At 38.1% G+C, this 144179-nt stretch overlaps 4 protein-coding genes and 1 long non-coding RNA gene across 8 annotated transcripts in view; 3 read left to right on the top strand and 2 right to left on the bottom strand.

The window, feature by feature from the left end:
- LOC132839157 (radixin) overlaps window positions 1-19276 on the bottom strand; it is a 34638-nt gene extending 15362 nt beyond the window's left edge. The window contains exons 1-3 of one of the 2 annotated variants that reach the window (XM_060859975.1): window positions 19033-19276; window positions 13842-13923; window positions 3342-3425 (exon numbers count right to left, since the gene is read on the bottom strand). In XM_060859975.1, coding sequence (XP_060715958.1) covers window positions 3342-3425; window positions 13842-13853 — 96 coding nt within the window. In that variant the 5' untranslated portion in view covers window positions 13854-13923; window positions 19033-19276. Of the gene's footprint in view, window positions 1-3341; window positions 3426-13841; window positions 13924-19032 lie in introns of those variants that run through there. The other variant, XM_060859977.1, reaches the window with a different exon arrangement.
- Window positions 19277-22780: 3504 nt separating this feature from the next.
- Window positions 22781-30769, bottom strand: hpxb (hemopexin b). The gene is made up of 10 exons (XM_060860120.1): window positions 30613-30769; window positions 30240-30256; window positions 29975-30079; window positions 28529-28692; window positions 28182-28335; window positions 26144-26356; window positions 24646-24729; window positions 24434-24564; window positions 23276-23420; window positions 22781-23082 (listed from the first exon to the last, which is right to left on the bottom strand). The coding sequence occupies exons 1-10, from the start codon at window positions 30675-30677 to the stop codon at window positions 22856-22858; spliced, it is 1305 nt and encodes a 434-aa protein (XP_060716103.1). The 5' UTR covers window positions 30678-30769; the 3' UTR covers window positions 22781-22855.
- On the top strand, window positions 26363-28336 carry LOC132839245 (uncharacterized). Its single transcript, XR_009647717.1, has 2 exons — window positions 26363-28059; window positions 28143-28336. It is a non-coding gene; the product is annotated as an uncharacterized LOC132839245 (long non-coding RNA).
- A 41492-nt stretch (window positions 30770-72261) lies between the features above and the next one.
- LOC132839840 (helix-loop-helix protein 2-like) lies at window positions 72262-72633 on the top strand. The gene has a single exon (XM_060861035.1). It carries the CDS (start codon window positions 72262-72264, stop codon window positions 72631-72633), a length of 372 nt encoding a protein of 123 aa, XP_060717018.1.
- Window positions 72634-86487: 13854 nt separating this feature from the next.
- On the top strand, window positions 86488-142307 carry LOC132839323 (vang-like protein 1). 3 transcript variants are annotated; one of them, XR_009647721.1, is made up of 10 exons: window positions 86488-86645; window positions 107418-107689; window positions 119017-119146; window positions 125796-126227; window positions 127661-127836; window positions 130677-130810; window positions 134208-134361; window positions 134749-134983; window positions 137050-137717; window positions 141546-142307. XR_009647721.1 is itself a non-coding variant. In XM_060860242.1 (10 exons), exons 2-9 carry the CDS (start codon window positions 107619-107621, stop codon window positions 137308-137310), a joined length of 1593 nt encoding a protein of 530 aa, XP_060716225.1. In that variant the 5' UTR covers window positions 86488-86645; window positions 107418-107618; the 3' UTR covers window positions 137311-137324; window positions 137558-142307. The 3 variants fall into 3 exon arrangements, 2 of the variants coding, with proteins under 2 accessions (XP_060716225.1, XP_060716224.1); XM_060860242.1 differs by having other exon boundaries at window positions 137050-137324; window positions 137558-142307; XM_060860241.1 differs by having other exon boundaries at window positions 137050-142307.
- The last annotated feature ends 1872 nt before the right edge of the window (window positions 142308-144179 follow it).

Raw genomic sequence — 144179 nt, 5'->3', positions numbered from 1 at the left:
CTTGAAGCTCCACATGGCCTAAAAAAACAGGCCACCTTAGACTACAGACTCTCATGGTCATGCTAACTGCCTGATTTTCAGCTAAGGTTCACAAATGTTCACACCCACAAAGCCACTTGATTTAAAAAAGAGCCTTGAATCACTTAGAATTCTTGTGAGTTGCTAAAGGTTATAAAATAGCTGTTGAGCAACTAGTGATGTGAACAATTGATTTTCCAATCCATGTGGCCTTGGAGACAATAGTAATGGAGCATAATGTACTGCAAGGCAGTGAAGTAAATAGATCTGAAAGCTCTCTTAAAGCCTTGAAGCTGTCCTTGGTCTGATCCTGCAAAGTTCATCACAGAACACAATGGGAAACTCTTATCATAGGGCACACAATATATCCCTTGAAAAAGGTTCAAAAGCCAATGCATCCCAGACTAACAAATGAATATTTTATTTCTATAGCATTAATATTGCAGAATGTATACACGCTCCTCAGCGAGGGCCTATTGTGACCACTACATTGCTGTAATGTTAAATTCCATCAGTACTGTAACAAGTTCGGTTGTTGGTACAAGACAAGCTGATCTGAGAATTTCACAAACTGCGTATACCCTGCAATTCCCTGTACAATGACAAAGACAACGACAAGGTTTACACCGAATGGTGCGAAAAACTAAAAACATCCAGTGAGCAGCAGATCAGTGGGCAGAGCAGCTTTACTGAGAAAGATCAGAGAAGAATGTCTAGAATAGGGCTGGGCGATATGGCTGAAAACTATCACGATATCAGTGTTTCATATCGGTCAATATTGATAATTATTGATATTTTTTATGACCAGGAGAAAAATATATTACATTTAAACATTTTTATTTTAAAATTAACCTTCCTCTGATCATAATCCCCTCAGTTATTAAGATAGAAATGTCAACAACTATGGAAAACTATTATATAATATTATATAATATATTCAGCGCACATGTCTTTTTTTTTTATTACTTTTCAGAGCGCCGCCAGTCGAATCCATTCTGCTTGAGGAATGCCCTAATAAATTAAACTCCATTCCACGTTTTACCTACAGCATTGACCACGCTCCTGCTTCCTGAAATCCATGGGCATCGGAACCATTATATGTCGGTGGGGCAGGACCCACCCTCTTTTTATTTGCTTCTGACGCACATGAATATAAACATAGAAAAACCTGAGAATTTAGTGCACGTTAAGTGCTAGGAGGTTCACTAGCTGTTCACCTTCTGGTGAATAAAGTGTTTTAAAATATGTGCAGTGTTTTGTAAACATAAATAAAACTGAGGTAGACTGAGATACATCTGTAATATAAAAAACAAACCTGATACAGTACAGTAACATTGTTTGAAATATAAAACCTGCAGAAATATGAAAAAGTAACTCCGTTATTCTTACTCTAATCATACCTGAAGTTGAACTATTCAAGTATATTTTCAGTCCAGTTTTATTTACAATTTCCTCGCTCGCTGCGGCTCATTTTCTGCTTATCAGTCGCCGGTTACTGAAGCGGAATCCAGCAGACCAGCACGAGACAACGATATGGTGCAAGCAAACTTGATACTGTTACATGATTGGCTGTTAGCGTGTCACTCCCTACGTTGCTAGGTTACCAGAGAGTGAGTGCCTTTGCTAATGCAACCAAACTTGCTTCGCAACCTCTGTTTTCTTCCGACAAAGAATAAAAAATATCAAACGTTTAATCAAACACATTTTTTATTGATATCGATCACGTGTCTATCGCGATACATATCGTTGTCGTTTTATCGCCCAGCCCTAGTCTAGAATTGTTCACGCAAACAGGAAAGATCTGGTATCTCAAATAAACACTCTTTATAAACATATTGAGATGACACGCATCCCAAAATGCACTCCACGGTGAACCTTCAGGTGAAATCATCAGGTTAATCTCCCGTCAGTCAAGAACAGGAATCTGAGGCTACAGTGGGCACAGAATCACTTAAAGTATACAGATATAAACTGCTGAATTATCAACTGGTACTTTTCTAAACTGACAATGGCTGGAGTGGGGATATATTTACATGATGTATGGAAACACAGGATCCTAGGTTTTCTTTTTCTTCGTTATTTCCAGTTCTTTTTTGTGGTTGTTTAAACACTCACCATCTGGCGCATCCTCATCTTGCGCCCTATTCAAACAATTAGCCAGCTGTGCAGCCTTTATGTGTGTGTTGTTCATCATCATCAAGAGATGACAGCTGTTTTAGAAGAGGATCGACAATAACAGCTTGGAAATAAATATTGTGCAGACACGTATTTAGCGCTCATCTTTTCCAGTAGTGTGTTATTTATTTTCTACAGGACAAACAAACATTTGTTTTAGTGTACCATCCTCAGCAAATTATCCCATTTTAATTAATTGAAGTGTGAAATCTGAAACTAATGGTGCTTTTTTTTTTTTAACACAAAGCTATTAAACATTCTGTATTGGAGTGCACGCTAAAGCATGGAAATGGAAAACTTTAAACTGTTCTGCTATGAATCTTGTAGTGTTAGTGTGCTGAACATGGGCCTGTGTGATTGCTGTGCTGTTACACAACTGAAATATGCAAGTCTGTACTTTACAGTCTGTTTGTTCGTTGCACAATTTTTCATTCCGATTCCTTAAGGTCATCTTTTATGAGCAAGTTTACACAGAGAGCCGCACACAACCACCAGCCAACATTTTTTATTGTTGTGTCACTGTTTGATTTATTCCATTTGCTTTTTCAATTGGTGTTTAAGGCGTTACACACAGAGTGCGGAATCACGCTGTGTGGTTTATTCAGTACAAAAGCTTTGTTATGAAGTTTCAAAGCCAGTTTATATTTGAACATCTCTGACTAATAACACGATCAAACCGATATTATCTTAAGATTAAGATAATTGCTATACCTGAATAACGCTTGAATCCTTTGTAAATAAACCACAAGAAGCTGATCTGAAGTGAATTATATATCATTATTAACTGAGATGTATTCTGAGAAATCAAAAAGCAAATGAGAAAAATTTCAGTCTTAAATGTAATTAAAGTCCCTTTTTATATAACTTACATATCAGTCTAATGGATGAACATGACCACGGATTAGTAATTACTAAAATACGCACACTGAAAAATAGACACGAAGCCTTTGTTTAAAGAAATATTAACATTCAAATGATGTATTTTTTTTGAATATTCCACCGAGGGCTCATTGAGTTTGGCTCATTTAGAAAATTAAAATGAGGTTCTGTTTCTCATGAATGCAAATACCTCACGAACCTATTCGCCCGGTTTAGTGTGGGAGTCACTGCCTATTTCCAGAAGATAGATTTACTACACGTGCACCTACCTGGTCAAAGAGCTGTTTGCCTGTTGTGTTGGGCTGGATGGCAAACTCCAGCTCAGCATCCATCGTAGTCACTCGTACATTGATCTGAAAAAACAAAGAGCAACCAGCTTTATTAAGACAATGCAGATATAAACACTGACACTTAAATCATGATGAATCATTACATGCATCATTGTACAGGTCTTTTTTTTAATGTTTGATCCTCAACTGACAGCTGAAACTTGTACAGCTATGAAACTTATACAGCGATGTGTTCAGCGAATTGAGCAACAACGCCAAATTGATCATTGTGTACGCTTCTTGTTCCAGTGCACAGAATGATCAACACCGTGATAAAGAGGTCATGAATATATTATGTGAGGGAACTTTGAGCATGCCTGTAGACATACAGGTTATAATCTAGTGCACACTTTTAGGATGCGTTCACATATTCAGTGTTTGGTCTGTGTGAAAGGAACTCGGAAAGAGTCGAGTTTTCCAATCATACAAGGGTTCGATAAAACTCCTTTAGGAAACTAGAATAACTTTGAAAATTTATTTGCCAAAAAGTAGAAAATCCTGCCAAGCTCTTAGTAATTTGGAACAGTTTCACAGCCCAGTGTATATAGACCAATTTCATTAATATACATACATAGAAAAATAATCCTCTTTTTCCTGAAATGTCTTTCCTATAATGTAGCTTTGGCTGTAAAGACAATTTTCACTTTAGTGCATCTGTACTGCAAGACCCACTGCTTATTTGTGGCCCTGGTTTTCATTTTCCCACAAGCAATTTTCAATAAAGTTGAGCCACATGCTTACAAAACATGTTGCCTGACTCTAAAATTGCAAACAGAAAATGTGCACAAGAAAAGAAACACACGATCACTTCATCTTTTTTAGCGAGTGAATAAAAAGCTGAGAGGTTGCCGTCAAAGACTGCTTCACGTGTGCAGATTAAAATCAGACTGAACTGGAACACTTATTTTTGTGACGACACGGTGGGGTAGCGGCCCCATCAACAGCGAGACATCCGGCTCGCTCGTCCCTGTGCTCTGGACGGAGAGAACGTCGACGTGAGTGTGTTGCACGTGGCGTGTTTGTGTGCACAGTGTGATTAAAACAGTAAACAGAAAAGACTGTTATGGGTCACAATGGATGTCTAGCTGAGAGACCCCCCCCACACACACACACATTTTTCTGCTCTCAGCACTCTGAAAGGTCAAGTGTGTTGGGCTTCTCTGTGACTGCAGTGCTGCTTTCTCAGCTGAGGTGTAGCGTACAATGGAGCTCTGCGATGTGGCCTAATGAAGGAGGGGCAACCTAGAGGGCACTCTTTATCCCTGAGTGTGTGTGCACGTCTCATACGTCACTGTATGGTGCAGAATTACAGGCTGTACGCGCGTGTATGGGGTAGCTACCTCTACTTATCACTCTCCCTCTCACACACATACACGCACTCTCGCTCACACACACACACGAAAGGTGATCCAGGGAGCCGTCCTGTTGGGATTGAGTTACCTGGCTCTCTCGTGTCCATGTGCCAGGCCTTCCTTTCTCCTCTCGGTTTTACTCCCTGCCGCACAAAAGCTCAAGCCTTGCCGTATTCAGCAGAATGAACACACGCACACACTAAGTGAGATACTCTGTAGCTCCCTCTCTGCTGACTAAGTGTTTTTTGGGTTTTTTTTTGCCAGGATGGTGGCATTACAGCTCCTACTATACCCTTCAGTAATCAAAACATTGCAGTGCCATTTATACCCCTTTTATACATGTAGAACAAGCACCAAGCTCCTTCTTTCTGTATTCATCAGCATTAATGACACTGAATTTACACATGCTAAATGCCAGACCTTCAAATCGTTCAATATTGCAGAACAGTATGGTGTACTGGCGGATCATGAACGTGTTAAAATACGGTGCCATGTTCTTCTAGACCTTCACATTTTTTTTGATCGCATGCAAGCAGATAAAAGGCAGCTCCGTCGTGAAATAAAAGGAGATTTGATCGCTGACCTACAAACTTCCCCCAGTGTAGGAGTTGAAATGTGAATAATGCTCACACCACTAGCACATTGCTTATACAGAACAGAGCTGTGCGATTCTTGATGAAATACTTCTTGGGCTTAGAACTGAGAGCACAATTCTCAATACCAATTCGTTCAATTTTTTGGATAACATTTCAGCTTTTTCTTCATTTGAATTTTTTCCTTCATTTCCATGAAGAATGATATGCATATGTACATACGACAGCTAGGGTGACAAGCAACATTTTACTGTGAAGACACGTGAAACCAGACGATCACATCTATCAGAAATCGGCAGGTTAACCCTCTCAGATAAAAATGCTATCGCCCCTCTTCCACATACATGAGCTGACAACTGGCTAGTGTTTGTGTGTGTGTGTGTGTGTGTGTGTGTGTGTGTGTGTGTGTGAGAATTAGAGAGAGAGAATGAAAGAGGCTACTATTTTAATGTTAGAAAGTCAGAGGAAGATAAAACAATATGGTGATGCTCAGCAAGTCTTTTGTTTAAAATTTGTACCTTTTTTACATGTACAATGTCTACATAATCACTATACTTATTAAGCTGTACGTGTATTACTTCAGTGTTTAAGCTGTTTAGAGGGAGTGAATCAACAGAAACAGTACACTGTTAATTACAGTCACATGACAATCAGCTACAATTCTATAATGGTGACAGACCTGTGAGTGATTACACACACTCACACCAAAAGTTTAGCCAAGCTGAACTCTCTGAACGGTTGTATGTGTGTGTCTGTGTGTGTGTACATGCATACTGCTGAATGAAGCTGAATAATTGACAGCAGGAAGGAAAGAAGTGCTCTAGGCCTTAAACAAACACACACACACACACACACACACACATTTCCGCTGCAGATACATAAGTAAGGTCATGAGCATCAGAGAGGGCTACGTTTAAAAATAACCACTGAGGTAAACCCAGAAGTTTCTCAATACAACAAAACAGAAGCAGAAAACACTGTGTAATCATTTCTACCGTTCTGCCTGTGTAATCATTTCTACCCTCATTCTGTCCCATCAGTTTTGTCCACTTCATAAATCTGGAAGTGTTTATTGCTCAGAAATGAACCCTTACTCAAAGCCTTTTCTCTCCCAAACTCTGCTGCACTGTCACCGTGTTTTTAATGCCCATAAAGAGCAGTCTGCATTTTGTTTCCATGTTTTGTCGGTGAGCATGAGCGAGTGTACTGTTGTCATAGGCAACACATCAAAACATCTGTAGGAAATGGGTGTGTTCAGGAAAAAAAAACCCATCACTATCTTTTACAAAAAAAAATCCCACCAAAGCTTCTGCAACAGTGATTTCATTGTACTCCTGTAAGCAGGTCCAATGCACAGTGTGACACACAGATACACAAATTCCATAAAAGCGAAGCTGAAAAATGACAAAATGACAACTAAATGGTGAAAAAATAATGCCTAATTATTTCAGTAATGCAGCTGAACCACTGAAGCTACAACACACACACACACACACACACACACACACCACAACCCTCCCTCATTTTATGGCTAGTTTCCTTCCTGCTATTAATATGAAGTAAAACAGTTGCAGAAAATTTCAAGAGCTCTGATAAGATATGAACACAACACAAATAAGTTATCAATACAACATAAATTTGCATAAATGTTCTTGAATGATTGTTTTCTATGTTGTTGGCCCTTAGCATGAAACTACTGAATATGTTTATAAAGATGTACAAAATGGCAGTTAATATACATCACATAGATCTATTTACCCTAAGATGCCATAATACCAAGAAACAAACAACAATAAAATAATAAAAATAAAAAAAACTGAATTGCTGTAGTGACTGCAGTATTAAAAGTCGAGGTATAAAGGAAGTGGAAATGCCTTAAGGTTGAAAAGGTTACCAACTTTACATTGTAATTATTTATTTGCCTTCATGGTTTTAAATTCAAAACCTTTGTAGTCACTAGTGTGCCGAGAAAACATGTTTAACATTTATAAGATTAAAAGTGTGTGAACTTTTTCACAAAAGACAGACAATTTGATAGTCTGAAATAACCTTCAACTACCACACCCTCCAAACTCAGTACAGAGCAGCTGACCCACACACACACACACACACACACACACACACACACACACACACACACACACACACACACACACACAGAAGTGATGAGGGAAGAGCTTAATTGTTATTTCCGAGCCACTAGCTCCAAATGGCAGCCCCTTTGTGTCAGGAGTAGAACAGACGTCCAGCATTCAGCCGTGAAATGGCCGGCCTTTTGTATAACTAGTGTGTGTGTGGTGTGTGTGGTGTGTGTGCACGCACAGCCTTGTGTGCCTAAAGCCAAAACACACTCGGAACCAAACATCTTCCAGCAAACAAATGCTGTGCTTGACCTGATCCACTAATTTAGATTACACAATCTAGAGTGCCGGCTTAGTTTCAACTAGATTTCACAACAGCGACACGCTCAGTTACGGCACAGGTCACAATAGTCTTGACCATCCTAGAAATGGGCTTACTGACCTTATTTATACACAATAACAAAAAATGTTGCCTAACAATAAGATTCTCCTTTATGATGTGTTTTAACATCACTAATAATTGAGATAATCCACATTAGTGAAAATCTTTCAGATCAATGCAGTGAAACCTCAGGAACTTGTATGTGTTAGTTCATCTGTACATTACAGCATTTTTTTAGCAGCCATGTTTTGACATCAGCATATGAAGTGGTGTTAGTGTACATACACACAGCATTTCCTCTCTTGTGGTTTCTTTCCTTACTCCACCCTCTTAAATAAGTGCTGCTGCTGCCTTGTTTGTAAGCCGTTTACATGAGATTTTCCAAGGTGAAGTATCAGATTGGGGGTTGTGCTGATTAAACCCTCTTAGACGATGCAGCAAAAAAATAAACCCTGCTTAACACAGTGTCGGCCTAGAAGACAATAACACAAACACTACACACAACAGAGATGGGAGCTAAAGCCTTAGACACTACAATACACAAGGCTGAAACAAACAAACCTTTCTACTTCTGAGCTGCATGGTTTATTGTATCACAGACTAAATGATGTATGGTAAGGAGGGGGAACGTCAGCTACGAGATGGGATCCAGAGACGAATTTGGGGTCAGGAATGCACAGACCCAACCTACCATGGTGTGGTGGAGTAATGTCGTAGGGAATGTGGTCTCTCTCCTAAATTCCAATTTAGCATTGCTTGAATGCCACAGACTTTGAGTACTGCTGCTGACAACCATCACTTGATAGACAGCTGTGACTTAACGGTTAAAGCTCTGGGCTGTTGATCAGAAAGTCAGGGTTCATGAACCAGCACTGCCAAGCTGCCAATTTTGAACAAGGCTCTTAACCCTTTCTGATCCAGGAATGCTGTAGCATAACCAACCCTGGGCTCTAAGCCCAACTTCTTATTCAAGCAAAGAATTTCACGGTGCTGTAAAGCAGGTGACAAATATTAGCATTTTTCTTCTTCTTCTTCTTCTTGAAGTCCACCCATCTTACAATGGTTACCCCATTAGGGATGTGGTAGAACAGGATGTTCAAGCATGAACGTGCAGCAATCGTGTGATGCAAATGATGTCTTGTCAACATGTGTCTCCAAGGATAGTCCCTGATAACCTTGTGGAATCCACTGCACAAAGATTCTGAGGGCCAATGTGGTCCTACTCAGTATTATTACGGTCTTCTTACGAGCATACCATATAGTACACTGATAAATTGTAGAGACCTAATATTCATCATAATCTGTACGGAAAAATCCAATCACTGTGATATGTTGGTGATGCAATCTGCAACCAAAACACTAATCTCCTGCTGTGCCTCCCGCCCCCAGCTCTACTGCACTTTCATTCTGTCCACACAGGATGTTGACCCAGACCTCCCATCTGACACTGGCCTTTTACACTCCATTCGACAACGTGCAAACAAAAACAGGCACACGCAATGCCACATGCAGGCCCTCTCTCCCTGTGAGGTCTATCAAGTCATAAATACCCCCTGAGGGTAAAGACAGCATCGTCAAGTGCCTTCTGCTCATCCTGCAGCACCCTGGCTACCCTGGAGAAGTTAGAGAGCACGCGATCAGGTTTTACAGGGTAATGATTGTGAATAAGTCACAGACTCGGAATGAAAAAGGAATTTTTAAATAAATCTGGATTAGTTTAATGAAAATCTTGATAGTAACAATAATAAAAGTCAAATTTAGAATCCAGAAAAAAAACACCTCAATATCAAAATAATGTCCTAAACATTATTTTGATATTGAGGTGTTTTTTTCTGGATATATATAACATTATTATATAATGTTTAGGACATTATTTTGATATTGGTGTTTTTTTCTGGATTCTAAATTTTACTTTCGAAATTTTACTGTAGAATTCTCTCCTAAAAAAATGCAGCTTGTTAAGAAGAAACCACACAAAACCTTCCAGGCTTCTCAAGGGCTGACAATAACCTGCTCGTTTATAAAAGATGAACTATTGTGTTAACGTTAAGGCAACTGTTTAAATATGAGAGGCAAAAACTTTAGATTTTATTAGTTTTTAGCACTTTTTAGTTACAACATACTTAAACTGCGTTCTCGTTTCTGCTCAGAGAGACGGGACCTTAATTGTGATTTAATATTTGGGACTGTGTGTACTCGACTCTGTTACATTTATCAAAATGATCTGCTTTGTTTTCTTTAGTGAACTACAAAAAAAAAAAAAAAGCCTTTAGAGGAGGCAATTAGGTTAGAGGAGGAGATGTCCCCTAACTACATGAAGCAGTTATTCTGCTTTGTTTGGATTTGCATTTGAACGCTGTGTGCACGTCAGTGCCTTTACAGTTCCTACTAATGATCCGGCATGACATTTACAGAAAACTGTACCATAAACAAAGAGAGAGGGAGGAGGGAATTATGTTCTTTTTTCTTTTAATTCCGCTTGTATAACATTCCCAAGTAAACACACTATATTTTGACTGAGCAGCTACTAGAGCAATGTGGCACAATCACTTTAAATGCTAGTCACCATGCTGCACATTTAGAGTTGGTTCTACAGTGTCTTCAGCTCTAATAGGAAACGGACTGCTCGAGAATAAGCTTCATCTTAAAGTGTTCATCAAAACGAACCATAAATCAACCTCCAGCATGCAGCGTAAGCATCAAGTGAACAACAGTATGAAGGAACATCGGAAGAGCAGATGATGGAGGACATGTTGTGGTTTACTGTCTTTTCCAGAGAACACAAATAAATGTAGCTACAATGTGGATAGATAGCAGACTGGATGTTTAGTTTAGCTGCGGTTGTGATGGGAGACGAGAGAACAGCAGTCATCTTTGAGAGCAGACCGGATTTGAAGTTTCTTTGCGAGTATGTGTACATGAGGTTGTGCTTTATTTCAGAACATTGCAGTTCAGCAAAGCAGGTAACGAAAACAAACTGCCTACCAAACAGCTAATGAGTAAAAGCAGGACCAAACATGGAAATGTGGGTGGAGCTAAAATTCTGACCAGTGATTGGTCAAGACAGATAAATATTTGTTACCACCATATTTCATGTTCTTGTAACTCTCCACTGCATTCTCAGTAGAAAACTATTTGAGGTTTAGCCACAGAATCGGAATGACTCCTATTCTGCTTTCACTACATACTGGTATAAAATACTGGTACACTTGGCCTTGTATGCACTCACTCGCTCATTACTGCAAGCCAACTAGCGGCCTTGTAATCAAACGAACAACAAAAGATGTGACCAGGATCATTTTAATGTAAAGCAAATTATATGTCCTCAATGACAGGAAAACGCCCTTTACTGGGCAGATCACGAAACGGAGCAGGTTTTGTACAAGAAAGCAACGCTCTAGGCGAGGATATGCGGTGTGCATGCTGGCTTGTGCACATGCAGGAAGTACATGAACTGATTCATTCACAGTAATGACAGAGTTGAGAGACTTGGTGATGACGACGACGATGATGATGATGATAAACACTCCAAGGAAATGCTCATTGTTGTTCATTTGTTGCACCGCTGATGTATATAGGGCTGTAAGATACTTGGGTCCTTGGGAAGTTGACAACCATGAAAAGTGTCCTTGGTGCCCATATTGGATAAAGCTTAGTGGAGATCAGAAGATATGATGTCTGTGGTGGAGAGATTTGGCTGGAGTACACACTAATGAAGGTCAAGTGAAGTTGTGGTGATGGCTAGCTGTTCATGAAGCACTGGTGTGAGTGCAAAAAGAGAGTTCTTCAGCACATGGATGATTATGATGATGATGATGAGCTCAACACAGGTTCACTAGCGAGATCTGTGGGATGGTGTCAGGGCCACAGGTTTGAAGGGTTCACCCTCGGCTTTTGTCTTCTGTCCACTGCTATTGCATTCAGTATGTGGTCATCAGGGAGGAGCTGTGATCCTTACTGAGCCTGTTTGGATACTTCAAACTGGCTGGGTTTAAGAGCTCAGAGATGTGAGATGATTCTCTGAGTTTGCACCGTTGTCAACAATAAGAATCCATCAGGGTGTTGAGTGAGCAGACTTTATTTTAGGATACTCCCAGTACATCTATCGCACTCATGATTAGCGTTATTTCAACTAGAATGTTGACACCAACAGACCGGTTCCTTTGGCACATTACTGTTAGATACTCGACTGCAAAGAAGAAGAACCTATTTAACATTTGCGTGCGCACACAAACACACACAATCATTTGCTCTAGTCTTACCAGATGAACAGTTTGTCAATGGGGAAGCGTTCAGCTGCAATGAAGCAATGTTTCAGTTGCAATTAAACCACAACGCTAATGCAGTGCTTTCAGTCTGAGTGAGTCAATATTATTTTCCAGAGAGCGAGCGTTGGTCAGAAACAATGACACAAGTATGAGCCTTTAGCCTGGCCACCAACTCACTTGTCATGTTTACCATGTTGCAGCTTTATGAAGTAGTTTTGACAACCATGAGTCTTATTAAAGGGTGAAATTAGCAACATGAGCAACTGATTTCCTCATCAAGACCTACATAAGTCTGTGTTGTAAATGTGTTATGTGGTGCTATTGTAACCAAGCAAACTTTCATCCCTTTAAATCCAGTGCTGGTTAAGTACTGATTAATAAAACCCCTAATAATATTTCAGTAATTTAAGGGGAGGGGAAAAAAAACACGATGTGAGGGTATAAAATAACACTAGCTATACAAGTTTAATCTCTGGCTTGAAGAACATCAACCAAAGTCTCATCCCTTAGCAGTGACACACACAACACACATTAATTTCTAGTCCTTGAAGCTGCACATGGTTTCTTCCTCCTAACACAAATGCATGGTTGCAACTTTAAAAATCACTTTCTACAGAATCAATAATAATACAGTTAAGATATAATCCATAACTCTCTAAATGAATAGAGCGCCATATACAAAATCACACGACGCTGTCACATATGTTTAAATATTATTGTTTATTTTCGCGAACAGATTCCAGGCTTTCCCTTATCACTCTGCCCATCCTCAAGCACCACAGGTTATCCATCAGACATTAATACAATCAGCACCAACTCTGAGTTATCAGTAGCAGTCAATATTAGCTCAAAATGTTTCTCTTTATGGTGCTATCTGGATTGTATAATCATTCCCTGGCAATTGTTAGTTCAGTAAATCTCACTCGATGCCAAAGTAGAATGCCCAGCGCTCACCCCACCCTTGATGTGTTAATGCTTGCTCCCCTTTAGTTCAATCAAATATCCACAACCTCCATAAGAGGCTAAAAATAACACTCCGGCCCAGATTTGTCCTCATGTGACTGTGACCAAGTGCAAGTTCCTCAGTGGAATCTGAAATGTGAGAACACCTTTTGTTGTGGTAACAGCTGAGTCAGGACCAAGTGTGCTGAAATCGTTAGCATGGTTAGAGGAGCGTGTATATGGTTGGAGTAGGGATTTAAAATGCTTGAGAGAATCTCTAGGAAAGAAGCTAAGTTTTCCACGTCTCCGCACTGACGGCGTGTAATGAAAAGATCGTTTATTTAATCTTCAAAAACAGCTGCCACATGCTGCAGCTGTAAAGAACTCTATAAAGGGAATTGTATAAACTACACCCAAAAAAAAAAAAAAACAAAAAACAGACATCAACAGATGAATATGGAGGATGAGAAGTTCCGGTCTATGCAGTTTATCTTTGGTTTTGATCATTACAAACATTTGGGTTCATCTACAAATAAGAATAACGATACATACTTCCTCAATCTGGCTAACCATCAGGAACGATAATCAAACTCCTCCTTCTTTCTAGTCGTGCAAACACACACTACATCAAACAAACATTTTTTTTGAGATTACATAATGAAGAAGCTCTTCTGCCAGCCAGACTATTTAACAATAACTTTGACCATAGAAAGGAGTCGTACTACAGACTCGGATCTTAAGCTTAACAGCGAGCGTGTCCTCCGTAGAACAAAAGACACAAGACTTCTCTCAATAATTTATTTGCAAACTTTTTTGACTTACCGGTTTCGGCATCTTCACCTCCTCCCTTGCCGCTTATCCAGGGGGAAAAAAAAGAAAATTCGTCCTCCGTTACAGGACGACCCTGAAAGAGAAAACACAAGAATGAGACATCTAACCTTCCACTTTTAGCCAAGGACAATACTTTCTGCTTATCACTGTTTGATAGAAACGTACAAGATGCCTCAAAGACTCTGATCTCTTGTTCAACCCTGAGCTCATGTTACTGTCTGCGTGGGTTTACCGTTTATCCCGCATTTCCTCCCACCTCACAAAAACATGCCGGTAGATTCTGGGGCTATGCAGAAAAGCCACTAGGTGCAAACAAGTGTGTGCGAGATGCCATGTCTTGGACTGGCATTCCATCTAAGGTGTGTCTGCCTTGCATTGAGTCCTCCTGCGAAACCCTTTGGATTCACAATGACTATCAGCATTATAAAGCTCTTCGTGAAGAAGAGTGAATGTTAGAGAAAAACATGCATATATAATTATAGACCTAACTATTGTGCAAGTGTGTTTGACTGGAAATCTGATTTTATCTCATCACATCAGCATCAGTCACTCAACTTTTCAGCGTCAAGAGACAAAAATATCAGAACATGGAGGAAGGAGGAAATAAGAATCAAACGATATGCATCAAAAAAAAAGCAATAAGGGAAAACAGGAAGCAAATAACAGTATAGAAGTTCTGCAAAACTGCTTGGTTTGTGTGATAATAATCTCCACACGACAGCACCTTGTCAAAATATCCAATGACACTTCCATTTAAAGCACTTACTGTGCGAAACAATAAAAAAGTCTTAAACTAGATAGACACAAATGAGGCCCCTCAAACTGCATTAACAGCCATAAACACAAAGGTATTAAAATGCTGGATGAGCAAGACATCGTTTCATGACATTCAACATCTGGTTTCCTTTATGCAGCCACATGTAACGATATTAACGTGTCATCGTCGGCATGGACATGTATTCTACCATGAATGATGAACGCAATAACCGACTACAGGTTTGTGTTTTACACAGTGACTGATTTACACACACACGACTATTAAACGTTAGCTGACTATATGGTCGCTTTGGGAGTCTTAAAGCTAAACTCTGGGACAATATCAGAACAGTGGAAAAAAAACCCCAAGCCTCCACAACTCCACAACAGATGCGAAAATCGATTCGATTAAGTAGCCGGGAACAATTTTAAATAAATATACTAAATAAATACTGTGGAGTGTTCGAAGAATTAAAGGCGATAAATGTGACATGACAACAGTTTGTTACTATAAAATACATGCAGCAGAGTTCATCAGACAATAATTAACATACACAAGTAATCGGAATGGGACATTTTCTCTTACAAAGCCTTATCTGAAATCTGCTTTGTCCTCCAGCCTTAGATAACTGTGATTTTGATGTCACTACACAACCTTTCATTATATTTTGCTTCTCACAGCCTTTACATTGGATATTCTTCCTGATCCAACACTCCCATTTTATTGGGGCATGGGACCAGCACTTAGAGTTCACACTGAGTGTCTGGATTGGTCCCCATGCCACAGCATTTAGAGTGCAGGATCCAGTGCCCATGGTGGTCCAGAGCCTATATCCTCAGCCTTGTACTGTAGCAGTTAGTCAATAAAATCTGATTAAACGTTCTACTAAATGCTTTCAATTGACATGGGCACAGAACTGTATGTAACATTGAACACACTAACAAACGACACTCACTATCAATACGTTATCTTGTTCCAATGGCACCTGTTAAGTAACTGGATAAATTAAACAGCAAATGAACAGTCAGAGTTTTGTGTGTAGGTGATTTTTTTTTTATTCCTGAAAGCAGGGAAAAACGGGCAAGCGTGAGGATCTGGGTGGCTTTGACAAGTAGAAAATTGTGATGGCTAGAGAACTAGGGCAGAGAATCTCCAAAACAACAGACTTTGTGGGATATGAAATGATTAGCACTGAACAAAAGTAGCGCAGAGAAGGACAACCGGAGAACCTGCGACAAGGTCACGGGCTCCCAAGGCTCTGTGACGCACTTGTGGAGTGAACATTATTTCGTCTGGTCTGATCCTCTGGAAGATCTACTGTAGCACAAACTGCTGGTCTGGAAAAAAAAAGGGTTTGTCCCTGAATAGAAAGGAAAAATGTCTTCATGTCGATTTGCTTCTCTGTTCACAATATAGGAGCATTGGTCGTGTGTTATTATGTTGTGATAATACTGTGAAAGAAAGGTTTGGCAATTAAGTGTGAAGATAATATCAGAACTTAACGAGACGCCAGCAAGAGGTCAGCAGATTGAGCGATTACACAGTGTTAAGTGTGAAAATGAGAAGCGAACAACACATCTAACCCTGACCTCCACATTCCACTGAAACCTGTGTGTACAGTCATCCTTATAATTGCTAGAGGGAAAGGAAAAAATAAAAAGTAAATTCACATCCAACAGAGCGTAGCTCATTCTGAGTCATGGTGTGGTCTGATATCTGCCCATGCGTGAAATGACGAAAGCAAAGTCTCATTTACTCCATGCAGTGTGGGATTTACACATTACCTATTTAACCAGATTAAAAAAAGCCAACAGCCCACGCAAAAAAATGCAGTTTTACATCACTGCCAAACTCTAGATTTCCTCAGGAAGAGCAGACTGGATGTTGAAATGATTTTGTATGATGCGTTTCACCTTTTTAAACATTTTTTATTTCAGTTATGTTTGTAGACACTGAAGCGAGTTCTTCTGTCCATCGTTCATATAATTACTGAATCCCATGTAATCATTCATTCATTGTCTACCGCTTATCTGAACTACCTCGGGTCACGGGGAGCCTGTGCCTATCTCAGGTGTCATCGGGCATCAAGGCAGGATACACCCTGGACGGAGTGCCAACCCATCACAGCACACACACACACACACACTCTCATTCACTCACGCACTCACACGCTACGGACAATTTTCCAGAGATGCCAATCAACCTACCATGCATGTCTTTGGACCGGGGGAGGAAACCGGAGTACCCCGAGGCACGGGGAGAACATGCAAACTCCACACACACAAGGCGGAGGCGGGAATCGAACCCCCAACCCTGGAGGAGTGAGGCGAACGTGCTAACCACTAAGCCACCGTGCCTGTAATATACGTTTTCTCTTTCTGTGCTATAACCTCAGAAACGTAATGAAAACACCCAGAATAAGTTCTTTTAAACATCGTCTATATTTTGTTGCCGCACCTTTAATACTAAAGAAAGAATGGAATCTTTTCTCCCACAGAATATTATGAAATATTTACTAACATAGTGTCAGTTCAGATGGATTGATATACGGTATAATATTACCTGGAGTTATTGAACTGCTGGAAAAGTAGAAAAATACGGTATAATAATTCCACACACAGTCCATAAAACTGATTCAGACAGGACTAAAATCCCAGAGATACACAACTACATTACTTTGTTTATATATCAATCCAATCTGACTTGTGTTCAGGTTAAATTCAACCTATAGAGATTCTAATAGAAATTCATTAGCCACTTTAGAAGAACAGCTATCCGCCGATACTGACATTTCATTTAAAACTGTTACAGAGTCTCTTTTAGTAACGTCATGACTTAAGTCCTTAGCTCTGTGTTGTTTTTTTTGTAGTTTTACGTAGTTTTTTGTTGCATTACAGTCCTAGAGAAGCGTTGCTTCATTGCGCTGTGTACTGCTTCACCAACATATGGTTGAAATGAAAATGAAACCTTCTCGACTCTAGACTCGACTTGACTTCTGATCAGACACAGTGTACCTCACTGTTCAAATCCAGATTCAAACACAATTCCAACTACTACCATTTACACATTTAATCTTTGATCTGTTACCCCAATCACACAAGTTCCTTATTCCAGTGGTTCTGATCTCTTTGAACGAGAATAAAAAACGTGGCACCATTTTTCTGCCCTCACCCTAAATCAGACTACAGCTGCCTCCTTTTCTTCACACAAGGGACACGGACTGAACTGACAAACCTTCAGCTGTGTAATCTGGAACAGCAGAAACCACACAAAGCCGATACCTCTGCCGTAACGTCCTTAACTGTATAGTATGTCAAATATCAGATGCACCGAGAAATAGTGAATCGCTGACAACAATTAAATGGGATTAAATGAGATGATGACAGTAGCTTCCCTAGAAGATTATTGCATATTGGAACAATAACGTGAAATACTGACTGTACTAAAAACAAAATAACAAACTTAATAGAAGGGATATTTTATTCTAAAGTTAATATTCTATAAAAGTATAAACAGAAGCGGTCCTGATGATGATATACGTGTAGAACATACACATGTATCAGCACATATACTGACTATTTTCAGAACTTTCACTCACCAGCTATAGAATTAAGTGACACTGAATAGAGATGAAAATATTTCCATTCAACAAAATTTCATTCGCGATGATTAAACTTTATATCCTAATGATATTAAATAAAATACATGAACGATACCTGTTCTTACTTTTACCATGAAAAGTATAGAGATTATAATTTTTTTTTTTCAACTCTACTCACAAAATAGTGTAGAATTAACCGCAAAATTAATTCTTGGTTAAAAATTAGGCCACATTTGTTACACTTGCGACCTTAAACAAACTGAAGTCCTTTTAAAACTTAATTCTAAACACAAATATGTTGGAGAAAGAAAGAAAAAAACAACAACAAAAAACAGGGTTTGTTTATACTGTTAGCTAAAGGAGGCTAAATTAGCATGTAATTCGTGTATCTTAGCAACGCGGCTATGCGTTTATTTTGGTCGGATAAAAGTTGACAGCAGACATTCTGCCTTATGGAGAAAACTTTACCACTTATAAGCATCATTACAGTCAAACATTTGAGTCTTGGTGTTTTGTTGTGAACAGAAATCTGCTGTACATCTCGTTTTGAGGTGTTTTTTTTTTGTAATTTTTTTTTTTTTTTTTGGAAATATGCGCAAACAGGACGCAAACTCTACATAGTGTTTAGTCTCAGGGCGGATGTTCCACCGTTACACAAAATAACTGTCCCTATGGAGTCTGAAGCTGTTTTTGTTAGGTTTTTTATTCTTAAATAAACGTTATACGGTCAACATGGACGCTCTGTGATAGCGTGTAACGGTCAAAACAGTTTGTTAAGCACGTAAACGAACCGGCTGCGAATGGAGCCGATAAAACAAACTCACCTTCGGCTGAAGCTAGAGCTTAAAAATAAACTCCAGAAATCCTTTAAAAATGAGGCGCGGAAGCAGAAATATATCCTGAACCGCTTTTTTTTAAAGGTCCCTGTATCCTGTTGGCACGCTAATACGAACAGAAGGGAAGTAGAGGATTAAGGTTTAGGCAGTAAATATCCAGCGCAAGGTGAGACAGAGAGAGAGACAGAGAGACAGAGAGAGAGACAGAGAGCAGCGGAGGCCCCGTCAATATGGCCGGCGTGAGGCGTGAGGCGTGGTTCAGTGCCATCCATGAGCATGAGAGAGGCGGGAAAGAGGAATATGGTGCCTCCTCATGTTACTACTTCAAACTGTGTCACAGTATAAACCATACATATATAAATAAACTTTTTTATTTTTTTTTTTAGCTTGAGAAGATCTTAAAACGAATAATTTTTAATGTGTTCCTGCTTGGAAACTACGACATTGTTTTAACCAGCTAGCAAAACCTAGGCTAAGCTAATAGTCAGTCAAACTAGTAAAAAAACAAAGAGTTTATGCTTTAACATGTTGATGCTTGATTTATTTTTTAAAGAAACAACAGTAAAAATAAATAATTATTTGTTGATCAAGTACAAAAATGCTCTCTATGGGCAAAAGTTTGTGGACACCTTCAACATTGCTGTCACGTGTTTATTGTCTTTTGTGTAATGTCTTGTGTTTTTGTCCTGCACTGTCTTTCTGTCTTTTGGACTTTCTGTCTTTTGTCCTTCACTGTCTTTCTGTCTTTTGTCCTTCACTGTCTTTCTGTCTTTTGTCCTGCAATGTCTTTCGGTCTTTCTGTCTTTTGTCCTGCACTGTCTTTCTGTCTTTTGTCCTTCACTGTCTGTCTTTTGTCCTGCACTGTCTTTCTGTCTTCCGTCCTGCACCGTCTTTTTTTTTCCTTTCTGTCTTGTCCTGCACTGTTTGCACCAGGTCACACAGATGCACTGTATGTATCTAGGACTAACTTACTAAGTCCTTATAGCTCTGTCTTTGTTCTATGTAGCACTCTGGTCCTAGAGAAATGTTGTCTCATTTCACTGTGTACTGTAACAGCTATATATGGATGAAATCACAATAAAAGCTTCTTGACTTGATTTGTCTTGACACAATGCTGGCAGCACACAACTATTTATGATGTCTCTGTATGCTTGAGAATTACACTTTCACTTCACTGGACCTAAGAGACCCAAACCTGTTTCAGCATGACAATGCCCCTGTGCATAAATCAAGATCCATGAAGTGGTAGAACTTTACCTACATGAAACCCTGACCTCAACCCAACTAAACACCTTCAGGATGAACTGGAGCACAGATTACACCACAAACCTCAGCCAGCATCAGTGTCAAGTGAAGACATCACCAGACAAGTGAAGGTTATTATAACTAAAAGAGAACTAAACACAGAATGGGATGTTAAACAAGCGCATAAGGGTATGATGGTTAGGTGACTAACCATCTCCAGCTTCCAGAAATATTCTACCAGCTTAGGTCTGTTTTTTTTTTTCATCAGGACCAGAATATGTCCTCAATTGTCACTTTATCAGCTACACCTGCCCCCTCAATCTCTTCAAGACCACCGCTTATCAGATTATATTACGGTTAAGATGCAGTGTTTGGTGGACAGACCTGTGACTTTTAAAAATTTGAAAACTGTCATAAGGAGCATTTTCATTATACACATGGATGGCATGTAGGCATTCATCAAGACACTGCGGTAACCACCATATAAATGAAAAAAAACAGCACTAATCACATAAATTGACCACCACAAGCCTCTGGAAAAACTTAAATGTACAGAGGGATCATACGAGTCTCTGTAACTGTGGTAATACATCACGTCACCCAGTAAATGTGTACTTCCTATGCAAGCCTGTTTTATATTGTTTTATATTGAGCTCAGATAAAAAAAATGAACTTGGAGTGGGGATAAAAATGCAAAAGTAAATATTAAGCCTGCCTTTTCAGTAAACTTGAACAGTGCTGTGTGAATTAAAACATTAGACAATGCAGCAAATTAAATTAAACAGACAAACGTTTGTCTAAACCACATTATTCACTGAAATTATTGTGCCTCTTATCTCCTAAATTTGCATTTTTTGTGTGTCTTTTTTATACAATAGCGACGCCACGTGGAGAAACTGGGAACTACAGTTTTAAACTTGGTGCACGTTAACAAAAATGGCGAAGGGCTGCAAAACCCATGGTGGTAGTTTGGACACCCCTGACACAGTGACACAAGACACCGTGTTTTAAGCTGCATTAAGGGAATCTCCATGAACATGTATCTTGGAAAACTTTAACTGGATTTGTGTGAGCTGTTATGTATGATCTATAATTTCAACAGTTTTTGCTTTCTTTTATTTTTACAACAGAATTATTGCTCCCCAAATTGCAATTTATGAAAGACTGCTGGGGCAGTAGTGGCTTGAGTGGTTAAAGCTCTTGGTTGTTAATTGGATGGTCAGGGTTCAAACCCCAGCACTGGCAAGCTACCATTGTTGGGCAATTGAACAAGGGGCAATTGCCCAACAATGCTCTAGGGGCAACATATCATAGTTGCCCCTGTGCTCTGATCCCAACCTTCTCGTTTGGTATATGTGAAGAAATCAATTGCACTGTAATGTATATGTGCTGATAATAAAGGCTTCTATGCCACAATTTCATTCATTCAAATCAATGCTTACTCTGGGCCCCAGGGCACATGTCCAGGAGGACTGGTTGGTAATCTGTATTTGCTTTATGATCTGTGTAATAAGAATGAGATAAATTATTAACATCTGATCTTTAAATTCGTAATTGTAATCCATCTTCATCCAGAATGTGTAGAAACCTCTTCTTTAGACGTCTTCTTGGTCTTTAGAGCCCTTCTCTTTTTCTTCCAGATGATACCTCTCCTGAAGTTGGCATAGTGAAATATTGCAGTTCTTTATCTAAATCCTCTGGTATAAAGACAGGTAATTGGCTGGAATATCCACCATAATCTGAGATGCTTGATGGATGATATTGTGAATGACATTTACAGCCTTGGAAGCCTCAGTCATGCAAACATCTTTCAACCCTGTTATCAAGTTGATGAGGTGTGCTTTAATCCAGTAAACATTATGTTATTGCATTTGGCAAACACCTTTAACCAGGACAGATTTACATTCATTTAATTTATTCCACTGAGCAGGTAAGGTTCTTGCTCAAAGGCCCCGTGGTGGCAGCTTGGTGATCCTAGTATTTGAATTCACCACCTTCTGACCAATAGTCCAACAGATTAACAACAAAACCACTTTATACTCATACCTAAGAATGACTTTAATTTGACATTAACTTCAGAGGCATGTGACATTTAAATTTAATGAAAACCTAACACATCTGTTCATATATCATCAAGTAATAAATTGCTGTTGGTTTATGTTACAGCAGATAACACCTGACATTAGAGAAAAACGGATCTGCTTCTTCAGTCTGCATTTTCTATCCCTTGATCTTTCTGGCTTAAAGGCAAGTGCCTCTGTTACAAGGTGGTGATCTAGAGGTGATATAATAAGAATCCTCTATCCATTCATGACTATGAGAAGTTTTCATATGTAAATACTAGAGAATATAGAATAGATCTAGCAGCCAGTGGATTTAATTAATTATTTTACATTTACAAAGGCAAAGATGATTTCAACTTTTATTTCTTAGCTAGATATTGTTAAGCAGGCAAAATGATGATCTACTGAAGACAACAGACAGAAAAAAGTAACAGATATGACCTGAAATGTTTATTCAGAGTAGTAAATTTGACTGAACAGCATTTACATCTCATGTGAAGCTTTTACTCTTCACAGCCAAACATTTCAGATGACATATTGTGGGGTTCTGGCAAAATCTTGCTTGTTGCAAGCAGTATCGGGCTCTGGTACAGGTAGTATTTTCCACCAACAAACACTTTCACACCATCAGTGTGGCATGTAGCAGCATCAATCTTTGGGAAGGGCAGCGGAGACTCGGCCATCACAGCTCTGGGGGTTGCTTCCAGATCAATATCAAGCATTTTTTGACCTGTGTGAAAAAAATCAGTCATGTCTAAATCATTCATTAAGTATGAATTGAAGCTGGTAGGAGACAACATGTGTGAATCTATTAGAATGAACTGGTTATTCATGAATACTATTGACTAACATCGCTTGCTTTCAATATTCAGAAGAGATTCATATATAAATACTGAGATTTTTGATACCAATATATTGCATACCTTGTATAACATGTACAACATGTTTGTCACATACAAACGCAGCGTTCACAGGTCCTTCGATGCCCAACTCCTCCTTTAGCGGTTTAGGATAGCCCTCTATGAGTGTGTAATGTGCTGCTGATTTATAGATATAGATTTGATCACCCTGTCAAAGTATATGACAACACTTTACATTAGGTCGCTAATTACAGTAACTATACAAATAAATGACTAGGTCCAAAGGAATGAGTCAGTGAATATGCTGTTATACGAATTAACATTAAACTCGAAGCTTATTATTTATATTATTTATTTTATTGACTCTAATGAAATTAAACAGACGTTATAGAAGCCACTACATCAGGACAACTGGATCTTAAGGAATTTAAGATGTTAAATGTTTACAATCTGTTGGTTATTACAATGCAGTAGTATACAATAAAGTAAAAATGCAAGAACTCCTAGGGTTAATCCTAGTAAGTTCTGTAAGACAGTACTGATGGCATCAGTTCATTTTTATCTTAATAATCATTATACCACAGCTGTGCTAAACTCTCGACTCTGATTGGTCAGACGTTTGTTCACTATATTCGATATCTTACTATAACAGCAATGCTGGCTGACACAGTTCTATATTCATGCACTATTTATTATAATTAAACAATAAACACAAGAGGTGTTAAATACTTTGGGATATTTTGTTATTAGATGTTAAAATGAATGGGGGCACGGTGGCTTAGTGGTTAGCACGTTTGCCTCACACCTCCAGGGTTGGGGGTTTGATTCCCGCCTCCACCTTGTGTGTGTGGAGTTTGCATGTTCTCCCCGTGCCTCGGGGGTTTCCTCCGGGTACTCCGGTTTCCCCCCCGGTCCAAAGACATGCATGGTAGGTTGATTGGCATCTCTGGAAAATTGTCCGTAGTGTGTGAGTGCGTGAGTGAATGAGAGTGTGTGTGTGCTGCGATGGGTTGGCACTCCGTCCAGGGTGTATCCTGCCTTGATGCCCAATGACGCCTGAGATAGGCACAGGCTCCCCGTGACCCGAGGTCAATTGTAAATTTCTTTGAATGATACCTTATGCGGTGCAACGTGACAGGTACAACTTATGTAGAAGATCACATTTTTTTGGAACAACGGACATTCCTGGTGTCTTAGTGAAAATGGAAAGCAATGTTATACCTGGATGATGTAAATTTTGTCCCCATACGAGAACACTGCATCTACATGTCCTGAAACTTCCTTCCATGATCTTGCAATAGGGAAGGGATGAATGCCATCACGAAGTGTGTCCAATCTAATGTACATTTTCTCTGAAATTGTAGTAAGATTGATATTTCAGTCGATTTTTCATATGAATTCTCACAAGTACTGTTATAGGAAATTATACTCACCTATAAATGCATATGATTTGCCAGTGCTGTCTGTGGTGATGGCATCAAGTTTACATTGAGGCCTTCTGTGCCCAGCCCCGTGACCTACAGTGCAATGTCAAAAATAATGGGAAATGACACAACAAATCCCTGATTTATTAAATGTTTGAGTGTTTAATAATGTGCAGACTGATTTCATATTCCTTTTCATTGATATATACCTAAAACATAAAACCTTCTTCTACTTTCGGCTTTTCCCTTTAGGGGTCCAACAGCGAATCATCTGTTTCCACCTAACTCTATCCTCAGCATCCTCTACTCTTGCACCAATTACCTTCATATCCTCATTTAACACATCCATATATCTCCTCTTGACCTCTTACCTGGCAGCTCCATCTCCATCATCCTTCTACCAATATAACCATCTCCCTCCTCTGTACATGTCCAAACCATCTCAATCTAGCCTCTCTGACCTTTTCCCTAAAACAGAGAACCTGAGCTGTCCCTCTGATGTGCTCGTTCCTAATCCTGTCCATCCTCTTCACTCCTAAAGAGAACCTCAATATCCTCATCTATTTTTTTTTCCCCACTGCTACAGTCTCTAACCCATACAGCACAGCTGGCCTTACTACTGACTTGTACACCTTTCCTGTAAACCTAAAACATAACATACACACTCTTATTTGCACTGATATTGTTTATATTTCTTTGAACATTTTGAAGAATACTCCGGACTGCCTGCAGGTTAAATTATGTCCAACAGGTAATAACTTATTATTATTTAGTACTTATAATTTACTTATAAATTACTTATAATTATTTAGAATCACTAGGTGAACTTGTTTTTTGGCTTTATTTTTATGCTTTACTTATAACGTTATAATCGGCCATGTTAGGTTCTGTCGACTTCAATTAAGAAGGTTCATTTGAGAGGATTTACTCATACTAGGCTGAAAATGCATAAGTTCATTCACTATTGAGGGTTAATGTAATGCTAACATGTTTGACTTACAACATTACTAGTTAAGTGAATGCTTGCAATCAACATTTAACCAAACCTCTTGCATTACACGTCATTCTTGCATTAATCTAAATAGATAGCAGCTTTTCCACAGTTAATATTAGCTATTTCAATTCTACTGCTCTCAATAAGTTTTTGCTTGCGGTCTAAACATAAGGTAAACAAAATTAAAATTACATTTGGCTAGTTCGGTTGTGCAAATCTATGTATATTACAAGTTTAGTCAACTTATATACTTGGCAGCAAATGCCTAAGTTTATATCCTTTTTACTTGTGTTGCAAGTTACCTAGCTAGCGAGGCATAGAAGGCCATGTTAGCTAGCTGCCAGATACCCTTTTAGACATACTATCTGCATATACAGCTTAATCTAATATTAATGCTACTGCATGTCTAAAGAGATTATAGTAATGATTTAACACACCACCACACTATAGAGATTGGAAAAGCTATGAAGGTTAGATATCACATGAAAAATAAAGTAGCGCTCAACTGCACACCTATATCTGAGCATTTCATGAAGTAGCGTCTAGCATCCTTGGGATAATTCCCTTCAACTTCTCCAGACAAGGGATGAAATCTAGTGAAGTTGTGACCATGGAAACAGTAGTAGTGCTCGAGCCAGCGGAACACAGATGTACAAACAGGCAAGTGATCCCATGTCTTATTCTTCACAGTTTTTGTCTTGATGTCAAAGTTGTACACATCATGTCCTGTTGAATAAATATATAAAAATATGTCATTTTATCCATAATTACAGAGCTATTTCCTCTTGTTTTAGTTTGATCTATTCATGTACAGTGGAGCCCTAACGTCACAGACCACAAAAATCCGGGATTTAAAACAATAAAATAAAAAGAAGAATTAAATGTTTAATATCTTTATTATTTAATATTCACAATTCTCCCCTAATTTTATGTCCCTATGTTAACTGTCACTATGCCTTGTACAAAAAAAATCAGATTTTTCACATGTCTAATCTCTTCTATTGGCTTTGATCTAAAATGGGTCATAGGTTTTTGCACAAACTTGTAGAATTTATGCCAGCTAAAGCTAACGCTGTTCTTAAAGCAGGAAAGAGAAAAACCGAATGCTACAAAATTCATAGAAATATTTCCTAGATTTTACTTTTCTAAGAAGAATTTTACTTACTAACTTGTCAGTAAAATAATTTGTCATAAATTACTTTATATATAAGAAAAGATTGTAAAACAGATGCATTTTCACTAGCGCTCAGACTTTTACACGGGTTAACCCCAAAATAAGAACTGAGATTATTAAACCATTCAGAAGCTATTAAGACCAGTTAAGACAGTGTTACTCATTGCGCGGCTCGCAAGCCTCCTGCGGCTCGCCAAGCTTTAGTATGCGGCTCGCATGGCAGTAAATAATACGATGATATGATCATGTGGTTAAAATTTATTTTTCATTTAAATAACATTAAAAACAATCAGGGAAGCATAGAAAAACGAATGTGCTCTATTACAAATAATAATATATATTTATATATATTATTTGACTAGTCACTGACTCACTGTGTTCTGGGCAATAGCCAGTTTTTGGCGGCCTGCCAGAAGCTAGTTTGTGTTTCATGCTAGAAAACAACTTGTGTTTACTGTACACACGGACTAAAAAATGGATCGATTTCTTATCAAACAATCCCGCGCACATGGGGAGTGCATCATCCGCAACTCGAGTAATTATTGTATTGCAATATTGTGCATTGTATTTAAGCAGATAAGCTATTTAAGACTGAATAACTTGGTATACTTTGCGGTGAAAGTGGCTCTCCTATTGACTTTGTCCTATCAGTGTGGCTCACATGAAAAAAATAGTGAAGACCACTGAGTTAAGACAAACTAATATCAAGAGCATTATCAGAATGAAACTTCCAAATCCTTTCAAAGCTGATCTTTAAGACCTGTAAACCTGTGTGTGGAATGTGGCCTAGAAAACTAACTAGTTATTAATTCATTTAAGACAATAAGAAATAATCATAACTCCAGAAACCTCCAGAATTATTGAAAGCAAATAATATTTTGTAATTATTAATAAGATCATAAAACATAACATTAAAAATAACATTACCACACAAATTGTACAAATGTAAAAACAGTCCTTATGAACATCTACCTAAAATGTAAAAATACAACTGAATCAATGAGTAGTTGCTTAGTTGATAGAGATGGGATAAAAGTAATAAAGAAAAATGTGTATGAAAATGTAATTTTTAAAAAAGTAAATAAATTCATTAATAAAAAAAAATAATTCATTATAAACATAATAATTTTCACATTTTAGTTATTTATTAATATAATTTCTGAAACTTTTTTAATACATTTATCTTAAAAAATGGAGGCAAAATCATCACATTTGTCAGTGGTGTCTGGATTAAGAAAACATCTGTTGATATCACGTTACATGATCAAGTCAAGTCAAGTCACTTTTATGACTTGACTTAATCATGTAACGTGATATCAACAGATGTTTTGACATGAGAAACGTGTTTTGACTTTTGAAATGAGGAAACGTATTTACCCTTGAAGAACAGGACCGAGTCTGTGGTGCACTCTCCTTTTGGACACTCCACTGCTGCATCCAGGTGACTGGGAACACCTGGGAACACCTGCTGGATCTCCTTAGGGAAGCCTTTCTCCAGAGTGTGGTTGTAGTAACTGAAGACTTGGTCATCCTGTGATATATCGATATGTACTTTAAAAGCAGGTTCGTTATTTTATGTACGGAACATGTTCATTTCTTCAAGCTACTTGACTGAAAATATGAAACGTTGCTGGAGATATTTAAATAAAGAGTACAAAATCCTAATGACATTAGTTGCAATATACGGTATGAAAAGGTGTATAAGAACATTTAGGATATCATACCAGAAAGAAGAAAACATGGTCATGGTGCTTGTTGTCTTCCTCGTCTTTATTGTGCATGCGGAAGGCTGCATCCACATGACCCAGGTGATGATATTCATCTAATTCCTGGAATGTAAGATTTGCAAGCTCAGCAGAGCCTGAAAACCCATTCCATAAATGGTCACCTGTGGAGTTTGAAGTCAAAGTCAGCAAGTTTTTTTTTTTCTTTTTTGTGAATCCATTTTTCATAAGAATAACATTTCAAAAAAGATGTTCACTATTTTACCTGTGAGCTTGAATTAAAAGGCTCCATCTGACAATTGTGTGTTAAATGTTTTAATAAGGTTAAAGCAGATAACTTTTAATTGATATTTTGGTGTAAATGCCTCACAATTATTTAGTGATTTATAAACTCTGCAATTACAATATTATGACTAATGTTTACAAAAGAATCAGTCAGAACTTTATAGATACAAGGTCTTGGATAGTTTTTAGTTGTCAGTATTAGGTAATAATAATAATAATAATAATAATAATAATAATAATAATAATAATAATAATAATAATAATGTTTGAATGTTTGAAGATGTTGGGAGCACGGTGGCTTAGTGGTTAGCACGTTTGCCTCAAACCTCCAGGGTTGGGGGTTCGATTCCCGCCTCCACCTTGTGTGTGTGGAGTTTGCATGTTCTCCCCGTGCCTCGGGGGTTTCCTCCGGGTACTCCGGTTTCCTCCCCCGGTCCAAAGACATGCATGGTAGGTTGATTGGCATCTCTGGAAAATTGTCCATAGTGTGTGAGTGCGTGAGTGAACTAGAGTGTGTGTGTGCCCTGTGATGGGTTGGCACTCCGTCCAGGGTGTATCCTGCCTTGATGCCCGATGACGCCTGAGATAGGCACAGGCTCCCCGTGACCCGAGGTAGTTCGGATAAACGGTAAAAAATGAGTGAGAGTGAGTGCGTGCTTGAAGATGTACAAAAACAACCATAAACAATAATCTAGAAGTCTGAATATCTGTGGGAATTAAATGCTATTTCCAGCCTTCAGCACTATGATGTACCACATGATTCTAGTAAACTTGCACACTTGTTATGGCTCATGAGTGCTCAGTTAGATCATGTGTACCACTCTATTTGGCAGTGGGTCATCAGGACAGTTACTGTCAGACAACATATATCTGTGATTGTAAGTAAAAGAATGAACTTCAACCTCCATTGTGCCTCCATACCAGCCAGATGTTCTACTTCTGTTTAGCTTTCTGTACATATGATGCTGTTGAAGGTCCCACATGGACCCAAACCCAGCCTTGCTTCAGTGTATAATCTCACCTGTAGATTAAATATCTGTAGATTTGTACTTTCTATCAACTGCTGCTATAATCATCAGGAGTCATCAGGAATCATCAGAACTCCTTGGGGCAATGTATATTGTTAAGAAGTGCTGTACAATTAAAAGGAAATGAATTAACCTTTAAAAAAGAGTGCGCTTCCTTTCTCATCAGGGGCTATGGCATCAAATTCGATGCCCTCACAGCGGTCATACTTGGCACTGTAATGGGAATCTTCAGGATGATCTAAAAATAGCATTTATTTTCATAACATTAACATAACAAATATAGATTCATTAATATATTGATTAATTTCATAGAATGAGGTGTAAAGATCTCGGGCTTAATCAATCAATACAATAAAGAGAAGGGAAATATTTATTTAGTGGAAAATTAATGTACATACCTATAACATCTTTATGGCTGTAATGGAAAGAGAAATAATGTTGAAATTTACATTTAGATATTACTCATTAACTAGCATGGATAATTTATTACTTTCAGTGAAAATAATAAGAAGGGGAGTTATCAATAGTTAATAATAGGGAAAGGACCTGGGAGTTAAAGGGTTAATAATAGTGCTAATAATTTAAATACAGTTAATAAGTTATCTGCTGAAGTTAAAAAAAAAAAAAACCTGAGATAGTGACTTTGACCATCCGTTATTGATCTAATGCTGTACTCTGTACCCAAAACAACTCTGAAGCGATATGCGATTTGAAAACAATAATTCAAAGTATGTCAAATTGAAATTTCTCTACTTTGCAGAAGATACTCACACTGGCGCTGCGTAGCTCTGAGACAGAATGAAGCACGCACATGTGAACACTAAGAGCCGCTTCATGATGAGACACCTTCTCACTCCAGGTCAACACTGAGAGGTAAAATACACTCTGACTGTAGCAGTGTCAGATTTTTATACTGATTCCCCACACAGGGAGGGTTGCGTTGGAGGACTGTGTGTTTATCTGTTTCTGGACAATCTGTGATACATGACATGATTCACCATATTTGTAAATAGTTGGAAAGAACAAGAGTGAAAAGTCCCATGTTACAAAAGTTTGCGATTAGGCAATCAGGTCCCAGGACACTAGCCATGTGATGACTAATTTGTTCCAGAAAAACATGAAAACGCGATCTGTTCCCGAATAATTTAAGTCATTGGCCATTGGTTATTAGTTATACATTGTATAATTAGTTATGTTAAAAAAATCTCTAATTACATGGAATTAGACCGGGACAGGATTACAATATTCTCTCAGAAAAACCAAACAAACACATTTGCACTTTTGTATAAATTACATCAGTGAACAGAATTTGATGTCTAACAAGTTTGAAATGAATCATGAGTGGTTGTTGAGCCACAATTCCCAATGCCAAATCAAGGCTGAGATTAAATGAATGAATTAAATTAATAAATGTATATGACAACAAACTTATTTTGTATAACCATTTGATAACTTATACATATCCTGAAAGATCAGCATACACACACACACACACACACACACACACACATATATATATATATATACTGTACACACATTAAACAAAAGATGCAGCACCCTTCATGCCCATGTTTTCTTTTGTAGTCAATTTCATTGTGTGTTTCTACTTTGTATGTACTTTTAGAATGTATATTAAAGATAAATGCTGATATACAAACACATTTAAATGTATTTTCTTTATGTGTATATTCTTTGGGCACCAAACTGAGTTATCTTTATTTTTTGTAGCCCTTTAGCTCAAATTAATCTGTCACTCCTTCTCTAAACCTAATTTACCGGTGAGATGAATAAGACGAGTATTAGGAAGGAAATAACTACCTGGACTCTGACCTAACTATAAGCAAACATGGAGTTTAGAAGCTCTGGCCTGAACAATATTCTGAAATTAGAAATTTTGGATGGCTTGTATAACATTTTCGCACATGACCTTGGTTAACATTTAAACACATCCAGCTAGACGACAATGTGTGACCCAGCCACACTCAATACACACTTAATGCAAAACTCCATTTAAACTACAAAGAGGAAAAACAGTATAAAATGCTTTAGCATGATTTGTCCTGGGTTCTTCTTGACTCTGATGAACCCAAAGTACTTCATGTCTTTTGTCACTGCTACGCTGGAATAAACGTCTTCTTCTTCATTAAGATCTTCGCCCTCATCTTATTATTTTCGTACACACCTTTCATATTAACATCTTACTAATTAATGCTATGGACCATTTGGATAGCGGACCCTCTAATGTGCTCATAACCCAAACAGCAAACAGAATCATGGCGTTATTCCTCATTTAGTACATTTGTATTTGTACTATGTATCTCAGAGCTACTGATGCACTAAATGTAGAGACTTCAATTGAAGTATAGCAAGTCCTTTGTAGACCTCTTCCCAGTTATCTACCACTTTATGCTTCTTAAGGAGACATATCATTAGCTTCATATTATGACCCAGATCATATTGAGTCAATAAATTATTAAATCATATTGCTTTTACCAATTTGGAAATTCAACACTAAACAGACCCCATCGTGAAAGTTAACACCCGAGTAGCAACAACTGGTGTAACATCATCAGTACTGAAACCGTGTAACTGAATAGTTTGATATAATAGTTTTTCCCAAACACGGTCAGATGCCTGGTTAACAATACAGAAGCGACAGTATCTATAAGCCAGTCGGTTGTGTCATTGTGCCATCTTCGAGTCTAACATCCACAAGTTTTTTTGTTTTATCACAGCTTTAAAAGAAGGATGAAGGGATCAGTCCTAGTATGTGTATAGGTTATAATGTGAAGGTTGTTTTAAATTGTAAAGTTCAGTTGTTAAGTCAATTTAGACTTAATCAGACTTAAAAGGCATTCTGAGTAAATAAAGGAAACCATGTGGCTCAAATTGCTAATAGCTAACTAACTCTGTAGGCATAAAGTAATGGAAGCTAAGTTCACTTTCACATTTAGAAGGTATTTTTACAGTAAGGATTTGTAATATATTTGTGACTCAAACTGCATGTGTTTGAAAACAATATGAGATTATATCTATATATACAAAAGTATATTACAGCATTTTATGATTTTGTGACGTGATATTTAAAAAAATTGCTATACACTAGGTGGCATGACCTGGCAATCTAGTTTTTTTTTCTTCTTTTCTACATTCATAATAACCCACACCAGTAATTCTTGGTGTCATTACTGTTCTTGATGTCAGCAAATAAACGAATGTCAGTTTTCATTAAATAGTTTATTCTAGAGAATCCTACAATACTTTGTAAATGTAAATTGGTTTACAATCCAAATACCGGGATTTATTTCTGAAGTGTCATAAATGGAAGTGGATATGTATTTGAAAGTTGGTGGTGAAGTTGCTTGGATTGTCTCTGGGCAAGAAGTCCGTTGTTAAGTGGTCCGGGAAAAGCAACCATGGATAACATGGTTCTATGGTAGTGACAAAGAGCATCTGTTGGTTCAGTCAGCACTCTACCTGAAAAGCAAGTGTGGTGTTCCAGAGAGACCCAGGTGGCCACTTTCCTACTCCTTTACGAGAAGAAAAATGTCCTCTTCAGGGGATTCTGGTGAATATTCCACCTTTCCTTATTCCAGGACAAAGGATAATAAAGAAGAGCATCTACCTCAGGTGGAGAAACCAGAAGTGGACACTTTAAAGACTGGGTAAATAGCTTGATACTTATTTGATACTTATTAATGATTTTTAAAGGTGCCCTTCCACACAAAACCGTTTTACTTGTATTTTTTGATATGTGTTAGGTCCATATGTGTTTGTGTTGTGTCGTGAATGTGAAAACGAACTGCTACCTCCCCGGTCAGTTCTAGCCACTTAAAAGAAATAAGGGGAGAAATCAGGTCAGTTGGAAAAGCTGGTCAGTGTGACGTCAGAGTGACTGAGCTCATTACTATTCATGAGCTCTCCCACTTGAGACCGCGCCCCCAGAATTCGTGTAGCTCAGTGAGTTTCCTATACAGCAAGGATGGCTGAACGTCAACGGGCTTGTGAAGAAGCCATTCTGCCGCAATTCAAGGTGATTGTAAACAAATTTCCTCTAGCCTAGGTTACTTATTGCGCTGGGTCATGCTGTCATATCCTAGCGGTTAGCCAATCGGAGCCAAGCAGCATAGCTCATTTGAATATTCATGAGAACTGGCGCAAATCGAGCTGAGTCCTCCTGCAGGCTTTCTATACCACACTAGAATGGCTTGAAACAAGGTAACCAAGGCATTATTTCCACAAAAAAATGTTACAGAGTCCATGGTAAACTTCCACAAAGGTAATGAATTACATGTGGCAGGGCACCTTTAACTACATAATAAAGATTTTTTAAGTGTCCTCCTGATTTTCACTTAGTGTGATCATTACCACTAGCCAGTTCTCACCCACTGACACAATATCTACACCAGGGAGATGGAGGACTAATTTAAGCATCCTCTGAGGTACATGCTTTCTGCATTCATATCATAAGATTCGTAAGAAATGATCTTAAACCTAGTCTTTATTCTGCTTAGTATATAAATGAAGCTTTTTTATCATTTAATCCTAATTGTTTCGATTTAGTTGCTCTGTGCAATGTTTGTTCTTATCTATTTTTGAAGAACCCGAAAAGAAGTTAACTCAACACGAAAAGTAAGAATATCTATATAACACATGATTATTTTTGTAGCCTAGATTACAGGAACTCTTCATTTATTAATTACAGACCTAGAATTGGTCAAAGAGAGTGACAAGTGGTATAAAAATGGATCCAGATATTCAGAACACCAAACTTTTTATTTAATGCTAAGAGATACATAAGAAACACAATTCCTGTTAGTTGTATAAATCAGCAAAACAACAACCAAAAGATAATATGACTACATGAATACATTTGTTTGCCCAAGACACAATATTTTAGATCCTGCTATCTGCATTTTATAACATATTCTTCTGTAATATCTTGTTTACACCTATACAATCTATAATATGTCTAATCATTTTGTATGTAATAGATATTTCTGCTCATATTTCATATTGTTCTGACAAAACAAAACTTATTTTGTTATTTAACATATAAAAATTATTAATATTCAATAGAATCAGAACATTGAAAAATTGTAAAGAAATAATAATCACAGTAAACACTCATTCAAAAACATACACAAATGGTACATTGCAAGAATCTTCACATCTTTAAATATATATATCTTTTCAATACCTCAGTTAATACGGCAAGTTTGTACATTTCTCAAACTCGAGACAGAAAACTACAATTAAATCACTACAAGAATTACTTGTAACGGTAAATCTTAATGCAATGGTTCATGCTATCTGAGACCACAAGGTGACCTTCAGGCAGCAAAGCAAGTCCTCTGGGGCTGCTAAGGCCTTGACTAACAATATCCCAACCCACACCAACTGCAGGGTACAGCAACACACGATGCTGTTTGCCCCAGTCTGCCACAAGAACATTTCCATCTGTATCAATGCATATACCCCAAGGACTGGTAAGCACAGGTCCCATGCCAGAACATACACCCAAGGTACGAATGGTGTTCCAACCAGGTTCCAGCACCCTTATACATGCCGCCCGTCCAGTTTCGTTGCCCCTTTCAGACACAGCCATAAGGCCTGTAGTGAGACATGCTGCCACCAGATAGGGCCTGTGAAATCCTGTGACTACAGTGCGCTCTATCTTGGTTCCTGTTTTAGGGTCAAGTTTGAGAGTTGTCAAAGTGCCACGCCGAATATCAGCAACTAGAAACTCATCTTGCCTTGTCACAGTGACACCTCTTGGAGCCTCAAAGTCTTGTTGAGTACCAGAGCAGCCAAAGGTCTGCAAGAGGCGGCCATGGCGGCTAAAGACCAGCACAGCACGTTCTGCAGCACATGTCAATGCTATCAAGCCCTTAGAGTTAGCAGCAACATCAAAAAAATTCCGACAGTGTCGAGAGGTAGAGTCAGCTGCTGGTAAAGTCACCTGCTGAACAATGTTCTTCTGTAGGTCTGTTACCTGCACGCGAACATTTCCACAGTCCACTACAAACAGCTGACCTTGAGCTGTGGTGTGAATTCCACTCGGCAAAGTAAAGTCGGTGCGTCCTGACCCCTGCTTACCAAATTTCTTTACCAGAAGTCCGACTCTTAGTGTTCGTCCACCTTCCACAACCTTTGCCAGGCCTGAGCCTCCTCGATCTTTTCTACTCCTGTCTCCAATATGTTCAGATTTGGTTCCTCTTCCTTTTCCTTCTATTTCAGACATAGACAAAGACCGAGATACCTGTTTGGACCCCTCACAGCTGTATTCCAATTTTTGGTCTTTTAAATCTAGTGTTTCAGATCTTTTAAGGCCTTGATCATGAGGCCTAGATAAATTGTTCTTATTGAACTTCTTCTGAATTTTGTCTTTTCCATTATTTAAATGGCGACCCCTGGCAGATATGTCAGCAGTGGAGAAAAAATGTTGGTTTTCTCCTTTTAGGGAGCCACTGTGGCTACTGGCAGACCTGACAGTGTACGTGTAACTGGAGTCCATGCTGTCTGCTGGGGAAGGAGATCGTCTTGGTCCACCAAATCTTTGACCATACTGAGGTTGGTCTTTGCAAGAGAGGTCCACACAGCTATAACTTGATTTATGTCCTGGAAAAGATGTCATAGGAGGTGAAATTTCTCTTTGGAATCCAAAGTATTGACCACAGTCCTCAGGTCTACATTCTTCTGGTGGACAGGATGGCTCTTGGCTTGAAACTGGAACAAGGACTCTTTGTTTCCATGGGCCTTTGGAAAACGAATGGCTTCTGATTTCATCTTGTTCAGATACAGGGCTTCCTGCTCCCACTTCTCCTTCACTTGACACTGTATTAAATGCAAGAAACAAGTCTTCTTCACGTGAGTCCTCATCCTGAGAGGATTCTGAGTTATCCTGCTTACGTGGCCAAACCTTAAATGTTTTTGGTTTGGGCATCTTTATCTTCCTACCTGACACATCATCTTTAGCTGTTGATAAGCGAATCTTTCTGACAACACGGCTACTTCCACTGTTTGTCTTTGATGAGTCGTTCTTTCCACCACTATTACATGGCGCGCAAAGCTGTTCTGATACAGCCACATGATTGTCAAGTGTCATCTGTCCAGTGTGGAGAGCACATTTTTGCCCCTCTGGTCCACAGACTCCAACTGGAAATGTCAAGCTGTCCTCATAGACATTAATCTCCCCAAACTGAATAACATTTGACTCAGGACTGGGCTGGAAAGTGACTCTTTTCAGGGAAAGAGAAATCTCCCATGGTTGCATTAATTCCTTAACGCCTATCAGCAACTGACTTTTGTTGGGACCTGTGGGGCATCTACTCCACATAAGAATTTGTTCCTTAAGCTGACTCATCTTTTGCAGCTGACGATCAACTAAGGATTGGCCGACCCGAGCTGCTGCTGCATTTTCTCTTTTGAGCTGTTGCAGTCTCTGTTGAGCTTCCCGATGGGCTTTCTCCACCTTCTCCAGCAGATGGCGCTCTTCTTTCTGGGCACCAAAAATTGCAGAATCAAGGATCTGGTTCACTTCATCCACTTCAGCTGTTTGTTTCTCTGTAAGTCGGCGGAGTTCTTTCTCACCTTGTGCTAGGTCACACAAGGCCTGCGTTATCCATGTAGGCTGGGAGTTTAGGGGTTCAGAGGAGCTGTATACTTGATGAGAAATTGTCCCAGGAGGTTTACTATTGAAATGTGATCCAAGTAACATCATTATGAGAGTTTGTTGACTTTTGTTAAGAGGTCCAACACTTCACTGATGGAATGTCTCTGTTAGAAGAACAGAACAGGTTTTAGATAGATAATACTGTTAAGCAATACACATACATAGAAATGTGTCTTATATAATGAATAAAACACAACAGTGTGTGCTGTTATAGGACATTATTCCAAGCCAGGGTGGTGTGATAAGGTGTTTTATTCACATACTGCAGTGATTTATCAAAGATTTGCATTTTTTAAATTATAAATGAACGACACTTCATGCGTTTTAAACATTTGATGTTTACAATGTCTGTGAGACATTGTTTCCTGTTATTTCTTTTGTTATAAATGCTATAATCAGATGGTACCTTACTAGCTTCTTTTTTTTAGTTAATAAGAACAAATAAGACAAAATGAGTTCATAAGAAAATGAAGACAAAATAAGACATAAGGCAAAAACACGGCTTCAAAAGTTCCAAAGAAACCGGAGAAAGTAACTATAAAAAATACTTTCCCATGTCACCGACACTGGAGACTCCTTCCATAACTATTAAATAAATGTCTCTTTATTATCAAAAAATGATTTATTTTTACTGTTTTATTATTAGGTTTAGATTATGTAGCATGTCTACTGTGTATGAGCTTTTGCTATATAAACAAAAGTCAATTAGAATGAACGTGTAATATATAAAACTATAATGTTTTTAAACTACGGTTGGAACTACCATCATATCCAATGTCTTTTCACTTGGAGCAAAAGATTCTGCTAATGTACAACCAACGTCATTGGGACAGTAATGTTCCAAAGTTTGCTTTTATGTGAGAACACTAGTCTTCTGTTTAATAAGTTCAACACTGTTTTGTCCTAACCACTTGGGGCACTGCTATCTGGGACGCTCTGACACAAATGCATTTAACTCCGTAAGCTTGATCATCAATCCAATATGTGTTGATTGAGGAGTGAAACCCTGATCAGCTTTTATGTGGTGTAAAATTGTCCTTTCTTTCTCACAATAGCCAAGGAATGTGCTGTACAGATCTCTCTCATGCCCTGCATGCCCTGCAAAAAACAGGGCTTCTTCTGTACTGAAAGGTTAATGGTATCATTTTACCAGGTAGCTCTGACAAACAAATTCCCTTTGGATATAAACATCAGCTTATTCATTCTAACCTAAATACCTCTGATGATGTCACTGGATGGACTGTTTAAAAGGTTTAACACTGTTTGTAACTTTCCATGAAAGCTTCGACATGAATTTAAGAAATAAGAGCCATACAGAGTGACACGTACAACCTGCAATAAGGAAAAAGTGACACACTGCTTTTTTATTTTTTTTTATAAAAACATGCAAATAATGCATTTGCAAGCAATGTGAATTTGAGAATGAATAATTTACACTGTAAATGGTTTGATAATATTTTTTAAGTATTCAAGTGCCCCTGTGTGTTTGTGCAACAAATCAACTCCTCCGATGTGGCCACCAGTGGCCTATCAGATTACTTCACATTAAAGATGAATGAGGGCTCGGGTTGCTAATGTACCAAAGAGTCTGCATAGCAATAGTGTGTGGATCAACAGAAAAATATAAACGTTACTGCACCGATGGGATGCATGCTGTTTTAGGGATCCAAAGCATTTGAATTATGTATTGTTGAACGGAGAAATGTCATCTTTGTGTTTGCAAATTTGTTTATATTCACATATAGTTGATTTTAAAGGATCTATGCATATACAATCTTTTTGCCAGTTGTAAAATAAGCATTTCATGCACATGCATGTCATATAAATGATGACATCTTCGAGATTATATGAAAACAGACATTTCTTACACAAGAACTCATCCAGCACACATCCTTATAAGACTAGCATTATGTTTTTCTGAGTTCCTTATGTACACACACACACACACACACACACACACAATTTTTTTTTTATTAATTAAGCAGATCAAAATGCTCTTACCTGAGCAAAGGTGTACGTCACATGCCTTATTCTGTCTCTGGTCCTGGGTTTACATGAGCAAGCCCTCCCTCTTTTTCCTCTCTTCTGCATCCTCCCACAATCTCTCATGTTTCAAAGCCACACAGATCCCCTCCACCTGTGGCTTCACATGTAGAGACATTTACTCCTTCTGTTCTGTCTAACCACATCCTACTTTTCTGTTCTATGTAACCATATCAAACTATTAATAGTAATCCTATTTTTGATACTTGTGATACATTTTTCACATGATTCTCTAATCGTTGTGATTATTAAAGACATTACTCTGTGTTAAACATTTTGTGATTTAGCCTTTATTATCAGGATGTTACCTGAAACTGAAAGGCATAGTTTAAAATATTTACAGAGACAACAGCAGATCGGCTTGGAATGGAGGTCAATTAGTGGAGCAGCTATAGTTCCACGTCTGCTATTCAGACACGAGTATTTTCAACGATTCTCCACTCGATAACATCCAATATTAGGAGTGATTTAATGCTGCATTGTTATAGTACAATACTACTGCTAGAAAACATCAATTCAATTATTTTTTTCTATAGCGCTTTAACAATAGACATTGTCTCATAGCAGCTGTACAGAACAGAACATATTTATCTAAATTTATTTGCATCTATTTCTATATATCTTTAACGAGCAAGCCTGAGGCGACTGTGTCAAAGAAAAACAAGATCGGAAAAAAAACAATAATACAAAGAGTAAAAGTTACCATTAGAGAAAAGTCACATATGTTTCTATTTTCACATCTAATTTTTTTCCATATGGTGCATTCATTTTTGCTTGTGTTGTTGTTTTTAAGTGATTATGTATGTATATTTTTGTGTATGGTTCACTTTTTAGATACCTCCAGGGTTGGGGCTTCGAGTCCTGTCTTCCCTGGCATCCCTATGAACCCTGTGTAAGACAAGCTTTACAGAAAAATAGATGTGATGGATGGATTTTTTCAGATAATTTATTATTTTTTATAGATTTGATCTCAAATTGTTTACCCATTTTCACATGTGATCTGTCTGTACTGAACCATGATAGTTGGAATAAGTTCTTCCATAACTACAGTAACTTATAGTAAAGATATCCTAACACTGTTCTTAGGACATCTTTTCTTAAGACATTCTAACCTTTGAATCTTCCACTTTAAAACATTTTTAGTTGTCCTCCAGTGTGGTTTGGACGGCTTTGCATGAAATAGTTCGTAAGACATTTCAGACAAAACACAAAGGATCGAATGAATTTTAATACTTACATAAAATGGAATGTATGGACCTTTTTTCCACAACTGAATTCTTAATCCCACTTTACTTTTTTTGCGATATTAAATGGACATTACTGTTTATTTATTTATTTTTTTTTATTTGACAGACGCTTTTATCCACACTGTGTAAGCTACTGAGAGTTACAGGCTTTACTCAATAACAACTCTATTAGACTCCCAAACTCCCAATAACTAGCTGTTTATTTAACTGCTCATTATTCTTCTTGCTCAGTGCTTCCAGAAGAGGGCATCTGCAGGCCGGTGCAGCATTAGAGGTAGCTCTCAGCGTGGTCTTTCTTTCTTTCTTTCTTTCTTTCTTTCTTTCTTTCTTTCTTTCTTTCTTTCTTTCTTTCTTTCTTTCTTTCTTTTTTTAGAACCTTGTTGAGTGTCTGCCATTCAGTGGATGTTTGTTGGTGGTTCAGCATACATACACTGCTTTGTCTGACAAGCTGGAATGATCAATTATATATAAATATGACTTTTTAATAAGCTTTTAATTTGTTCTATTATGACATCATATTATACTGTATTTCTCTAGTTATGTAGAGTTTTATAAAACAGCTTTCTTCAAACAATCCAGCTGATGTTTTTTAATTTTCATTTATCCTGTGTTGAGAAAGTAATGCATTAATCGACTTAAAAGTTTTTGTCATAGAGATCATTTTGTTCAAAAGCACAGAACAACATTCTTAGAGAATTCATTAGGGAGGCATGTTATGGTGCCAGAAAGTTTTTATTTCTAAAGTCTTCTCACTATTTACCCTATTATTTTTTACAGAATAACAGGAACAGAATTGCCATCATGCATAGTTGTTGTTGTTGTTGTTGTTGTTTGCTGTGGTGCCTTCACAGGTGTCAATAGGTCATGGCGTGTAGATACTGAGATATAAGACAAGGTTCTCTCCTTAAAAAAAAAAAACAGCCATAAAACCTTTAAATCACTGCAATCAGTGCCGTCATTCATTATTCATCCTGCAATTATTTTATCCATCTGGTTGGCGTCCTCTTGAGCAGGCAAAGATATTCATATGGTTAAAGAAAGACACTTTGGCATCATTCTGCCAAACAAGATGAAACCGTTTGTTCACCAAACTTAATTGGCATTTCTGTGTTTAATATTTTGTTCATAGTGTACAGGATTTTAGACTGCTTTGCTTACACACAATCTGGCCTTTTCCTTTTCTCAAACGAAACTATTTGCACATGAATGTTGACTCCAAAATTTCCCTTTTCCATCTGGTCAGCGTGCCAAGAGCAAAAACAACGTTCACATTAAAAGGTTTACAGAATTTCCTTCTAATTTGACTGTAAGTCTATATGACGCTTTATGACATTAAGGGAATGTTGCAATGCAAACACAGGTTTCTGGCACTGTTCACATTATTAGCTCAACCAACAAGGCTACTGTGTACCATGACCTATTGAAATGTGCCTCTTTTAATCAACTTTAATATACATTATACATACTAGAAATGCAAAACAGGAAAAGAATTACTCCAGTACTAAATTCTGACTATTTGTATATATTAATGTTGATTAGTTTACAAAATATACAAATAATGTGTTCTAAATCATTGTTTTCACTTTTATTTTTTCCCCCACAATGGATATGTGAAAAGATAATTAAGATGATGTTAACGAAAGTAAAATACACGCTGGGCCTTTCTCATGCTGTTATATTTACATCTCAGACTGTATTCGACGTCATATTGTGTATTTGGTTCACCATCCACATTCACAATCAGGGTGATCGTGTGCCCACTGTGGGCTCTTGCTCTCGGCTGACAGGAGCGGAACCTGATCTAGACCTCTGTTCTTGTAGTCCATCCTAGTTAACGTTTAAATATATTGTGTAATATTCTGCAATGCTTTTCTTCCTGTGACTTTCTGTTAGATTATATCAGTCTGGTCATTCTCTCCTTATTATCAAGGTATTTCTTTCTGCAGAACCACTGCTCACTGGATGATTTATTTTCTTCTCACTATTCTATGTAACCTCTAAAGAATGTTGTGTGTTAAAATGATTTAAATAGCTCTTGGCATACCTAAAGCAGCATATACTGTATGTGATATTTGATGTAAACGTTAACTGGAGCTCATGACCTCTATACCATTCATCTGTACAGATGTTCCTAATAAAGTGGCTTACTTGTGTATACAAAGGAATGGTAATTATTTTTGGAGGGCAAATGTGCAGCTAAAAAGGCAGTTATTTTAACAGGTTTCTCTTCATTTTAAAAAGTCAGTAAACAATTATTCATACACATGTTAGACATTATATATACTGTAATTACTATACATATATTCTTCTATCAACTGTTTTGAGATGCTTTCAGATGATGGATGACTTTTGTTGTTGTTGTGGTTTTGTCTTATCATTGAAGATTAATAGTAAGACTAATCATACATGTACACCACAAATCATGAAGATTTTACACAAGAATCACTTGGTAATACTGAGCTTTAAATGGTAATTAATAGGTTTATTTTGCCCCACATAGTATAGCCTTAAATTATCATTCATTCATTCATTCATTCATTCATTCATTCATTCATTCATTCATTAGTTCAGAATCATATTTAATTCTAAGTAACTTACTGTATACATTTGTTCATTATTTGCTCTTGCATAGCTTCAGGGTTATTAAGGAACCTTATGGTTATCTTTTATTAGGTGAAATGTCAGGAAAAACAGTCAATGGACAGGAAATCAAATGGTCAGGGGTATAAATGAGATGTCAAATCATGAAAACAATAGGAAAAGAAAAGAAACCAGATCAACAGCAGCGGAAACAAAAGGCTTGGTAACTTCAGTGCTCATATTTAACTGACTTTACGAGGTGGTTGTAACTGCGTGTGCCTTCTAAGTGTCAACTTGATTGCTGACAGGTGAGTGTGGATGTGAAAGTGCATTGTGGGAAGAGGAGTCCGGTGAGGTCATGACTGTAGGCCAGACTACAAACAATCACCTACTGTATGTCTTATGTGTCAACATTGTTGATCTCCAGACCATTGACTTAAAATGGTCATTAATAATCACTAACCTACCCGATCTACTTGCACCCATGTCAGAGTCTTTGTTGTGACATGAAACTACATACAGTATGAAGATCTTTGGAAAGACATTCTCTCATGTTTGCTCATCCTTTATGTTTGGTGTAACAGCTGTTTAGAATTGAATGTAGATTAACAAAACCACACTTTTTATTTGTTTATTATTATTTTTTTTTTTTACCAAATTTTACATTATTATTATTATTTTTTTTTGCAGTTTCTTGTCTATGGGAATCACTTAGACTCAGATTAAGGCTGGGTTGAAAAATGCTTAAATATTTCTCAGATTTTTTTTATTTACTTCAATGACATTTTGTTTGTATTGCACTTTTAACAAAAGAAAAAAAATCACAAAGGAACTTCAGAATGTTCTCCAGGACATTGACACTGAAATTATAAACCAATTCCAAACTGTGTACTCTATTAAATGTTTAAAGGATGTTCAGCAGAAGCACAATAATTTCCATGTTCAGATGGCAGGATCAAAATCTCACAACCCAATCCACTGTCTTGGCATGTAGCATATGGTCCAATAACTGGGAGCAAAAATAAGTTTTTCTACTTCTTAAGCAGAATTAATGGGCTCTACTTTATCTAACACACTACACTACTTGACAGTAGGATCTCACGTTGTTTTGTCTGCTTGAAGTAATTATACATTAAACTGTATTATAAAACGAAGTTATATGGAAATGGTCATATATTGGTGTATTTAAAACTGTCAAATAAAAAGACAATATGCCACATCAAAGTTCATTAAAGTTAGAAATAAAAGCTGTGTCAAATGTCGATTATGTAAATCGAGACGCCGTGTCACTGATCGATGATCTTAGCATGGATCAGTGAGCGATAAACCATTCAGGACGCACTTTCTGATTAAAGATCCGATCAGGAGCACTGTAGTCTCACTCCAGTAAACACTGAACATATTTCACAACCAATGGCCTTCTCTTGCTCTCAGGATTATCCTACACCATACCTCATAGTATCCACTTTCACTTTCCATTCCGTTCTGTCCTCTTGTCTTAGTATTGAACCTCAACCCGGTTTCCTCCTCCCTCCTCCACATCTGTTCATCACACGTGCCTGCCACTCATCCCATACTCTATAAAGCTCATCATCTTCCTTCTTTTACTGACAGGAAAATGTTACTGCTGTCTGCATCATTATATCCATTACACAAGATAAATGTTTGAGCAACCAGAAAAGCAAACCGAGTACAATTGAAGAATTTCACCTCACGTTTATTGGATATTGCATAGGAGCAATTACTGAGAATATTTGCTTGCCACAGCCAATTTTGAGTATTGTTTTCCAGATTATTGTCTTGTTTCAAATAATCTTTCCCAAGCACCTGCACCGCTGACGATTCAATAAACATGTTGCCTTATTGCCTTACGTCTTTGACAGTGAACAATGAGGCAACGGGGCAAACAAATATTATGCCTAATGCCAAGGGGGTCATGCAAAATGAATTGTTAGGCACCACAGATAGGCAGCGCTGGTTAGCTAGGCTAATAGGCCTAGCATTAATTCCAAAAATATGCCTTGAAGAACAGATAAATGGTTTCAGTGTTTCTAAATTTTGACTGCAGAACTCACTTTCTCATATCTTCACAGGCAGCAGAAGGACTGTCAAGGTAGTCAAATTAAATCCTCCCCCTCCAAGTGAACTTTTTTTCTAATTCTAATTCAGAGCATATAACATTATAGGAACAATCGCAGAAACAAAACGAGCTGGAACTACCGAGTCGGGAACAGATGGCCCATAATTGCCTCGTGGAGGAAGCCAGGGAGTCAATTTTTACAGGTCTCGAGGGAGTGGCAGATGCAAAAAAAAGTGCAGGTGCATTTGGGTTTGATCTGAGATGGCCTAAAGGAGGCATCTGAAAAAAAAACACAGCAAAACATCGAAGGGGAATTTAACATAGCTCGGTGTTCATGATCAAGGCGGTCGCTTGAGTTTGGGGCCCGCAAGATAGAAAAAACAAAAAAACAAAACGTGACTGCAGCGTGAAACCGCAACAGATGCGGCACGAATTAGTCGCATCACCGTGCACAGATAAATCAGGAGCACGTCAGTGGGAAAAAAAAACAGCAACAGAGACACGACACATTTTCCCCTCATGTCATTATAATTTCACATGCGAGGATCATATAAAAAAAAAAAATGCTTCAGGTTGAGCTGACGAAATCTGTGATCTTTTTTCAACAGGAAAAAAACACACAAGCACCCTTGAGGTCATCATGGTGTGTTATTACTGTGATGGCACAAATCAGTAGCAAGAATCAATGTTGGGCCTCACCAACTGTTTGTTCATTTCTTTGCTTGTTAGCATTTATTTTCAAGCTAATAAATTTGTACCTTGATTGATCTATGTCTAAATTTTAGTGTATAGAGTTTAAAGTAAAGAAGCACTTGTTTTTGATGCCACTTGCTGAACTTGGATTTGTGGAGAACTTCCCAGATAATTCGAAGCTGAGGCAATGGTTTCTTTTGGCTTTTATTCATATGATAGATAGATAGATAGATAGATAGATAGATAGATAGATAGATAGATAGATAGATAGATAGATAGATAGATAGATAGATAGATAGTTTATGTAATTTTAGACTGACATTAATAACTTTTCCTTTTTTTCTTTTGTTTTTCTACTGTCATTTATACATCATTTGTTCATATTTAATTTATTTCAATACACAATGGTATGTTACACAGAAAGGCACATACCTCACATACTAAAGTGAGCCAATTCAGCTTTTATTCGATTGACTGCTTTCTATTTTACCCCATTTCAAGTTTCTTGTCCTTCAGATATAATAATCAAAGCCTAGACAATACAAATGAATCACTTAATTGATTCCTTCATAGAACAGGCCACGCACTGGAGTCCTATTCACTACTGTTATGAGCAGTGACAGTTCTGGCCATATTGTGAATGAAACACAGCCCAAGGCTGGTCACTTGTCAGTCTCCGTCAATACTAGTCTCCATCACAAATGCCATAAAGATCGCTTTTAAAATTCTGCCCGCATCCTGAATATGCTTTGTTCCAAGCGCTACCCCTTTTATAATCCCAAACTTGAGCAGCCTGGCAATATCAAACTAATAAATTACATCCTGCCTCCCCTATAACTCCCTGATAAATAAAAAAGAGGCTCCACTTTCCTCGTACAGCTGTGACCCAGGGTTACCTAGCAACAGGTCATGCCCAGATGAAAAAGCACAAGGTGGAGATCCACCTAGGTAGCTGGGAGGGAGGTGTGTGTGTGTGTGTGTGTGTGTGGTGGGTGTACATCTTCACTCGCTGACCCTTGACAGATAGAAAACGCACTCAGAAGAAACGTTTCTCGAAGTGACATTGGTGTGAGGAGAGGCCTGAGCTCATCTGTGGCATGACTTCAAAAGCATATTATCAAGGCTGGATATGAGTGTCTCTGTGTGTGTGTGTGTGTGTATGTGTGTGTGTGTGTTTGTGTGTGTGCTGAGTAAAACAGGTTGACTGCAAATAATATAAGCCTGTGTTTATCTAAATACATCACCTGTAATGATTTATGCTTTCAATAACAATTAAACATCAAGCAAACTCGATACTAACACATTAGACTCGAATAAACGTGTGTATATGTGTTTATATATATATGTGTGTGTATGTGTGTGTGTCTGATGCATTATATAAACTCTAATCCCGTAAGATAGTATTGTAACTTGTGACATTTGTACTCTTTGGATTGTCAAAATGATCCTTGAGTCTAGTCAATACACTGTACATTATTTACAGCTAAGTGCTGATACGATATTTATTATCTTCCCTATTAGCCAAATCAAAGGGAATCAAAGCGTGTTGCCTCCAATAACAAACCGCCTCTGTCGCCTCACGTGTTGTCTCTGCGGAGCCAGGCAGCTGTGTGAGCTTAGCACACGCTTGAGGTGAGCCCTCACACAGCACACACATAATCAAAGCCTATTTTATATGCAATATAAAAAGAAGTAAGATGCATGCGGCTAAGATGACTTCAGCGATTACCATAAAGATGAAATGTAGAACTGAAACAGTTATGTCTTTAGTAGAGCAGCAGGCTTCTGTGCCATAATTCTTCCTTTAAAAAAAATAAAAAAAAGGAAATAAGTAGGAAGAAAGCAGAAGTCTGTGTGTTTGTGTGACCATTATCTTGATTCATAGTTGTTCCTGAGAATCCACCTTCCTCCTCGTTAGCCGTTAGGACAAACAAATGTGTTGTTGTCGGCTGGAAAACACTGCATCACTAAGTTTACTGACTGGAGATTATTTACTGAGAACGTTGAGGTATGTTTTTGTGTTTTTGTCGTATTCTTTGTGTAACAATGCAATAATAACATGGAAATTTTTATCAAACTCATATTTGAAAGATTTGTAAATTTGCAATTAGTTAAGCTACACTCGCATCATATACTATGATTACACTTTATTATATTTATTATAGTTTACTTACAACTTTAATGTTTCATAGCAGTGAGCACAATAGAAACATGCAGTGTTACAAACAGGCAGTAACAGAACAGGGCTGGGTGTAATGAAGGCAGTGTGTAACAGAAATTGTGAAATGGACATTGTATAACGAAGCATCGTGTAAAAAACATATTGTATTAGATCAGAAACTGGGCAGAAAACAGAAACAAGTTATAATAGAAAGAGAAAAATTGCATAGTGGAAACTGAATCTAATGTTAACAGGCTGTGATGAAAAAAAACGTGTGATGGAAAAACATTGTGTAACAGAATCAGGGTGTAATGAAGAAACTGTGTAATGAAAACAGGGTGTAATAGTAACAGGGGGTAATAGTAACAGAGGGTATTAGTAACAGGGTAATAGTAACTGGGGCTAATAGAATGAACCTGCTGTTGTCTTCTTTGAAAGTGTTGCATAGAGGGCACTAATGAGTCTTAAAGGAGATAGGGAGAATTGAGATGATTGGGGGGTGAAGAAGATATACAAAATTTAAGAGTCCAAGATTACAAAAAAACAACAATAAACTGAGTTATGTTTTACATGCCTGTGTGATTCTACTTACCTCATAATTACTACGCAATTACTACGTGACTATTGCTTACTTCCTTACCTCAAACACCTGCTCTAATACCTCAATCTACAAGCTGTCTAAACTATACACAAAGTGCTAAAAAAAACATCGACATAACGGTTTGCGTCACTAGAAATAGCACGTTCAAAACGATAAACAAAAGAAAATAAATTCTTAGTGATAAATGCACTTTATTCATGTACAGGACGAAACATAAAATCGTACATATAGTGTAGTAGTAGAATTTAGTAAAATTTCTTAATCTAACATCATTCTGTTCATGTTTAGGAGATTGCTGGTCAAAATGAGATTTTGTGCATACAAACAAAGTTATACATATATAAATATAACCATAATATAACCATAATTTAAAAGGATCCCACACTCACACGACTGTACAGTAGCAACAAAAGCCTGAGGTGCTGGGGGATGGGAAAGTGAGTTACAAAGCAGACTCCTGTCAAAGCAAACCCCTGAATATTGCCCTATGGGCACTGCTGTACCCGATACAGGACAAAACGCAGACACCTCGCTTCTGAGCTTCCAGCCAGATGGATGCACATTATTCTCTCCCAGAGGAGCAAACCCTTAAAAATGAGCTTTACATACCGTGCCCTTTCCCAAGGAAGAGGCCTTTTTGCTTCAAACCAGCAAAGTTTTCTGTCATACCTCAGAGCCAAGACATAATACACACAATACAGTGAAGTACAAGAAATCCTGCTTGTACACTATAACACAGTGGTGTCACATTAACACTGAAAAAGAATTCATTTTAACGTTACTTTTAAGCATCAAGCTGCAACTCTGTGGAGAGTAAAAAGTTCACTGTTAAATTTGCAGTGTTAATACGACACCTCTTAGTACTGAAAAATGACACCGAGACTGTAAAATATGTACACTTGTATTGTTCTACGAATTTACACTGGGGATATTTAACACCTTGTTAAATGTTAAGAAAGTATTCTTTCCGGTGCAAAATTTATTTGTACACTGTTGTAAAGTGTTAACATGATCATCATCAAACAGGAGTTTCAAGACAGATGTAAAATAAATTCCAGTATTTATTTAACAAATGGCTGCTTAAAAACACACGGCAGATGTGTAGAGGTCAATTAGTCAGTCAAATGAGGTGTTGAGCAGAATATAAATAGATAAGATGGCGTAGCAGTGAGGATTTTGTTTTTGCTGTCGTTGTAGACATGTTATGACGTTATTTATTCCAGTGAAAGGCACATCAATGAATTTAGCTTGAATAGGTTAGAAACAGAGCAGGCAGGTGAGAGTATAATCAACATCTGCTGTGTCCCCCTGCGAGCAAGAACATGCATGTAAAAAGTGGGCACGAGGCCATGATAACACAGACCACCCCGCCTATATCCGTGCGGAGGCTGAGTCAATGGGCATCCATCACTGATGCTAACAGCTCTGATTAAAAATACATCAACTGCAACTGGCCTCCTGATGGCAGTGCGTAGTACTGCGCATAATTAGAGGGGCCAGGGAGCTGTGATGATGAAGGGCAAGGCACACCTGCTCTCCGTTAAATCGCGCTTCTGTTGCTAGAGCCTTGCCTATTTCACCCTCAGCAAATTAATTAATATCAAATCAAGGGAGGCGGATGCTATTTATATTTACGGCCCCAAGTTTGTTAAATTGCTAGTGCCACGTGCCAACTCTTGCACTTCTGTGTTTCTTCTTTTGGATTTCAAAGTGCAACTTTTCATTTCATGGTCCACTTATGCTTATTCGTTAACTTGCCACCTATCTTTCTCTCTCTCTCTCTCTCTCTCTCTCTCTCTCTCTCTCTCTCCCTCTTACGTTCTTGCTGTTTCTCCCTCCGGTTTGCATGTGAGAGAAAAGGCTATAGAAAGCTCACCGGGCTAACACTTGCGGTGTTGCGTCCAGCCTCACCCAATTTACACCTTTCCCTCTCCTGTCAGCACCACGCCATTTCCCCCGGTGTACAGAGCCATAGCAACTGTCATCCCCTCTCCTTCCATATGTAGCACGTGGGACAGGAAGTTGCCCACAGGAAGTCAGAAGAAGCAACATGAACCTGTACAAAGGCCTTGACATTCTCTAGAAGTAGATCCGGGTGAAATCCCCACTACCCTAATTGGAGGCTTAAAAAAAGGCATCCTAAAAAGCCATCCACAACGACGCCTGTTTAAACAACTTGATGGGATTAAAGCAGAGTTAAAGTGTTTGGTAGTCGCCGTTAATTGAAGCGGATGGGATTTTTAATAAAGCATGCAGAGGCAGCAGCTGACAAACAGGCCTGCTGGCTCTTTGGGGAGATGCCGCTTAATGGTATCAGATATGTGCTCTGCCGGAACCCATTGCGTTGCGCTTTTTTTTTTCCTCCTCTCTCATTCACGCTTACCTTAATCGTTAAGGTTTTTTTCCACTTGAGTTTTAATTACGGTTCATATGCAGGATTACATGGGGAATAAGGGACGGGCAGGCAGATGAGCAGGAGAGCGAGAGAATCAGCGTGACAAGCAAGGCCTTTCGTCATCTTTATCAAACAAAGCTCATCATCACAGGAGCAGTTATTTCCATTCTCCCAAATCTCATAGAGTAGGTTGTTGATTGTGAGTGAAGATTCACTGATGCCTTGAATTACCACTTTGCTTTATTGTAACAAATAGACTGTAAAGTTTACAATAAAAGTTAATAAAGTGATATACTTTAAATCAAAATGAAAAATAAATATATATACAAACCCAATACATTGGCATTAAGCTGCCACTTCTATCCAAAGCAAAATATAAAGATAAACCTTTAACCTTTACATTTCAATACTTGTAAACAAGTTCTATACAAGTATGAGTTTTAAATCAATCCACATCCACATATTTTAGTTTATGGGATTCTGACTATACAGTGAGCTGGCTAGATTGTTGATAACCAAAGATAGATCTATTTTATTTAGTGTCTTATTCAGAGTTTTGACTTCCCACTTTTAATATTATTAGACTATAATCTTATCAAATGAAGGGCACAAATGCAACGATTTTTTTTTGTAGACACAATGAGAATATTTAGCATTACACCTAAAATATTATCCAACAATGCACTGTGATTCAGGTATTATAATGTATTATAATTAGAAATGCTTTAATTGCCCCATCCTGTAAACTGGTGCAGTTTTGCTGTATATACTGTAAATGTGTACCTTTTTTTTTTTTTTTTTTTACAGAGTTGGATATTTGTGTGAATTTATTAGTTTTAACAGTCAAATGCTGAAAAAATTGGATTCTTAGACAACTGAGTGTCAAACTCAGTAGATTGTCAAACTCCTTAGACTGTGTTTCTCCTAAAGCTTCATTCATGATATTTAACTCAAACTGTGTATACTGGGTTTGCCTTAAGGAAAGATCATATAAAAGCAGCTGCTAAAATAAAAGGTTTTTAATATTTCACTTTTACAATGGCATGGCCAGTCCTGCAGGGACAAGACCTCATATCATGGGACAATTAGACAGTTTCATTTCCCATCATATCAGTCACTCAGCTCATGAATAAAAACAATTAAATGCTCATAAGTCATACAATTGAGATCCCTCCCCAGTCCTTTGCATCTGGAAACCAAAGCCACCTGGGTATATCCTTCTTTATCTCTACAGTTGTAGGGAGGGAACTGGAAAGAGAGGGTGAAATGCAGGCACTGAGGGGAGGAGGGTGGAGGGTGGTGGAGGGGGTGAGAAAGAGTGAGTGACAATGCAGGACTCGTTACCGAGCTCAAGCCGTCTGCAGAGCAACTGTCAGTCTTTATTATGTAGTGGAGGGATAGTGTAGCTTGCAGGTATGAAGGGATGAAGCAAGGACAGAGAGAGAGAGAGAGAGAGAGAGAGAGAGAGAGAGAGAGAGAGAGAGAGAGAGTGACAAAAAGAGAAAGAGAGAGGGTGGAAAGAGGGGTGGCAGCTGTGGAACTGTGTCCTGGTCTCCTCCAGCAAAACACCAGCTTTCCTACTGTGTTGAACTCATCTCTCTCTCTCCCACAGGGGAGGAATAGAAAGGAGGAGGTCTGTGCCAATCATCAGAGCTGTCCGTCATGTAGGAGATACACCGATACCATCAACTGTGTCATGCTCCAGGCAGTATTACTGACCAAACTTATACCATCATCAAGATTTTACATTTGAAATAAAAAAAAATTGCCCAGTAGTCTTTAACTGGGGCAATAGATACTGGGATATCAGTTATAGAACCTGTTCACCATGAATTAATGAAGGTTTCATTCATTAATTACTTTGTTTATTTATTTCTTTATGTGCATCGCTATTTGTTTATTGTTTGCTCGCCTGCTTATTTGTTTATATATTTGCTTTTTTATCTGATTGTATCTTTTGTATTGTTTGTTTGCATTTGTCTGCCTGTTTGCATGTTGGCTTTTTTGTTTGTTTCTATTTTGTTTATTGTTTTCTTGCTTGATCAGTTGTTTGTATATTAGATTGCTTGTTTGCTTGTTGATTTGTTTATAGTTTGCCTGTATTTATAATTATTTGCTTGCTTTTGTTTGTTGGTTTGTTTGCTTATTTGCATGTATTTGTTTGTTGTTTTCTTGCTTGTTTGTTTTTGCTGATTTGATTATTGGTTGCTTACTTGTTTGTTTGTATGTTTGCTTGTTTTTTTATTGCTTGCATGCTATAATATGCAACATTTTTAGATTGTAGATGTTTCCATATTTTACACTGTTGGAGGAAATCTGGATCCCAGTGTCTCCATAGCAAGTTATCAATAGCTGCTCTTGTGTTAAAGTTTTGAGGTACACGTGTTCTACCTCACTGAAAAGACGAGGGTGTGTATGGCTAATGATACAGATTTACAGCTCATGTCTTTTTCATAAGGATTTAAAGCAACATCTGCCCTTTGACTTTCATTCTGAACCAGTGAACATGTTCTTGTCCAATGAGAATTCTTGTACACGGTCTTCACACATAAGCTACAGATGTGGTAGACAGATAAGAAGATATAATCATAGGTATCACACTGAAAAGACTTAGCACGTCTATATTAATACAAATGTAATCAGTGTTTCTGCAGATTAGGAATCTTTATGAGAATCAGACAGGCTCCTGTGCAGGTGAACATCTTTCCTTCGGTACATTGTCTATGCAGTCACTGTGCACTGTTCCAAAAAGATGCATCAATTAAAAGATAACTTTTACTGTATTCTACTTAGGTAGAAATCCCGAATCCTATTACTTGCCCTGACTTGTAAAAGCTGCAGGTTTCAATAAAAGGGTAATAACTGTGTGTAACTGTGTGTAAATCTCAATGCAGATTTATTGAGTTTGTAAAATGCAGTAAAGCATCAGAAGGTTCACAGACCTCATTCATAGCGTGAGCGTATGTTCTAGCAGCTTGTACGGTTTAGTAATATAAACACTGGTGAGCTGTTGTTTACCAGCCATACACACATTCGCACACACACAACACACACATACACCACACACACCTAACTCACTTTATTAGCTGGGTCAAACACAATCACAGCTCAGATACACAGGGTTAGCTAATTATTGGTGGCAGCTGGCAGTAAGGGCTTCCTTTAGGGGCTGGCTGCTGGGTAATGTCCATGCCTGTGTGAGTGTGTGTGTGTGTGTGTGTGTGTGTGTGTGTGTGTGTGTGTGTGTCTTTTTGGCAAGCAAATAGAATGGAAATATGAGTATGTGACAGGAATTTGTGTGCATATACAGATATTTGTTCACTGTGAAGAATTAAGAGTTTATTTATTTGTTTGTTCATATTTGTATATTTATTTATCTAATCATTTATTTATTTATTCATTTGCTTATTATTAGTTTGTTTGTTAGTTTATGTTTTTGCTTGTTTGTTTCGCATTGTAAGTATTTATGTGTTCGTCTTTCTTTGGTCTGGTGTTTATTATTTAATTGAATCTGATTGTTTACTTTTTTGCTTGTTTATTCAACTGTTTGTGTGCATATTTGTTTATTTACGTGTTTGGTTGTTTGCTTGATGGTTTGTTGTTGTGTGTTTGCTTGTTTATATTCTTTGTTCATTGACTTGTTTGTTTGCTTGTTCATTTTTTAATGTTTCTTTCTTGCATGTCTGGTTTTTTGTTTGTTTGCTTGTTTACAGAAACACTGCAGCTTTTATTTTTAAATCTAAACAAATAAAAAAAGCATTTAAAACCATGAATTGTGCTTTGTGTGTGTGTTTCTGTGTGTGTCTTTGTGCATGATGCATGAAGAATACATCTTACACTGTTGTCTACTGTGACTGCATATTCATTTTCAAACAGTCAGATATGTAGAGGCGAGCTGGAATTAATAAAGCACCTGAGGCATTAAATGAATGCAATGTGTGTGTGTGTGTGTGTGTGTGTGTGTGTGTGGGTGTGATAGCGATCCCAACAATAGTATAAGTAGCTTTTATGTTTCTATAACATCCAGCTTTACCTGTGTTGATGCTGTATTGATGGTATTGATGTAAGTTATTTGATGACCGAATAAAACATTCGATCCTTCACACAAATTGATCCGAGGTTCGCTTGTCCACTGTGCTCTATTTGATTTAAGTCTCAATTTACACAAGGACAAAAATTGCAATGGCTAGAAAAGAGAATCCTTCATGACCAACTTGCAGTGCTGGATATTCTGTAAATTGGACGGCACGACGACGAAAAGTAATTTCCATGAAAATCAATATTAATATCTGTCTGCACGAGTGGAACATTATGCTCGAACCCTTAACCTACTGTGGGTGAAATATGAAAGGGAGGAATACGAGAGGAAATAAAAAAGAAACCCATTCATCGGGCACACTAATTTTGCTTCTGATAGCAACCACTAGAAAACAACATTTCTCTCCTCCTTCAGCAATCAAATTGGAGGGGAAAAAAATACATCAAAGTTGACAGGTTTGACTGTGCAATGCAAACTACTTTAACATGCCCAAGAAAAAGAGTAAAAAGGAAAACAACTGTGTGACAGGTGGGGAGAGAAAATGTTTTTTAATAAATGTTACCTGAGCCAAACTCACACTGAGAAGATGCGAGAACGAGAATGAGGTATTAAAGAAAACTATAAAAAAAAACACTATATTATGCCTGTCATACAGATGAGAGCAATACACGGTGTGTTTGGTTTGGCTGAATGACATAATTGAAGCTGAATTGCAACTTCTTGCCTTTAGAAAGCACACACACACACACACACACACACACACACACACACACACACACACAAACACACACTTCTTTAAAGGAAGTCAACTCTACTGTGCTTTATTCACAGAAGTGTTGAATTCTCAAATCTGATTGGTCAGAAGATGTCAATTTATTTTCTCTAATAGCAGCTCAGATGGTGGTGTAGTCTACAAGGCGGATATATTCTAACACGTTATCGGTTTTGCTGTATGTTGGAAAAAATCGTTTTTTAACAAATCATTGTAATGATTAGATTTTTTTTAATAGAAGCCCTCTATTTATCAGTTATGGTAGAAGTATTCAGTATAAGTAAGATTTGTAATATTATAACATTATTTTACCAGATTTTACACTTTGCCATTTCTCTGTAATGTCCAGATATGTAGGTTTTCTTCATCTTATTAACGTTTGTCCTATTAATTTTGTGTGTTATTAAGTTATAGAAAGTGAGGCTACTGAAGGAAAGACTGTTTATAGCTGCTATAATACGAGGGATTGAAATAAGCTGTAACAAACCTGTTGCACAATAAATGTAACTATAAGTGGACGTCAAGATCAATAAAATTTTACTAATTCAACAACAGATCTGAAAATAGTTCCGGCTGCAAGCAAATCACATGTTTACATATTATATGTTTCTATAGTAACATCACATTCACCTTGTTCATTGTACAGAGGTCACTATACTGTATAATAAAATAAAATTAAATAAAATCATGTAATCGTGTAATCATTTAGACGACACTTTTTGTAAGGAATTTGTGACTTGTCTTGTAGATGTTGTGGATGAGGTAAGAATGATTAAAAGTGTGATGTGTTAATATTAAAGATAAGAAATCAAAAATGTAAACTGATAACAAAACAGCTGTAGAATAATATATGTTGGGATTCTTTTTGGCATCATGTCACCTCAGAAATATAGAATTTATTTGTGATTCTTGCAGCCAATCATGCGTGATTTGATTGCTGTGTGTGTTTTTTTTTCTCTCAAAATTTGTGATTTTTTTTTTGTTTTGCACAAAACTACAATTGGTTCTTGACAATTTTCCAGAGATGCCAATCAACCTACCATGCATGTCTTTGGACCAGGGGAGGAAACCGGAGTACCCGGAGGAAACCCCCGAGGCACGGGGAGAACATGCAAACTCCACACACACAAGGTGGAAGCGGGAATCGAACCCCGACCCTGGAGGTGTGAGGCGAACGTGCTAACCACTAAGCCACCGTGCCCCCCTGTTTTGCTTTTGTTTTTTTAATTGTTATGTTTGCTTTGTTCGATTTTTTTTAAAATTCGTGATTTTTGCCAAAAACTTGTATGAATTAGTGAAATTGCAAGCACAGGATTTCAAACACCTACCACTTATTTCAAACACCTACCACTTATAGAAGACACATATGTGATTAGTTTCTATGATATAACTGTAATTGTTTTGACACACGAACTGAACATCACATTGGCCCAAATCTGCAGAAAATTTGAAGTAATTTTAAAAATTGCAAGCTTCTTCAAAAATATGTTTTAGTTCTTACTTCTCTAAGTCCCATTGTACTCTTGCACCCTAAGCCTACATATTACTGCTGTGATAAAAATTAAAATAATCCAGAACCTCTAGTACTGTGTGCTGTAAATTATCCTATCCTAACATGCAGTTATGTTAAATCTATTCTTCATTATCATGCCAAAAGTGTACATCGTAATCCGTCTTATAAAATTTCGACACATTACTTTGTGTGTTTACATATTTGGAAGAGTTACAGACAAAAACCCCCACATTTGCTTACCGCCTCTCTGAGAGCAAAATGTCTGATATACTGTTTGGATTTATCGATCCACTTCATCCTGGTGAAATGAGATGCAGATAGCCGTGTCCCGTCTGTACAAGCCATAATCATGATTCAATATGGGCTATTCTGACCTCGCTATTGAATTTTGGTATGCCTGCATAAATATAGATCAATGTCTTATTAACGTTCATAGTGAGAACATTTGTGTAAAATATTCCTCACAGTTTTATAACCCGTTGAGTTTCCTGTATTGGGTTTAATGTTTAACATTTTAATCGAATGATATCGCTTGAGCATATTTCTAAAAAAAATTAAATAAAATTTTTAAAAAATCCCACAAAAAAAAAAACACATGTTGGACCAGGAGTAAGAATGAAATCTCTGGCAGCTGTACAAACTTTCATTCCTTTAAGAAAATAACTTAACCCTGAAACAGACGATGATCTGGGGATTGAGGAATGCTCTAACAAATTTTTGTGTGTGTCTATATTTGTTTGTGTTGCCGTATGTGTGTACACTTTTCATCTTTGCACTTTCCCTTTCTTGCTTTAACTAACCCCCCCCCACCCACCCACCCCCACCCCTCTCAAGGCCCTTGTAGCCATGGCAACAATGCTGATCGATCCAATGCCATCTGATGCCAAACCCCTAGAATTACTAAAAAGATGAGGTGGGGAAGAAGGGAGATTTTGTTTTTTGAATGTGAGCCAGTTTAAGAGGCAACTGAAAATCAGAGAGTGACTGGTTCATAGATGAGATATGGAAATGAAGAAAAATGCATTTAATTGTGAAATGGAGCCAGAGAGACATGACCGGGTTGGAGGGACTGGCATTTCTGTGTACAACAGAACACATGCAGACAACGAGGCTTTTAAAAGCACCCGCATGCACACATATACTTCATTCTTATTGAAACACAATCCAAATGCCAAGAGGATTCAGATACTATGTGTGTGTGTGTGTGTGTGTGTGTGTGTGTGTGTGTGTGTGTGTGTGTGTGTGTGTGTCTTGCAGTATCTCAGTATCTGCATGCCTGTGGGACTCAGGGCTCCGATCACAGGCACACGTCACATGCTGTTTCTTCATCTGGGTGAGAGGCCATGGAATTGTCTGAACTCTGTGAACTAAACCTGCATGTAGCTGTTTCAAGATAAGACGAGACAAATAACTGGTTTGTTCAAACGCATAATCGTCAGTGAAGTAACTTTAAAGACAATGAAACACATTACAGGTTTAGTGGTTCAGACTAATATCACATATGGCTTATATGGTATCACAAATAGAGATGCATCATTATTAATATTTTGTATTGACTCAATAGTCACATTCAAGTAAAGATGCTCCACAATACAGACAACCAGTACCAGATGTTAATATGTGAAGTAAAGCTGGTGTACTGTACAGTATGTACATTTTAATAAACATTAAAAGACAAGCTGATCTGGACGTACAATACAATGTCTTCCTACAATAAAAGTAATCTGTGAAGACATCTTAAACATAAAACTTAGCATGAGAAGGACATCGCTATCACCATAATCCTACCAGAGGTAAGTACGGCAATATTTCTTACACAATGAAAGATTCTGAGTTAATAAACACAAAACAAAGATTTTATTTTCCAAACTTATAACTGCGATCATGTTCACTCCAAGTTAACCTTAAGTACAAGCCTAGCCTAGTAGTCTATATGAAAAACACGTGACAAATTTTGTCATATACACAATCATACAGTATGACATGCAGTGAAATGACTTTCTGTGGTATAAATCTATAAAGTCAAAATAAAACAGGTTAAAAAATGGAATTTAAAAGTAAAATCTGTACAATAAATGAAATGAACTGTATAAGGAAAAAAAAATAAACAGACTGCAAATGCACTACAATGACTGGTGATATTATAGCATCCCTAATTAACACTAAAGGCAGATTCACATCAGATGCATTATTCAAAGATGAACCTCATTTAAATCCTTTTTTGCATTCACATGCAGCAAAGATGCAAAAAAAGTTTCCTTTTATTCACCTTCTAACTAATAACTAAAGGCCTGAGTTTAAGAAATGAATTTAAAATCTGAAAGTTCTTTCACTTGCCATTAAGTCATAGATTTAATGGCAAGTGAAAGAACTTTCTGAATTTAAAATCTGAAAGTTCTTTCACTTGCCATTAAGTCATAGATTTAAGGCACCTAATGGACCTAATGGTGATACATGACTCTCTAATGATGCTTTACTTGAGGCTGCAAGGAAACAAGAAAGTGCTGATATATACAGCGGATTAAAAACTCACAAATCCCCTGTTCAAGAAAAAATCAAATGTGTTCACCCTTTGGCTTTTAATACAGCACTGAGTAAGAGCACATCCCATAATAGCACATCCCGGGTTGGCAATATTCTGCCTTGCAAAAATCTTTCATACGAAGAAATTTGAGAAAATTGAACATCTTCTGTGCACATCCCTCTTAAAGTCATTCCAAAATCTTGATCCTCTTCTTCTAAAGCTGTTCCTTTGTTTGACTTGGATTTGTGCTTTTTTTTGTTATTACATTTGAAGGTAAAGTTGGTTTTCAGCCTCAACTGTCTAACAGCGGCCTGTAGGTTTTGTGCCAAAGTGGATGCTGCCACCACCGTGGTTTACCGAGGGGTATTTCATTCTTTGATGGATAAACTGTCTTTTTTTCTAGCAAGCATATCTTTTAGATTAGATTATGACCAAATAGTTCTTTATTGGTCTCATCAGAACAACATTTTTATGTGAGATAGAGCTTTCATCAAGCCTCCTAATGTCTCAGTGTGACTGTTAAGTCCAGTTTTCTCAGTAACATTGCTCACGTTCATGTGGATGGTATAGTGGGATTTGTACATTTGGAGCAATGGCAAAGTTAGCTCTGCTTGCAGCACAAGACTCATCATATAAAGTTTGGAATACAACTAAGAAATAAGAAAATAATCAACCGTGAGGCTGTAAGAATTAGCTAACACTCTGAAGTTGATTATGTTCCAATAATAACAGCCCTGTGGTATTATAACATCCGTACACTTTCTGAACCATTTTCTGTAGCACCTACAATGGTTTCCCTCAAACATAAAGTCTAAACCACTGATTAAAAGCATGAGAAAATATTTATCGAAAACCATTAGGCCAATATCTATTAAGAAGAGGAGCAATCTTCTATTTTTTCCAATAGGGAATACTTAATTTTATTAAAACATATCAATACAGCAGACTCAATAAGCAAAACAAAATCAGCTCCTGCTAAAAGATACGTCTGTGCGCCAAAGCATTTTGTTCAGGTTCTTGTCAGTTTGATATACTAAAAGAACCAACGAATATGTACATAGGACTTGAAAACAGTATTTTACATGCCCAAGCCTGTTCTAGTCACCTTGAAATATAACCATTACAACCTTAAAAAATCAGGTTAAGTGCGAATCCTTTTAACAACTCAGGCTTGAAACATTTGTGTCCTTGATTTATCCATTTATTTAGTCTGAAAAAACAACATTTATGCTCCACTGAAATCCTGGACTATTCTAAAAGTCACAGGTTTAAAAGAAAGTTGAATGATTTGATCTTTTTGAATATCATGGGAAGAAGTAAAGCTATTTTATTGAATGGTTTTTTCCTCATTTTGAATGATGTGATGTTGACAGATGATGTTCACGTTAGAAGTAAAACACGATTATGCAAATTATATTTGAAAGCAAATTGTTAACTTGAAATGATAAAAATGTCATTTTTAATTGTTGCACTGTCTAAATGGTATCCCAATCGTGTAAAAAATTGCTGTACAATCATAGGCTTTATCTTCATAGTGTATATACTGTATGAATGTGTTCTATTCTAAGGCTCAGTAAGTAAGAAGATATAAATGTCTACCTACGTCGACCAACACACTGACGGCACTAACATAGTAGAGAAGCAGCTCCAAAGCCAGTAATAAACAACAGGGAATAAACAAACAAACAGGAGATTATGCTCGGATAACGTAATTGGTAGTGCTAAAGAGGTGCGATTACGCAAAATGGTGTGAAGGAAATCAAATAGAGAGAAAGAAGAGATGAGGATAAAAGGAAGGCGAGCGCAAAATGTTATTAGGGGAAAAACAGATGGCCGAATTCAGCAGACCCTGGGGAATACAGGGGACAACTCGCCACACCTACATTTATGAGCGCCAAGTAGGGTTTTAATATATGTGTGTGTGTGTGTGTGTGTGTGTGTGTGTGTGTGTGTGTGTGTGTGTGTGTGTGTGTGTGTTTGCATGTATGTGTGTTTGCGTGTGGCGAAATACACTTTTAGGAAGTAAATCAGAACTGCATGAGTGATGTCCTAAAAGAGAACAGAGAAGTCTCCACTGAATGATGAGTACCTCGCATATGCAACATAACACACTCAGGCACTCACACACACACGCTCACTCACACACACATGCGCACATACTCAGATGACAGGCAGAGAGTGTAAATGAAGGATTTGGGGTTCCATCCCGTTACATTATGCAGCAGATGGCGTACAGGCCGAGCCAGGCCGGGGCAGTCCCAGGGGTAACACACACTGGAGGGGGAGGGGAGAGGGGACAAAGCTGCCCTCCTGCCCTTCCCTTCTCTTCTCTTCTCTTCTCTTCTCCTCTCTTCTCATCTCCTCTCTCATCTTCTCCTCTTCACTCCTCCTTGCTCTTCTCACACCTCTCCATTTCTGATTTCCTTTTGTCACGCTCCTGTCTGAGGCACAGCATCCTTCGATTCTATATTGCTCCTTACCTTCATTGCTTCTCTTTTCTTTTACTCTTTGCCTCTCCTCACAATTCTGCCCCGTTCTGCTTAGCTAACCTTCAGTTTAACCTTCTCCATAGCTCTTTCCTTTACTCTTTTGGCTTATTCTTCACTAAAGTGAAGCTGCACCTGAGGACCACTGCAGAAGATTGTGAACTTGAAGAACCAGAGAACCCATGTGACTCTGTGTGTGTGTGTGTGTGTGTGTGTGTGTGTGTGTGTGTGGATAATCTGTGGATTTAAGAAAGACGGACAAAAGAAACAGACTTATGCATACAGTGTGGTAAGACAGAGAGAGAGACAGAGAGCAAGAGAGAAAGACAGGGAGCAAGAGAGAGAAAGAGAGAGAGAGATAGAGATAATTACAGTCATCAGCAGCATGGTTCTGGTTGTTGGTTTTAGAGTTATGCTGATTAGCGTCGTTATGTTTATGATCACTTTTGCTGTGCAGGTTCATTAGTTTAGCGCTGCTCATTACAGGCCACTGCTGTACCTTAAACAAGGGCACACAACAAACACTGAGTTACAACTATTGCTCAATCACGCTCTATATGATAATAGAGTATCTGCTGACATTTAGGAACCAGTAATCACCATACCATACAAAGATATGGGCCTAGTCTCATTTTGCAGCTCTCATTGTACTAGATGTTCACTGGAAGTTTCAATCTAATAATAAAATAACTATAACAATTACATCTCTCTAATCTATCAAGGTCTCATCTAGCATCCCAAAGAACCCTATAACAATGACTTCACAAACAATTTCCATTAGAAACATTTTTTTAGAAAGCCAGAATCTTCCGTTGAAAGAAGGCTATAATTCTGAATGAAAAATATTTTTTTTTCTATTTTTTTTTATTTCTTTTCACACTGTACAATAAAATCCTGAAAAGAATTTGGCCAAATTCTCTAACAAACTGTGCAATAATGTGAATTCTACTGTCAGCTCATATGATAAAGATTCTCTAAAGATAGACCAATGATGAAAGGAAATTACAAAATTCTGCTTACATCATTGCAAATCAGGCTGGTGCAGAAAATCCAATTCAATTTTTCAATTCAGTTCAATTCAATATGTTTAAATCGATATATTTAAATGTGTTTTTATTTATCCCCAATGAAAAGCTTGTGGTGACTGTGATGAGGAAAACCTCCCTTAGATGGAAGAGGAAGAAACCTTGAGAGGAACCAGACTCAAAAGTAAACCTCATCCTCATTTGGGTGACACTGGAGGGTGCGATTATAAACTGTTATAAACACCAGAGAGTGTTATTATGAATAGTGTCCAGTCTGACAATTGTATCTTGGATATTTTCTGTCCATTATCAAATGCTATTTAGGTTTCATCATTGCCACTACCATATTTCTATCTTGTGAAACTGAAAGCCTTCCTTCTGTGTCAGAAAACATACTGTTTCAGCTTTAACTCTGACTGTTACTGGAGACTTCTTCCATTTATATTAAACAAACATCTCCTCACTTATCAACAATTGCCTTTGATTTTCAAATGAGTTCATACAAAGTCCCTATGTTCCACAAAGTTCCACTCTCTCTGTAAGTCCCTATGTAAATTGTTACTATAGAAACAATGACAAATTTGTCAATCAATAGTATCCTGTGCTTTGGCTCTCAGCCAAACTACTGTCAGATCTGCTGTTATGGAAAATCAATCAAGCTATTCTGACCAATCAGAATGAAGAATTCAGCAGTGCGGTCGAATAATGTAATTGAATTTAATGAATTGCTTATACTCAAAATTGCAGGGAAACATTCAATGAATCATGTGGGTACCTAATTATCCCCTTTAAAGACTTCATTTCTATAACCTTTTCTAAGCAAAACAGTTGGATAATTAAATAGTACTGAGCTTGTACCACTGTTTAAATAACGAATCAGCCTGAGCTACATTACTCACATGAAGCCACGTTCAAGTTTATGTCAGGTTTTTGTGGCACTGCTTATTAGACAGGAGTGAAGTATCTCCTGAGGCTCCTCCGGAACAGAGCTGTCTGCTGTGACATTACTTTGCCACAATCCCCATGTTCTCACAGTGTTAATAACACCTCCTGCATTATTATTTCATACCATATCAAAACCAAAAGGCCTAAAAAATTCCTGTTCCATATGAATGTGCACTTTTCATGTGTGTTAAGGTAAACGACCAAGCTTGTGATTATTTCTAATTTGAGTCTCACAATGGGGCACGGTGGCTTAGTGGTTAGCACGTTCGCCTCACACCTCCAGGGTTGGGGTTCGATTCCCGCCTCCGCCTTGTGTGTGTGGAGTTTGCATGTTCTCCCCGTGCCTCGGGGGTTTCCTCCGGGTACTCCGGTTTCCTCCCCTGGTCCAAAGACATGCATGGTAGGTTGATTGGCATCTCTGGAAAATTGTCCGTAGTGTGTGAGTGCGTGAGTGAATGAGAGTGTGTGTGTACCCTGTGATGGGTTGGCACTCCATCCAGGGTGTATCCTGCCTTGATGCTCAATGACGCCTGAGATAGGCACAGGCTCCCCGTGACCCGAGGTAGTTTGGATAAGCGGTAGAAGATGAATGAATGAATGAATGAATGAATGAATGAGTCTCATGGTTTGGCACACTTCCCCACTCACAACCTCTGAGTTATACGATTGCAGGTTTGTCCTGTTTGGCTTGTATGGTACCTCATTGCCCATTCTATCCCTTGCCATTTTATTTGCAGCAACGGACATATCAAATTTGAACAGAGCAACCAATGCCAGTGCCATGCAGCCATCCGGTTTGCAGTCAAACAGGCTGTTTGAGTGCCAAGAGGCTGGTTGGATTCTTGTAATTCAGGAGCTAATGAATGAGCCAATGCACAAACAAGTTCATTAAAGCAGAGACACTCAAGTCCAAGTCCACCCAAAATGGCCTCCCCCACTCCATATACTACCATGTGGTCACCCTGGATGCTCGTCCCAGCACCAGGTTGGATGCCAAGGGAGCTGTGAGGGGTCAAATTGCATATACACACACACACATACTCACACGAACACGCACACACCCTTGTGGTTTTACTGGGGCATTGTGGAGTCCTGGCATGGCTGTCAGTCTAATGAACCCATCAGCCAGCTGGAGGAGCAAAAGAGGAACGATTTAAAGAGCCGAGCAAAACCGGGCCTCACTGCCATACAAATACAGGCCAAGAGGTGGTAGAGGAGGGAGCGAGGGAGTTAGTGCAAGAGAGTGAGTGAGCCTGGGTTAGATGTGAAGAGTTAAATGAAGAGAAGCAGCATGAACAGTGACCCAGGGTTAGGTGGAAAATAGTTAAGAGGTTTGAGTGTGCCAAGATTCAGCCCTCTTAAAAGGACTGATTGAAAGGCAATAGAAATTGAACAAAAAGGTTGAGTGAGGGTTATTGGTATCGGGTGGCTAGAATGAAATGGATTAATGATAGACAGAAGCACTGGACTGAGACATGAGTAAGAGTGAAAGTGGGAAAGAAGCAGAGGATTCTACTGGCAGAAGCATTAGTGAGCAAAGAAGAAGGGAGATCAGGCGTTGTTGCACCCAGATGCTCGAGACATCTGCACATCCCTGAATCACTAGCTAGCTAATGGGGCTTCTTCTCACCTGACTCTGTTACCTGCCCAACTGATGTTTAACATCTTTGTCTGTCTGCTTGTCTCACCCTGTGCTTTGTTGGCTTTGTTCCCTCTATACAAGCCAAAAATTTAGCAGTTGCATCTGGATCCAATGCATTTTCACTAAGAAATAGCCCTATGCTTTGATGCGTGTCTCTCATTAGTTCTTCATCATACATCAATGGAAAGATAGATGTCAGTGTTATTGCACAATATTCATCTTCAGTAACTGTTTAAGGCTAGTCAGGGATTTGGAACGTATCCATGAAACACTGGGCAAAAATCACAAACACACCTTGGGTGAGATACCAGTCCAATGTTTTCTGTCATTAAGGCATTTTGGAATTCCCAAGCTTTTATAACTGATATTCATTCTCACAGTAGATCTGCCCCTCCAAATACTTTTCTTTCTGCCAAAACAATTGGTTCTGCCTTCCTGGTAGAGTGGGAAGGTAGTACATAAGGCTTATTAATTAGTTCATCTTCAGTAAGTTCTTTATCCTGGTAAGGATCACAGTAGCTCTGGAAGCTTATCTTGGAAATATTGAGTGCAAGGCAAGAATGCATGTTGGATGTCACACCACACTACCGCAGCGCATCATGCACACACATAGTTACACTATCATTGAATTCTAGGGGCAATGTCACATATTTACCTACCAACATACTGACACAGAGAAAAGATGCAAAACACCAGTAACCTTAACTCAGGATCAAATCCATAACCCAGGAGCTGTAAGCATTCAGGTAATAATCAGGACTGAATAATATATATAATTATCCCATTGAGAAGATTGTACAGCTCCAGTAAACATAGCAAGATAAAGACAAGTTAACCATTGTAACTTTTTATAAAATTGTTATCCCATATACGGATGACCACAAAATACTCTTCACACAAGCAACTCGTGAGGTAACATTTGCAGTATTAAGGCTCTCGAATTTGGATATTATAAACATTATTTCATAAACATTTAACAACCACGTGAGTAATATTGAACGCTAAGCTGAAACGCTAAGCTGTTGGACAAAATGTGATAATGTAATAAGCAGATTTGTTTTACTGAGCCACAGCAAATCACTGACAATCGCAATATGCCTCTTTATATATGCCTCCATGTGCGAGTGTGTGCACGTCTGGCTGCATGTATGTACTTGTGCATGAGGGAGGGGGATCCCTGCTGGGACTACAGATGGTGCAGAAGGCTCGGTGATGGCCACATTTTCACTTGGGACCGTCGGCCCCCTGCTCGCTCTCCCACACCTCCTGTTCACTACTGGCCAGCTCCAGTGTCATTGTCGAAGCCTCCTGCCACACACATACACACTGCCAAAAGCAATGAACAGAAACGGCAAAGGTGCCAAGTTGTAACACAAATACAAAACAGTGTTTAATAGCCTTAGGTAGAAATAAAAGTGTGATATGTACTCTGGAGTACTTCTCGAACTGGGTGCAAACTCATTGACAAGTCTCGAATCCAACTATGTAGTGTGAACATCCAAACCGAGAGCTTGGACTCATCCCCAAAGGTTGACACTACATTATCACTCAGTTTTCAATTATTCACTCCCAACAGATGTGTAAACAAGCCCCTGTTCTGCATTTCTCTCAATACTTCAATGCATAGCACTGTGCCTGTGTTTTAAAAGGAAATTAGGAAAAAAGATCTACGTACTCTGTCTTGACAGTCCGGACAGCCTTGCAGCCCGCGTATGCTTATCCCTTAATCCCTTCTTCCTTTTTGCTCACAGGAACCATAAAGTGAGACAGGAGGCAGGTCAAACACAAGAGAAACCTTGAGGACACTTCTCAGAGTTTGGAGGAGTTTGAAGAAGTCTTGCCAGGCTTGTTTGCAACACATCAGCTTCATTATGGCCTTGCATGACAAGTATGTTTATCTCAAGCAGATTAGTGGAGTTTTTGGCTCCACCAATGGTGTTTGGGACAGAAATTGAATACAAGCCAAAATTGATAACAATAATTGAAAGCATAGGTCAGTATTCTGTTTGTGACCTTTGATCAAGGTCTGAGTGATTGTTGCACATTGGTTTCTGGACTATAATTGCCACAGTAAGAAACAAGCCATCTTCGGTTGGAGTCTTAGGATAGGTGGTTTCTGCATGCCCCTACTGACACTACACAATTAGAGTGACCCCATGTGTGTTCCCTGTCAGTATAGCATTCTTCCTCTCTTCTGACAGGTCTCCAATACTACCACCAACACACACACGCATACATTCTCAGCATCCCCCACAAAGTCTCTCCATGTCACATCTTTCTTGACTTAGGGCTTAAGGTGACTTGTCTATCAATCACCCGCTCCCTCCTTCCTATTCATCCGTCTGTCCACCCCTCTGAAGCGGCCCCATCAGCCCTCCGGCCTAAACCTCTCCATTCTCCCTTATTCTCTCTATTGCAAAGAAGCCTTTACTAACCCTCACCCCAGACGAGTACACACACCAACAAACATAGAGACAGTCACTCCCCATGCAGTGGCTCTGGGCCACGATACCTCAGTGGAGCCTCCCTCATCGTTTTAATCAGCTCGTTAGGCACGGTCGGTCGCCACGACACACTCCCTGACCACCACCACCAACGGCACATGAATACACTTGCACATCCATGACCTAGACCTACTGCTCTCCCTGGGTGGGATATGCAGCATAGGCAGGGTAACACCAGGGTCACAATACAGATCCAACTGATGCCAGGCTGCTCTTTGGATGCCAAGTATACGCAAGAATCACTGATGCAGTGATGTGAAAAGATTTGAGTACGAAAAGTAGAGAAGTTCATTTAAGTAGAGAGTGGAACAATTTTCAAAATCTAAGAAGTCTAGTTTTGTTTGCAGCTGGGGTTTGGGATATTGCTTTTGTTGAACATTGGGTTTGGTCTAGGATATTGAAAGAAACTTTTGAATTACTGTAGAAAACACTTTATTACACATTGACAAATCTATTTTGTACAATCCTTGCTTTTATCTGAAATTATTTTGTGAGGAAATGCATAAAAATCTATGTACGGACTTAATCTACCAGTTGACTCCACCAACAGCTGTGAAGGCAACTTTCTTGTGATCTCTACACTCAGTTTCATTTTTCCCTTTATGTCTCATCTCATTTAAACCATTTATCCTTGTAGTAATTGTTTTAATCTAGAAAATACAGAAAATCGCTTTTAAATCTGTACTTTGCAAGGCTACGTACCAAACTTCATTCCAACCTAAACTTCAGTCGGGCCATCAGATACATACCCAGTGTCCCTGAACCATTTTGTTTTGTATAATTTAGTTTACCAAAATTCAAAAATAATCCAGAAATGAGTTTTGAATTGATTAATAAGTATAGACAACTCATTTAAACATTATTTTTTAAAGTCTAGACCAAGATTTTATGTGTTAAATATAGTTACCATAGTGACAATATCCAAACCACATGCAATGCATTTTAATTTGTTGTACTCTGATGTTGTTAGATATTTGCTAATATTAAAGCTGATATTTGTTTAATACGATTAATAGGTAAGTAGTATAAAAGTACTAACATGTACGTGTCATTGTACTGAGATGGTACCTTTATTAAGTATTTTTCAGCTGGGCACGTGGACACGGTTTAATTAATGTTTTAGGTTAAAGGTTAAAAAATGGAAATGTAGAGTTAACTAGATAAGTAAATCTTCTACAATAAGTAGAATATTATGTCCAAGAAGCGCAATGCGCAATAGGCGACTTAACATCCAACATCCCAGAACTTAAAAAAATTGTATTTGTGTTTTACTTGTATTGACTTTTACAGTTTTTCTCAGTGAATAAAGAGCAACTGACTATTCCGAGACATGCTACAAGATTTTATTTATTTATTTATTTATTTTGCTTTACGCTCAGCATCCTTGTGTATGGACCCTTCGGGGGGGTGAGACGGAAAGAGGGGTAGAGGAAGAAATGGAGAGAGAGAGAGAGAGAGAGAGAGAGAGGGGGGGTGGAGAAGTGAGGGAGGTGTGGTGGAAGAAGGGGCGGTGTTAGACAATACCGCCCCACAAATATATTCCATCTCCCCGTCAATCGGGACAGCGTTTCACTAGGAAGTAGTATTTTTATTGCGCTCTTACGCGTCTGTATCTGTTTTTTTCTCTATAAGCGGACCCGAAAGCGCACTGGTCAAATAACCTAGAAAGGAAGCCAATATTCAGCTGAAATGATTTTCGATTCGAGGATTGTTTACTCTGTTGGCATTTGGTGCTTGTGATCGCCATCTCGTCCAGGAGATAAGGCATTTCTGCACTTTCCCCATCATCTTATCTCCACTGCCATCTCTATTGTCTGAAGCCGGGGGTCACGAGACGTCACGAATTCTTTTTTTTATTTCTATTCCACAGTCAAAGTCGATTACTCTGGAAAAATAATCTGACTGGTTTATTTACACTAATCTAGACTGCATATATACAGATTTAACATAGATTAAAGATAGTTTTGCAGCTCTGGCAGCTGATTGATGACTGATTCGTGAGTAAACGAAGTGATTTGCAAGGAGGATGTTGCATGAAAAAAGCCACGGAAAGACACACGAGTAGCAGAAAGAGTTGGAGTGAGGACTTCAAGGCCATCAGGACTTTTTTTTTTGGACCTGTCAGCATATTACGGTTGGTTAAACTAGAGTTATGTTTTCAGCATAAATTCTATGATTTGGTAAATTTTTTCTTGCAGGTTGAATTAAAAAAAAATTATGTATGTATATATATATATATATATATATATATATATATATATATATATATATATATATATATATATAAACAGCATTAAACATTTCAATTACACAGGTTAAAATAGTAAAATAAATGTAAAGAAAAAAATAATAAATAAATAAATAAATAAATAAAAAATTTCACTTCATGCAACACATTTACAATTTCGAAAAATGTGCATATTTTAGGGCATCTTTTATGTTAAAAAAATATATATATCTTAGCAAGTAGGGTTTGTTAGCGAGGAACATTAATGCTGATAGAAACCCAAAGTTCCTACAACAGATGTTAACCTTTTGAACCTCTTTATTATTCCGGTTCCGTTTTGTCCTGTCACGCAGCACGCGCCAAGTGTTATAACGTGACAGATGGATGATTTTAATTACGGAATAAGACTGCAAAATTATCATATTTGCAATGACTTCGTTTAGTCCTCAACAATACGTATATACATAATTATGCATGCATTAATCTGAAGTTCATTTAATTTAGTTTCTGTGGAAACTTTAATGATTAAAAAAATGACACTTTAAAAACACTAGATATTTATTGCAGTAAATGGATTAAATTTAGAATTATAAGATGTGAATCTTTATCTTCGTTATTTATTTCCCTTATGACTTCTATGTTTATTATAATGGTTATTAAGATTTTTTTATATGACATTTATATTCCTGTCTATAAAGACTGCAAAAAAAACAAAAACACAAAAAAACTTTGGCTTATGCAGTTTCAAGATTCATTAGAAATAAAAATAGAACATATGACTTTTCGTTTATTCTTTAGAGGAATCAAAAGAGAGTTTACAAACTCTTAAACATCAAAAGAAATCGTATTTGCTGTGAATGTTTATAGAAATCTTTCAATATTTCTTTCTAATTTCTTTTTTCTGTAAGTGCGCAAAAGTTTTACAAATGAGAAAAAAATGTTTTATTGAACATTTATATATGTTTTGTTTCAAAACATGTGCAACAAGTATTGTGGAGTTTTCCTGTGAATAAAAAACAAGACAAAAAGTTTTAAATACTAGAAACACTTTGCCTTTAAATCTATGAATATTTCACATATTGCATTGTACTATGTATTAAATAAAGTAAATATTAATACAAGTTATACTGATTTGGTTTGCTTTTGGTTAGTTCACTACTTATAACAATTATAATACTATCTATTGCATGTTTCCTTTCAGGTACTGAAAAGTTCAGGTCTGCTAAATCTTCCCTGTAAAACTCACAGCAACACAAAAAGGGGTGAAAATGATGCTGAGCCCAGATCAGACGGATCCCGAGCTGCCATGGAGCCACTCGGACGCCGAAAGTGTATTAAGTGATATGAAGGCTGGTTGCATGTCCGAGGAGATGAACACGGACGCTGAAGGGAAAGCCAAAGCTCTCACACAGCAACCGCTCACCCGCGAGGAAAAGCGACGGCGCAGACGCGCTACAGCCAAGTACCGCTCGGCGCACGCGACTCGAGAGCGCATCCGTGTCGAGGCTTTTAACGTGGCGTTCGGTGAGCTGCGGAAGCTCCTTCCCACACTTCCACCTGACAAGAAGCTCTCCAAGATCGAGATCCTCAGACTGGCTATTTGTTACATCTCCTATCTGAATCACGTACTGGACGTTTAGTCTGGAGAATGGACACATTTTCAAAAAAAAAATTGGAAAAAAAATAAATATTGAGATGAATTGTTTTCTTCATATAGGCTGGGTAAACTTACCTGCTTACTCGATAACTAATCGGCAAAGTGTTAGACAGACTTTAGGTATTAGGCTGACTACTTTTTTGAAGGTTTTATTTGAACGTAGAGCCGCTATAATGCCCCTTTAAACATGGTGAGTGCTCCAAGAGTCGTGCGCCATTTAAAAAACAGACTGCGGTCCCTGCTGTAGGCTAGACGTCCAAATAGAGATGCAATAACGCCGAAAGGGACTTTAAAATCACTTGAATAAGCTCACAACAGTGTGGACAAGCGGAGAGAGCAGGCTGTAGACCACTAGTTGCACTGAGATTGAACAGAAACTAGACTGAATGCCGAGAAACTGCCTCGTACATCTAACACGTCGTTTCTTATTGAGGGAAAAATAAATCAAAAACAAAGTACGCATAAGTGCCACTTAGAACAGTTTATTTATTTATTTATTTATTTATTTATTTATTTATTTATTTATTTATTTATTTATTTATTTGCACTTTTTTCCAAATTAATCGAGTACTTTGTTTGGTATATTTGTTTATTATTTTGGTTATTTTAATATTGTACAAATATTACTGGGTGTTTGTAATGTAGTCTTTCGCGTAAACGACGTTACCATATGTGTTAGACTGTGACGTTCAAATTTGTACACACACACACAGAGCTACCCCCCCCCCCCCCACACACACACACACATACAGTTATTTTTTATTTATTTGTTTATTTATTTTTGCTTTTTTTTTTTTTTGAAAGATATGACTGCACTTTTTGGTGTTTCTTTATACTTGATATGTTTTGTGATGGAAAAAATATAGATTAGGCTACTCTGAAAAAAAGATTTTTTTTCCCTAGTAAATCTGAGTTCTCCAACTCCGAAGTAGCTTAATGTTAAATTCTTAAGGCTGCTATCTCAGCTAAAAAAATAAAAAAGTAAAATGTAAAAAAAAAAAAAATAATAATAATAATCAAACACGTGTTATTGTAATACATTTTCCAGCAGTAAATCCCCTTATGGTTGATGTGATTATAATGACTTAGTGAGAGTTAATGACCTCTTGATACGACCAAATATAGGATAACATCTCAAGTCTTTGTGTTTTAAGTGTCGCAGTTTGAAATGTTTGATTTCTCTAGGCCTGCTCATTATAATACAATATGTTATTTTATAAGGGGGAAAAACATATCTGCTATCCAAAGAATTCTTGTCCTTTCAGGGTCTTGCCCTTATTGCTTTATGCACATATTTTGTAGTAGAGTTGCTGTGACAGCTGGTTTTTAACAAAGACATTTTTTCATATTTTACTGGTGGGGTGTTTTTTTTTTGTTTTTTGAAATAAAATAACAATAAGATAAATTGAAAAATGTCTCCTGCTTTTTTTGTGTTTAGTAGAGAGAGAGAGAGAGAGAGAGAGAGAGAGAGAGAGAGATCACCCCATGGAGTGTGTGCCATGTGTGTGACACATTTTGCTGGAGCACCTTGATTCGAAAAATATGAGTAAAGATATTCAACAATTCTGGGTCAATTTATTAATTTATTTGTAATTCATTTTATTTCAGTCTCTGGAGAAATCATTTATCAGCTCTGGTTAATGTTACAGCCTTTAGACTGCTTTCTGGTTTCTCTTCCAAACCTCATATGTTCACTTCCACAAAACATCAACATGGAATGGAAATGGTCCGTCATCGAGATTTAGCTTCGTAGTGTGACTTTATTTTATTATTAATTTTTTTTTTACCCTGCAAGTGTATGCTCCTTGTCTTCCTCCCTCTTGGCTGAAAGGCCATTTCCCCAGAGAGGGGGCAGGTGTTACTCCAGACGAGCCAAGACAACCAAATTACTGGCCGTCTGGCACCTCCCGTGGGAAACACACACACACACACGCACACACACACACACACAGTGAAAGATGGAAATTTATATGTATGAAAGAGTCCTGTATCATCCATCCTGTTAAAAGATTTCTAAATGTTTCTATGAATTAAATTGACATTTTAGAAGCTAGAGAAATAAACTGACGTCACCGACTGACAGCATCAGGGTATCTTCTGAGTGTTTATTCTCTTTCGCTAATATGAAAAATGCTTGATAAATATTTGATGCAAGTTATGCAACATGCATGTAAACCTGGTGGGGTGACCACCATGGTGTGAGGGATGCATGTTTTAAAGTGACAGCATTTCTGACTCTGTATCGAGAAGTTTGCTTAAATTAAACAAACATTTTTGATCAATATTGAAAGGGCTTGTTGGCTTCATTTAATTGGAATGCTCCACATATAAAACCTGTTATTCTCTCTACAAAATTACAATCAGAAGAAAAAAAACGTCTTTTGTCTTGGCCTTTAAGGAACTAAGCTTAAATTAAGAAATTTGTCCAGTGATTTTAAGGGTTCTACCTTTTCTATATTCAACTGAATAAGAACCTACAGTCAGTTTGCCTTTGCCTTGTCAGATTGTCATCACGTGTGCAGAAATACACACTAAGCAGATAATTACGTATATCCGCTTCCAGGTAAAGCTTTCAGATATTTTGTGGTGCTGTTTTGGATTTTCTGGTTTTCTTCCACCGTCCAAAATCATGTGGTCGGGCAGATTGTTAAATTACCCATAGTTCTGAATGTCCCATCTGGGTAAATGTCTCCTGCCTTTCTCCCAAAGGTCCTGGGATTGGCTCTGGATCCACCATAGCTCTGACTGGGATAAAACAGTTCCTGAAGATGAGTGAATGCTCTCAAACCTTTAATAAAACTTCTTAGGTGTTTAATGGTGATACATTCAGGCAATTACAATACAGACCTGCTTAGAAATCCCACAGTGTTGAGAGGTCTTTTGAGTCACTAAAATCAAAGAGAGGGAAAGTTTTGTACAGAATGAGTGTATAATATATAAGTGTAGCTGACAAAGTCTCCACAAAAAGAAAAGAGAGAGAGAGAGAGAGAGAGAGAGAGAGAGAGAGAGAGAGGAGATGAAATTTTCTATCACTCATACAAACAAAGTGCTTCAGAACATATAGCAGGTGAAATCAATTGAATGACATCAACTTTCCATTGGCAATAAAAGTTTCCACAAAAGCTGAAGTTGTTACATAAAAATGTGCTGTGCAAGCTGAAGCTGTTTAATTCCACGAGCTCTAAAGCTCTGAAGGTGCAGATAGTCAACAGTGCATCATTCAGGTTATATGAATACTGTTGAGGTGTATGCTCTAATAAGAAATTAGTAACAAAATGTAAAAGACAAGCATCATTTAGGATCTGTCATGTTAATGGTCCCATGGATAAGGATGGACTAGCACTATAGGGACTAGTGAATAAATCTGGATTAAGATAAAGCTGAATGTTTTAATTGAAGTGGTTGTGTTGTAGTTTCGGTGTATTTTGCATACAGCAAGCAATGTTTTATTTATTGTTTAATAATTGTATGTAACAAAATCATATATGAGCAATGGGCAAGAGCCAATATTTGTTTACAGCTTTCTTGTGTGCTAATACACTGACTAACACACACACACACACACACACACACACACACACACACACACACACTGATTCACTTAGGCACACATACACAAGGCCACCAGAGAGAATTTGAGAGTTTCTCTGGTAATCCAGGGCTTTACATGCTTTTAACAGGGTAGTTATGGCTACAAAACTGAGAGGTCTTAAAGGAGTTAATCATCCATGTGCCACTGTATTTCTTTCTTTTTTAGCCGAACAACTTTAGCTGTAAACAAACATAGATTTTGAGGGTTTTTTCTAGACAGTCAGAGTCATGGTGTATTGGGGTGAATTATACATTTAAAAGGACTGCACAAAAAGCAGGAATATTGACTTTGCCTATCTACTTGAGATTTCAAATTAAAGGTGCTTAAAGGTTTTCAGTGATTTTCTGTTTAAATTAAAAGATCAAACATAATTACTGAGTCAGGGGTGAAAGAAATACAGAATAATATGATGTCGCAAGGTCTCTGTGAGTTATCCTGACAATCCTGTAATAGTAATTCAGGGGGTTCGGGTTTGATGTGGCAGGATATTTTTACTCATACTTCATATGTCAGCTCAGATATGTCAAATGTCATCCTGCACCCATCCTGAGACACAAGAAAGGTCTGAGGAGTTAGATGGTGACAGACAGGCAATCAGAGGAGAGAAGGTGTAAGAGTGTCAGAAGGTAAATAAACCAAACAGGAAACAGAGAGTCAATATAATACAATAATGAGAGAAACGGATGAAGGAGTCGAAGCTTTTTACCAGCTGAACAGACATTCCTTGTTTTGTAATCTACTTGATAAATTCACTCATTTATCTATCCTCATTGTGCAATTTTTATTGGTGCTAGCACAATTTTTAGCTAGAGAGCTTATCATAGACAAAATAATGATGTTTTCTGTGTTTTGCTTGAAGATTTTAATTTCAAATGTACTAGATGATTTATTGTTTTAGTTTCTGTGCTTCCCCTTATATCTAATGGTCAATGTGTGAACAAATGGCACTGTTTAGATACCAAAGTACATAGAATACACAAATCAAGTGTTATAAACACACCCAGTGGAAGTGACCAGAAGTGTTAGTATAGTTTTCTGTGCAATGGTTTAGATAGCTAACTAAATCTGTCGCTGTTAGATATGTGAAGATACATTATCAGCTTTTTATATCCTCAGATTTAAATATTCAAGAAAGTACTTGTGTCCCAGACTGCACTGGTGCTAGTATTATTTATTTAGGCATAATACTTAATGTGCATTATATTGTTTGTGATACAGAACTGAATTCTCTCTAAATTTGTATTGACCTCACAGTAGAGAAGAACTCAGCACTAGTATTTTCACTATCAGATCAGGCTGGCATTTCAAACTCTTAAATCCTGTAGCATTAATCATTAAAACGCATTTTGAGCTCTTTTAACTTTTAACGAATTAGTTGAGGTAAAAATAAAAATAAAAAAAATCTCTGTAATTCTTCCTTTGTAAGCTACCATACAAGAGACGAATGGCTGAAACGCTTATCACGTCCGAGGTCTAGCCCTTAACAACAAGAAACAATTTGTCATATCGCAGGTTTTTTATATATTGTGTTTTCTTAATGCTGGATGCCCAAAATCCAGTAATAAGGAATAATAGACTGTGTAATTAAAATAAAATGTGTTTACAGCATGAATAATGATTAAGCAATGTCTATACTGATATATAACTTCTCATCTGCTTTTGATTACAGTAATCAATCAGCACTCAAACATGTTTCTGCTTTTAACCGTTAATGCTTTCCTCCTCTGCTACCTCATTTGGCCACGTATGGCTAGTCATACATCTATTCCTTCCATTCCTTCTCATCTTCTGTGTGTATTCCAACCCAAAGCTCCTGCCAGCTGTAGCCCTGCTGTGGGCAGTAGCAATCTGCCAGTGTGGCCAATGTGAGTGTGTATGTGTGTGAGAAAGAGCCATATTGCACCTCTTTTCACCATGGATTATGTAATGGCAAAGGCCTACAAGTGACCATATGTCAGAAAGTGTACAGACGGACCCACAACCATAATCACCATTGTCTCTTTTTTGGGAGCCACGCACTCTCTGTTCATTCAGGTGGACTTGTGCAAAAACCTGAAATGGGCCAATAGACACATTTCCCCTTTGTTCCTATGGGGAGCGTCTTGTCTTCTGGCTAGAGGAGAAAACATGACAACAAGCAGCCATATGTCCACAGGTCTGGAAAAAGCATCTCGGAGCAAAGGGGGGTGAGATGTAGTTCTCCTGTCTGTGCACCTTCATTATAAGTGAGCTCAGTCTTCAATGCCTCCGAACCCCCCCACACACCCTTCCTTTTCCTTTTCTCTTGCTCTTCATAGCCATCAGAGGTGTGTTGCTGTTGTAGAGTGCGAGTTCGTACGTGTGTGCGGTGTGTGCCATACAAGCAGCAAGACACAAAGGCAGATCCATGTGTTGAAATGTGGCCCCCGGGATGGACCACATTATGCCTGCCTACTTCACCAGCAGGGACCCAGGCTGGAGCTGGCTCACAGCCCTTTGTCTCCAAACAGATGGAAATAGATTGAGAGGGGTGAGAGGAAGACAGAGAGAGAGGAGAGAGAGAAGAAAGGGAATGTAGAGGGGGAAAAAAGAAAGTCAGTCTGTTCTCATTAACTCGCATATTGAGAGAGGCCGGATAGACTCGGCCTTATTCAGGCTCACGCTCAGACCATCTGTACACACTGGACCCATGCATGTATTAACACTCACACACCAAATACACCCCACGTTAACAATTCAGCGTGGAGTTTTAATTTACTCTCGGCCATTTTTGAAATCTCCTCCTCGCTCCATGGACTATCAATCTATTATACCTTTTATTTCTGCTAAGCAAGTGGAAAAATAAATGCACCTTGAATGGAGACTCTACATTCTGCATACAAATGATATATACAGGAAGAATCAATCCACAGGCAAGAACGAACAGGAGATAAATTTCCAGTTTCCGCAAAAAATAAATAAATAAATAAAAAATGCTGATCCGTATTATTCCTTATTGTCTAAAAAGTGTTGTAGTGTTCATATTAAGCTTTAATCAGAAATAATTATGCTCCTTTTTATACGTCCTGTGTATCATTTTGAAAGCTAAACTCTATCCAAATGTTCTAGAATTGAAGGTAGAATTGATAAACACTTACAGCAGCTAAAAAAAAAAGGACAAGTTTGTTACTTTATGTGCACGTGGACATAATAATAAGACAATTTTGGGATAATTTAAAAAAAAATTTTGATGCTTAAAACGTTCTACACAACTGCTACACCATTCGACACCCGTGCATCGATCGCTGTTATTTATGGCATTATAGGAGCAATAAATAAAGTAAACAACACTTTAATGTGAGATTTATCTGCATGAAAGCAATTCTATAACTATTTAGGCGACATTTACAACCAAGAGTGCAGTCTAAAAAAAAAAAGCTGTGACCCAGTAATCGGTGCATATGTGTGGCCTGTAATTTCTTCCCACTGCCTCTTAATTGCACGTGGCCTTTTGTAAACCTGCGATCCCTAAACTCATAAGTCTCGTGTCCTCAGGCAGGGAGTCATTCATCTACCGCGTGCTGATGAATGCCGTGACGTCAGAGGCGCTGAATAGGGGCCATCTGCGCGCGGACAGTGCTCCCTAATCAGAAACGCGCGTGACGCGAACCTGTAGACCCTGTTTACTTCAAACACGTGACTCAAGGAGATTACTAGGTAAAGCAAGAATTTAAACTGTGCAATTGAAAGGAGTTGAGGGACTGTAAATACTGCTGAAAATGCATTCAGTACATTCTACATCTACATTCTCATTAACATGTTTGTTTACCAAAAGTTTGTGGACACAACCATCACAGATGTACACAGATGTTAAACATCTCATTCCAGATTTAGTTTCCTGTTCGTATTAGAATGAGCTCAACAGTTTTGCGAAAGCTTTCCGCTAGATTTCGGAGCGTGGCTGAGAGGATTTGTTTATTCAACCACAGGAACGTTTGTGAGGTCAGACACTGATGTGGACTGAGACGTTCTGGGGTGCAGTCACTGTTTTTTTAGTTCATCCCAAAGGTGTTTGTTGGGGTTGAGGTTAGGATCTGTGCAGAATACTCAAGTACTTCCACTCAAAGATTTGCTACAAGATGATCTTCATGGCGTTAGCTTTGTGCACAGGGTCATTGGAACGAGTGCTGGAACGAGATTGGGCTTATATCCAGTGCATGAAAATTGTAATGCTACAGCATACAGAGACGTTCTAACAATTGTAAGTTATGTGTAAAATTTGTGACAACAGTTTAGGGAACTACAAATTCTACATTAGCAAGTACCGTTGAGAACTCACAGCTTGACAGTCCCCAGTTCGATCCTGAGCTTAGGTTAATGTTTTACTTTATTTCCACATGTTTGTTTAGGTTTCCTAAAGGTTCTCAGGTTTTTCTGCTACCTTTCAAAAACATAGTAGGTTGACTGGCTGTGCCGAGTCGCATCAGTGTGAGCGAGTGTTTGATTGTGTGTACATGGTGTGTTCACCTCTCACACCCAGTGTTCCAAGGGTAGGCTCTAAATCCACAGTGATCCTGGCTGGCATAATGTTGTTGCAGCAGACGAATGAATGAATGAACATGCACTATATTTATGTATATCTATGTTTCAGAGATCCTTTAAAATAAAGGACTTTTATTTTAACCTTCATGCCAAAATGAATAAAACAGCTCAATGTGTTATGAATTGAAAATATGATGATAAAATAGTATGGCACGAAAACAGCAGACCACCACATGACTAAACACTATGTTGAGAAAGTGCACCAGCTGCCGTATGACAAAGCTTCAATCTAAATCCAGTGTCAAAATACTGTAACACTAATAGACCTACCTTGTTATATTTACAACATCCAGGGCAACTTACATTTTATCATTTTTATTTATTAGTTTATACAACAGAGCACCTGAGGGTAAAGGGCCTTGCTCAAGGGCCCAACAGTGGCAGCTTGGTAGACCTGGGATAGATTAGTAGCCCAACACCTTAACCACTAGGCTACCGCATAACCTTGCTGGAGTCATTGACTTTATTGAGGTTTATTCTGCTTATTTCTTGCTCTAAACTGACCATGTGAAAATTGTTATTTGTAAGCGTTAATAGTAAATCCATGACTATGTGACTGATTGTCACAGGGCAAGATGTAAATATAACATTCTCTAATACATGAGCAACTACATATGGTTTTTAACCAGGAATTTGTCAGAAATAAAATAATCAATCATAATTATATAATAATAAGGCATAACGATGCATACAAATACATTTTAGATTTGATATTTCTTATTAGTAAAATATTATTAGAATATTGTTTGATATTGGACAGCTGTTTTGCAGTAAGCAGGTCATTCTATCTCATCACAATGATTTTAGATAAGGTTGAGATTAGGGGATTGTGCAGGCCACTGAAGCAAAGCAGACTTACTGGAATGATACAGGAATGATACATGACTTGTGTGTTGGTGCATTATGCTGAAAAACATCTCTGTCCAGCTGTGGATAAAACTCTAGCCATGTAGAAGTAAACTTTGTCAGCACTCTGCTTTTCAATCTTTCCACTGCATGATTCACTGCAACGGTTTCTGACTGCAGCGTTTCCAGGTTTTAAGTGCAGTTCATATTTACAGCCTTCATATTCTTGGTGTTTTTACAGAACAATATTGACAATAAATCTGAATGAGAAGATGAAGCTGATATGAAGCTTGTTTTTTTTTTTTCAAATGACTTCAGTTCAATTCACAAATTCTTATTCTGTAGAAAAGGTTAGTCTAACAGTAAAAAAGGTTAATAACTATGTATAAAGAAATCAAATGTAATATTTTGTAATAATAATAAAACATGTATATTACACACTAAGAAATTGGAAATGAGACCTGTGACTGCATCAGATGGTTGTCTGTGGAAAATATCACAGAAGACATCACACAAAAACATCAGGAAGAAAGGAAGTTTTATAGACTCTATTTTATTATTATCACCCTTTAAAGTGTTAATTACAACAACAACAACAACAACAACAACAACAACAACAACAACAATAATAATAATAATAATAATAATAATAATAATAATAATAATAATAGAGAGAGAGATCTATATATAGATATCATTTAGACAGCATTTATTTATTGTCTGTCTTCTGGTAAGGTGCAACACCATTTTAAGTTATTTTATATTTCCACTGCCATCCACTATTGCACTATTTTTGTAAACAAAGGTTTTGTCTGTTCTGTCCTGTACTTTTACTACTGTTAATAAAATGACAGATAAAAAAATAATTTCTTGTTTGAGCTTTAACCTCCAGGAGCTTTGATTTATTACACGTGAGAAAACTAAAGGCTTGCATGTCTACAGAGGTTCTTCATAAAATACATAGGTTGTCTGGATCTACAATAAGGTCTGGATCTACAATAAGGTGTATGACATTTGATTATAATTTGATTTTTAATACTGTGAGTGGACATGTTCTGTGAAGTTGCAGTGCCCTCTATAGGCCACTAACTGTCATTATATGACTTGACATCATAACCTAGTTTACACATTACTATATATATACTGATTGCCTGGATTTTTTTTTTTTTCTAATTGTTTAAAACAAAATGATGATGAATAGGTCATTCATGATCATTAGACTGCATAGTTTGTGTGCAATAGCTGATAAAAAGAAGTGTGTAATACATACAGTTTGCCATAAGGGGGCAGTCTTTCCTGATAATGAAAAAAGAATCAGAATCACGTTTATTGGCCAAGTGTGTTGACACACAAGGAATTTGGTTCCAGCTGTTTGTGACTCTGAAAAGTACAGACATAAATACCACTATACATTTAGCTTGGACTGTAAAAGACAAGACAAACCAGACAAGACAAGACCAAACAGACTATACGAGACAATACAGACGATGAGATACAATATAGACAGTATGAGTATTAAATATGAATACAGAATATATGACAGATCAGTTATGCGCATAAAGTGTGAGAGTGCATGGTAGTGCATATAACAGTATTATGTAATGTTATGCTTTTTGTACAATATACATCAGCAGAATTGTGTGTAACGTATACGGATGATGTAATGACTGAGCGTTCTGATAATGCAGAACTTATAGATATGAAGCAGGGTATATAATTATTGTGAGTTGTTAATCAGGGGGATTGCCTGGTGCCTGGGGAAAGAAACTGTTCCTGTGTCTGGCAGTTTTGGTAAACAAAGCTCTGTAGCACCTGCCAGAAGTGAGGAGCTGAAAAAGGTTGTGTCCAGGGTGTGAAGGGTCAGTAGTCATTTTTTCTGCCCAGTTTCTGGTTCTTGTATCGTACAAGTCCTGGGAAGTGGGCAGGGGGGCACCAATTATTTTTTCTGCAAGCTCTGATCAGTGAAAAGTATTTCTGTGTCTGTCTTTTTACTGAAGACACGTGTACAATGCAGTTTGTGTGACAAAGCTACAAAAGGCCACAGACGAAGTGAGGTCAGGGAGCTTATGTGCTCTAACGGCTTCACCTCAATTATCATCCAACGTCTTCATTGCTCGTACTCTCGTAAAGAAAGCAAACTGATTAACTCAGTGGAGGTTAATTCAAATGGCACGTCATGTTTGTGTATCCCTTGAGGGTTAAAGAAAGGAAATGTCATAGATCACAAACTCAGTATGACCCCAACCTCTGCTAATACCCAGTCATAAATAACATGCCTACAGGAGGGGGGCTATAGAATGTGGGACAGGACAGGTCTCCAAAGAAGTGCCATCCACTCCACAAAACCACTGACACAGCTTCACCCCGATTTAATCCCTAGCAATAAATAACACACAGGGGGTCCATGGGAAGCAGGATGAACTCTGTTTAGGATCCAAAACAGCAATGGCATGACATAAATATACTAATCTGATTGAAAATGTAGAGATTCCTCATCTGAACATTTTTTAATTTACACAGTCAATAATAACAACAACAACAACAATAATAATAATAATAATAATAATAATAATAATAATAATAATAATAATAATAATAATAATATATAATATTGTATATAACAGTACAATTATGCATACAATGTACATATTACATATTGTATTTTTTATACTTCTTATTCTCTACACATATTGTGACTTACATACATCTGCACTACTTTATCTGTGTTTCTATATATACTTTACTGTAACTTCTACTTGTTGTCCCTTACAACAGTGTCTGCACATCTCTTCACTGCTATAGCCTTTATACGTATTTATTCATTATACATACTATATGTTTACGTATATACCTATTTATATTACACACATGCCTATATATATTACATACTGTACTTATGTTTAAATATATATCTATAAATATTACATGCTGTACATACGTTTACATATATATCTATATATATTACATGCTGTACATACGTTTACATATATATCTATATATATATTACATACTGTACATATGTTTACATATATATCTATATATATTACACGCTGCACATGTTTACATATATATCTATATATATTACATACTGTACATATGTTTACATATATATCTATATATTACATACTGTACATATGTTTACATATATACCTATATATATATATATTACATACTGTACATATGTTTACATATATATCTATATATATTACACGCTGCACATGTTTACATATATATCTATATATATTACATACTGTACATATGTTTACATATATATCTATATATATTACATACTGTACATATGTTTACATATATATCTATATATTACATACTGTACATATGTTTACATATTTATCTGCACTTGTCTATTTGCACAATTGCTACTCTTTGCACTTCTGGTAGATGCCAAACTGAATTTCGTTGCTGTGTACCTGTACTATGTAATGTCAATAAAGTTCTATCTATCTATCTATCTATCTATCTATCTATCTATCTATCTATCTATCTATCTATCTATCTATCTATCTCAAATCAGCATAGAAATTTCTTTGGGGCTTTTCAAGCAGACTGAAAAGCAGACAGGTAGGTCTATAAACTTCTCAAGAGATCCTACAAGATAAAAATAATTTACATTCCATTTTTTACAGACCGATAATATTGTTGGGGCCATCATGGATTTTTTGTGTGTTTTTTTTTTTCATCTTAAGCAATAGATTCAAACAGCTATGCTATAACCACTGGGGAACAAAGAGATAGTCCTGAATGAAATGATGTTTTTAATAGCATCTGGGTGAGGAAAATCAATACTATACCGCTACAGCGATGAGAACCTATGAAAAAGGGTTTACATATTTAATCTGATGTTTTCATTAAAAACAATTATACTGTATAAGTACAAGTAGTATGTGTCAAATATGATCTCAGATATACGTCAAATATGATCTCAGAATTATTATTTTTGCAAGTTTGATTGTAGAATGTTGCCTTATTTTGTTGCCTTTCTTGAGACATTCGTATCCTTTGAAAACGGTGACACGTATAATAACTTACTTTAAATTTAGGTTTATATTCCAATAAAAGGTTTTCTTGCATTCATGAAACATTACATGGTCATTCCTATTTCTATTTAAAATGATTTATATTACAGAAGAATTTCCCAAAACGTTAAAAATAGTTACATTTCTGTAAACGTCTATACTAATAAAATCAGTTGAGATCATTTTCACCCGATCCTAGTCAGTGGATCTGAAGCCTTTCCTGAGAACGCTGGGTTTGAGTTAGGAATACACTCACGATGGGACGCCAGTCCATCACAGGACACCATGCACACACACACACACACACACACACACACACACACACACACACACTCACTTACACCTAGAAGCAATTTAGTATAAACCTACTGCCATGTTATTTTGGACAGCGGGAGGAAACTGGAGAACCCTGAGGAAAACCCATAGAGAACACATACATGAGCCTAGGAGCATCAGAAGACTACCTTTTTGTTTTACTTTAGGTATGCAAACGTATGCATAGTAGACAAAGACTCTGCATGAACAAACATGAAACTTTATGAAAAAAATAAACTTTAATACAAAAAAACATTTTTGTAACCAGGAACTATATGAGTTTGTTTATGAGCATCAGAGTTATGTCACTATAAAACGAATCTAAAGTCTATTTTGTTTTTATCCCTTCCATGGACACAGTTTGAAATATCACGTGCGTTGAATCCAGTAGACTCAATTAGCGTTATGACGCGTTATAACACGGTAATGAACGCTGTTAGTGCCCCTAGCGGGTGACCGAGGTATTACACCTTCCTCTCACTTATTACACTGCTCTTTCTCGTGTGCAGAGACCATTCCATAGCCTGGGCTTCCCAAACCGGGCTGGACTTAGTGCCTAGCCGTACCTGGGGGATTACTTACACTCTGATATCGTCTCTATACGGCGTAGAAAAACCGCACGCTTCGGAATGCCACGCTTCGGTAAAGGTGAGTGGGTTTTGTGGCTCGTTCACAGAGCGCGTGCACGCCCGGTAACACGGCAACGGGCGGTTAGGTAGCTTAGCAAAGCGTCTGCTTTCTGCTTTAAAACAAACCTTTCACTCGCTAATCACCTTCTTTTTCACTCTCAGCTCTGCGTCTTTGCTTTACTTTATTAACCGTACAGAATTCCGGTATCCCTTTTTCCCCCACCCTTGTTCACTCGAGCACCAGCTAGTCATCGTGTAATCATTCACAAAACATAATAAAGTCGGTGTTTATTATTTATAGCTTCATGTTTGGTCGATTTCTCAGCTTGCTATAAAAGATTGATTTACAATAAAGAGAAAAAAAAAAACGACTTAAGAGCAAGTTTCCAAACTGTCACTGACTTTTCAGACGTTATAGCTGCAGAAATAACGTTTATTAATATTTATAAAACATTAGAGTTACATATAAAAGACGTATATTTAGATATAGATTTATATAAGATATTAGCCGTGTTAGCTTCCCATGTCGCTAATAGGTGTTGTCACTGCTGGAGAAGGTTGACGTCGCCTTCTTGGTCTTTAGCTCAGAGCCTCAGGCACCAGGGACAGTTGTATGGTTCAATATTTCTGTCTTTTACCCCTCTATTTTATTTACACACGTGTTGGTTAGTCCAGAGGTGTGTGTGTGCTTTTCTAACTCGGTTTCTGGAGGCCTTGAGGAGACCACGGAGTTTCCTGCTGCGACCAGCCATTGATTTTAAAGGCTACAGGTAGAACATGGAGTTGGCAGTAAACACACACTCTCTCTCACACACACATACACACACGCAAACACTCTCTTTCTCTCCTTCTCTCTCTCACACACACACACACACACACACACTCAAACACACACACACACACTCAAACACTCATACTCTTCTTCTTCTTCTCTCTCTTCTCTCTCTCTCTCTCTCTCTCTCTCTCTATCTCTCTCTCTCTCACACACACACACACACACACTCACACACATACACACACAGACGTTGACGTGAGGTGAAATCTTTAGACACAATGTTTTATATAATTACAATATTTTGAGATTTTATGTTGGTGAGAAAATGCCCCAAAGTCCCAAAGGAAAAAAAAGCAGTTTGTCTAGTTCTGAAGTGACTTCTTCTTTATCTAGTCTGTTCTTTATTTTATTATCTATCTTCTTATTTTGAATGCTTGCTGAGAAAAAAAAGTACTTTGTTAGATCCAACACATTTAATTTCTTTATCCTGTCTGAGAAACTGAAGCGCAGCTGAAAGAAGATGGATTTTTATCCGTTTGTGAGAACCTTTAACCATTCAAAGAACCCACGAGGAACCCCTTTTCCTAACCATATGTTAACGTTGCTCCCGACACCTGTAGATTGTCTCTAGCGGGTGATTAACGACCGCTTAAATGGTAACAAATTACACGTAGGACTTAAATCACGAGTGGGGAATTGGGAAACGTGGGAACGGGGACAATATATTTTATGCATCACGTATCCTACACAGGGTCAAAGGGAACCTGGAGAATATAAACCTAGAGCTTGTAACCCTATCACAGAGAACAATCACATACTTATTCACACACTAGGGGCAATTTAGAGATGCCAGTCAACCTACAGAGCATGTGTTTGGACTCCGGGAGGAACCCGGAGTAGCTGGAGGAAAACCCCAAAGTACAGGGAGAACATGCAAAGTCTGCACACACAAGGTGGAGGCAAGAACGAAACCCCAACCGTAGACGTGCGAGGCAAACATTTGAGCAAGATCATCTTCACCATGACACATTGATCTTACATATCATTATTTTATTTTTTGCCTCGTTGTTGGATAATTGCTGATTAAAATGCTGTGATTGGAAAATGTCCAACGCAATGGCTTCCCATCAGGTTACGTCACTACAACATTGTTTTTTTAAATTTATTTATTGTTTTATCAATGCACGCCTCGTTGTGAGTAATAATAGTCCAATCATCATAAAGGAGACAAAGACGTGTGTCTTAAAATTTTGAAAAACAAGGCACGTAGCACACCAGGGATGTGACCCGATTCCCATGGTACTCTCCACGTGTGTACAGCTAAGCAGCGATCGAGTCTCTCAGGACATGCTGACTGTGATGCCTTCCAGCAGTGTTTTTTTTTTGCTTTCAGACATGCTTAAGCGAATAAAGATGATTCTTTACACGTGGGATATTTTTCCTCCAGTCAATGTTGCATTTATCTCTTTTCTCTTTAACAACCACCTTGTGCATCGTAGCAGACAGCTTGTCACTTTTCCACTCTGAAAAGGATCCGTATTGTCGAGAGAACGCAGAACACCGATGTTCTCTTTTATGGTAAAACTCATCCTAGTATTGAAAATAGAGGGAGAAAGAGAGAGCGCGAAAGATTAAACGCTTCTCTCTTCAGTAGAAGGTTTTCTCCCTGCCATTCAATGAATAATGCAACACCGTCAATTATGGAAGATTTTTTTTTTATTCTGTGAGCTGTGAATCTGACAGCAGTAAAAGCATGTGATTATTAAGGCTGGGGTTCACATGGGAATTGAAAGCACCTCTTTCCCGCCTCCCACACGGAAACGTGTGTGTAGATCTCACCTGTTTTTCAGTGCTGTGCGCTGAACCATTCTAATCCCTTTCCTTTTAAGAAGTCCGAAAATTGTGCAGTGATAAGAAGTTCTCAGAGGAAACTGATTTACAATGCTATATATATATATATATATATATATATATATATACATAGGCTAGTTTTTCCCACGTTTGCCCAGGTTTTCCCCTTAGTTATGATGTAATACATGGCACATTACTGCAAGCATTTTTTTATCTTGAGACACTAAACACTGCTGAATACTCGCACTCACTCTAGCTCTCATGTTTTGGCTCGGTTTATTAATCCAGAATCTATATTGTAGTAGAATCAGGCAGAATACAGAGGAAGAAAAAACATTTTTTGCACTATACCTTGTGTATGTGTCTATGATGATAATAAAAGGACTTAAGTAAGGCTTCAGCGAGCATTAAGAATTAACCTCAGAGAAAACACTAGATAATAAGCACAAACATCTGGTGACAAATAAAACAGAAAACTGTAACACAAAACATTTCAGTTTGTGATTCAGAAACGTACCACTGTGCTTTACTCTCCTGCTTTAGTGTTAGATTATAGATTATATTTGCTTTGTGTGTCAGGTTTCAGAAATTAATTGTAGTACTTACTAGAATTTTTCCGGCTCAAGGAAGGCTTAGGTATAAAGTGTGTTTAATGGTGTCCATTCTCTCTCTCTCTCTCTCTCTCTCTCTCTCTCTCGCTCTCGCTCTCTCTCTCTCTCTCTCTCTCGCTCTCTCTCTCTCTCTCTCTCTCTCTCTCTCTCTCTCTCTCTCTCTCTCTCTCTCTCTCTCTCTCTCTCTCTCTCTCGCTCTCTGTCACTCTCTCTCTCTCTCTCTCTCTCTCTCTCTCTCTCTCTTTTTTCTCTCTCTTTCTCTTTTGCTCTTTCTCTAACTCTCTCTCTCTTTCTCTCTCTCTCTTTTGCTCTTTCTTTAACTCTCGCTCTCTCTCGCTCTTTCTCTCTCTCTGTCTCTCTCTCTCTCTCTTTTCTCTCTCTTTCTCTTTTGCTCTTTCTCTAACTCTCTCTCTCTCTCGCTCTCTCTCTCTCGCTCTCTCTCTCTCGCTCTTTCTCTCTCTCTGTCTCTCTCTCTGTCTCTGTCTCTCTCTGTCTCTCTCTCTCTTTTTACTCTCTCTTTCTCTTTTGCTCTCTCTCTCTCTCTCTCTCTCTCTCTCTCTCTCTCTCTCTCTCTCTCTCTCTCTCTCTCTCTCTCTCTCTCTCTCTCTCTCTCTCTCTCTCTCTCTCTCCCTTTGTGTCTTTGTTTGTGAGTTCAGTCTTATGGGCATGCTGGAGCCAAGGATGGTGTAAGTTCATGTTGGAGGCGAGCCAGCACCTTTTCTTTTGTGTACTATAATAATTTGTCTCTTCTCTTTTTTTCTTGCTACCAAAAGTTGACAAAATTCAGTGAAATTTCCTCGATCAGCACTGCAAAATCCAGACATAAAGGAAGTTCATTAACATGATCGTCACACAGAGGATTCAATGACTGGCTTCTATTTATCGATTGATTGTCGTTGTTTTTATTTATCTATTTATTTAATTTATTGTTAGCTGATAAGAAACCACTAAGATTAAACCCACAATTAGCAGTTTTAATGCAGCCAGATAGGAATGGATTCTTATTTCTCACACAAGACAGTTTCCCCTGACGGGAAGCTCTGAATACCAAGGCACAGCGAATCGATTGCCTCCTCTGCCATTGTGCATTTCATCTTCCCAATCAGTTCTTTTGTGCTCTTTTTAATACTTGTGGTTCCACTTCAGGCAGGGAAATCACTGCTTGTTTTGTCTGCTTGTTTACGGAGCTGTTTTGCATATGCTTGATGAGGCGTCACTAACGACCGTGACGAAGACGGTTTTCACGTCTTCCTTCATGGTTGGCGAAGTTATTTGTTTTGGGTTTTTCTCACAGGCTCTCTGAGTCTTCTGTTCAGGAGGTGAATGTAAAATGACTTTCCCTGCCAGCTGTATTGACTTAACATCACCCAGGGCAGGGGTTAAATGTAAAGATAGTGAACAGGCAACAGACTAGACCTTGTATGTGTGTCTCAGTCAATGCTCTTCGGTCCTTTAATCCCATTGGATTGTTTTCCTAAAAGGTGGGTCAGGTGATCATTGGAGGATGTTTATGTAGGAAATAAAGGAAGTGGAAGAACGGATATGAGAAAATAAATGTGGGATTTGGTGAAGCTTGGCAGGTTTCCAGCAACATCACAGTGACAGATTCCATCTGAAGGAAATGATTCGTTGAATTTTTCAGTATTTTCCCAGTTCTTCTTGTTCTTCTTCCTAGTACATAGTTATTAGCAGGTATCTGCTAACATGTTTCGATACAATACAACTCAAATGTATTTATGTAGTGCTTTTAATAAGGGACATTGTCACAAAACTGCTTTAAGGAAACATATAGTTTCAAGAAATTTTAAATATACAAATTCATCCACAACCCAGAGACGACGTGGTGAGGAAAAACTCTCTGAGACGATACGAGGAGGAAACCTGGAGCGACTTCAGACTGGAGAGGGAAACCATCCTCCTCTTTGTAACACCGGATAATTTTGAAAAAAATGTCTAGCTGTGTAAACAGGAAATTCACTGTAGTTTAACATGAGTCTATTCTGTTGGAGAATTGAGTGCAAATTGGAATCGTAAGCCATCGTTTGCAAAAAAACAGATTGCAGTCTTAAAGCCATCTGTCTTAGTGGTAAGGCTAAGGCTGTCCATGTGGGGTCATCTTTAGCAACAGCAAACGTTTTCCAAATGATGAGTCTCCAACCAGAAGTAGAGTATCAGGATGGATCAGGCAGGTCTGTAAAGCAGAAGGGGACAGGATCACAGCTTCACTCGCAGTTTGTCTCTTGTGAGCATGTTGTTGCTTGTGAGTGTGCACTGCCTAGTGTTTGTTTTTGTTCTTATAAGAAGCAGCAGCTACGATTTTGGTGCATTTTCGAACAGCAAAAAATATCTGGTGACTTATTACAGGTGCGAGTGGGGAACCGTAAAAAGGACCACATTCAAAAAAGGATACACCCTGGACGGAGTGCCAACCCATCGCAGGGCACACACACACTCTCATTCACTCACACACTACGGACAATTTCCCAGAGATGCCAATCAACCTACCATGCATGTCTTTGGACCGGGGGAGGAAACCGGAGTACCCGGAGGAAACCCCCGAGGCACAGAGAGAACATGCAAACTCCACACACACAAGGCGGGGGCGGGAATCGATCCCCCAACCCTGGAGGTGTGAGGCGAACGTGCTAATCACTAAGCCACCGTGCCCCCCCAAAACAAATCATAAATTTGACAATTTTAAAGATTCAGTATGAAATCAATTCAGCAGCTTTCATTCATTCATTCATTTTCTACTGCTTACCTCGGGTCATGGGGAGCCTGTGCCTATCTCAGGCGTCATCGGGCATCAAGGCAGGATACACCCTGGACGGAGTGCCAACCCATCACAGGGCACACACTTCAGCAGCTTTCAGTTAGATTTAATTTTTTCATTATTATTTAAAAAGCTTCCACAATATCACAATTTTATATTGTCATGTTGCACATGTTGTCATTTTTGTACCGTTCATACGTTGCATAAAAATAAAAAAATTCCCAGATGAAACGTAAACGTCTGTTGCTTTGTCTTTGATACATACGGTTCCTGTAGCTGATTTGATGTTTTAAAATATTTTATTTTAAATATTTATTAAGCATAAATATATTTAAAAAATACTTTTTAACTGTTTACCCTAAGATCTTTAGTTTTAATAAAGAAGACGCAGGTCAGCGGAGTATTACAGGCTGGCACTGTTTCCTCTGAAAGTTAGCATTGCTTCATTAAATGTCATCTTCAGACTGTAATTTCACAGCTCCTTCAGCGCCTGTCTAACCGTATAAATCTCTGTTAGGCTCCATCACCATTTGTCATCGATAAGAGGATTATTTCTGACTGATGATGATGGCACCTGAACAGACAGCTCCATATTCCTTACAAGAAAAGTTAGTGCTCCTCATGTGCCTCCCACACCCACTATCCCTCCTGCTCCCGCCTCAGGAGCAGCGGCGTTTCAGTTTTACGAGTAGCTGTGTAGCTTGAGGGCTAAGTATGATGGTTAGAAGTTGACGTGACTTTGACAGTCATGTTAATTTGAGGCTTCTCGTAGTTGCGTCTTCAGAATTTGTAGACTTTGACTTGAGCACTTAGATGAGGATTACAGAATTAGCTCATACACAGAGACATTCATGAAGTGCTGGAGGTTTGGTTTCATATAGAAATGTGGTTTGCTGAGGACCGCCTCTAACCGACCAGCGGTTTTTAAATCATGTGTGGGCTCTGAGGCTCCCTGTAATTGCACATGTATTAGGTATGAATGACAGCTAACTGGCTTTCAGCTGTAGTATGATGGAGGAGATATATTTAAGCCGCTGATGCCTGTCTGTGCTTTGACAGAATTCATATCGCAAGAAATATTTGTAAGCGATCCACTGAGGAGCCACAAAAAAAAATGTCAGTGGAAGACCATAATATTATTGAATTTCCTACCAAAGGATTCAACTTACCTCATACGACCCTAACAGTTGCTATAGCGGAAACTATTTATGCCATCTAACTATTTTGTAGTCATTTGTTTTGCTTAGTCTAATTCAGATCTGTAATTTGCTAGTTAATGAAACCTATCCAGATTGACAGTGCATAAGTAACTTGTTAGCTTGTTAACTAGCTTGTAGCAAATGGGCAAACTCAGTTTTGTCTTCTGAGGTAATATAGAGATTGGCATTAATTTTTTATTACCATGCATTTAGATTTACGGCATTTAGCGACACCTTTATCCAGAGTGACTTACAACTGAGCAATTGAGGGTTAAGGGCCTTGCTCAGGGGCCCAGCAGTGGCAGCTTGGTCCTGGGGTACGAACCCATGGCCTTCTGATCAGTAGTCCAACACCTTAACCACTGAGCTACCACATCCAATTGCGGAGATGTTATGATGACATACGGTATATTTTGTCCAATTCTGTAGGGATTTCTCTGTGAGTTATATTAATATTAGTGTTCAGCAAAGTTTAGTATAAACATTTAGTCGATATCAAGTGAGACTGATAAAAAATCAAAAATATGATGGGAGACGCAAGAAAAATAAAATTTGCCTGGTGGACAAACAAGTTCAATGAAGACGAAAGTGCTTGGGATGCGAAAGATGTGCATTTGCTAGTCTTAGCTGTTACTTTTGCTATATAGACAATATAGACAATGGCACACAATGGCAGGCCTCTGGACTCATTTATGCTGTTAGCTTGGAGCCATCTCAGATCCAGGATTGAGTGCTCTCAGAAACAGTAATATGTTTCATAATTATTTTGGTATGAACATACAGTTGATACCATCATGATTGATGATAGACTTATTGCATAATCGCATACAGCAGGCGTACAGGTGTTCCTATTAAAGCGGACGTGAAAGTATTGCCTTTAATTGTAGTTTTTTTGGTAGGCTTTCATGGTCTGGTGCAGTTAATCATCATGCTGAGAAAGTCAGACAAGGCAGAAAATCACTTTTCAGGCTTTGGGACTTGTACTATATAATGTGACCAAGTTTTCCTCAGGGCAAAAATTAAAAGTGACACCGTCTGTGTGCTCCCATCCGTCAAAACAAATGGGCTATAACTGCCTCAAGATTTTCCTATGATCCTTCACAGTGTCACATCACTTACAAAGACAAATTCTCTTTTGAGATTTGCTGTCCTTTAGTCCTGAGCATAACATGCGTTCAAAGTAAAAGCATAAAGTTTCAATCAAAATGCCAATCCGTTTCTCTCCTGAAAGGTCAGTCTTACAAAAAGGCCTGCTTTTTCTTTGTTTTCTTTTTCTGGTCATCACTTTGGAATGTTCTTTTAAGAAAGGTCTAGGAAGAAACAAGGCATAACGTTTGGCAAGAGTATACCATGTAAATGCATCTGTTTTGTATCAGGTCACTCAGACCCGCATAAATGAAACTCCACTGTGATTAATAGAGTGTGCTTGAGCACAGAAGGGAGATTTGATACGGCTGTTTGGGTGCCGGTATGAGAGGCACTCAGCTCCATCATTGGACACTTAATCCTGGCATGTACCCTGGAGGTCACTGCGAAAAAAGCACTCTTCACTGTCAAGGCAGTTGTGCTGGGCCAAGCAAGACAAGGGTGCCGTGTTGAAGAAGCTCAGGGAGTCAAGTGTTTTGGTCTGGAGCACAACGCCACTTTGGACCATTAACTACAGTTAGAAAGCAGCTAAACATTCTTGAATTGTGAACAAGGGGACGCTTTTATTATGTTGGTGTTCAAATGTAATCTTAATTCTGTGGTCCAGGAACCATTTTGTGTGGATTTGGATATTGTCCAAATCTAGAAGACCCACACTGTAGGTTTTATGGTAATTTACTTAACAGCTCTGCGTATCCATTTATTTTCTGTAGCTCTTATCATACACAGGGTTGCAGGAGCCTGACTCAAGTTGCATGGCGACCTGTATGGGGTGCCAGCGGATTACAGGGCATAACACTCACACACCCATTTACTCACTACAATCAATTTAGAGATGCCAGTCAACCTACAGCAAACTGTATGTCTTATGACTGGGGGAGGAAAGTAGAGGATCTGGAAGAAACCACCAAAGCATGAACCCACAAACTCAGGGAACAGTTGGGAACGAAGCCCTGGAGGTGTGAGGAATATGTGTTAATCACTAAGCCATTGAGTCACCATACTGTGTCACATTTTTACAGTAACCCAGTGCATTTGTTCTAGACAGGATACTGAGCTGAAGGGTCTTGCTCAACCAACCAATCAAGGCAGTTTGGTGCTGCTGGGATTTTAACACACAATCTACTTATGTGTGGCCTTACTCACTGAGCCACCACAAGTAGCACAACTGGCTTGTATAATGTAGATTCAGTGTGATTCTTCAGTGTATAGTCAGTTCAGTTGTTGGAATTGAATGAATGTTGCTGGAATGTAGTTGCGGTTTCTCAGTGATTAAGGTGTGTAAACAACAGTTCAGAAGGTTGTGTCTTCAAATCCCAACAACACCAACTACAAAAGTTGGGGAGGATAGTTGTGTAGCACAGCATCAGACAAAAGAGCGAATGCATTGTGTTATATCCAACATTAAGGGCCTTTTTACACCTGGTCACTTCATGTGTGTTCTCTGATCCGATAGCTATCTGATTTGTTAAAACTGTTCCATTTACATAAGGCCACATAAATGCGCCTTGGCGAATCGGATATCAATCCGATCTTTCTACTCCCGCCCAAAATGCAAATATATATTACCTCATTTCCGGGGTAATTGAAATATAACAGGCTTTGGTGTATGCGGTTGCTACAAAAAACAGCATTTACTGTTTGCTGCATTTTCGCTGGCGGCAGCAGTGCATTTTAAGACCAAACGAGACACCTGGGTGAAAGATCAGAGCCAGCACTGATGGGAAAACATATTTGTTTCTGGCGCGATGCACGACTCGCGAGTCACCTGCGAGTGACGTACTTCCATTTGGGAGGAGTATAGCGCTGACGTATGTGGCTTGAACAACCAATTCATTTACACCTGTCCAGTTTCATCTGAAATGCGTCCCAGACCACCTCCTGAAGTGGTTTGAACAATCGGATTTATATCCGTCTCGAAACCGTTTCGGAGGGCATTTAGACCTGGTCTTTTTACGATCGGATAGCTATCGGATCACAGAAAACGCATGAAGTGACCAGGTGTAAAAAAACCCTAAGATATTACAATGCGGTAAATGTGTTTTAATCTACTCTGGTGGTTTAGCAGTAGTATCCCATGTCTCACCATGCAGTCAGGCAGGGAACCAACCCAGTTAGTAAGGGGTTAACTCTCAATACTGGCCTCAAGCCTAGATAAAATGGGAGGGTTGTGTCAGGAATGGCATCTGGTATAAAACCTGTACAAAATCAAATATATACGTCGGATCCTCTGTGGTGACCCCAAACATGAGACCAGTCGAAGGACAAGAACAACAGCTGTAACTATGTCTTAGATTTGTTTACACAAGTTGCCAGTAAATTAGTTCAAAATGAACAGCATTGCAACCCTGACCGTGTTGTAATCTCTTGGCAGAAGTAGCAGGATTTTCAGTTTAAATCTCTTGGTACTTCATGAAGTCCTTGATATTATCATGAAGGTTCCCATCGCCTTAGGAGAAAAAAACCCTCCACAAAATTGTAGATTCTCCACCACACTTAACTGGATTAGGTTATAAATATTTATTAAAAAAAAGAAACACTATTTTTGCCATGTCTTACCATAGAACTTAGTTTCTGCCAAAGATCCAGTAGAGTTTATTGAGCGCCATGTACTTGTGTTTGTGGTTAGATGAAAAAGGCTTTTTTCGTGCACACCTTGTAAATAAATGGTCTTATAAAGGTGGTCTCTTGAAAGACTCGATTGCTTCCGTCATCGGCAAATATCCTTATTTTATTCCTCTAACTATCCAAATAGACTTTCATTCCAGCTCCAAGTGTATTCACTTGGCCTTGCACATATAAATTACATTAAAAAGTAACCATTAGTTGTTTTTAAATGGACACAATAGATAAACCATAAGAATGATGTTTTGTTAGGGTCATATGAAAATGATTTATTTGCGTGAGCACAGGTTTGGTGTGCAGTGGGAATAGAGTCCAGTTTATTCCATAGCAGGCCACCATACACACAGACGCACACACGGACAGGGTGCAATGCGCATGCTTAGAAAGCAGCTTGTTCTTGCTCTCATTTTTCATTCATCATTCATTCATCTTCTACCGCTTATCCGAACTACCTCGGATCACGGGGAGCCTGTGCCTATCTCAGGCGTTATCGGGCATCAAGGCAGGATACACCCTGGATGGAGTGCCAACCCATCGTAGGGCACACACACACTCTCATTCACTCACGCAATCACACACTAGGGACAATTTTTCCAGAGATGCCAATCAACCTATCATGCATGTCTTTGGACCGGGGGAGGAAACCGGAGTACCCGAGGAAACCCCCGAGGCACGGGGAGAACATGCAAACTCCACACACACAAGGTGGAGGCGGGAATCGAACCCCGACCCTGGAGGTGTGAGGCGAACGTGCTAACCACTAAGCCACCGTGCCCCCCTCTCATTTTTCAAAGCTAGGTATTTTTTTCGTCCTAGTTACATTACGCACTTTACTGGTAGGTTATCGGTTACATAAATATTATGGCGTCTAAATTATATTCATTACTCTTAAGTACTATTGCATCCAGCAAAACCACAGTTTAATGTTTGATCACAATTAGCTAGCTACACCGTCGCTAACACAGGATAAATAAACATAGAGCATATTGATCCTGCGTTAGCGACGGTGTAGGTAGCTAAGTGTGATGAGTCTCCTGGACCTGTATAGTCTGTTTACTGTTGATTCTGTGAGCAGCTATGTTGATCTGACATCACTTCCTGGACTCTGAGATGAGATCTCTGAGGCCTTTCTGACTTTCTGAGTGAAAGATTATAAGTTGTAATCGAAAGCAGTCATTTTTCAGGTGAGTGACTGCAGGACTAGTCACTACTAGTACTTCTGCTCATCTCTACTCATTCGATGCCATGCCTTCTTTCTGATTTGCACCTTTTACTCGTTACAACACACCAGGCAGAGTTTCTTCAATATACTTAAATAGGAACGTGTGTAATGTGGGAAGGGCGAAAAATGAATTGCTTACAGATTACAGCTAACATTCTAATACTGATTTCTAGCTGCTACAACAAGACAGTATGAAGGGAGAAAGTTTGTATATATGCATCAGATCGTACGAGATACAGAAGAAGCAGCGTAATGATGTCATCAATATATCTGCATGATATTGCGTATGTCTGTCCATGCCTTCTTCTTTTTTACAGAAACAGGAGGAGGTAGTATCACCAATCAGCGCAAGTTAGTCAGCAGGTTAAAACGACGGTATATTACACACAACCTCTCGAGACTAATTCTGTCCTAGTTGTGCCCTTAACCATAAACATCCAACTTCTATTTTTAGTTTTCTTGGAAAACATTTTGACTCAAAGAATGTCACTAATAGAATGCCAGCACATAACTGTAAAAGTCAAGCTGGTAAAGCACACAAAAGCATTTGAAACACAGCCCCTGATCTCATCTTTTTAACCTGCTCTGCAATCGTAAAACCTCCTGCTGCAGTTTAATTAACCGAAGCAAGCCTGTGAATCAGACACACTGCAGCGGCACTTCGATTTATACAGTCAGGCTTTTTCATTACTGAGCTCTGTTCTGCAGAGCTATAAACTCACCACATTCAGACTCATTTTTCATTTTGTTCCAATTTGAATATTTGGACTTTGAGGGCTCTGTATTTAATCTCCTGTGGTCTTAGCTGTTCTTAATGAGTGGTGTTATATATTTGCATAATCCCTTCAAGTGTTGGAATGGACGGATGAATGTGAAGCATCTGGATTCAGTACTTCAGCTTGTTTCAAATCCTGTCCTGAGGGATTCAGCAGGAATTTCTTTTTCAAGTTTTAACTCCAGAAACTTTTTTTTTCTTTTGTAGCATGGCATATTTCACCATAATCCAAAACCAAATACAAATCTATATAAATGGGTTATGGATTATTGCTCCACTTCACACTTTTATTTTAAGAGTGAAACATGATATATATATCATATATATATATCTTAGGGCTGGGCGATATGGCTGAAAACTGTATCACGATATCAGTGTTTCATATCGGTCGATATCGATAATTATATTTTTTTATGACCCATTTAAAAGACAGAAATGTCAACAACCAGGAAAACTCAAATAATTAAAATGTAAACATAAGTCTAAAGTCACAATGAACACTTAACAATTATCTCTTAACATTTAAAATGTAAGAAATGCTTAATAAAGTGTAATAAAATAGTGCAAAGTATTAAATATAAACAGAGAAACCTGAGAATTTAGTGCAAGTTTAGTGCTAGGAAGTTCACTAGCTGTTCACCTACTGGTGAATAAAGTGTTTTAAAATATGTGCAGTGTTTTGTAAACATAAATAAAACTGAGGTAGACTGAGATACATCTGTAATATAAAAACAAACCTGATACAGTACAGTAACATTGTTTGAAATATAAAACCTGCAGAAATATGAAAAAGTATGAAAATATGAATTTTCCTCTTTTATATTATTTTATTAAATTTTACAATTTCCTCGCTCGCTGCAGCTCATTTTCTGCTTATCAGTCGCCGGTTACTGAAGCAGACCAGCACGAGACAACGATATGGCGCAACCAAAAAGATTACTGTTACATGATTGGCTGTTAGCGTGTCACTCCCTACGTTTCTAGGTTGCCAGAGAGTGAGTGCCTTTGTTAATGCAACCAAACTTGCAACCTCTGTTTTCTTCTGAAGAAGAATAAAAAATATCGAACGTTTTATCGAACACATTTTTATTGATATTGATCACGTGTCTATCGCGATACATATCGTTATCGTTTTATCGCTCAGCCCTAATATATCTCATATATCTAACTTTTTTTAGCTAACTATATAATCTAACAATTATAACAATTTTCACTTTTAATTTTGTTTTAATATTTTAGTCTAGTTATTATTTGTTTCATTATATTTTTATTATTGTATTTTATGTTTGATATTTTCTGTCACTCTTATTATTTATTTTATTTTTAGAATAATTATTCATTTTCAGTATTTTATTGTTTGTATTTGATTTTTCTCCTTTATTTCTTCTTTTAATTAAAAATTGTAAAATTTACTTTTTGCGCTATTTATTCTTAGGATTTTGACATCCCGCTCTCCCAAGCTGACAGTATCATATCCACATCTGTATTTTATTTTTATACCTTCTGCTGTATTTACATTTCTGGCTCGGTGGCTCTGTAAAAGAGAGACTATCTAAGAGATTATGTAAACAAAGATGCTATCGCCATGGACAGGACAAAGAAAGCTTATCAAATTTGCGTTGTCTCTGTGCGTGAAGCCTGTGCGTAGCGTTCCCTTAACAGTAGCATGGCTTGTTGTGTTGGACGCTGTAGTGGATGATGTGTGGAGGAGAGATTACTTGTTCCACTCCACCTCCTGCCTCGGCAGGTCTCTCTGACAGATGCTATCGATTCCCATCACACTAATCTCAGCTGCTGTACAGGCTGCAGGTACCACTAACACATAGCTCGAAGGCAGTGATTATATTCTTGAGCTCAGGCTCAGAAGGAAACTGGAAAGTGCATGATTTAAACACTTGATAAGAGAGAAGAGAAACAGTATTTAGATTCCTCTGTATGGCTGCACATAGTGACAGTGACATAAATAAAACCTTGAACGTTTATGATTTCACACTTAATACTCGTTGAGGAGATTAGGGTTGAGGATACATCTAAAAAATATTTCTATATTAGTTAGTGGGAAAATAATCATGATAACGTGTCACATCACCTCGCTGTCACACTGTTTACCGCATGGTTGTCGTGGTAACCTGTCTCTCACCGATCACATGGGGTTCTTTATTTTTCTCTATAGCTTGAACCAAATCTAATAATAAGAGATTTTGGCATTTAGCCAGTGTTAGCTGTCGTATATCTAGGGATTAGGCTTGTGTGATATAATGAGGTTATAGTTCAAACATCATATCATATTTCCATAAATTGCGGTGAAGATTCTAGCTGATTATTTTAAATTACTAGATCTGCAAGTTCTAGGATCTCTGCAAAAATGTTGTACAAAGTGAGTCATCGGGTAAATATTCAACAAAGAGCTAGCAGTTTTCCCCCAATAAAATGAGACGTGAGTCATTCGACATGTGAATCTGTAACCGTTTGCTCAGGGGGGGTTGAAATCTCTGATATTATCTCGTCTCTTCCTGGAAGCCACGACCCCTTTCCCCCCGTCACACAGTGGTACATAGACAATGTTTGTTGATGTAAAATCAGTAACTATCAGTGTATATTCAGTTCAGCTAGCATGAGACATCATATATACGTAACATTAATGAATTTATTTATTAGAAAGGTTGCAGAAAATTTTTAAAGGGTCAAAAGAATTTCATATCAACACTGTGAGCAGTATAAACAATGAAAGTGTCAGCTATGTGAATATTAGACAAACTGTTTGTCAAAGGGTTCTAAAATGTAAAATTGCTATTTTTTTGTTTTGTTTAGTGATTTTGACCGTTTATTGCTTTCCCAGAATGCAGTCTGGTGTGAATTTAGGTTCAGCGCTGTTGTACGGGTGTGAAATACACGTCTATGTGAAAGCGAACAATTTTTACACAGGTTCTTGAGCTATGATGTTTTGTTTAGCTTTGATGTTTTACGGCTTTAGATCTTTATAGTTTTATTGCCGTGGACATTATCTTGATTTTATATTTATAAGCTCATGTATTTTAGACAACTGCCTTCCAGTGAGTTTCAAGTGAAGACGATTTCTGGTCACCTTCAAGTCTTGATGTGTCCCACAAATTTATAAACAAGGAAATTCACAAGCCACTTTCTTTCTCAATAATTTAAGCGGTGTCTTTGAATCAAGGACATTTTTTAATACCGGATATTAATTACTTTGTTTACTTTTGTTCTCTGAATCAAAAACAGTGGTAGCAATTGTCATAGCAAAGGTAATTATCTCTCTCTCTCTCTCTCTCTCTCTCTCTCTCTCTCTCTCTCTCCCTCTCTCCAAGAATGCAGCTGTTTTCAGCGGGATTCAAATTTGACTACATACTCAGACTGTGTAGGACAGAGGAGGTGTGTCCTGTGTGTCGGTGTGTGTGTCGGGGTGTGTCTGTGTGTGTCTGTGTGTGTGTGTGTGTGTGGGTTTGTTTAGTAGACAGCATGACCTGTGTGTGTGTGTGGCTATGTGTGTATGTTTGTTTAGTAGACAGCTCTCTCTCTCTCTCTCTCTCTCTCTCTCTCTCTCTCTCTCTCTCTCTGACTACACACACACACACACACACACACACACACTCAAACATTCGCATGCAGCATTTGGGCAAGGCTCAGCTTGTCAGTTCCTGCCTGAACCCTTAATATTCAGCTGTACATCTACATACTGAAGCTGAATGAAGCTACTAGCATGTCCCAGGCCTTGCACTCTCTATTTCTGTCGTCTCTTTATAAACAGAGACTCGTTAAAGTCTTTTAAAATCACAGCTGAGCATCTTGAAAAACACCACAGGGCCCTCTCTAAGTCTAATCTCTCCCAGCTCCCTTAAATTGGGTCTTTTGTGGATTTCCTTTGGAAACTAGTATGATCATAATGATCATAAAATACACCACAGAAAAAGTGGGTTTTTTATTCTTCACCCGATCCTACACACTTAAAAACATGCACAGACACACACACAGTAATTGGCCACCTGTGCACAGAGTTGTGACTCTCACAATTCAGAGGTAATAATGAAAATCATAACTACTTCTTTTCATGTCGAGCCTGCTTCAGCGAATCAGTGAAAAAATGATTGCATAGTTATAAAGAAAATTCACTGGGTTTTAACAAATGAGTGACGGTCACGTACTTCACTCTTGAATACGGTCTGATTAGGATGGATCCATGCTTAATGTTGAAACCATTTTTATCTGCACAGAATAAAGAATCTATGAGGAAGAGTTGAAATGAAAAGTGTGTTCTTCGTCTTGTTTGATCTTATTTCGAGACCTGATTGATCTCATCTTCTGAAACCTGCATTGTGCTAAGTGTGTGTGTGTGTGTGTGTGTGTGACCTGACTTTTATTTCCATGAAACCTCAGAATATCACTCAGTAACTGTCAGTCTTAATTTCACATCGTGTGTCTCTCTCTGTCTGGCGACGGTGTGACGTGATCTAGGACTGAGGCTGATAAGTTGTCGAGTGATGACAGGAGTGCTATTTGTCCCGTTGTGAAAGCAGTGGCTCTCTGTCACCGAAATGTGACCGAAATGTGCTCAAGCAAATCTACATATAAATGTACTTAATACTGTAAAATGGTATCTTTAACAACTTCACCATTTTGCCTTAAAAACATTCTTTACTCTCTGTAGGTTTGCTAATTATATGCGTAACTAACGCTAAGTAATTAATCAAAAAAGTACAATATGGTGTAAATATCCAGTTTTTACCATTATCTAAAATTTGAATTGTGGCATAACTTCTGTAATGTAGCTAAAAGAATTGATGCTAGTGTTACTTGACATTAGCGAAGAATAGCGAAGACTTTTCTCAATCAGCACCCGAGCTCCTTAGGTCATGAATCAGTACCGTATTTTCCGGACTATAAGCCGCAACTTTTTTCCCACGCTTTGAACCTTGCGGCTTAAACAATGACGCGGCAATATATGGATTTTTCCAGCTTTCGAATTTTTTTTTTTTTCAAAAAAACACATTCTGTGACGTGCTCAGTTTTTTCAAAGAAAGAAAGCGAAGAAAGGCTTACAATAAGGCAAGAAGTAGGACATGTGTTAATATAGGATCAGCTTTCCAGCGCTGGAGAGAACTGAAGGAGCAGGAAGTTGGCTGCATTTTCACAGATTTGAGCTTCCAGAGTCAATAACTCCTGAGCTAAATGCTGTTACTAGCAAAACGTGGTTGTAGCTGCCTCTCTACATTACTACGATAGAAAAGAGGTGTTATTTGTGTAGTAACAGCGTTTAGCTCAGGAGTTATTGACTCGGGAAACTCCAATCTGTGAAAATTCGCTCCTTCAGTTCTCTCCAGTGCTGGAAGGCTGATCCTATATTAACACGGGTCCTACTCAGTTTTCTGAAGCATTTCTTAAACATCGGAGACCCTACCTTTAACTCTGACACCGAAAAAGATGACTTCAGTGGTTTTAGTGCACAGGAGGAGGAAGATAGTGACCAATGACTTTCTTGGTAGGCTACTGTTTACTGCTATTTTTTTATTTTTTGTTACAAGCCGTGTTTCGTTAAAGCCTGTTTATTTTTGTTACAAGCCGTGTTTCTTAAAGCCTATTTATTTTTGTTACAAGCCGTGTTTCGTTAAAGCCTGTTTATTTTTGTTACAAGCCGTGTTTCGTTAAAGCCTATTTATTTTTGTTACAAGCCGTGTTTCATTAAAGCCTGTTTATTTTTGTTACAAGCCGTGTTTCGTTAAAGCCTGTTTATTTTTGTTACAAGCCGTCTTTTGTTAAAGCCTGTTTATTTTTGTTACAAGCCGTCTTTTGTTAAAGCCTGTTTATTTTTGTTACAAGCCGTGTTTCATTAAAGCCTGTTTATTTTTGTTACAAGCCGTGTCACGTTAAAGCCTGTTTATTTTTGTTACAAGCCGTGTCACGTTAAAGCCTGTTTATTTTTGTTACAAGCCGTGTGTCGTTAAAGCCTGTTTATTTTTGTTACAAGCCATGTTTCGTTAAAGCCTGTTTATTTTTGTTACAAGCCGTGTTTCGTTAAAGCCTGTTTATTTTTGTTACAAGCCGTGTTTCGTTAAAGCCTGTTTATTTTTGTTACAAGCCGTCTTTTGTTAAAGCCTGTTTATTTTTGTTACAAGCCGTGTCACGTTAAAGCCTGTGTAAAGTTCATTTGTTTCAATGTACCTGTAGGCACCTGCGGCTTATAGACATGTGCGGCTTATTTATGTTCAAAATAATAATTTTTTTTAAATTCAGTGGGTGCGGATTATATTCAGGTGCGCTCAATAGTCCGGAAATGACTGTATATGAAGTAAATGAGCTGAGACTCTGATAAGTACCCAGGCTCATTACACATTGGGACATCCGTGGCTCAATTTCCAGCAACATTCTAATTTCCTCATCAGTCACTGTAAAACCCCCAAAAAGACTTAAGAGACTTCATATTTTAAATAAGGTTTTTTGTTTTTCCACCATTCACATCAATCTACTGAATTATCCATATTCAAGTGAACACTGATAGCTGGAGCACTTCTACATTGTGCAGCATGAGAAGCTCACAGCAAATGATGAAACCACACAATGTTTGGATGCTAATGGAATGAATGGAACATTCAATTGGTGTAAATTGTACAGTTGTTGGAGAGATGAAAGAAGAAGAGGCTTCCCTTTCTTAAATAATCCTAAGATACTTCAGTAAGAAACTGTTATAAGATGTTTATAAGATTCCTGTTGGAATTACCTTAAAGGAATATATAAGTTATGAGATATGATATGAGATAGTTATCCAGTTCTACAGGATTTTTTAATAGGATCCATTTGGGTTCATGTTCAGGTTTACATGGGAATTCATTGTGAATCCTAAAAGTGCATTTTTCCACTATATTTTCTTTCTTAATAAAGTAGTACTTCTTTGACTGTATCTTGCAATTTGATCTTGAAGAAATAAACAGTTTAAAACTTTGTGTTAAATTAATTATTTATCATTTATAACTTTTCAAGACATTATTTCCAATTAAATATGAAGTACCAAGATTCTAAAAAAAAAAAACAGATCCTGCAGGAGAAACTGAAATTCCAGTCTATTTTTTGAGATTTGAAGATCTTTTAAAGGTCAAAATAAAAATGTAAGGTGTAAAAAGTAAAAAAAAAAAAAAAGGTTTGGAAACATGATTAAATAACTTTATTTAAAAATAGAGTAGTGTTGAATCTTAATATACTCAAAGTATAAAAATTTAATACTGTAGCAAAGTACAATCATTCAAGTATTTTCCATCATTCGATAGCCCTGTTATGGCCAGTATAGTGTATTTCTGTGAATTTCTTTCTCTTTCCTCTTTAGGGCTCTTGTATTTTAGAGAATTAAACTGTCAGCTGTTACACAAATGAATAATTGGACTGACTCTTGGATTTCATTTGCATGTAAAGTTGTAATACATGAGCTATAACACAAAAGTCAGTTCTTAATTGGAAGTTTTCATTGTCTTCTACTTAAAGGCAGAAGGAATAATCTAGAAAGTTTAATTGTTTAATACAACTGTTGGATAATTCCATTAACTACTCTTCAGAATAACACAGTAGTGTCTTTATTCCAGAGTTCTCGAGTTCTTCCCGTATATTGTATGCATTTATGATATTTAGCTATGTATTACTGGATGTAAAATTATACGTTGTTCTGATTGGCCAAACTCATTTACACGTAGATCAGCCACTTATCATTGGGTTGCATTTTTCCTTCTCAGAGCTTAACATTTCAAATATAATTAAAATGTAAGCTATTGTAAGCAAGTCTTGTACACATTTTTTAATTTCTACTGTCGTTTCAGATTGATGTTTGATGGCTGGGAGCCTCCAGGCTCGCATCCAAGATTGACACCCGACAGCACGCGCTCTACACCAATCTGCTGAGTGAGTTTCACCTGCTGCCAGATAAAAACTCCTACAAGCTCACGCTACAGCTGCCCACCGCCAAGCTGAGCAACGTACAGAACGCCCTCAGTCAATCGCTGGGGCAGGAGCGTGTCACCATGGACAGTGAGTCCACCTATTCCGGCTACTCATACCACTCCGGCCGGTCGAGAGGATCTCACAGACATGGGTAAGAATTAAAATGAATTTAACGCACAAATAACTTTATACTTACAATCTCATCCTGAGATTATCTGAAAAAACTTCCATGAAATTTCTTTGTAAAACTAGAAGATCTAGCCTTATCTTTATTCTTTTTGTTTCTGTAGATAAAATTGTGTTGATATTTTAATTTGTGTCATTAAATGTGTATTTTCAATTTGAAAAATACCCAATTCTTATATCAAAATATATGAGCTTGTTACGCCAACACATATTTCATTCATTCATTCACCTTCTACCGCTTATCCGAACTACCTCGGGTCACGGGGAGCCTGTGCCTATCTCAGGCGCCATCGGGCATCAAGGCAGGATACACCCTGGACGGAGTGCCAACCCATCGCAGGGCACACACACACTCTCATTCACTCACGCAATCACACACTATGGACAATTTTCCAGAGATGCCAATAAACCTACCATGCATGTCTTTGAACCAGGGGAGGAAACCGGAGTACCCGGAGGAAACCCCCGAGGCACGGGGAGAACATGCAAACTCCACAAACACAAGGTGGAGGCGGGAATCAAACCCCGACCCTGGAGGTGTGAGGTGAACGTGCTAACCACTAAGCCACCCCCAACACATATTTGATACATTCAAAAGATTAGATAATGAAGTATTAAAATAATTCAGATTATTCTTTCCTAAATGTTGTTCTTGATATCTGTTGTATAAACAACCAGCGTCATGACTGCCTAGCTGAGAACTCTTACAACCCCAGTTCCAAAACCATTGGATAAGTAAATGAAATGCAAATGAAAACAAAAATTATTAACATGAAACTCGTATTCGTATTCCAAAATCCAGTTATCAAAACAAGGTATTTCGTTTTGTACTTAATCAGCTTCACTGTTTGTTGAAGCCATGCTTATTCTGAAATTCTGTGGCAATTTAGGACTGATGTGAAGTTGAACATTGGAATGAGGCGATGTGAAACAGACGTCTTATAGAATATAAGGAGAATCTAAGATCGGCCTGGAACTTCAGCAGCAAGGATGAGCCGAGAGTCGCCAATTTGCCAAACAGATTTGTCAGTGAATCATTTCACATTTTGAAAACAACTGTTTCACCCTAAGCAGAAGCCACACATCAACATCAACATTGTTCAGAAGTTCTGCTGACTTCCCTAGACCTGGTCTCATCTGACATGGAGAGTAGCATAGTGTAAACGTGTTTTTTTTTCTGTCTAATGAGTCATGTCACATTGTGTTTGAACAAAACAGCTATTATGTTTTTCAGGCCAAACAGAAAAAGAATTATTCAAGCTATTGCCAGTATGAGGTCCAAAAACCATCATCTGTGCTGGTATGGGGGTGTGTCAGTACTCATGGCGCGGGAAACTGACACGTCTGTAGGGGCATCATTAATGCAGAATGTTAAGTACCATTTTGGAACAACATATGCTGCCGTCCAGGTGCCTTGGTTTTCAGGGACATTCTTGTAGTTTTCAGTACAACAAAAACAAACCACAATCTGGTGCTAGATTGGCCTGTCTGCAGTTTTGACCTGTCTCCGATTGAGAAGGATTGAGGCATTATGAAATTAAAATAATGAACTAAAGGCCCCATACAGTTGTACAGCTGAATACCTGTATAATGGAACAACAGGGGATATTCTGTCTTCTGTGTCTTCAGTGTCCAATAAGACTTAAAAGAAACGATGTTACACAAGACTCAACTGTCTCAGCTTTGGAGTGTTACAGACACTGCATTCGAAATGATATTGAAATGTAATGTATACTGAAAAAAAAAAATTCAATAGACTTTGCAAATCACAAATCAGTCCTTTTTGTTTCTCTTAGAATTTTTCATATTGGCTTTGTACGTTGTGCAAAATGTATAGTATATTGAGAAATGAAGATTACACAAAACCTTTAATACTAGCACTATAAAGCCTTGACTCTTGTTCTTTGAATATATTCTTTCTTTCTTTCTTCCTGATGTTCGGTGGGTTAGTTTTCTTTGGGCTATTTTTCTGTCAGTGGTTAAATTGCTCTGACTGACAGGTTCAGGAAGTCAGTACTAAACTGGTGCTTTGTATCACTCCTCTCTCTCTCTCTCTCTCTCTCGCTCTCTCACTCTCTCTCTCGCTCTCTCTCTCTCTCTCTCTCTCTCTCTCTGGGGTCAGTACAAATTTATCTCCATGCCTTTTCTTTCCTTTCTCTTGCACTAGCACATTGGCTCTAAGGTTTTAGAGGTTCAGGAAGATAGACATTTTCCTCTCTTTTCTTCCTCGTCTCCTTCCCCTAGCTCACCTTTCACATTTCCACAGAGATTTTTCATTTTCTCTAGGGAGGGACAAATCCTGAATTATATTATATATAGTGCGGCCACCAGGCAGGTAAAAGCTGCAGTGTCCCAGGATTTAGATGGAAGGAAACTTGACAGGGCTAAAAACTGGTAGCTAATGAAGTAAGAGTAAGATATGGTTATTTAGCTGGTTATGTAAGTGCATTAATGCAGACTGAAGGCAGTCCTAACAGGATATTTTTGATTTTGTGATCTGAGCAATTAAAACAAAATAATTCACTAGACTTCATAACAGAACACTAAGGTTGTTTAGTCACACGTCTGTCGTTAAAGGATCTTCAGTATACAGTGTGACATGGAGAAACACAATTTTACAGTCTGTTATAGAATGTAATAACATTTAAGAAATATACATAAGAAGCTCGAGAGCAGTAGGAAATATCAAGTCTCAGAACTCATACGTGCAGGAATAGCAGCGTACATGAATTTACAGGGATTTTAAGTCTAACTTTTTCCCCAGGCCTGCTGTGAGTATAAAAAGCTCCTGTGGGACTCGCTACAGTGATTGCTACTTACAAGCACAAACACACAATCACTTCAGGGCACTTTTCAAAGCTAAAGTTATGAGGTACAGTTAATAAATCAGCTTATAAATCAGCATGTGTTTAAAACCTGTTCTCCTGGTTTCACCAGGGCGAACAACCCCAAGCATTTTGGTGACAGTAATTTACTACCTGACCGTAGTCATAAATGTGTGTTTTTGTGTGTCATGTGTCAAACATGGGCATTTTGTGACGCTGTTTTAAACAGTGTGAGACTTTTTATCTTTCGAGATGATGTGGAAATATTTGGAGTTACAGATACCGTAGCACCGCTGACTGTTTAAATCTTTTCTTATTGGTCAGAAGGTGTGCATGCATTATTTGCCTCTAGCAGCACAGAGTAGCGTGAACTTTAATATGAATGCGCTTGTTTTTATATGTTATTGTTTCAGTAGTAACAGCTCAAACACAAGGACTTGTATGGAGGACGCGCCACGTAATCGAAGACTAATAATAAACGGATTTAGAAAAGAGTTTTTGGGTAGCAGAGTAAATCTAATCATTGGTGTGGTGAAGTTAGAAGAGTCTCGGTTCTAAGCACTCTCAGTTTCTGAAGCGCACAAAGATTTAATCATGTACTGACATTATTCAGCAATATATATTTTTTTTGTGTTGGGTTTATTGCATTCAGTAATTTCTATTGCTAAGTATGATTCTTTTTATTATAACAAGAAATGACTCAACAAATTATGAATGAATGAACCCATAAAAGGTTATGAGGCTGTACAGAACCTTGCATAGTTGAAAACTTTTTTATTGCTTCCATGTATGCATATATTCCATATAAGCACCATGAGAGAACCCTATATGGTTCTTTGTAGAACCTTTTCTTCTAAGAGTGTAGATACTTTTTTTTATACCACTTCATGTCTTCTGTCCTATACTAATTGGTTCAAAGTCCCACTAGCTAGTTTTGTGTGGAAAAAATTTCCGCTTTCTGATTTGCCTAATCCTAATTATACGCTTCCCAGTCTGAATTAAATATCCCAGTGTCAAAAGCACTAATCCTTCAGGGGCAAAGGGGAGCTTAAAAGTTACAAAAACCCGTCTCGCTGGATTAGGCGGTGTGTCCTCCAGGTTCTTGTGCACAGGATGTCTCCGTTGTAATGGGGAAATACTTTCCAGAGCACCGGTGTGTAAACATTACGTCTCTGCATGCCTTCTCTTCTATCTGTAACTGCAGTTATTCTCTGACATGTTAGAAAATTGTCGACAGTTTATTACCTGCACTGCAGACTTTTATAAAATTTATTTTATTGTCACATTCTAGGGGATATTCAGGACAGACGCTCCATCAGACGCCGCTTGATTAGGAAGAAAATCAATTATTTATAGCTTTTAAAACTAAGGACTTTATCATTAATTCAGGAGTACTGCACAGTAAATGCTGTCCTTTGCCATATTTGTAGCTTTCTTTGATATATTTTATCCACCGATAATGACATATAAAGCGGTTAGACACCGAAAATATAGGAATTTGTGAAAAATATGTTCAGCTACCTTAAAAAACAGATGAAACATAAACCTAAAACATCTAAATACGAACTTCATTTAAACACATTTCTAAAGGCTAGATTGAATGGTGTAGAGTGAGCGTGATCGATTCACGGTGTTGTTGTCATCAGATACATTGTGAAATCTCAGGGGGACGTTGACGCTGATGGGAACTACAGCGTTCAGGGTTTGGAGTCTCAGCTCAGGTTTGAAATCAATGTTTGATTTTATTGCAGTAATCAAACTAGACCAACATTTATGCTGCAGACAAAGTCAGAGAGATCATCATTGTTTTTCTTCATTCTAATGTTTAATCTTAACATTACCCGAAGCTTTTGACCTGTATCTGCATGATTTGGCAGACAGCCACAGTTTTGAATATAATCACTCGTGTTCCTTTGGATGTATGAAAACTAATTGTGTTAATGTTACTCGATTCAATCACCTGACTTCAATATACACATTTAAGTTTAGAAAATTCAATAAGCCTTTTTTTTCCCAACGGTATTGTTATAGCAATAGTTACTGTATAATGTATCACATATAATACAGCTGTACATAATATAATCTAACTGTAATCCCTCTCTGAGTTCAGCATGTAGTAGCAGGTAGTTAAAGAGGCAATGAGAAGCACTTAACTCTGTAGTAACACAGTCATTTAGTTTAACACTGAAATCAGAACTGGCCGCTCTTTAATTTCCGAGCTTTAGATTGCTTCCAGTCAGCCTCAGGAGTTGTTGGTCTTTACAGTTTAATCTCTCGTACTGTATAAGCGAGTCATTTTCTCGCCCAGGTGCTCAAGCTGGCGTGAAAACGAACAAGGAGATTTATGAGTTTCTCTTTGGTCGACTACTGGATGTTAATGCAGTTTCATTCAGTTTGTTGGCCCAAATGTTGGAAAAGCTGGCAAAACCTCAAACCCCCACAGGAAACACATCTACTTTGTGCTAATACCTGTACTCTGACGCAACACTGGAAGTTAAATACCATTAATCAAGCCTTACAGCGTCTCCTAGTGAATCTGAAATGAAGTAGATCCTTTTATGTGCTAATTTATCTGCCATTATCACCGGCTGGGTTTGGCGCTCAGTAAGAAAAAATCAATGTAGACCAGCGCAGGACTGTTTTAACATAGGCTTATCAAGTTTGTCCCTTGTGTAACTCTCAGTGTTTTTCTTTATGTATGGATTTATTTATTAATTTTTTTAAAGACTTCAGCTATTGAACTTAAAGTTAATAGTTGAGTGTTTGAAGTGTTGAGCAATCCAGTCAACATAATAGTACGGTTTACTTTGCTACCTGCTGCAAACTGGTAGAAAAAGAAGCTAAAGCTATAAAATCTAATATTTCATATTTTATGTGTTGTATTGAGATTAGGAGTTTAGTTCTTTAAAGATCTATGTTTATCAAGTTCTCAAACCACTTTAATTTATTAACTTCTCACCAACTCAGTTCAGATTTATTCCACGAACATTATTTAAAATATGCACAAATATATATATTTGCAAGAGAACTGTCTGTTCCTGAATTCTTTTCCACCAACAGACAAGCTGTTGAGGCTTGAATGAATTGAAACCGATTGCAATTTCAATTATAACGAGTCAAATCCATGAATTATTATAATAAATAAATAAGTCTAATCTTTAAATTTGAAAATGTCTAATCAAAAAATTTGGTTGGTTTTGTTTCCCTGGCTGTAACTAAATCTAAAAAAAAATAAAATAATAATAAAAAATAATTGGTGTCTCTAGTTATGTAGTCTAGACTGATGTTCACTATAGCCAAGAAGACACTCATTAAGTAGACTGAAGGAAGACGAAAATTTTATTATTTCCATAAATTTGATGAATCGAAAATTTGTTCCCTGGTATTTCTGTACCTCTTTTTATGTTGCAAGATGGTAAGGGCTTATTAAAAACAATACTGAAGTGAAGGATAACCAGGATATTTTGGGGATGTGGGAGGAAACCTGAGAATCTCACAGAAAACATACGCAGAAACTCCACACAGACAGTAACCCAGGTATCCTGGAGCTGTGAAACATCATTACTATGCCTCCATTAGCTTTAATAAGACAAATCCTAGATGTATAATGGTCCTTGAACCCAGCCAGTTGTCCATGCATATGATTATCTTCACTTTGGAAAGCCAAAAAAAGCTAGAGCTTCTTTAATCTGAGAAGGTTCAGAAACTGAGCCCTGTTCTTAGATATCAAGCTGGAAGACATTTATTTGACCAGGATGTATTTTCAGTTTTGTTTTAAACCCAAAGGCCATTTGTGTGATACTCTAATTTTACTATTTTTAGTAATACACAATGAAACTGTTTTTATTGTGAGCTGAGTCACTAGGATTGCATTAATTCGGTTACATCGCAGATGCATTCGACTTTTATAACATCCTCATATCCAACTCTCTTGACTTATTTTGAAAAAGATTCTGCGGTATTAGAAGATTCTTCTCATAAACCTTAAAAACTAAATGATGCATTTTAGAACAACATGCAAACAAAAGTTGTGAAAATACTAAACACTGTCTAAGAATTCTTCAAAAGAACTCCGAGCCTGCATTTTATTTTCTCTCTGCATGATTTATGGCTGAAATATTTGCAGGCTGGTGTGCAAAGCATTTCTGGTTTAGCTCAGGTAGGGGTGTGGTATGTGTAACACTCAGGAGATGTTTATTAGGGTGTTTTCTCCAGTTCTTGTTGTAACAGGTAGCTGGAGTCAAAGAAAGACAGGCAAGAGTAATCATCATCATAATCCTAATAGCTTTCTCACCAACAGTCAGACCCATAAAAGCTTTCGCATTCACAAGAGAACGAAAGAAAACAAGGAACGAACATCACAGAGTCTGATTGTAAAAACTGAAGGAAAAGCTGCAAGCCAAAACTCCTGTCTGAACATGGAGCGTTGATTAAGAGCGACGAAAACATTATTTTTAGTACATCATATAATCAACAGACCGAATTCTTTAACCGAATTGTGATGTAATTTATACCACAGCGCTCTTTAATTCTCGTTCCTGATTGGTCAGTATCAGGGATTCACAGAAGCCACAAATGCAGTAAATCACCCAGATGTTGAACAAGGAAGGAAAGGCAACAAACAAAAATGTATGTTAACAGAAGCATGTTGAAGAGACACTGAAAATAGAAACCTGCCATGAGTTCAAGTACAGCTAGGAAATTCTTGTTTACAAGTTTGGATGTCGGAATTATGATGTCAGGTCACTTCGATTGCCGTTCAGGCCAAAACGGTTTGTACCTTTTCTTAATAAAGTACAAGAAATACAGCGAGGATATTCTAAAAATGAAGAACAAAGAATGTGCATCAAGTGTGTTTTGGTTTTTAATGTTTTTAATCAATTTATAAAGCCATTTCTCTTCTATAGGTGCCAAACACATAATAACTGAAAACAACTGAAAGAAGCTTCTTATTCAGTAACACTGGGCAATGACTTATACTGTAGTACCGATCATTTAAAAAAGTTAATGTTCCATAGTTCATGCACTAGACGCTAAAGTATAAGCACATAGAGTGTAGTACGTCATATGGGACGCAACTTCAGTGTGTCTCACACGCAGCCCACTTCATGCTTTTTTATAATCCATGTACACCATAAAGCATTTTTTTAAATCCATGTTTCATTCATTTTACTTACTGAGTTCATTAATTTAAAGCGCTGTGCTGGATAAAGAAAAGCAGCTGATGGAAATCACGGCATTTAGAGCGGTTTAGCCATCAAAACTTCAGGATATCCTCCATATACCGTGTTTATTTTTAGGGTTTATAATTTAATGCGGCCTCAGAATGTTTCCTCGCTGTGGGGATTTCCATATGTACCGTCGTGTTTCCGTAATCATTTAGATTCTCACTGGGGAATGTTTTCAATTTACGTGGTTACACATCACCACATCATCACCGAGACAAAGGTTTCTACAATCCAAATCCAGTGGCATTCAGCTGTCATGGAATTAAGGATTATGTGAAATTGTACACTTTTTAAAACAGATTTAAAAGTGAGGACCTACGAATTCAAAAGAATTTTCTACAAAATGTTTGCGCTAAAAGTATCCAGCATTTCTCCTGAGGTTAATTCTTCACGTCCGCTGAAGGCTTAGCACCATGAGGTTCACTCATGTGAGGTGTTGATCTTTTATCGTGCCATATAGTTTTCCTCTTTGCCATATAACCGTATCTACTACGCTTGGTATTTAACACCTTGTGTTTACTTAGTCCTTTAATTTATGGGATTTATACTTACTTCTATATTAATAATGTATATTTTACAATTTATTTTACAATTTATATAAATCATGTTTTATGTTGTTTTGTGTTTTCAATCTCAATTCCTCTGGTTTAGAGCACTTTGTGCAGCTTCGGCTCTTTTAAAATGCACTCTAGAAATAACACTGAAATTGGAATTTGATTAAAACACACATTTTTTACCGGCGCTTTTATATAATTATCCGATCAGCCAAAACTGGACAGATCAGAATAAACCGTCATCTGGTTATTTTCCAGTTTTCTGTTCTCGCTGTAGCCTCAGATTCCTGTTTTTGCCTCAGTGTTCAGTACCCTGTGCCTTCTGAGATACTTTTCTGATCACCACAGTTATTTAAGGTTATTTAAGTTACTACAGCCTTCCTGACAACTTTAAGTAGTCGGTCATCAAGAAGGTACTTTCATCTGCAGTCAGAGTCATCTCAGGTTTCTCTACTCTGATTAACTGAAGCTCGACCTGTTTTTGAATGATTTTATACATTGCACCACTGCCACTGATTGATTGGACGACTGCACAATTAAAATGGTGTTCCTATCAAAATGGACAGTGGGAATGCATCCAAAACAAAACAAAGTGATCTAATGATACTGTGGGACAGAAAAAAACATCAGATAATATAAATGATTTTAAAATGTCGCCCTGGTGATGCATGAAGGATTGATTTGTAAGTGAAATAGAAACAGTGTGCTGCTACTTTATTGGGAGTTTACTAGCTGCTCACTAAGGAAGCTCTCATTTAAGATGTGACATCATATCCCTTTTTGCATTTCCCACTTTATCGAGTTTGATCAGATGCTTGCGTTCTGTGTATCTGTGTGTGTTTGTGCTGATGTATTTGGTTATATAAATAAATAATGATTCAGAAAAGTCAAGCAGACAAGGATTATGGTTGCTTTGGCTGTCTGAATAGTTTGCATTCTAGTCCATCTTGGCTAAACTACGCTTTGTTTGTGTATGAATGAACAAAACGGATTTGCACAGCAAGCGATGACAAAGAACCCAGTGAAAGCCAGACGTCTATAACTGCTGCTTCAGCCCTTTATCCAGTCAACGTTATAGTCATCTATCACAATGATAGCTATTTAGTACAGCGTGATTTCCTCCCAACAGCAGCACCTACGCTGCTGCATCCATAACTGTGCAGTTCCACTAAAGATGTTAAGAAGAAATACATTCTTATAGCTACTGACATGCATTATGGAATCTGACTCAGTGAAGTTAATAAAACCGACAATGCAACAAATGAACAATGAATAACCATGGCCTTGTGGATGAAACAGTATAAAACTAAAATTCATTCCAGGTGGTTCATCACTTCCACATGATGTCCGGTTTCAGACATCGACATAGGAATAAATCACAGCTACGTAAGACCTCATTTCACAAGGACTTTGCATTACTGTGGAAACCATTTTATTCTGTCAGCCATCAAATCGTAATATTGTTGTTGTCCTTGGCTGCACTCTGTTTGGGGTCACCACAGAGGATTTTTTTTTACTCCACTTTCGACCACTTTTTTTTAATCTGTGCTTGGAACCAGAACTCAGAGTTGAACCTTAGTGTCTGGGCTGGTTCACTGCCCAGAAATCAAACCAGTGAGAAAGTGGGATCCATAACTATGTATTTATATATACTAATAAATGAATATTGTTACTCACAAGAACTGGTTTCCTCCCCGGTCCAAAAGACAAGCGTTTAAGGCTGATTGGCATCTCTAAATTGTCCATACAGGCTTAAAAAGAAGCCAGGCTTGTGTTCTAAAGTGAACCCTGGGCTTCTGTACTTGGCCAGTTGGAACTTTTTCCCAAATATGGTTCTTTGTAGAACTGATTGTGAGGAACTATGTACATAATGCTGTGAGATGGTTTGAAATGACATGAAAAAATGTAAACAGAAATGACAAACACTCTAAATGTGTATCTAATAATAATAATAAGAAGAAGAATAAGAATAAGAATAATAACAACAATAATAATAATAACAACAACAACAACAACAACAACAACAACAACAACAATAATAATAATAATAATAATAATAATAATAGATAAATAAAACTGCTAAATAATTGTTTAAAAAATTTTTTTAAAAATCTGTTCTTAGATTTTTAATGAACCCTTCATATGGTTATATATAAATTTTTTTTTGTGGTCTATGTATGAAGCAAGTGCTAAAAACATTTTAGGCTCCATATTGAAGCGTTCCTTTTAAGAGTATAGTGTGTAAAATGGGTGTGTGAGTGTGTGTACGATTACACTGTGTTTGGTTGGCATCGCATTAAGGGTGTGCACAATTTGCACATTTCTTTTTAGACTGCTGCTGCTGCACAAATACAAAATGCTGTATGGACCAGCTACATCTTTTTTTTGGTGAAAACTGTGGGGTTTTTATCCAAAGCATTTAAACATTGCACTTTATTCATTACAGAGCTGTCTTGCCCTTTTTGCGCACCTTGCACTTTATGTAGTACCGTGTATGCATGTGTGGTGGCTTAGTTCTGTGTCTCTTGTAGTACTGTGTCTTTACCTCACACCAGGGTCCTGGAGGAACCTTGTTTCATGTCACTGTGTACTCTACCCTCCAGGTTCCTCGTGAGCGCTACAGAAAATGAATAAATGTTACCTACTAATAGATTTACGCAATGTCACGTTTTTTTTTTTGTTCAGAGAGCGCAGCAGAGATCGGCACAAGTCTCGCAGTAAAGAAAGCAGTCGCTCAGAGAAGTCTGTCACCATCAACGCTCCTCCTGCGGAGCCATTGTTAGGAGACCAGTCCATGCGAGGAGATGAAACCCAGGTGAGGTATACAGTAGTCACACTCCACAGTATATACTATAAGCATTTCTGTTTTTACTTTGCCTACTAGGGGCAATATAATCATAAAAAAACACTTCAAATGTTTTTATCTTCAAAAGAATGCATTTCTGCTCTCTGAGATGCACAAATTGCTTGTTCATCCCAACAGAGGGAAAAACACACGTCACACACAGCAAGCCAACAGAGTCCTGACTCATTTTATATCAGGCTTACAGAGATTAATTAATCAGTTTGTTTTTACTGATTGAAAATGTCTGATCAGTCAGACTGGAAAACCAGTGTGTTGGTAAAAACCTTCGCTTTCGGGTGCCTAGATGAAACACCAGGACCAAGTACATGAAAACAAAACAATCTGGATTTCTTAGGTTGCATCATATCATCAGAAAAATATAAGAAAGCCATTTTTAATGATCTTAGCACTTTGGTACTGTCGTTGTTGTTATTGTTCTAAAACAGCAGACATTCCCTCTTGGAAATTTAAGCAAGTGAATATACAGTAAATACAACGCTGTTTGGGATCGAATTCTTTTTAGTAGCAGACTCAGATTCTGAGACAGATTCAGGTTTGGCATGAAGGAATTGAGGTGTTTGTCATGCATTTATTAAGCAGTGGTTAATTTCAGTTTGTTCTCGAGTGAATATTGATGAAGATGTGCAGGGGACATCCAAGTGTTCCTTTTTCCTTTTTTTTCTTCAGACTGCTTATGAAATTAGCCTTGCTTATATTAGTATAATTAGAAGCATTACAGGAGCAGAGGGTTTCAGCAGAACAACGTCACCATCTTCATGTCATTAAGCCCCAACCACGTCGCCCTCTTCCCTCTGTCAACCTCACTGTCTCTCTGTTTCTCTCTGTTTCTCTCTGTTTCTCCCTGTCTCACTCTATGCCTGAATCTCTTACTCCCCCAGTCTCACTCTCTCTCTCTCTCTCTCTCTCTCTTCTCTTACTCTTACTCATTGTTTCTATTCCTCTCCTACTTTTTCACCACGCCTCTCTGTCTCACTGTGTTACTCTGTGTGTGTGTTTCTCTCTCTCTCTCTCTCTCTCTCTCTCTCTCTCTCTCTCTCTCTCTCTCTCTCTCTCTGTCTGACCTACTTTGCCATTGTGGACTCTGCATGAGTGTTTAAGGTAGTGAGCAGACATAAAGAGTAATATTGATGTGAATCATGGAAAGTATGATGTGTGCCAGTGAAGATGAACCTCTACCTATGTTTTTTTAGGTTATTGAATATTTAAACCGATCGGTTCCCCATGAGTTCCTCGTGGGGGAACCGATCGGCTGCTTGTTGCTGTGAATAATATTGATGCTGGAAAGAAATGCCTACTGTGATGTAGTTAACTCTAACCCTAGTGCTGGGATTAGTATTATGACATCATACAGTACAGCCTTAATGTGTCTGTTAATGAAGACCTGTAGCGCTGTGTGTGTGTGTGTGTGTGTGTGTGTGTGTGTGTGCCAGTCAGCCAGTATGTCATTAGACCTTGTATTGTTGATTTAATAAGGATGTCTGAGTCTACGAGTCATTTAAGGACTATCTTCCTTGAGTCACAGTTGCTTGCAGAAGTCATGGAAAGTGTCCTGGAAACGTCCTGGAAAAATCTTTTAAGATATCAGTTATCATCAGAGCAGGATCTGATCTGTTATTGAATGTATGAATTATTCACTCACATGCACTCATCCAATCAGCTCATCACATCCTGTAGGCCATGATAATAGTTAATGTTCAAGCATCACACCAAACATCAGAACAGAGAAAACGTGATTTCAAAGACCTTGTTGGTGCAAGCTGGTTGGTTTGAAGATGAGTTCTCCTTTGTATCTTTGGTGAAAGAGGTCGACCACACTGGGTTTCACGCCTGGCAGCTATGAACATGAATCTGAGGCTACAGTGATCACAAACTCATGAAATTGACAACTAAAGACTGGGTGATGTTTTTTCAATTTTCAAGGATGGAAACTAGCAAAAAACACAACAGGGCTTTTTATGCTGCACTTAACCCTGGGCTATCATCCTACTACACCTCGCAATTCCCACTGGAAGTTTTCCCATTTGAAATTTAGAAGAAAGGTTTAACACTGGGATTTTATCCAGTGCTTATGGTTATAGGGTTCTTAGTGATATTTTTTATCCCTCGACATTTTAAACTTTATTATTCAGGTTTCTTTATTCACATTTTCGAAATAAAAAAGCTGCACACAGAGCGCAAGATCCATTCTGAAGATATTTGCTGTAACATAATAGAATTAAGTTTAATATAATATCACAGGCATCCACATGATGTGTAATTGGTTGTTGATGATGTTAGCCATCTCTCAGGGGGAAAAGGATGGTTCGTATGATGGACGCACACACACACAAACTCACTCACGCTCGCTTTCTTTGCTATTCTGCCCATGTGACTTGTCTTCTGAGAGCCCTCACTCTAACTCTCTGCACAGCGTTGCACTCCCGACCACGTTAAAGATGGGAGTTTTTTTTTATTCTTACATTAAAAAGCAGTAAAGTTAGCACTCGCTTCACAAAACGCATTCGCTCGGACATCACGCTGGAAAAAGGCCGCTTCTCTGAGCGCTAAAAAACACTCACAAACACACTCCAGGCTTCAGACAGTGATGGAAGAGCTGGAGCTAGAAAGCAAACCTGCAACACAGGAGCTGAGCTCACCGCCATCCGAGCCTCAGGAGGTAGGACACACACAGAGACACACACACACACTAGACTCAGCAATAGATCTTATCTCAGATGCCGGATCTCTGTGAGGCACATTGGCTCCCTGAGAACACTGACCTCAAACATTTTTTATGATATGGAAGTGATTTCCTGTAGCTGTTTAGAGCCAGACAGACTGCAGTAATGTGTGTGTTGGTCAGACTTACAGCCGTGTCATACTGGTAATAAGGATTGTCACTGCATCAGCTGAACACATCCAAATAACTCAGTCTTTGTGTTGTGAAAGTCTCTTGATTTTTCTGATTCTTCAGATGCGTCTTAGAGCCCTTTTGTATTTAGTTTGTTCTTTTCGTATTTCTCAGTTGTCAAAGTAGATAAAAACCCGTACTACATATTTTTTCTCTTTGTTTTGCCTGAAGTCATCTTGTTTTGATTAATGACCTCTACATTTGATGATATGCTTTGACTGTGGTTGGATTTTTATTGACTTTGAAAATAACTATTTAACTTTCATTCTTTTTTATTCAATCAGTTTATTTTGTTCACTCACCACATAAATGTATTACATGTGAACAAGCTTTTTTTTTTTTTTTTTTTTTTTTACTTTCTTACTATTTTTAGCTCCAGTTGTCCAAGTCTACGTAAAGATAATCCATGAAGCAAATTGTTTTCCGGCTGAAATAAAAGCAGCCATTGTTTCCGCTTCACTCTCCATTCTTTGTGCTGTACAGTATATTTATCCATCTCTTCTCTCTCTCTCTCTCTCTCTCTCTCTCTCTCTCTCTCTCTGTGTGTGTTTCTCCCACTTGTTTACTCCCATGAGCTTATAGAGTGCCTCTCTTACGCTTTTGAGCAAAAATATAACATGCAGTCAGCTTTTTGTTTGTTCGTTGTGTTACAGTATGCTCTTCGGTATGAGAAGAAAGAAAAATGTTACATAAAAGATGTTAATAGTTCTAAGTTCCACCTCCTTTTCTAAATGTAAATATTCTCTAATAGCATATAATAACTATTAATAATTTAAAAGTGTCTGTAAAATGATCTCTAATCTCTTTTACGAACACTTCCCAAAATATGACATTATATATTATATATTGCTGTATAAAATATTACATTTTAATGTGTGTGTGTGTTTGCTTGTTTTTCCCATGCGTTTGGGGTCTCTAGGAACTCTGCTTTGTGTGTGTGTGTGTGTGTGTGTGTGTGTGTGTGTGTGTGTGTGTGTGTGTGTGTGTGTGAGTGTGACATTGTGCCCTGTGATGGGCTGGCACCCCATCCAGTGTGTCCCCCAACTTACACCCTGAGCAAGACGGTGTTGTGTTTTTCTATTCCAATCTCATTGTATTCTTCAACTGTTCACTACATTCACATCACAGTACCACATTAAAACTTCTGTTTATATTTTCTTTGGCAACTTTTTTTTTAGAAATAATTTGAGACACAAAAGGTGAGAATTGTGTCTCTGTGCTCTCTCTGTAACTGTGTCTTGGTCTTTGTATGGCTTTTCCAGGATCGCAAATATGAAAACTATCTCTGTACTTTGACACCACACACCGTATCCATGTCCTCCCCAGGGTTTCCATTCCTGAACAGTGTGTGAGTGTGTGTGTGTCTGTCTGTGTGGTAACAGATGAGCAATTAGTAGTAAAGAATTTGCAACCGTAACCATACAACTCATTACTGTAGAGTTATAATAACTAACACTGCAGCAGAATTACAATATCAATGCCATTTTAACTGATTAACTAATTTTCTTTTTGTTTCTGTGATCACAAAATTACAAAATCCTGGAGGATCTGATTACCAAATAAAATTTGTATTGATATGTATAATACTATAATAATACTGTATAATACTAGGGGTTAAAGGTTCTCACCTGTCACAACAACAACAAAAACCCTGTCCTTCCATGCCTTCCTGTTCCACCCTCTATTCTTTTAATTCTGTCTGTAATTGTTCCTTTCCTTCTATTGTTACTTTGCTGCCCTCCGGCTTACCAAAGAGCTTGGGCAGTTCGGTGCATCATAACGTCCTCTCACTCCTTGTACATCATTTCAGAAATGCTTACACACCACCACCGTTCTCTCTTCTCTGTACAGGAGGGTTGTGTACACACACACACACACACACATACACACAGACAGGCCCAGTGTGAGCGTGCTGTTATCACTGCTATTTTAGAGGCGTTATCTGTATTGTTCTAGAACTTTCTTTAGCTTCATCCACTCTAATAGCAAATATGAGTGAAATCTAACTTAACAGTGAATAGAAAATACAGATAAACAGGGCTGTTAAGTGTCACGCATTGAGAGTGACAGTCACGCATTTCTGTCTTTTCTCACGCTTTCCCGCCACACATTGTATTTCTCACGCAGAAAAACGTACTATTTATCATATATTTAATAAGCCGCTGTCTCTATGGAACCGGGCACGAATCAAGCGCGTCTCCCCTGGAGCTCAGCCAATCAAAAAAAGAGGCTACACAATAGCCAATCAGAAATTAGCACTATTGTACAGTATATGGGTAAGATTTAACGCAACAACCAATGAAAAAAAACCATATTTATTAGAGAGGGTATTTTCGACGGTCGGGTTGAACAAAACACGAAACAGCTTGTCTCTGGACGGGACATTGTCCTCAATCATGACCCTAAAAATGGGTTTTAAATGGGAGCAACATTACAAATGATAACTGAGTCCAAAAAGGCAACAGACACTTACAATAAACACCAGTCATAATCTCTCTCTCTCTCTCACACACACAAACACACACAATAAATGGAAATTGAACAAATACTTTGTATTTGGTTAAAATGTGGTCAGTGATCCTGAACAAAATTTAACGGAAGCACATCGTTTACTAATCTTTTTTCAAGGGTCATTTTAATAAGTTAATAATTTTGGAGTTGACTTTACCAAACCCTTATGATAACAGGCTGTATTTATGTAATACATTTGATTTTTCACTGCTACACCATCCTAGATAAAACTATGAATAAATTGTGTGAAACATTTGTTAGTGGGCTAAGTATGCCTTAGTTCTATTTTATTTTTAATTCATTTTGCTGTGCTTGTGAGGAGTTTACATTAACTTAACTTTAATCTTAGCAGACTTTTCATAACGGGAGTTTTGTTTTTGACTTTGGTCCTCGGCAAGATATAAAAGCAGCCCTATTTTACATTATTAAATTATTTATGTGATGTCATGTGAAATTGTTGTGTCTGTAAACAAACTAATGAGTTACATTCTTTACCTCAGAACTGTAGTGTTAGCCTGAAGCGCTAACCATTTAAGTGACTGCCATTTTCCCGCCTTTTTCAGAGGTTGCTGTGGTGGTATGACCTCAGATTTTGTTTATTTTGCACTCAGTGGGAAAGGAAAAGTAAACAAAGATCAAAAATGGTACATTGGTAGATAATTAGGATACATTACCACTCTATTACATTTGTTTACGTTTCAGTTTCTCCTTGAGCTTGTTTTTTTCCAAGTAGTATATAATGGAATCTTGTAATAACTTTAAGCCACTACACTACACTCTCTCTCTCTCTCTCTCTCTCTCTCTATATATATATATATATATATATATATATATATATATACATATATATATATATAGTGTGTCAATTGGAAGACTGCTAAAGTTTGTGTAGTCAATTAAGAGTTAGTCTAGAATCTAGACATTTGGGGCTGGCTTTAATTTCCAAAGTAATTAGGTTCCCTTTCAAATGTTTCGCTCTAGGCATTACACCTGGATCTAATCCTGTCTGTGTTTTATATTTCAAGATAAAACCTATACATTACAGCTAATATTGAGCTTTAGTGGAAAAATAGCCTTGTCTAGGTTCAAGGGGATGGGTATAAAACATTCTTGTTCTTTGTTCACATTCAGACGTCATAACTAAAGAATACTTTCTGCTATTTGGACTCCACTTTATCTTTAACCCTCTCTTTGCAGGATGACAACTGGGGTGAAACAACCACTGCCATCACAGGCACTTCAGAGCACTCGATCTCACAGGAGGACATTGTGCGCATTAGCAAAGACCTGGACGACAGTGTGGGTCTGGACTGTAAACGTTATGCAGTCGTCTCGTTCTCTATTATCTTGACACTGCTGATGATTCTGACGCCGCTCGCGTTCCTCATCCTGCCACGATTGCTGTGGCCCGAAAAGCTGCGTCCATGCGGCACGGCCTGCGAGGGCCTCTTCATCTCCGTAGCATTCAAGCTGCTTATTTTGTTGCTAGCCATGTGGGCACTGTTTTTCCGGCCATCCAAGGCTACCATGCCACGCATCTTCATTTTTCGTTCTCTGCTGGTCATGCTGGCGTTCCTGCTCGTGCTGTCCTACTGGCTGTTCTATGGAGTGCGCATTTTAGACACACAGGTGAGGAGTCCAAATAACTTAAATGTTAAAAAGATTGGTGTAGATGTGTTCAAGAAGACAGACTCTATGATTTACTAGGAAGTGTTTACCAGGAAATGTGTGTGTCCAGAACATCAGACATAGAGATGGGTTAGAGAGACAACAGGCAGCTTTTCAATGCCACATACAAACTGTTCACCATATAGTGAAATACTTTGGTTAAGAAGCCAGGCTCAGGATTAGTCATGATACAGAGCTATGTACAAGTCTATGTACACTGCAGCATGTATACACAAGGATTTGATCTCACAGCTTTTTGATTTTTAACCCATGAGGTTTGAAATATAGCTGTACAATATATCAATTAATAATCGTTTATCGCAGAATTTTTCTGTATCCTGAAAAAACCTTGTTGTTGTCCTTCAGCTTCTTCCCGTTTGGGGTCGCACAGCAGATCATCCATTACACATATTTTATTTTGGCACAGGTTTTACTTTGGATGTCCTTCCTCACACAACCCTCCCATTTTATCTGGGCTTAGGATCGGCACTGAGAGTTAAAGCCTCAGTGGCTGAGTTGGTTCCCTGCCCAGGAATTGATTTCTGGCTCGCAACAGTGAGAGCACAGGATCCTGCCCTTGGGCCACCAGGGAATAACTCCGGGTGTCTTAATAATCATTGCGAGGACATGTAATGCATGTGTTAGCAATATGCTTCAATATATTACAAGGAATTTAATGACTAAAATGTGTAATGTGTAGGTCTATTCCAGTCCCTCCAATATTTCTCAGAAGTTGACGCAAAATAAACTCAACTCCTTGATATCCTGAGTAACCAGTTATATATTTGCCATCATGTAATGTCATCACATTTCTTTTCAGTTCACATGCATTTAACATGAGTACAGCTATCATTGTTTATAATTACGTATGTCATCCCAGGTAGGAGATTAAAAGAAAAATCTTGTGCTTGCAGTTTCACCAATTCAAGTAGATTTCTGCACAAAAAAGCACACAAATCTCAGGCTGCATCAAAATGTTGAAAATGTCACAAAATCAAGAATTTGTGCCTCAACAATCACAAATAAACTTCATTAGATCCTGGAGGGATTGATCATCCACCACTTTACAGTATAATTGATTTTAAAGCACATTTTAATGTGCGTCCATATTTGCAGGTTTATGACAGCCTTTAGATATAGTGCACTTCATATTGGACAATTATTGCTCTAATATTACTGCACAAGCTGTTTTACAGAGTGGTCTGCAATTACAAACCAGTGCCACAGGCACAATTTAAGCTTTCCACTGCAATTTATTTCCCACGCAGAACCCATGATGTCAGTGTATTCTAATTTTCAGCTCAGGCTAATAATAGTATTATCAAAAGTATCTAATCTTTCTCTGCAGTACTGGAGTTTTATATTTGCTGTCTCCAAACTCCTTGCTGTTCCAGGATGAGGATTATCAGGGCATAGTGCAGTACGCCGTGTCTCTGGTGGACGCACTGCTGTTCATCCACTATTTGGCGATAGTGCTGCTGGAGCTGAGGCAGCTGCAGGCCTGCTTCTCGCTCTGTGTCACGCGCTCTACAGACGGAGAGATACGGCATTACAACCTGGGACAGCTCAGGTGAGTGATATTTGTATGCAGGGTCAACACTACGCTAGAGAGATGAAAAAGCGATGTTGTCTTAAATACACACAATACATATACAATAATGAATTTCTTTATTTCTCAAAATGATCCCAGTCACCATCAATGATTTTTTTTGTCTGTTAGCCCCGCCCCCTTTTCTGCTATGTAAGCAAATCTGGGACTGTTGAGTAAATGAAGTGTCCAAAATTCCACACAAGTGCAGCATCCTGGTGATTGAAGTGCACATTATGTTGGAATTATTGGAATTATGGAATTATTGGAATTATGTTGAACACACTACGTACATTATTTGTACTACAAAATGGGATAGAATAGTGTATAAGAATGCAATTTGGGACATAAATGATATATGATAAAATGTTGATGGCTTTAGTGTATTGTATTTTTGTAAGCTGGAAGGTTCTGTATGGGCTTGCTGGATACCCATGAAAGAGAGAATACAAAACTTAATCTCAAGTGGAATGTGATGAATTATAGGTTAGTTTGTTCAGTCATAGCACAAGGTGTAAGTGTGAGGAGACTGTTGTGTCATGTTTCTGCATCTCAGCTCCAAGAACACCAAGATAGGAGTTAAAGCAAGTGATGCTGCTTTGTTGTTGTTTTGTTTTTTTTCAGTGCACAAATATTTGATTCTGTCTTTCTTGCTGCAGAAATGGTCAAGACCTACATTGGTCTTGGATTCATGAATCTACACACATGCATTTGCACAGAGAAATGCATCTTAGAGAAAGGGATGAATTGCATTCCGTTATCATTAGTCTGCTGTTGTTTTATCATCGAGCATTTTTCCAGACCTTCAGCCTTTGTCCTGCTGTCTCGATCCTCTTCTTGTTTGTGATGATCCAAGACCTGCCTCCCCTCCTCTAATATATATCCTTAAAGCAGCGGTTGCACCAAACATGCTAGGCAAGAATTTCTCAAAATAAAAATGTATTAATCAGTGATAAGTAATTCATTTTAGGAAAAGGAAAATAAAACACAGTTTGCCCACAGATTCATGACATAGAGTTACATACAGAGGAAGAATAGAAAAGAGCAAATGCAACAGACAGCACTGCAGCTCAATAGTAATTAGGCTTTGTTTGCTTGTCTTGCTCCTCTTAGCAACATGAATAATTGATCAGAGGAGTGAAGGTTCTGCATATCGAACAGTAAACAAATTTTGTCTTCGTTTTTCTGTAAAAGATTACAGTACATGTACAAACCCACAAGTACATGTGGGTTTGTAAAAATAGCAAGCGCATGCATAAAGCACATGCTGTGTTTGTAAGAATTAAATAAGCGTCCTTTAAAGCATGACACAATCTCCTGGGAGGGGCATGTGGTTCAGTATTAAAGCCACTAAAGCAGAGCACACAGGGTTACAAGCATATAGCAATACAGTCTTTAATACAGCGAAAGGGTTTGTTTCAGTTGGTTTCCCAGCAATTCGGTGAATGTGCAGTCAGAGCAAAATTGATGCCTTTGGTTTGTTTGCTATTTGTGTTGTTTAGTGTGTAACCAAAAATGCCCTGCACAGAGGAGGAAAACACAATATGGTTTAATTCAGATGGACTGAACACTGCAAATGTGAAATCACCCACAATCGTAATACAAAGAAGGATATAACAGACCACAAATGGAGGATATTCTCAGCAGACTGTAAAAGTCTGCTTGACCGGTGAAAGGCCAAGCATCCTGATAACAAGCCCTTAGGTTTTTTTTTTTTACTGGACACAAGACTTTGCAAGAGCTTGGCTCATTTGTTCAGGATCACATTATTATTTTCAGAACGTATTCTGTTAAGATGTTCAGTCAGATGTTCTAGCTGTTGCCTTATAAATAGTTGTTGCACACTGGATATTCTGGCAGAACGGGTTTAAGGCAATTGACTGTAAGCTAGCAGTAACACATACTGTATAAGCCAGAGTCAGCATAATGTATGCACAAAGTCTCTTTAATGGAGCTGATCCATTGCTGTGTGGCATGGTAGTCCATCTGGCAATGTGATGCTTATGTATAAACCACTTTTCATATTTTATCGATAAAGATACAGTTTTAAACAGCTACTCAACAAACCAGAAACAACCCACCTATCCCTATAGAGTGTCTTTATCTGCGGAAGCGTGCAAAACAAGAAACAATCAGGAAATGTAAGCGCAAATGATTGTCTGGAACACCAGGTTGTGCTTTTACCTAAAGGATCACTGACATGACTCTAGCCTGACATTCAACATTCATTAAGGAGCATGGTTCATGCATCTCCCTGGGACAGAAGCATGCCATGAGTCTGACAATGAGTCAAGAGCATGGCTCAAACCCTAGACTGGTGCAGGAACAGGCTCAAGACTGACACTGCTGCAAGGTCATGGCTCTAGTCTCATTTTAGGTCAGGAACACTGGGACAGCAGCATGGCTGACAATAGGGTAGGAGCTTGGTTACTGAATGTAGACTGTAAACTAAGTCAAACTGAGCCTACAGTAGGACTCTAATTGTCTCTGCGGACTCTCAGTCATCCCTAGTACATCACATCAAGACAGAAATATAACGGCATTTTTAGTCAAAGATATTCTATGCATAAAAAAAGTAAAAGATAAGAATAAATAAGAATCATACTGCTGGCAAATAGGAGCATGACTGTAGGAAACTAGTCCAAGGGCACAGCATTAATCAGGAAATGCTAAATAATTGTTGATGTTTCTCTGAGGGCTAAAAATCACTGTGCAGATTTTGCATATTTTTGGTAAAGAAGAGCATATAGCTATATATGTGAGCTATTCTTTTAATCATAATCTTTATCCAAAACGTATTTGTTGTCCTTTTCTCATTCCAGCATCCAAAGAGCAGCTGTGGCTATCTTGGAGAACTATTACAGAGATTTCCCTGTGCATAACCCAGCACTTCTCACAGCCTCCAAATCACGTGCTGCCAAACACCTGGCTGGCCTCAAGGTCTACAACGTGGACGGTGAGTTAACAGCCTTTCTTGTGGCTTTAAAATGTAACCAATGAAGCCATTTTTAAGATGTTCTCTGGGTAGAAACCTTCTCCTTAAATTTATATGAAGCTTGTGGATCCTAAAATTACATGTTCAGTGATTGGTAGGCTTTTCATGTATATTACATGTTATTATATAATCAATCCGTTTTCCTTATTTGAGCCGACAGTTAGACCTCTCTGTGATGTGTTACCATTTAAGTGTAGCTCTAAATACTATTTGTCATAATATGTACAAAATAGAGCCGAACATGGGACCTCTCGTGGCTTCATTTTGTGCTAGTTAATTAGTTAGTAAAATTCAATTTGGCAGGTACTCACATATTGGTAACCCTGCCTGGCTCATTGCAGTCTCTCTTCATGCAAGATTTAGCTTTAACTCATATCATGATGTCCTAGGTTTACAACTGGAATCAGATGTTTGATGTATATAATAAGTGTTATGTCCAGTACACGGTCACTCAATGCTGCTATTCATACTGATAACGTGCTGTTTTCTGGTTCTGTACTGTGCCCCTGCCTCAAAAGAGACCTTTAAAACTAAGCTGAAAGCATACCTTTTGGATAGTAAGTGAAACTTTAAACTATGTTGAGCACATTTATGACCACCAAACACACTGCCTTTTGTGAGTCTGTCAGGATTGACACCACCCAGCACAAGTGTATGATCGTTTCAAGGTGTTGTCTTTTTTTTTTTCTTTAATTTTCTCTGTTAAAGCATGCTACGTGATTGGCTGGATTTCCCAAAATCTATTGTTCTACAAACATCAAATGCTTAGCTGTCCATGGGAGAGGCAATTCTCTCTCACAGCTTTGAGTACAATTATGGTAAATGTATGCTAATAATAATCTTTTTTGGGAAACCTGACCGTTCTGTGGAAGACCGTCCTATTCTTGCTTTTTGCAAAATGTTTACTGTCCTGATGTTGCATGAATCCAAAATTGAGTATCTAGGAAACGGGAGCCTTCTTAGACACCGAATAGGCGTCAACGTTGAAATTGGAAGTAGATAGTCTTATTACACTAAGCCATTTTAAATATTTAATCATGAGTATGTTGCTGATGACTGTGTGAATTTTATGTTCATTTTCTTAAATGTTTTTTAAAACTTCATTTTTCATGGTATAATGGCCCTTTAATTCTAAGAAGGTTTTAGGTTTTCTGAGATTGAAATAAATAAAATGTAAAATCTTTGACTAATCCTACTGCATGAGTGTATGTGTGAGTCGGGGGCTTGTGTACGGCAATCAAATATTTGCACTACATAATTTAGCGTGCGAGTACTACATGGGTTTCACTACCTCGTGCTGTGATCTGTGAAGAGATCATATTCCTTCTCATGCTGTGTCAGCGATTCCCTGGAGGAATTCTGGCTCTAAAAACATTTAGAAATCCCTTTAATTTTATCTATTTTCTATGTTTAAACAAGTCATTGACCTTATGCATTGCATTTTTCAACTTGTAAAATGGCCCACTGAGGAAAAAATAAACATCATTGATTCCTGACAGATTTTGGAACGAAAGCAGAATGCCAGATTGGACAAGCGGCACTGGCGTTCGCTGCCTCTTTGATGCTCCACCTGATGGTTTTTATATGTCTTTCCTTTTGTTTTTATCTTTCTGAATCTCTTCTTTTCTCTGTCTTTCTTTTTCTTTCTGTTTGAGCAAGACTGGAGGTGTGTTGAATCAATACTTCTCATATGCCTCAGCTCCAGAGTTGGCTCTCGGGAAGCCGAAATCCCTAAACTACTCACTTCTGCCTGAGGAAGTGTGTTGTGCACTGACTCTCCATCCCTCTCTCCCTCCCTCTCTCTCTCCCTCCCTCCCTCCCTCCATTTTTTCTCCTTTTCTCAAGAACTCGCTGCTCTAGCTTGTTATTCTAACAGCACATGCCAAACCTGAAGGCTGAGAGTCAAAAAAAATCTTTGAATTAAAATATTCATTAGCTGGATGTTCTGCATTTAAATGGTACCACATTTGCTTGGCTTTATTAGTATTGACGGTAATTTAGACTAATATTAGATAAGAAAGAAGAACAAATTATATACATTTTGGACTTACACACACACACACACACACACAGTTTATATATTAATTAATTCATTAATTAATTACTTAATTAATGTCAACTTTAATTTCCCTACTGACTAAATCTCATCTCCTCTCAAATCTCATATTGAGGAGAAATCTCAATGTATCAGTTTGATCACCACTGAAACCAACTATTCCAAGACAATCTGCTCCGTTTCCCTGCTTGAACAATACAAACGTAACCATGAAGAGCTTAGCTGAAAAGTTAAATCCCATATGTTACATCTAGAGAGAAAAAAAACACGTAACTATGGTATCCATATTGAGAAGCAACACATTAATCCCTACTCATTACTCATTAGTTAGCATTTGCACATTCTGTTTTCTCAAAGCCAGGCTGTCTCCTCCAGTCGAGTAATGAAACACATCCTGAGTCGTCCCTACCATCACTTATTCATGACACCCCACCCTCTTTTAACCTACATTAACATTATCTCCAGGAAACCCCAATCCCTGTTGCCGTAACAGCGATTTAATTAGCATGCGCCGAACAATATCTTTGATGTCGGGGAAGAAGTTTATGAAGACGGACACTCGGTACCACCCTGAGACACCGAGTAGCATGGAAAAGCAGGATAACTGAATAATAATGAACCCTTGGTGCAGAAACAGAATTCGGGGAATGTAGATTAGACTTTTAGATCAGGAAGATGTTTCGTCATAGAGGTTTGAATTTAAGGAACGTGAGCACAGTTCTCCTTCATGGGAAAAGTTGCTGTGCTGCTGGAATGTTTTTTTTTTCATGCTGGACTTTTTTTTTTTTTATTTTCGCTTGATATGGTTCCATTGGTTTATGAAGTAGGAGAGTAGAAATTGATAAAATACTTTCACTCCACTGTTAAGATTAAGAGTCTGCTCTTGCCAATACCACTTATTCAATCTTCTCTCTATCTAATGCCAAGGATCTAGTACCACTTCACACTTTTACCACATGCTTTTTACTCCTCTATACTTTTATGTTTTAGAACAATATCCAGTTTTGGGTTGTTTTTTTTCTGCACAAATTTCAGATGACAAGATGACAAGAAACTTTTATTTTGTTTCTTTAAATAATGACGAGGTCAACAAAATGTCTCTCTAAATAATGACAAGGTCCAACGTCCATGTAATGTCTCTCCTCTATTATCATTTGTTCTATTTTAAAATTGATTCTAGTAAATGAAACTTGACAGTCACAACCGTTTAAACAAGAAGGACACATTAATTCAGGCTCAGTTCAGGTCACAAGCTCTTGTTCTATTATAGTAAGAGGCTCACAGCTCTGCTGCTGTGTTCAGGTCCAGGAGGCAACAACGCTGCTGCAGCGGGAATCTCTCAGTCCCAGTCTCGTGCCATGATCGCTGCCGCCGCTCGCAGACGAGACTCCAGCCACAACGAGCTGTACTACGAGGAGGCCGAGCATGAGAGACGTGTCCGGAAACGCAAGGCCAGGTGAGAAATCCAAACCTGATGCACCCCGTGCCTTCAAATCTTCGGTTTGGGTTTGAATTCTGACTCTGTCCTGTCCTCCACATGTTCTCACTGGCTTCTGGAGTTTTCTCTGAGTACTCCGGTTTATTAACCAATCCAAAGACATGTTTTAGGCTGTTTAGCATCTCTAAATTATCTGTAGTGTGTGAATAGGTGTGAGGTGTGTGTGTGAGTGAGTTGGTATTGTGTCCTGGGTGTTCCCCACCTTGTTTTTGTAGTCCCCGGATGGATGGATATTATTGTTTGACACATGCAATGAAGCAACAGTGGAATAATCAATGCCAGATTGTGATTAAAGTTGGTCTTGGTACTTTCCTGCCTTAGCACATGTATTACTTCACCCTCCAGATTGGTGGTGGCTGTAGAAGAGGCGTTCACACACATCCGGCGTGTGCAGGAAGAGGAACAGAAGAAGTCTCCAGGAGATGTGATGGACCCTCGCGAGGCGGCACAAGCCATCTTCCCATCAATGGCCCGAGCGTTGCAGAAATACCTGCGTACCACACGGCAGCAGCACTGCCACAGCATGGAGAGCATCCAGCAGCACCTGGCCTTCTGTATCACACACAACATGACACCAAAGGTATTCCCCCCCACACACACTTACTCATAAAGGTTGGAAATATAAAGGATAATACAGTTATATGTAGATTTTTTTTGTGGTTATGAGTCATTTCTCATGGAGACTGAAATTCTTTCCAGTCAGGATGTTAAAGCAGTCATTATGTTCTGTTCAGAAACCCATCTTGAAATTATTATAACCTGGCAAGCAGGATTTTCTCCTTACTGATCTTTACATTATAGTTTCTATCTGATTTCTGTCAACTCTTCTCAAAGTTTTTAGCTAGAGCATTAGTTAGGACTAACCTGAGCTCCTATGATAGTAGGGCTGGGCGATATGGCTGAAAACTGTATCACGATATCAGTGTTTCATATTGATATCGCTGTGTCGATATCGATAATTAGTGATATTTTCTATGACCCATTTAAAATAAGGACCAGGAGAAAAATATATGTAATAATATATTACATTTAAATGTTTTTATTTTAAACTTAACCTTCCTCTGATCCCCCTTCAGTTATTAAGACAGAAATGTCAACAAGCAGGAAAACTCAAATAATTAAAATGTAAACATAAGTCTAAAGTCACAATGAACACTTAACAATTATCTCTTAACATTTAAGGTGTGAAATGAAAGAACATGTAAGAAATGCTTAATAAAGTGTAATAAAATAGTGCAAAGTGTTAAATATAAACATAGAGAAACTAGAGAATTTAGCCAAACTTGATACTGTTACATGATTGGCTGTTAGCGTGTCACTCCCTGCGTTGCTAGGTCACCAGAGAGTGAGTGCCTTTGCTAATGCAACCAAATTTGCTTCGCAACCTCTGTTTTCTTCCGACAAAGAATAAAAAATATTGAACGTTTTATCGAAGACATTTTTTATTGATATCGATCACGTGTCTATCGCGATACATATCGTTGTCGTTTTATCGCCCAGCCCTATATGATAGTCTGGAGTTTTTCATTCATATGATGTGACATAGACCAGGATAAAGCGGTTCCTAATGTTGAATGAATAAAATATGAGTTAATGCTTTGTTAACTTTGTTAGTTGATTAAGTGCAGCCTTTAATCGTTTAAACACTTCACTGGAATGTTAACAGGTTGAATGAAACCAGTATGAACTAGTTTACAAATCTTCTAAATTGCCAGATGAACCTTGCGTGTTTTGAGAGATTTTTGTTGATTGGTGATGAGCTCAAACATAGAGTCCTGTAGTTATGAGCTTTGTCGGGAGACCCAGAAGTGATCATTACTCTGATTCCGTAATCAAAAAAATCATTAATGTTTAAACTACTTTTAAACTTTTGAACTTTGAACTCTTTCTGACTTTGTTCTCTGATAAAGATCTACTCTGCTCTCGTAATTCGAAGGTTGTAAGAGTGTGAAACATGACGAGGCTGAAATAGATGAGTTTTCTGTTTGCTGTGATAAAGTTTAACTTCTCTGACAATAGTCCCTTTTAACTGCTTATTAGCAACAGTCTTTTTCAAGGCATGAAAAAGCCCATGTTCACTACAGACCTTATTGCAGGTATTTAACCAAAAACCTAGGATTAATTACGATGGAGCCAGAAATACAAAAATGCAAATGCTAAATTTTTGGTTTTAGGACTCATTCCATCAGCAAATTCTGCTGGTCAATAGGAACATTTGATGAGTTTATTACTGAAACTAACATTTGTAAAATCCTACAACAGACGAAACTGCAGTAGAACCCTAAAGATTTTACAGCAAAGGTTATCAGTTCACAGAGCACACTGTCCTGAAGCCTTTTTTGACAGAAGAAGTACATTTTAAAATGTACACAAAACATTTTCAGCTTTTTACATTTACATTTACGGCATTTAGCAGACACCCTTATCCAGAGTGACTTACAACTGAGCAACTGAGGGTTAAGGGCCTTGCTCAGGGGCCCAGCAGTGGCAGCTTGGTGGACCTGGGGTTCAAACCCATGACCTTCCGATCAGTAGCCCAACACCTTAAACCACTGAGCTACCACATCCCATTTTTATTGAAGAGCACAGAATATTTATTTGTTTATTCATTTGTTTGATTGTTTATTCTGTTATTTTTTTGCACAGGCTTTTCTGGAGAGCTACCTGACCCCAGGCCCCACGCTGCAGTATGGACGCGAGCGCTGGTTCGGCCGTCAGTGGACGCTAATCAGTGAGGCATCTGTGAACAGCGGCCTCAAGGACGGCACAGTCTTCCTGCTCAAGTCTGTAGACTTTACCCTGGTGGTCACCACAAAAAAGATCCCCTACATCAGGCTGTCTGAGGAGTTCATCGACCCCAAATCACACAAGTTCGTCCTGCGACTACAGTCAGAGACCTCGGTGTAGACCCACAGCTTGTGGTATCGTCTCTATTCACACAGTTTTATATTAATTCTTTGGCTTTAAAATTTTTCTCAGTTATTTGGGGGTTTGCAGTTGTATTATGTTGTCTTTATATATATATATATATAATATATACATATAAATCTGTATACACATATTTGAATATATTTCCTTTTAATATTTTTTGCTTTGTTGTTCGGATTTTGGTGAGCGATAACATGACACAAGACTCAACATTCTTTCACTAAAGAAAAAGAGAATCCAGAGAAAAGAAGAAGAAAGAAACACAACGCCTCAGTGAATCTCTCATGATGGTGGACGGACCGAATACAGAACATCCTTTCTGCTGTTATTCCGTAGCTCTGACAGACTTGTTCAGGCACATCACTGTTAAACTTTTTTTTTCTACTGTAAGTGCAAACTAACTCTTGGTGCTCTTTAAAACATTCGGTTTGTATTTCTGCTGATGATACACACCATGATCATGATCATGTTTTCCACTCTCTTTTCCACAATATGCACAATGTACAGATGTGAGGTTTTGGTGTGTATCTATCGGAGTGTATTCAGACAAGTTTCGTGTTCAGCTGTTCACAATGAATTGAAAGGTCACGTGGTGAAAGCAGTGGTTTTGTTCTGTTAGCATTTGGTTCGATTTAAGCATTTTGTGATCATAATTGAAAGTCATTGAATTTAATACAAAGGTCAAAAACTAAAGTCACCAAAAAGGTCAAAGCTGCAAATTCTCAACAGGAGGTTGAGCTAATACTATGTCCGTTTAAGTAAGAAGCTTAATCAATAATAATTTATATTTAACAAGAAGAAACCTAAATGAACTGGTTCAACTTCTTGTCAGAAAACTGACCAGCATTTAAACACTTAATTTAATTGAATCATATTGTTATCTTTCAGCATTATTAAAGAGTTCAGACATTAATAATTAACATTAATTAACAAAGGGATTGTTTGACCAAAAACACTAATGTGGCTAATAAAACTAGCATGATGTCATGCGACTAGTTATGCTACTCAGTTTTTATGTTGCTGTTATTTGGCTTTTTTTTGGTGGAACTTTACTACTAACAGTCTGAAGCATGGACTTTGGGGACATTCTGACTGGATCAGGAACATTTTAACAGCAGACATGACCGAGTCCTGCTCTCTTAACTCTACTTGTTAAGAATATGGCCAAAGATAAGGACATTAACTGATACTTAATATTTTTAATAAAACATATCTTATGGTTATTGGTTATGGAAAGCACTTAAAAAGATTGTAGAGATTCTGACTAATCACTAATCACTGTAAGGTCTCTGATGAATCAGGTTTGGTCAGTAATGCATTGGGGAAAATTTCGAGAATGGAATTGAACTGAATTTAACAAAATTTCATTTTTGTCTGATGCAAATTCTTGCATTTCTTTCTAGGTCACATTTAGGACTGAAACATTATGCAAAATTAAATAGATGATCATCATAAAACCACATCTACATTATGGTTCCTTTGTAACCCAGTAGCTTATAGCATTTGATAAACAGATACAGCAATTTTTTTCAGGTAAATCACGTGTCCTGCTTCATTACTTATAAATAAACAGAACGTTTTGCTTGCACAAATCAGAGGGACGCTACAACCCAGGAGCTGATTTTTTTTAACAGTAACAGCACATCACTGTTTTATTCCTCTTATAACAGTATTTGATAGCGATTATAAAAATCTGTTTATTAATGAACAGCACGCTGTACTTATTAGCAGTTTTTAGGTATATTTGATATAATGACGGGGGGCACGGTGGCTTAGTGGTTAGCACGTTCACCTCACACCTCCAGGGTCGGGGTTCGATTCCCGCCTCCACCTTGTGTGTGTGGAGTTTGCATGTTCTCCCCGTGCCTCGGGGGTTTCCTCCGGGTACTCCGGTTTCCTCCCCCGGTCCAAAGACATGCATGGTAGGTTGATTGGCATCTCTGGAAAAATTGTCCCTAGTGTGTGATTGCATGAGTGAATGAGAGTGTGTGTGTGTGTGTGCCCTGCGATGGGTTGGCACTCCATCCAGGGTGTATCCTGCCTTGATGCCCGATGACGCCTGAGATAGGCACAGGCTCCCCGTGACCCGAGGTAGTTCGGATAAGCGGTAGAAGATGAATGAATGATATAATGACCATGAAACTGCATTTTCCCCATTATAGCTTTATTATATCAGTCATAAACAGTCAAATTCTTGTCATTATATTGTTTGCATACACAACCAAATACAGTACAACGTGGTGAAATCAAAATATTTAAAATATAATATATGAATACAATTCTTCCATAACTTAGATGTTTTTTTTTTTGTTTTGTTTTCTTTTTATAAGAGTAAAAAGTACAGCTTTTTATCATGACACCAGAAAGTCATCTGTGCTGAAGAATTTGCCTTAAATTACTGGCATCTCTTACTGTTACTGTTATCAAGCGCTAGCACTGGAGACTCCTTCAAAAAAAGACTTAAGTGGTGGTTCAAACTGTTAAGGCTCTGGATTGTTGCTCAAAAAGACAGCGTTTGAACCCCAGCACTGCTAAACTGCCTCTGTTGGGTCTATGAGCAAGGCACTTTACTCTTTCTGCTTTAGACTTGCTGTCATGTCTGACTCCAGCTTTCTACCAAGCTGGGATATGTGAAAAAAAAAACTATTTCAATGTGCTGTGATGTATATGTGACAAATCATAAGGGCTTTTTCCTCTCTAATGTAGACTCTCCACCATACTGTTGTTACTATGGAAACAATATCATATTAGACCGAGTACATTGATATAAAGCTGTGGTCTCCTGCTGTCAGAGATGCCGCAAAAAAAAATTATCAACACTCTCTAGCCAAGGAGACACAAGAATTTACCAGCGCTGGGGTATAATACCAGATAAAGCACATTTGTGAATTGAACAGATAGAGAAAATCAATTAGAAAGCAGGAAGGGATACTTTAATGCAGCCTTTATTACAAGGGAACCAACTCTAATGCTGAAAACATCTGGAAAATACTCACAGAACATTCACACAGGACGTACAGTACAGGAGAAGTTATTCCAAGGAAAAATGCTGACTTCTGAAGCCATGTACATCGTTCAAAGGAATAATGTGGTAAATTATTTGTTGTTAGTTATTAATTAAGTGTAACACATTTAGGTTATTCCAATAATCGCTGTTACTACAGGAGTTAATGACTTGCTACTGCAGAGTTACTGGGTTAATAAGGAACCTTATTGTAAAGTGTTATCCACATGATGATCTGATTATTGTGGAGGTTAACAGATAGCAGGTTTTCTGTACTGTACTTGTAGTATTGTGTAGCCTAATGATGCATGTTGAAATTATTTTTGTCATGTCATCTACACTAACCATTCACTTTATTGGGAACACGTACCTGCAAACCTCCACATTCATGCAGTTATCTAAGCAGCCAATCGTGTGTCAGAAACACAGTGCAAAAAATCATGTAGATACAGGTCAAGAGCTTCAGGTAATGTTAAGATCAAACATCAGAATAAAAGAAAAGTCTTATCTTTGACTTTGATCATGGTATGTACGTTAGTGCCAGATGGACTGGTTTTGAGTATTTCAGAAACTGGATCTCCTGGGATTTTGACACACAACAGTCTCTAGAAAAACAAAAAAATTGAGTGAGTGAAAGACAGTTCTTTGGGTGGAAACGCCTTGTTGATAAAAGATGTACAAAACAGCGAAACTTGAGGTGGATGAGCTACATCAGTAGAAGATCACCAAGCCAAGAACAGGAATCTGAAGCTATCATGGGTACAGACTCACCCACATTGGACACCTGATATTTTCCCGATCTTAATTTTTCCAGTTTGGATGAAACTGTTACCATGATAGCATCTAATTCTTGTTCTTGGCTGGCAGGAACCTTATGTGGTCTTCTGCTGTTGTAGCTCATCCACCTCAAGGTTTGATGTGTTGTGTTCTGAGATGCTTTTCTGCTTACCATGGATGTAAAGAGTGATTATTTGAGTTACTGTAGACTTCCTTCCAGATCAGAAAAATCTCTCACATCAGCCCGCAGATGAGACACATTCTGCTTAAAGCCTGTTCAGAAATTCCCAGAAGATCATCAGTTTCTCATTAAATACTCAAACCAGCCCATCAGACTGCAGCACAAGCCATATTTAAAGACACAGATCTTATCATTTTCTTCATTCTAATGTTCGATGTGTACATTAATTGAATTTCTTGTCCCTATGGACAGGTTTGTGTACACCTGACCTTCACACCCATATGTGGCTCTTCCTCAAACTGTTACCACAAAGCTGGAAGCACACAGTGGCCTACGATATCTTTGTATGTTATTGTTGTAGATTTCCTTTCGATGACAACTGAGGAAGTAGAAACACCAAGCATGACAACAGCACTCAAGTTTGGAATAAGATTCATATGCATGCACTTTTACCCCAGGGAACCTCAAAGCAACATCTTTTTATGATCTTCCTGCAAATAATTAAAAAAATACGCTGATGGATTCGGACCACTCTCTAGGAAAGATCACTAAAAGCATCAGCCTCCAGCTGAACTGCTTAATTATTAATGATATCTTCTAATATGATATTGATTTGTCTCTTGTTCCACTTTAGTTTTGTATAGCTTATTTCTGCCACTACAAGAAACTGTGCAAATGTTATTTTTGTACTTCTTCTGAACAGCAGAAGATCCTCCTTACAAAAAAAGGAAAAAAAAAATTTTTTATATAATGATATCAATGATCACTGGTGTACTTTTTTACTTTGATCCTCTCTCACAATGTGACCGTGCCTCTGTTTTTACACAGTGTGCTTGTATTTATACTGTATATGTGTGTAATTAATTCATTCCTTCTCAAAAACACTGCAGTTACACTTGACTTTCTTCACCTGTTGCTCTGAAATGCCAACATTTATATACCTGATGCTATGTTGTAATAAATGTGTCCAAGATCACAACACTCACTTGTATGAAATAAACATTTGTATGAACAGTGAGGCTTTAGCATTTTTCTTTCTCAGCACATTCTGGGTAATATTTACTTGCAGTCAGAGATGTTGAATCTTCTGGAAAACACGTCGTACGTGATCACGGATACGTTTGTCATCACTTTCCTGTTTTTGCATGACGTGAACACTAGTTTTTAAAGGCAGCGATACAAAATGAATCAAGGCAACGAAACACAAATCAAATACTAGCAATTACAATCGAATATAATGGAATTATTATTGACAGACGGCTGGTAAAAAAAAACATTTTCAGGTAAGCACCTGTATATCTGATCATTAAAAGTCTTATTCTTAAAATAGTCATTCTTTACATCATAATCATCATTTGCAAATTACCAGTAAGCTTTAAAATGATGCTCACATCAGTCAGAATCTGTTAAATCAAACTGTATCATTCATTCAGTGGGGCACGGTGGCTTAGTGGTTAGCACGTTCACCTCACACCTCCAGGGTTGGGGGTTCGATTCCCGCCTCCACCTTGTGTGTGTGGAGTTTGCATGTTCTCCCCGTGCCTCGGGGGTTTCCTCCGGGTACTCCGGTTTCCTCCCCTTGTCCAAAGACATGCATTTTAGGTTGATTGGCATCTCTCGAAAAATTGTCCGTATTGTGTGATTGCGTGAGTGAATGAGAGTGTGTGTGTGCCCTGCGATGGGTTGGCACCCCGTCCAGGGTGTATCCTGCCTTGATGCCCGATGATGCCTGAGATAGGCACAGGCTCACTGCGACCCGAGGTAGTTCGGATAAGCGGTAGAAAATGGTTGAGTGAGTGAGAGTGTATCATTCAGATCCAGTGACACGATCAAATTGATTCATTATGACTGTGGAAGCCTGAGGTTTTCACCCCAGGAGAAGGCTGAGCAGCTCAATGCTAGTAATTTAGCTAAAATGCAGGCCAGAGACGACAAAATTCTTAAAGCAAACAAACTCAGGAATTGAGAGTTTTACATTTACATTCATGTCATCTTTAACCAGTGTGATTTATATCAGTTTCTGTCAATAAACACACAGATACTGGTTTACTAGGTCAGGGACTAAGAACACTATCAGTCTAAAAAACTGTTCAGAAGAAATATAGAAAAGCACACAGACCGCTTTTTAAGCTTTTGTGCTAGTTTATATATTTCAGAAAAAGGTAGGTCTTTTGTTGTTGATTCAACTGTTCAGACACCTAGAGGAAGTTTATTCCACCACATCAGCACCAGAACAGAAAAGAATCTTGAAGGGTAAAACGTTCTTGTACCCTTGAGAGATGGTGGGATCAGTAAGTAGGTGGTTCAGTCTTTAGCTGGCTAACTAGCAACACTTTATTCATTCTGTTTTTTAGCTAACATTAGCGGGTTAGCTTGCTTTGTTGTCTCTAAGTTGTGTTCACACAGCAAGCACAAGTTATGCTGCAGCATCTGAGATTTTTTTTACTGATTTAATAACAGATCTATTGATTTAAAGCTTTGTGTAAAGTAGCTGCATATATAATATTTATAGAAGGGGTCTCATGAGTTAGCGCTGTTTCACAGTAAGGGAAAGTGAAGTGTTCATGAGGGAGGACTTTCTCAGGAGTTTCTCCATATCATTATGTAACAATTGTGTTGTGTTTTATGTTGTGTTTATGTTTTATTATATGTATTCTTACCGATATGGCAGTTCCTTGCCAATAATCCTCTTCCAATATTTGGCTGAATGGAACCTTTAGATCCATTAGATCCTAGATCCAGCTCTCTTTTTGATTCTTAGACAGCATGCTAATAAGATTAGTGCTTCAGCCTTAGCGTGGGATCAACTCTCACCAAACATGATGTTAGCTGATTAGTCACATGCCTGGCTTTGAACCTCCATGCCATAAATTAGAGATGGGAGGA

Source organism: Tachysurus vachellii, chromosome 24 (genome assembly GCF_030014155.1).
Source record: "Tachysurus vachellii isolate PV-2020 chromosome 24, HZAU_Pvac_v1, whole genome shotgun sequence".
NCBI classification, from domain to species: Eukaryota; Metazoa; Chordata; class Actinopteri; order Siluriformes; family Bagridae; genus Tachysurus; species Tachysurus vachellii.
This window is presented reverse-complemented; position numbering and strand designations above follow the sequence as displayed.

Bases quoted from the DNA above. Each gene is read 5' to 3' on its own strand.
- hpxb (XM_060860120.1), bottom strand. From the start codon at position 30,677: ATGAAGCGGCTCTTAGTGTTCACATGTGCGTGCTTCATTCTGTCTCAG. The intron at 28,693-29,974 runs GTTAATTCATTT...CAAACTCCACAG, and splicing joins AAGCGCACTCTTTTTTAAAG to GTGACCATTTATGGAATGGG. The intron at 28,336-28,528 runs GTATGATATCCT...GATATATCACAG, and splicing joins ACCATGTTTTCTTCTTTCTG to GATGACCAAGTCTTCAGTTA.
- LOC132839840 (XM_060861035.1), top strand. From the start codon at position 72,262: ATGATGCTGAGCCCAGATCAGACGGATCCCGAGCTGCCATGGAGCCAC.
- LOC132839323 (XM_060860242.1), top strand. From the start codon at position 107,619: ATGGACAGTGAGTCCACCTATTCCGGCTACTCATACCACTCCGGCCGG. The intron at 107,690-119,016 runs GTAAGAATTAAA...TTTTTTGTTCAG, and splicing joins AGAGGATCTCACAGACATGG to AGAGCGCAGCAGAGATCGGC. The intron at 119,147-125,795 runs GTGAGGTATACA...CTCTCTTTGCAG, and splicing joins TGCGAGGAGATGAAACCCAG to GATGACAACTGGGGTGAAAC.